This window comes from Netta rufina (assembly GCF_964035555.1).
Source record: "Netta rufina genome assembly, chromosome: 8".
Lineage (NCBI taxonomy): Eukaryota > Metazoa > Chordata > Aves > Anseriformes > Anatidae > Netta > Netta rufina.
The window spans coordinates 5,306,020-5,440,959 of NC_140131.1; the positions used below are offsets into that span (position 1 = coordinate 5,306,020).

The following is a 134,940-nucleotide window of genomic DNA, read 5'->3' on the forward strand; positions in this document are numbered from 1 at the left end:
GGAGCAGCCCTGGAAGCCAGAAGCGTCCCTACAGCAGGGCTGCCGACCCGGCTGCGTGTCCATCACACCCATCCTGCTAATCTCCTTCCCCAAGTGCCTGCTCCACGCGTGCCACCAGCGCTAAGACCAGCAAAAGGCACCCGGCTCACCTGCGAGGCTCGCAGGGGCAAAGCAAGAGGTGGGGGGACCTCAAAAGAACCCCCAAAAGAGCCCCCAGGCAGTGGGGTCTGCACCAGGGGAAGGTGAACGTAAAGGTGAAGGCAGCCCCAGCGGATCGTGGACACCAGGGGACCCGCACGCTGATGCTCCCCCACCTTTGGCATGGGTTTCGAGGCAGTCCAAACAAGCTAATTAAATGCTGCTCGGCTTAATCAGAGCCATCGAACAGCAGTCAGAAGAAATTAATCCCGCGTTGTATTAAGATGCTGCTCGGAGTCGCGTTTTGGCACCTCGTCCCCGCTTCTCATCTTCTGGGGAAGGAAGAAGGACATCTGCGGGGAAGAGCGAGGGCGCAGCAGATGGCAGCGGGGATGATTCAGGGCCTCGAGGAAGGAGCTGCGACTCCAGCGGCGTCCCTGGGGAGGGGACGAGGAGGACGAGACACCTCTCCCTGCATCCCCCGGCCTCCACACCCCGCTCCCGGCCACGACTGCACGGCCGCCGGGCAGGCAGGGATCCCCAAAAGACGATTAAATCGCACGGCGGCGGCGAGGCCGCGCTTCCCACAGCGGCTCCCTCCCGAACCTGCCCTTCCTGCTGCTCATCCCTGCCCACGGGGATCCCACAGCAGCCCTGGCCCGGCTTCCAGCAGCTCCCGGCGTGGTCGCTGCCTTCCCCTTGGGGTGCCTTTGTCCCCCCCGGGGGAGCCGGCAGCGTTTTCTCCTGCCTTCGGGGCCGTTTCGCTGGGTGATGTGGGGAGGGAGGCACCCCGGGCTGTGAGCCGGCAGACGGGTGGTTAAAGGCATCATCGGGCTCTTGGTTTGGGGTTTTAGCCATTTCTAATGCCTTCATGACTGCCATCCAAGGAAAAATCCCAACGGAGAGAGGCACGGGGTGAGGGATTCGGTCCACAGGCTGCCCTCAAAGCCTTGGGAGTGCTCGGTGCCACCTCCCGTGACCCGGCTAGACAGAGCCGCCGGCTGCGGGTGTTGGGATTTCTTTATTTTTGAATTTTCCTGTCATAACTTGCGTTAAAACTTCGCAGAGCCGCTTAATTGTGCTCTGCGGTGGCGAAGATATGAAATTAGTCTCCCTTCTGATCCTCGGCGAGGCCGGTCCAAAGCACCAGCTTGTCATTTGCCCCGATCACCTCACCACGGGGTCATGGCAGATGTGGGGCGAGGACGAATTCACACAGGACCGGGGTCCCCACCCTCGTCCTGGCATCGTGCTCTGCGTTTCCCCGTGCCGGGGAGGCGATATTTAGGATTTTCTCTTGGTGCCACTCGTGGGGAGGCTTCCGACCGGCCGCGCTTCTCCATCTCCCCTAGCAACAGCCGAGATGGGTTCAAGGGGAATAAATCGGGTGAACGGGACTGGATGTGGAGCTCGATGTGCCTCAAACACGAGCAGCCACGGCTGACGGAGGGCGTTGCATTTAACGGGGATATTCAGTAAACATCTCCTGTTTACCATCATTACCCTGGGGGGTCACACTTGGCTCACAGCCCCCCAGGAGGCCCCTCGTTATTTCCAAACCCGCCAGAACGCCACAGGAGCAGCGGGAGGACACAAAACCTGGGGTTTTTCTGTCCCAGCCCTTGTGTCTGTGCCCTGCAGCCCCTGACACCTTCTGGACCCCGCTGCCACCCAGCCAAGCCTCTCCACAGAGCACACCGCGTGCACCCAGCCAGGTTGTGCTCGCTCCTTGCAGCCCGGCGCTCAGACAACCCCAAACCCCGATAGCTGGGGACCTACCGCAGTGCACACCGAGCTTTTTCTCTCGGCATCCGAGCGAGTTGGGCCCTGCTCGGGCAGGTCCCGATGGCCGTGGGGATTCCCACGGGCGCCGTGGCGCTGGAGGAGTTCCTCCTACGCCCGGCGGCTCCCCGATCCCAAAACCCGGCCAACCCCACAGGAGGCTCGTGGGGCTGCCTGAGCCCTGCTCGCGCCACCCCAGCGCCTCAGCCCCTGCAGGACCAGGCTGGATTTGAACAACCGGCGTTTGTTAAATTGGGTTTGAATAACTGGTGTTTGTTAAACTCGGTTTTAACAATTGTGACGGGGACACGGCTGTGACAGGAGCCGTGGTTATGGGGTCGCAGCCCCACAGCGCCCAGACCCCCCCCCACAGCCCCTCAGGCGGCATTTAACACCCCCACACCACCACACACACTCCATTTTACTCCATTTTATTCAATTTTATTCCATTTTACTCCATTTTTACTCCATCTTTACTGTGTTTTTTTTCTATTTTTAACCACACACAAGCGGCGGGGCCCGCCCGCGCCAGCCTCGCCCCGTCACCAAACGGCCGAAACCCGGCAAAGTTTCGCAGCGGGGCGACGGCCCGCCCGGCCCCTCGCCGCCCCTCGCGGCTCCCCACACGGCTCCCCCTCAGCCGCGGGCCGGCCCCAGCGGGCGGGCGGCGCCGTTACCGGCACCGGGGCTCCCCCCGCAGCCTCCCCCCCACCCCCGGGGGGCTCCCAGCCGAGCGCCGCGGCCCTGAGGCAGCGCCCGCCTCCCCCCCTCCTCCTTCTCCCTCCCCTCAGCGCCCGGCGGGCGGTTTCAAGGCCCCCCTCCCTCTGTCCCCCCCCCCCTCGGCGCCGACCAATCAGCGCGCGCGATGCGCGGCGGCGCCGCGCCTTAAAGGGCCAGCTCCCCGCCGAGCCCAGCCGGCCGCGGCGAAGGGGGCAGCGGGGCGGCGCTAGGACCCGCGCGGCGCCGCGCTCCCCCCCCCTCCCTCCGCGGGAGGCCGCGCGCGGGCGGGGAGGAGGGGGGGGGTGGGCGCGAGCTTGGGGGCGTGGCCACGATCCGAGGGGGCGTGGCCACCGCTCTCCCCGCCCCTTCCTCCCGGCGATTGGCCGCGCCGCCTGTCAGTCGGCGGGTGGGCGGCGCACGGTGCGGCCACGTTCGGCTGCGCGGCGGCGGAGCGGAGCGGAGCGGGGAGGCAGCGGCGGGGCCATGGGGGCGCGGCGGGGGCCGGCGCTCTGACAGCCCCGGGGGCGGCCAGCGGAGGAGCGGAGGAGCTGGGCAGCGGGCACAGCGAGGAGACCGGCAGCAGGAGGAGAGAAGGAGGAGGAGGAGGAGGAGGAGGAGGAAGGCGAGGAGGGCGGCGGCGGCCCCCGCAGCTCCGCGCCCAACATGTTCGCCAAGGGGAAGGGCTCGGCCGTGCCCTCGGACGGGCAGGCGCGGGAGAAGTAAGCGGGGTGCGGGAGGAGGAGGATGGGGAGGAATTAAGGGGTGGGGGGGGTGCAGGGGGCGCTGCCCGGCTCCGGCCGCGGCTTTGTGCGGGGCGGCGGCTGCTGCTGCTGCTGCTGCTGCTGCTGGAGGTGGCGGCGGTGCTGGAGGTGCTGGAGGTGGTGCCGGTGCTGCCCGCCCCCTGCCCACGCCGCCGCTGCTGGGCTCTTGCAGGCTGGCCCTGTACGTCTACGAGTACCTGCTGCACGTCGGCGCCCAGAAGTCGGCGCAGACCTTCCTGTCCGAGGTGAGCCCCCCCCCCCCCCCCCCCCCCCCCCCTCTCCCCTCCCCGCCGCCCTTTGTGCTCCGCCGCCCGGCCTCCATCTTGTGCGGGCGGCGGCCCCGGGGGGGTGTGTGTGGGGGGATCCCTGTGTGGGTATCCCTCCCTACGACCCTCTCCCCTCGGGTCCCTTTTTTCTCCCCTTTTCTCAACCCTCGGCCTCTCTCTCCCCCTCCCCCCCCCCCCCTTCCTCCTGCAGATCCGGTGGGAGAAGAACATCACGCTGGGCGAGCCCCCCGGCTTCCTGCACTCCTGGTGGTGGTAAGTGAGCCCCCCCCGGCCCCCATAGGGTCCCTGTGGTTTATAGGGGAGGGGTTGGCTCCTGGGGAGCAAGGGGGTTGCAGCCCCCGGGAGGTGGGGAGCATGGTTAAGGGGGCTGGGGGTGGGTGGTGGGGCTGGGGGAGCGCCCATATGGCTGGTTCCCACCCGCTGCGTTACCCACACGGGGTCCCACAAGGTTTGGTGCCCCCCCAAAACCACCAGGGGTTGTTTTCGGGGTGCTGGGTCCCCCCACCGGGCTGGGGGATGCTCAGCGAGCGCGCCAGGCACTTGGCGTCGGCGGTAACCGGAGCTTTTTGTGCCGTGCAGCGTGTTTTGGGACCTTTACTGTGCAGCTCCCGAAAGGCGAGACACTTGCGAACATTCAAGTGAAGCCAAAGCCTTTCATGACTATGTGAGTAACAAGTTTCTAATCCTCGCGGTAATTACAGAGTTGGGGAGCTCGGGCTCCTTTCGGCGCGCCGCGAGCGAACGTAACCAACTGGCAAAAGCGTGTTTTTAACCAACAGCCTCCTGGTTTGACTGAGCAGTATTTCATAATGTTGCAATTATGTAAATGAGCCCCGATACTTATCTTAAGCACTTAGAGGCATTCGGGCTCCTGGCAGAAGGGAGCAGGTTTCTTTTTTTTTTGCACGGCAGTGGACAACAAAGCGTTGGCCGTGGCGGATCGATGGCGATGGGTGTCGTGGCGTGTGGGCAGGCGCTGGGTCGCAGCTGGGAGGCGGGGAGGGAGAGGGGGGGATTCCCCCAAATGCCATCCCCCCCCCCTGTTTTCAGCCTCCCAAAACCTCGCTTTGGCTTTGGCAAGGCTCGGGGCTGCCTTGGCTGGCTGGGGATCCTCCCTCGGGAGGAGGCAGCGTGGAGGTAGGCGCGAGCTGCTGGCGGTGGTGCAGACCTGCCCTCTTCCCTCTGCGGTCGGTGCTGGGTTGTTTTGTTTTTTTGTTTCGCCTGTTGGTGCTGCGGGCTTCTGGTCCTTGTGCAAAACGTGGAGCAGGATGCTTGGAGGAGCTCCAGCTGTGCTGCTGCTGCTGGACCTGCTTTGCCACGAGTCCGCTTGGTGGAGCAAACCTTGAGGTGCCCCCAGCTCGCTGCTCTCCAGCCTGGTGGCTCTGGAGCCCCTGTTCCAGCACTGCCCTAAGCGTGCAGCTCCTCGGGTGCCTGGTGGCAGCAGATGTGGCTTGTCCTCTGCAGAGGGCTTGCTGGAAGCCAGCAGATGCTCCTCCTCGCTTGGGATGCTCGGGGGCCAAGGTGTTGTGCTCCCAAAAAGCGTCCTCGTCCCGTGGGCATGGAGCTTGTTGGCGCCGGCTGCGGTGGGAGCGGGGTGGGCTGCCCGCTCCCCTCCTGCTGAAGTCACCCAGATCTGCAGCGCCGATCTGCAGCGGGGAGGAATTTGAATCAAAGGATTAGTCACCTGGCTGTGGGCTTGGACTGGAGTCAAGCGAGTTGAAATGGTGTAGCAGGAGCTGTTTTTGTCTGCTCCTGGGAGCCTACGGTATGGAAACCATTTTTCCTCCCTTCCCCGCTCTCTCGTTGCCTCGACATGCCTGGGTTGAGCTGCTGGGAGATGCGCGAGGTTGGCTGGGAGCTGAGCCCTGCAGCCTGGCCCTTCCCCTCGAGGTGCCCGGGATGTGGTGGCTTGGTTGTCCCCTGGGGGAGCCGCTCCTGGTCTGTGCTGGGCGTCCGTCCGTCTGTCTGTCTGTCCCGTGGCCATCCCCCACCGCCCAGTCCCTGGCTGCGCCGCGCCGCTTCCTGCGTAGCTGGTTTGTATTTACTGGGTCAGGTTAAAGCTCTGAACTCCTGAACCGAGGGTGAGAGCGAGCTGACAGCCCGGGGTTTGTCAGCAAATCCATCAGGGCTGCTCAGTCCTCTGCTGAGCGCTGCCTGCCGCTTGCCCCTGGCGTTTTTGGGGCCAAATCCTGCTGCTTTGGGGCCTGGTTGGGCGGGGAGGCAAACCCAGACCTTCAGGTAAGGAGATCCCCAGGTAAAGATGCCATCAGCAGCTAAGGCACCGTAATGCTACGTTCGCAGCCGCCTTCTAATAATATCTGAGGATTTAGTGTGTTTAGAGAAATTAATCTTTTTCAGCTTGGTAATAATCCCAACAATGGGCACGAGCGCATTAGGTGATGCGCGTAAACTTCCTTAATACACGGTGCTGGGAGCTTACAGGGCAGGGACACAATCCTGGTTGGTTTTAATTCTCGCTGTAAGGCAGTTTTGCAGCAGCCCCAAGTGCTCTGCCTCTTGGGTTTCGCTGCGAAGACTGGGAGGGAGATTTTCAGCACTCCGTTGGCTTCCCTGCACCGGTTTTTGTCCTGGTGGGCTCGTTTTGGCCCCAAAACGTGTGCTTGCATTTGGCTGGGGATGCTCGCGGCGCTTTCCGAGTGTACTTTGCAGGGCAGGGACCTGCCGGGCTAAAACTTAAATATTGACCGAGGAGAGGAACCAGCTGATAAACGCGGCGGGTGAATAGCTCCTTGTTTTTTGGGTGCCGGCTCCTGGGACCGCGGCGCCGAGCCCCGCACCCGGGCGCATCCCGTGCGGGGTCGGGGAGCGCCCCAGCAGCCTCCCCACACCTCCTGCGAGCCCCGGGCTGGGTGGACCGGTGAGTAATTTCATCTCTTGGTTGCGGTTTAAAAATATCCCGATCTAGGCCTTGCCCCAGATTCGGAGGAGGTGCTGTTGAAACGTGGCCAAGCCCAGCGCTGGCTGCGCCGCGGTCGCCCCTGCGCGCGTGGAGCGTGGCTTTTGCTTCCCAAAAGGCGATGGGGTGGCTCTGTCCCCGTGGGCATGAGGCAGAGGGGGTGCCCCGAGGCTCCGGCTCCCCAAAAAAAGAGCCCTGGGGGAGCCGGGGGGCACGGGGGAGCCCCGGTTTGGAGAGCTACGGGCTGTGGGAGCGGCGCTTCGTTAGCGGAGTGTAACCGTGGGATCTGCCTGCTGTGTAATTCCCAGTTTGTTTCCCAGCCTCGCTGTAGGAGAACTGTTGGGAGCAGCAGGACAGATTTCCAATCTCCCCCTCCGGTTTTTAATATTTAATTCTTTTGGGGAGAAAAACCAACAGGCAGACCAAGGCTCACCCTCTCCTTTGGGGCCGCTCGTTGGCTGCTGTGGGCTCTTGCTGTGGCGGAGGAGTTTCCCTTTCCCTTTTTCCTCCCCAGGCGGGCTGTCAGGCTGCTGGGACGCTGCGTAGGGACAGTGGCTACTGGGAGAGTTGTGTTGGGATTGGGTCTGTGCAGGCAGAAGGGACACCGTGGTTTTGTCCCCAGTTATTGAGGTGCATTGGTAGGGTCCCACCAGTCAGCATCTTCCACTTGTACCAGAGAAATTAAAATGCTCCAGGTTCCTACTGCTCCCCACCCAACTTTAAGGGCTTTACGGGCTGTCCTTGATCCGTAGCAATTTGATTTAGGGTTATCTTTATCACATTTATCACATCCTTCCCCAAGCGGGCAGCTTTCTGCTCCCACCCTCGAGCCCCTGGAGCTGCTGAGGGAGGTGTTCGGGGGGCGTCCAGCCCGGCTCTGCCTCCCCACCCTCCGGCAGCGCGGTGCCAACCTTATAGGGGATTTCAGCCCCCGTGTTCTCGGGGAATTGGCCGCTGGCTGGTTGCAGCTCAGCTTTTCAACACGGGGAAAGCCAATACAATTTGAGTTAGCGGTGATGACTGCCAGTTTAAATACCGCAGTGAATTTCTGTCAAAGAGCTAATACGCAGAAAGGGGGAATTGCAGCAAACTTGATCACCAGAACCACTTCAGTCGATTTTGGCCTCCGGCTACAGAAAATGAACTTAAATCTAGTTGACTGTTGCTACATACTTTTTGTGGGATTGCTCTGCCGGCGCGGCCAGCTCGGAGCGGGGCTGGGAGGAGGAGAGGAGGAGCTGAGTGGTGCCAGGGCCTTCTGCTTCCCCCCCCGCTCCCCCCAGGAGAACCCGCACCCGAAAGATTTACGCAGCAGCGGCTTCGGGTTGCTTTCGGGCACGCCGTGTGCTTGTTAGAGCAGGGCATTGATTTATTTTCTTTTTTAACCTCAGGAAAGCGACGCAGCTCTTCCTATAGAACTTTTCCTGTCTGGAAGGATGCTCTGGTGTGGCAGCGGGGTGGCTGTGAGGAGGCCCTGAAATGATGGGGAGCTCGGTGGCAGCGCCTGGCTGGGGGACAGCCAGGGCTCCTCCTCCTCTTTTTTTTTTATTATTTTTTTTATTTTTTCCCCAACATCTGGAGCTTTTCCTGTAGGATTCGGATCTCGGCGAGCAGGTTTCCCAAGTCGGGAAACCTCCCAGGGCCGGGATGGCCACCAGGGAGGATGCTGCTGGGGGTGTCCTCTGGGGACAGGGCTCCGAACCCAGCCTCGTGGGGCTGGAGGAGCCTTCCAGCTGCGCTCGGGAGGCGATGCACACAAAAGGCTGGTCCCGTTGGAGCTGTTTGCCAGCCCCTCTCTGCCTCTGGCGCTGTCCCCGGGCTGTGGGGAAGCTTCCCCCTTTAGTCACAGCACGTTGTGCCCTATATACAGGTAGGGGGGTTGGTTTGGGGTCACCAACCCAGCCCAGGCTGTCTGCCTGCTCCAGGAGCACCAAACTGGTGCCCCGAGCACCTGAGGCTTTTTACGTGCAGGAGCAGTGCAGTGGAGGCTGATCTTAAAGGTATTTCAAGGGAGAGCTGGTGCTTTGGGGCCAGACCTAGCACGGTGCAGGGCTGTGGGGTGGGCACGGCTCTTTTTGGGGTCCTGCCTGCCCCCGCGGGGCTCCAGCGATGCTCCGGCCCCTCTTGGCACAGCTGGGCCCTCTCCAGCCCCGCTCTGCAGGGACAGGGATCCCCACAGGTAACCGGAGAGAGGAGTTTCCTCCCGGAGTGGCAGGCTGCCAGGAGCAGCTGCAAAACTCCAAATCGTTTCTTTAAATAAAAAAAAAAAAAAAGGAAAAAGAGAGAAATTCCCTCTCCCAGCAGCGGGCTGGGTTCAGCCTCCCCTCCTTCTCCGGGGACAGGTACGGCTTTGCCCCGCTGCGTGCGAGCACCCCTGCCCGCCCTGCCTCTCCCGGAGCTCTGGATTCTTCTTTATTTTTATTTTATTTTCATTTTTTCGACCCCTCTCAGCGGTCGGTGCGGGGCAACCTCCACTTTTTGCACTTTGCGTGGCGCGGGGCGCCAGGAACACGCGGTTTCAGAGCGCCGCCTTCCCGGAGCTGCTATCGCTGGAAAAGCCAAGTGTGCTCAACTTGAGGTCAGAGCAGAGAGCTTATGTCTTAGTCTTTGACTGGGGAGCCTAAATATTTATCCTGTTCTGTCCCTAATGAAAACAAATTGTCAACAGTTGTTCAGTAACTGACTAAATTAAAATCTGTAATTAGTCAATTAGATTAAAGAGTTGGCACAACCTGATTGTATCATGCTGGTTAGGTTATTAAGAGAAAGGGTGTGATTTTTAATTACTGAATGCTAATTTTGACAGTTTCAAATGGAAACAGACGTTTTTCCCCCCCTCCACTCCGAGTGCCTCTGTAAAAGTAAGGCGCTGGAATGCGTTTTGTGTCAACAAATGGTGTGAAGATGCAAAGTTTTCTCCGGCTCGAACCCACCAGGGATTTCCACCGAAAAGTGGGGGCGGGATGGGGGAGAGAGGAAGCTGCCCGAGATGGCGCGGGGTTTTGGGTTCTGCTTGGCAAGGGGGAGGCCGGCTGGGTTTGGAGATGCTGGGGGTGTGTTTTGGGGTGGCAGGGGCGTGGGTGCCCCCGGGGCTGGGCAGCGGCGCTCGGTTGGCACCAGCAAGCGGCTGGCTAGCGAGGGGACGCACCGGAGCCTTTTTTTGTGCCTCTGCTTTCTTTTTGTTTTGCTTTCAACCCACCCGGCACCACGAGAGGGGCCGGCTCTGCTGGAAACGAAGCCCAGCATGGTGAGGAGGAGGAGGAGGAGGAGGAGGAGGAGGAAGGCCGCGCGCGCTCCCATTGTCTGCCCCGCAGCCGCAGCCACGTGCGAGGGGACCCGCGTGCCGCGGCCCCCGGCTCCTCGCTGCCCTCCCCGCGGCAGGGGGGGGCTCATCCCCCGGCAGATTTGTGGCTCTGGGCTCGTAAACCTGCCCCTGGCTTCCTGCCGGGGGTCCTCGCGCAGGAACAAAGGCGGCGGGGGCTCCTCGTGGTGCCCGGGGAGGGGGCCGAGCCCCCCAGGGCTGCCTCGGGGAGGTGGCGTTGGGTACGAGTGAGGCTTTCCTGTTCCCCTGATCATTTCCTTCCTCACCTTGGAAACTTGGATTTTCTCCTACCTTTTGTTCCATATATATATATTTTTTTATTTTTTTTTTTTTTCTCTTTTAAAGCAGCCCCTGGCTCTATTGGAAACAGCTGCCGCGCCGCTCCTGGGAGCTGGGGCCCGGGCTCGGGCTCTTTCTGCTCCTTCAGTCCTGCTCCCTGCTCTCTGCCCTCACGAATTAAACTGCAACCGGCTGCACAAACCCTTTTTTTTTGTGCAGGAACAGGAGCTGCAACCCTCAGCACATCCCACCCTGCTCCAGCCCAGCCTTCTCCCTGCTCCGCTGCTGCCGAGCATCGCGTGGGCACCTCCTTGGGGCCAAACCCCTGGGATGGGGGCGTTTTTGGGGTGTTTTTGGGGTGCCGTGAGCCCTCCTCGTGCCATCAGGATGGCGAAAGCTGTGCCCGAGGCTGAGCTGATGCACGTGGTGCAGCCCTGTCAGGGAGGAGGCAGCGCAGCAGCAGGAGACGGGGGTGCCCGTGGGGAGTCTGGCTGCTGGATAAAAAATAAAATATACCCAAATAGCCCGTCCTGCACGCCCCGAGGAGACGGTGCTAATTGGGTTTCGTGTTTCCAGGCCATGGGAAGGGCTGGCACAGCCCCCCTGAGCATCTCCTGGGGCGGTGCTGGCGGCTTCCCCTCATGGGATGGGGCTGCTGGGTGCTGCGGGCACCACCTCGGGGGCACAGGCAGCTCCCTCGCCCCCGTTTGGGGTGTGTGGGGGCCCCAAAAGGGCGCTGGGGGGCTGTGCCAGGAGGAAACGGCTCCTTCCTCTGCAGAGCAGCCCCGGGCTGCTGGGGGGAGAGAGAAAACGGCTCCTGTGCGAGTAAACAAATACCTCCCCGCGGGCTCGGTTGGGGCTTTTTTTTTGGTGTTTTTTTTTTTTTGCTTTTTTTATTTTCCCTTTCGAAACCCCTGCTTGTGGCCGCAAGCGGTGGTGCCGGGGCTGTTTGCTGGAGGGGTTGGTGCCAGGAGCTGAGTTAAAAGCTTACAGATGGGTGTTTTTTTTTGGGGGGGGGGGGTTTCCAAATCACGGGGTGGTCGCCCAGCCCCTGGGGGACCCCGGCTCAGGCAATGTCCCTGTCCCCAGGCTGTGGGAGTGACCCGCAGCCTCCTCGGGACAGGGGGAGGAAGGGGCAGGAGCCCCCCAGGCACAGCGGGTGCACATTTTCCCCACATCCACCCCATTTTTTGGGGCTGGGGGGCTTCCCGGAGCCCCCCGGCGCTGCGTGAGGCCCTGTCACCGCAGCCTGCGGTGTCAAGATAAAGTCCAAAGGAAGACCTCTGGCTGTGTCTTAAGCTAACATTTTCTTTCTAATTTTTTTTTTTTTTTTAATGTTTCTGCATAAACCCTTAAACATTTGATCTCGAGCGTCTCTCCTCCCAGGGTGCAGCAGCTTTCTGTAGTGAAAATGAGCTCTTGCTGCCCGGCCCGGCCGCCTCTCGCAGCTGCTGGGTGGTTTGGTTTATTAGTAGGATTTTTATTTTTTTATTTTTTTTTCCCTTGTCCGTTTCTTCCCCGGTTTTCAACCAACCTCTCCGGGCTGGGCTCGCACCTCATTGCTGTTTGTTGTGGATTCAGGGAGAGCTTCCAAAGCCGAGGATGAAGGATGCTCTGCGGCAGCCCCTGCGCAGGAGACCGGCCCCGCGGAGAGCCTCGAGCCCTCCGGCCGCGGCGCGGTGCTGATGTTTGCTCCCCAGAAGAGCTAGGGGAGAATCAGGAGGCTGCTGCTGGTGGTGGTGGTGATTTTTTGGGTGTTTTTTAGCCTATAAAATGCTGCTGTGTGCAGGGGGGAAAGAGCAGGGTGCTTCCTCATGGGCTCCTGGCTCCCCAGCAGGGTGTGAATGACTCCAATCCTTCTCCACCAAGCTTTCCTTTTGCCCAGTGGTGTCCGTGGATGTCTCAGCCCTGCCCTGGAGGATGGAGGCGAGTCCTCCAGGTGCTGCTGAGCTGCTCAGCACCGGCGTTGCTCTGGTTTTGTATCTCCCCTGGTGTTTTGCCTGTGTTGCTGGCGGCTCCTGGGTGCCCGGGGGAGCAGAGCGGCAGCTCTGGGGGTGTGAGCTCCTTCCCAAAGGAGCAGCCTAGGGCTCTGGCAGCAGGGACTTCCTCCACCTCTGGGCACAGCAGGCTTGAGGACAATTCTCCATTTAAAAAAACACCAAAACAATTGCAGTTTTGTCCTGTGCTGACGATGCCCAGGTGCTTCAGGCCTTTGCTGATCTCCTCTCGGAGAGGAGGTGCGAGCTGGGGCTCTTTGCCTCATTAAAAACCCATTTGCTTGCTTGTCCCGGAGCCCTTCTGGGTGTCACGGCGTGTCCTGACAGCTCGTCCGTCCTCACCTGCAGCCATCGAGGAGTTTTCAACGCGACTTCCACGCGGCCTTTGTACTTGGATTGCTCCACCGTGCCGCACAATGGCTTCTTTGTCATCACGCCAGCTAATTAATTTTAACTTTCACTGGTGCTTCAGCAGGGTAGGCTGCCCGCCCGCTCCATTTGAAGCTTCCCCATCATGTGCAGGGTTCTCCTACCCCTCGGACTTGTTGCTGGGAAGGAGCGAGGCCGGCCGGCCCCACTGGTGCCCTCCTCCAGCAGGAGCTGCCCTCGCGCCTGCATCCACTGGGGGCCGTGGGGAGGGCTGAGGAAAGCCATTAGGAGGCCGTGCTGCAGGAAAGTTGTCTCCGGTGGCTTATTTCTCCTGGCTGGCAGCTGGAGGTCCCCACGGAGAGCATCCTCTGATGGAAATTACAGGGTTTTTGCTCCCTGCCTGCTGGCTGGCAGCATGAGGACCCGGGGAGGTGAGCGCACCACAGGCATCCTCGGGACAAAAGCCCCGGGTGCATCACCCCACCAGGGAGCTCGCTCCGGGCAACGTGGGCGCAGTCAGATTTAACCAGTATTTCTGGAGGGTTGGGATGTTTTTGTGTGAAAATCAGGAGTTTTCCCCTGGATCCGTGCGCCGACCTCTGCTCCCCACGTGCTGACACCGAGCTGGGTGCCGCGGCGTCCACATCGCGGCCGATGGGGGAACCTCGTGCCAGCAGGAGGAGGGCCGGGGGCTGTGCGTGCAGAGCCAGGAGCTTAATTTGAGCGGATGGGTTTTGTCTGCACGGCGGCGGAGGGGAGCTCCCCTCGGCTCCGGGTGGGAACGGCGGCGGGTCAAGGAATATGAAATTGATGCCTTTGTGTTTAATCTGGTTATAAGGACAGCTATTAGAGATAATGAATTTTGCCTGTCCCCGTCGTTGTAATACAAGAACCTAGATGTCTTTCAACGCGGGGAAGGTCACTCCTCTTTATTTCGGGTTGTAAATTTGGCCGGTTACAGATGTTTGGCGTTGATATGCGGAGCTAATCAAGTTCCCCCGCGAGGTGCAGGGCAGGAGGAGAGCGCCCCCGGTGCGTGGGAGCCCTTTGCAAGGCTGGCCTGGCCACCAGGCAAGCAGGTTTGCATGGCCCCTTGCAGCTCCTATTATTATTATGATGATTATATATATATTTTTTTTTTTTTACTGGAAGTTTGCGTTGTCCTCGAGCTGTGAGCACGGGGTCCTGGCTTCCCAACGCCGACCTCGTGCCGCGGGGATTTGAGGGGCTCTGCGGGGATCCCTGCGCCCACCCCGAGGCTGGGAAGGGGGACGAGGAAACGAGGGCCCCGTGCAGCTGCAGCACGTGGCTGTGGCATTCAGCACGAAGCCTGCTGAGCGTCCAAGCCTCGACGCCAGCAGCCAAGCAGCTCCCGGCGCTCCTCGGCGAATCCCTTCCCTCGAGCATCTCCTGCTCCCGCTGCCAGCGGAGGCTTCGCCTTCCCAAACGAGACCCCGGCTGCAGGAATAGGGGCACGGAGCAGATGCTGGGGGAGCCTCCACGTCAGGCCGGGCGTGCAGCCCGCTGATAAGCCCCCGGCACCGCTCCCCTCCTTATCCCCGAGCCCCCCAGCAGCACGTGCTCCTCTGCCTCCCCGGCCCCGCTTCCCTCCTCTCCTCCAGGCATTTCTCCCCCCCTGTGCTCCTGATTTATGCTGCTCCACATTTTCTCCTCGTCTCCGTGCCTTTTTCTCCCCTCCCTGGTGTTGTTTCCCCCCTCCTCGTGCTGCCTGGGCATTGCCTGGCTCCTTTTTTTCGTTGTTCCCAGTCCCCGTTTTCCCAGATGGGTGCAGTGTTCGGGGCTCCCTGCTTTTGTGCATTCACCGTGGGGTTTTTATCCACCCTCCTGGGATGGAGGCAAGCTGGAAACCCCCAAAATTCTCTGGGATGCTTCAACTTTGCTCCTCTCCCCGAGCAAGAAACCCCCCGGGGTGGAGCACAGCTCATCGCTTCCCCCTCCCCTCGCACCCCTCACGCACCCCAGCTCGCTTTCCCTGCGGCAGGATGAATTCCTGGAAAACCTCCCCCAGATGACAAAACCACCGGGTTTTACCCTCGTTCAGGGCGGTGGCAGCGAGGGGGCCGCTTTTTATGGGGCCACACCGTGGAGCTCCAAACCTCACCGGGGAGGGGACGAGGAGCCGGGGCGCAGCGCCGGCCATCTGTCCCCGCGGGGCCGCCGGGGGTAGTAAAAACTTCTTTTATTTTTTTCCCTTTTATTTTATTTTTTTTTTTTTGCTTTGTTTGTCCCCATTTCATATGCGCAACCCTTTTTTTTTCTTTTTTTTCTCTTTTTTTTTTTTTTTTTTTGCATTGCCTTGCCAGGCACATAGAAAGTTTGCCGGGTTTCGCCTGCGCGTGCATACGCTGAATAATTTTCTGAGCCGCCTGGAAGGGAGCCAGGGCGGCGTGCAGCGAGCGGGGAGCCTTCCCGGCCGCCTCTCCTTTCCCTTCATTTTCCTCAGCCGCCCCCCTCGGGCCCCACCGGGTCGTGCCACCGCCGTTACCCCTTTATATTTTCCTTTCATTTTCCCCCCACCCATCACCACCACCACCTTTTTTATTTATTTATTTTATTTTTTTTCCCTTTGGCTCCCGAAAGGGTTAAAAATTATGGGGAAGTTCAGCTCGCACTTGCAAGATATGGTTGCCTTAGCAACAGGCCTCCTAATCTGGTAGGTGACCTGAGAGACTGTGGAAGATGCAGGGCTCGCTTTGGCATTTCATTATTTCATGAGGCTGCGGCTCTCCAGCTGCTTGGCTCCCGGCGCCCGGCGCCGCGGGCATTCCTCGGCACGGCCCCCCCCAAGCCCGGGCTGCCCCCGTTGCTCCTCTTCGGGCTCTGGTTTGTTTTTTTTGGGGAAGGTTTTCCCCTGGGCTGGAGCGGGGCCCGATAGCCCAGGTGGTGGCTGTGATGTTTTGGGGTGGTGATTCGGGCTTCCTGCCGCGCTCAGCGGGGTGTGTGATGTGTGGCCCCCTGTCTGCAGCTGTAAGTGTGCCCACAGCCCCTCTGAAACCCCAGGAACCCCAATTCCCTCGTCCTGCCCCAATCCATCCCTCCTTATCCACCCGGAGCTGGGGCTGGAGCAAAAAAAACAACACAGTGGGGTGCAAGGAGAGGGCAGGAGGAGGCGGTAGGAGAAGTGATGCAGTGAGATGTCCCCATCCAGCAGCGAGTTGGAAACATTTGGGGGAAGAAGAGCTGGTTTTGGGGCAGCACAGAGCAGGGCAGTGTTTCTATGGCCACTCCAGGCTTCTGGATTTTTTCTGATGGAAACCTCCCCAAAGTTGGCTTCTCCCCGTGCCGTTTCCCTCCCCATTGCGAGCACCCGTGCGAGGCTGCAGCTGAAGAAGGGACGCCAGCAAACTCCCTCACCGATTTTTGGCCTCGCCAAGCCCTCGAGGCCGGGCACGTGGAGCTGTGTGCGTGCACCCCAGGGCAGTTTGAGCCCTGCCAGCTCCTCCTGGCCATGCGTGGAGCAGGCGCCTGGCTCCCCCCGACCCCTTTTGTGCCCCGGCAGCTGCGTGCGGACACGGGGAGGGGGGGGAGCAGCCTTTGTGTGTCTGCAGCCACAGCACAACGAGGCTGGGCTGGGCTGGAGGTGCTGATCCATCAGCTCGGGGCTTTGCTTCACCCCCAGACGAGGCTTTTTGTCCCTTACAACCAAGCTCTGCTGGAAGCAGGCTGCGATGCCCAGATTTAGGGCTTCGCAGCGCGGCTCGGGGTGGCGGCTTCCACGGGGAGGCAGGAACCAGGCTGCAGCCACCGTGCCGGGAAGCGGCACCCCTATAGGGTGCTGTGTGCTCAGGCCCAGCTCCTCCAGCTCGGAGAGGCCCCGCGGCTCCACCTCCAGAGCAGAAAGCAAAAGCTCGTCGCGCTGACCCGGCCAGGCGCTTCCTGCCGGCGCTATCGCGCGGCTCAGCGGGGCCCCGCTGCCTCCAGCAGGACGAGGCCGTGCCGAGGCCCCCACGGCAGGCAGAGTGGCACCCACAAAGCTCTGGTCCTCATCTCGCCCCCTGCTTTCATCTCATCCCCATGTCCCTTCCCCTCGGGGCACGCCTCTCCCAACCCACTGCCCTCCTTCGAGGGTGGCGGAGGCAGAGGGCGCCCCTCGGCGAGCCGGGGATGAGCGATCAAACAGGAGAAAATCCAGGCGAGCGAGCAGAATCCCTCGAAAGCCCTCGTTTTGATCGCTTCATCCCTTTTTTTTTCCCTCTCTCCCCGCTTCCTGAGGCTTGCTGGGATTTGTCCCTCCCTATGGGGGGGTTTCCAGTGGTCAGCCTGGCGCTCGCGGGTGGCAACTGGGGGCCGCGCGGAGCGCTGCGCCCTGGGTGCCGAGAGCACCCCAACCACGGGCTCACGCCTGGTTTGAAAGGGAAAAAACCTCCAAATTCCCAGGGAAAGGGAAAAAAAAACACCCCGCCGTCTCCCCCCCGCCTCCGCCCTTGCGAGGAGCGGCTCCGTGATGGCGGCTGGGAAGCGAAGCGGCGAGTGCTGTGCGTGCCATCTGCTGCGCTGGGAGCCGGCAGCCGCCTCGCCGGGGGGCTCAGCGCTGCCCCCAGCACCAGCTCCTGCAGCCCCCGAGGCTCCCCGGCCCTGGGGTGCACCCGTTTGGGGCGCAGCCTCTGCACCCCGTGGGGAAATGCCTTCCCCAGCAAAGGGAGACGTGGGGCGGTCTCCAAAGGGGAGCGTGGTTGGGGTTGTGGCTGGGTTTCCCCTCACCCTCCGGGCACAGCGGGGCTGGCGGTGTCCTCGGCTGCTGGGGGGCTGCAGCCTCCTGGGGAGGAGCCTCCTGGGGCTGGTTTCTGGCTGATTTGCCATCAGTTTGGCCAAAAAGGCTGCAAACATCCCCAAAATGTGTGTGCTCCCAGCTCCAGAAGCTGGGAGGTCGCTTCTGGCTGCGCGCACGGCGGTTTTGCAGCACACAGTCCCGAGTCTGGGCTCCCCCATGAACCTGCTGGCCCTGAAGCTCAATTTATTTCGTTTTCTGCTGGGGAAGGTGCTTGGAGCAGGCACCCGCAGCCTCTCCAGGTGCTTCGGCCTCCCCTGTGCGCCGGCTGCCTGAGCTGGCTGCAGCACAGCCCCGGTGCTTCCCTGCGCCGGCGATATAAAAGGCAGCAGAGGAGTGGGTGGGTTGAGCGCGGGGAGAAGGAGGCGCCTTCCAAACACAACCAGAGGGCCCTTGAGGAGAGCTGGGAAACCTGAGGACGCCTGAAGCCGCCGGGGAACACGTGCTGCGAGCCGAAGGCAAGCTCTCGGCGCCTCTGACACAGGATTTGGTGGTGCCCTGGGCTGGAGAAGGCTCCGAGCCCCTGCTCAACCCCGTGGACCCGTCCAGGTCCATGAATCCCCCTCGCTGAGCCCCCACTCCCATGCTGGTGCTGGCTCAGCACCCTGCCCTACACCTTTGGGCACCGTCCCAACGGGGGGCACCATCCCAAAGGGCACCCCCATGGCGGGGGGCAGCCCGTGGCGCGGCGGCGACCCCCGAGCGGGGCGCTCAGAAATTCGGTAATTGGGCTGGAACAATTATTTTTGGCTTTTGCAGAGGGAAACGCTATAAATAATCACCCTGCAAGCTCGCACGGTGACTTTGCAGCGCGCACGGGGTTGGTTTCTTTTTTTTTTTTTTTTTTCTTTTTCTTTTTTTTTTTTTTTTTTCTTGCTGCCGTCCAGCTCGCTTTTTATTGGCAGCCGGGAGTGCGACACTTTATCTCCAGAAAATGCAATTTGAATTGATTAAAGCAGCGCCTGCCATTGGCCGGAGCAGCCGGAGCCAAACTTTCTGCAGAAACGGTTACGTTTTCTCAGAAGCTGCCCCGGGAGCGGGGACGCGTGGCTCAGTCCCCACCCCGAAAACCAGCCGAGGCGGAGAGCGCGCCGAATATTTCGGTGAGATTCATAGGGTCTGAGGCAAACTCTTGTCAGGCAGTTTCTGCGCCCCTCTTCGTTGCCTCCTCATCGTCGGGGAGCGAAGCAGCAAACAAAGGATGCTGAGATGGGGATGACCGCCCTGGAAGAGCTCGGCAAAAGGTGGTGGGGAGATGGGCGCGGGGCTGCTCGGAGGAAAAGCAGAATTTGGTGCTGGTGGCGGTGGTTTTGGACACACTTCTGTACCTGCCCCGCTCTGACTGACCCACTTGAGCAGCCTCGAGGCTGCGAGGGCTTCCCGGGCTGCTGAGCCGGGCTGGATTTGCCCCAGAGGCTGACCTGGAGGTGAAAGTCTCGGGATCCCATTACCAATCCCGCCAGCTACCCAGTCACCCATCCTAATACGCTCTAATACACTTGGGAGCCACCTCACAATGGCACGAGCCGAAGAAAACAGCATCTAGTGCACCTTCTTTTGTAAGCCCTCTGTCGCATCTCAAATAAATTTGCATCTAAATTGACAGGCTGCTTTTAATGCCTGTATGGCGCTTAAAGGCCCAGCTTCCCGGCGAGGTGAGCGGGGAGCACGGGCCCTGCCCGGGTCCCTTCGGAGCAGGGGCTGAGGGTGCCGTGGGTCTGAGCAGAAACTTGGCCTTCCCTTTTTTTATTTTAAGGTGTTGGGGACACTCGGTGGCAGATCGCTCCCTGCCCGGCCCCTCCGCCCCCGACCTGTGCAGGGACGAAGGTGGGGAGCACCACGTGGGTCTCGAAATGTGCTTAACCAGGGAGAACTTCCCTTTCTGTTGGATTAATTTGGGATACCCGGCACAGCTCCTGGTAGAGGGCACTCCTGTAGCTCACAGGGTGCTCTCGTGGCCTCGTGCAGCTCGGCATTGAGCAGGGTCCTTGGGTGCCTGCTCCAGGGGCCGCAAACCAAACGCATGGGGAAGGCCACCCGGTGCCCCAGCAGCCTCTCCGTGGCAGCTTTCCTTCCCCATCCATTATTTATTCCCTTCTCTGCAAAACAAACTCATTGTTGGGCACTGATCGCAGCGTTACAACGAGGTGCTGGGTTCGTGCCCGACCCGAAATACTCAAAAAAAACAGCCCGGGAAGGGCTGCGGGCGTTTTTCTGAGCCACGGGGGGCTGGATCCTGCGGCTTGGTGGCTCTGCCCTTTTGGGGCCGCCCCAAGGGGTGCGAGAGGGCGCCGAGAGCAGCACGCGGAGGAGGTTTTGGGAGAAGCAGGAGCAGGAGCAGGGCCCCGCGTGCTGGGAAGGGGCTGGGAGCGCGCGGCGGGGCCGGGAAGTTGGCGGGGAGGAGGGCGAGGGAGGAGACGGCGAGTCGGAGCCGTGTGTGTCAGGATGGAAATAACTGTCAGCCCCATTCAATCTGTCGCCTCGTTCCCGGGGGACAATTGCAAAACAGGATTACTGGTACTTAAAAATTCATAGAAAACGTTTCTTATCACAACGTCATAATTGTTATGACTCAGAAGAGTAGAATTGCCATTTTCCTGTGCCTTTTTTTTTTTTTTTTTTTTTTTTTTCTTCCCCCCTCACTTTTGTTGCGCGCCGAGTCCCCTAGCTGCAGCTGCGGCATCATAAAAACAGGGCGACGCTTTATTTTATGCTAACTGCTGCATTTGACTTGAAAATGATGTCCCACTGGGTCTTGTGGTCAGCACATTACGGCGTGATTGATGGCTGTCAGAGCGGCGGGCGCTGGCAGATTGCGATGGGTGGAGGAGAACAGATGCCCGCTGACTTCAGGGGCTTAGCGGAGCCCGGGACCGAGGCGCACGCTGGAAAACAAAAGCAGATGGGAGGGCTCTGCACGGGCTGACTCCTCTCCTCCGGCTGCCTGGCGGCGAGGAGGGCTCACGTCGCTCTCGGACCCGGCAAACCGCGGGTGAGCCGAGCGCCGAGCTGGTTTCCATCCCGTATTTCCACCTCCTGCTCCTACAAAGGGTTTGGAGAGCCCCCGTGCTCCCCTTTCCCTCCCCTCCCCTCTTGCTCTTCTCCCCGCCAGCCCTCGGGTCCAGCCGAAAGCCGGGCAGGCTGCTGCCGTCCTCGCCGCTCGCCGTGGCATGGCAGGGTTAACGGGGAAATTAAATTTCACTGCTGGTTTTCAATTAATTGAATCATCAGCGTGGGTAACGGGAAGCGGCGGTATCAGCATGTATTTGATATGGGGCTTTAAGTCAGCGCTTGCTGCGCCGTCTCGAGCGCTAGATCTGGGCGTAAGGGATCGCTGACTGATCCCGGGCGGCTGTGGCCGCGGCACGAAGGCTCCTGCCACGTCCTAAAACGCCGGGGTCGTAAAGTGGAGCTGCTTCATGGTGCGCCCGTGTGCCGTGGGTGCTCCCCACGGTGCTCCTGGGTCACGCTCAGAGCGAGCCCCAGCCACCGGGGCTTCTCCTCCTGCGGGCATCTCCAGCCCCGGAGTTGCTTCTCGTGGCACATCCATCCCTAAAAACTTTAGGGTTTCTCCCAAAGGAGAGGCAGCACCGAAACCATCTCCTGCGGGGCTGTGGGTTAACGGAGGGCTGCTTGGAATGAAAAAAGGGGAAAGAAAATAAAAAACTTGTGGTTGGTGTGGAGCTGCTGCCAGGTTTTCACCCAAGCCGGGTTTCTCCGTGCTACCCTACTAACCTGCTGTTCCCCTCGATGGCTCTTTACTCCGGAGAGCGCGGTTCTGTAAATTACCCTCTGAGTGCATCCGGGCAGTGTAGGGCCGTGGCTGCAGCGGGGCGCTTCAAGGCGAAAATCTCGGGGCTGCTTAACCAGCTGCAGCCTCTGAGGAGCTGTCTCGGCGTGAATATTGATCCCGGGGTTTAACCCTGCTCTGCCCGCCCTTCCCGAGCTGCCGAACCTACAAACCAGCTCGGGATGGGCTTTGGGGGAAGCCAGGTTTCACCTCCCTGGCCTGATGATGGGAAAAATGCGGATTTGGGGATGAATTTGGGGGAGGATGGGTGAATGGTTGGCACTTTGAGGTTCCCATAGATTAGGGCCAAAGAGCTCGTCCCAATGCAGCGATCCGGACCTGGCGCTGCCGATCGAGGCTCACCTTTGAGGAGCGGCACGTGGCGGGGGAGCACCCGAACTCGCTGATTATCTCCGCTCGTTATGTCCCTAATTGCGTGCGACGGGCCATATGTTCTCCGCGGGGAGAGCGCCGCAGGTGGGGCTGGGTGCTCCTGAAACCTCTCCCTCCTCTTCCTGAGCCAAAACTCCCCTCGGTCTGAGCGTGCTGTGGGTTTTGGTGCCGCCACCCACCTCGCCGTCCCCATCCCTGGCTAATTAAAGGACGCTGAGCGTGGCTCCATCATCCCCACCTCGCTCCAGACCTTCCCGCAGCGGCTTCGTGCTCTGTGGTGCTTCACCTGCCGCCTTCTCCAGCCCCCAGCGGGTTTTCCCCACCCGTTTTCCTCCTCTCCTCCCTCTGGACAAACCCCAAAAGTTATGGGGTGGCCCAGCTTTTGTGCCCTGGCAGGCTGCAGCCGAACCAAATCCCAGCAAAGCAACATTTATTGGCATAGCCCTGAACTTCATTTCAACAGGGCTCTGCTGGTTAAACAATCATTTGAGCCATAAACCAGAAGCCCTTAATTAAGGCTAATTATTTTCTGCGGTGGATCCGTGCAGGGGCTGGGCAGCACCGGGGCTCCTCTGCCATGAGCCGCTCGCGTGCCCAGCCCTCACCCGGCCCCGGCAGCTCAGGGACTGCTCCCCAGTAGGGCCAGCAGGACCCCGGGCATTGTACAGGGTCTCGACTGCTCGTCCCGTTTCTTTGGAGACCACGAGCAGCATCTCAGCCAGTTGCTAGGAATTTCTCTACGAGCTGGGGCCGCCAGGCGAGAGCGAGGCCGGAGCGCTTCGGGACGCGGACTTTAAACCCTGCGGCTTTTCGGCTCTGTTTCAAAACCAGCTAGGTAAATATTTGGGAAGCGGCTACGCCGGGGGGCACCCCTGGGGACCCGTGCCACCCCACTCCGTGCCGGGACACCCCCAGAAACGGGGACGTGGCCCGGGGAAGGGACCCGAGGCGCTCCCGGCGGCGCCGGCACAGCTGTCGGCACTGCTGCCGCCTGCGCCACGCGGCCCCGGCCTCTTCCTTGTGGCACAGATGGTTTTAACGCTTTCCTCTTCCTCCTTTTTTCTTTCTGTCTATAATTAACTCTTGTTTGCAAGTGGGAAGACACTTTTTTTTTTTTTTTTTTTTTTTTTCCCTCTCCGGCAGAGCCATCCAAAGCTCCTCGGCGATGCGATTCTCTCCCCCAACCACATTCTGTTGTTTTTCCCGACCACGCGAGGCGGGCTGCGCCCCCCAGCCCTCCCTCCTTCCCTCTTACATCCCTCCCCCTCCTCCTCTTTTTATTTTTTTTCTCTCTCTGCTTTCGCCCGGAGGTGAAATCTGCAGCAAAGGCAGGCGAAGGAGACAGCAGAGCCGCTGAATCCGGCCACGGCGGCGGCGGTGAGGGCGATACAAAAGCCAGAGCCTGGGGGAAGATGGAGAGGCCCTTCCCTGCCACGGGAGCCTTTAGAAACCTCCTCCTGCTTTGTGCGGCGTGGCGGGGGGCTGCTGGCACAAAAGCCCCCGCTCCCTGATGTCATTTCCTCGCCGCGGCCGGCCCAAGTTTTCCCAGGACGGCACCGCGGGGCGCTGGGGGCAGCCCCAAACCCGAGGGGATCCGGCACCGCTGGGGCCGTGGTGCCCACGCGTCCCCATCCCTGGAGCTGCTCTCCTTTAGGGCTGTCAGGCAGGGGGTGAGGGCAAGAGGGGAAACCCAAAGCCTCCTCCAGCAGCTCCTGGCCACCAGAGCCTTGTCCTGCTCGAATCTCTGCCTGGCCGGGCTCACCCGCAGCGAATTTTCCTCCTGTGACCCCAAGGCTTTGAGTCTTTGTGGTTTATTGGGGGCAGGGGGCTGCTCGCTGGTGTTATGGGGTACCCCAGAGCCTGCTTCAGAAAGCTCCCAGCGCATCGATGCGGGGGTTGCCTTCACCGCCGCCCTTGGACGGGGAGAGCTTCTCGTAGATGTGAAATAATTTCATTTTGTGAGCTGTGAGGAAACCAGAGCTGGGAGTTTCAGCTCCCCAAAGCGCCCCGGGAGCACGCAGGGATGAAGGGAGGGCTTGGAAATGGCACTGGGATCCGAGTCCTGGCCTGGCAAGGGGATGGCTCCCCGGGACGGGGCTCCGTGCGCGGTCGGGAGCTCGGCTGGCGCGGGTGAAGCCCTGCAGCCTGGGAGATGGGGTTTCCTTTGGGTTCCTCCTCCTCCTCCTGCCAAATCCCTTTGGGGCAGGGCTGGGAGCCCGACCGGCCCCAAACCCGCTTAGCCCCTGGCTCTGCTGGGCGCGAAGGAAGCCACCCGCTGGCGCTGGCGGCTGAGTTACGCGGCGGTTACGTCGGATTTACTCCTCCTGTCCCCTGCTCTGGCTGCCCTATTAATTTTCAAATGCCTCCAGCAATTACCGGAGCCGGGAAACTGTATTTTTCGGGGCAGCACCCGCAAAGAACGGCCATAAACAAACCCTGCTGGTAAAAAAACAGAAAGGGGCAGCCACGCTCGCCTTGGTTGGGAGAGTTGTTGTGTGACTTTCCACGGGGAAACGCACACGGGCAGCCTGTTGTAGGGCAGCATCTTGGGGTTGGAGGTGCTGTAAGAGCAGCAGGGATCCCATTCCCTCCCTTTGAGCCCCCCTTTGCGCGACGCTTCCCCGGCACCACCGGGAGCATCCTTTTGGGGCCGAGTGGAGCGTGCCTCCCCCTACAGGTCCCCAAAAGCCCCCGAGCGGCCCCTATGGGGTAGGGCAGCCCCTGGAGGGTCCCCACGGCCCCGTGCCGAGGTGGCGGCCGCCGAGCCGCCGGCTTTTTGTCTCGGGCATCTTGCGGGGGCCGGGCAGATGGCGTTCACCTGCTCGGGACCGGCCCTCTCCCCCTCGCCTTTGGTGTCGGGGAATAATAACAGACAGCTGCCGGCAGGAAAATAGGCTTAAGCAAATGGGATATTTGGGCATTCAAAGCGCCTGACAAGAACGGGAGGACGGCCGGAGTATTTGCATTCATTTCGCCCCTTTCCCCGTGGCGGGAGATAAAGCACCAAGTCTTTAGGGGTGTTTTGTGGGGCCGTCCTGGTTCGAGACGGGGCTGACCCGGGGCACCGAAGCTCCCGGCTGTGGCAGGGGCTGGGCCGGGCCGAGGTGGGGCAGTTTTCAGCTAAACCACACCAAAAATGGGGTCTGGTGAGGAGGGCAGAGTGTTTTAGGTCAAAATTGGGTGCCCTTCCTGCCCCAAACACGGGGCCGGCCCCGCGCATCGCTTGGTGCCTGGCTAAGAGCACCGCAAGCAGCAGCTGGGATTACGGGATAAAACCCACTAGTTGGAATGGAAAGCAGCAAAAAAAATATATATATATATTTATTTATTTCCCAAATGCACCCTCGAGGCACATTGCGGTGCGCTGCCTGCCCTACATGCCCGGCGACATCCCCCTTAGCCATCGGTGAGCCCCATTAAACCCCAGAGCAGTGGGGTGGCCTTCTCCTAACGCCGTGGATCCTTTTTTTTTTTTTTTTTTATTATTTTGTCTTTTTAAATCAGATTACCAATGTAAATCTAGCTCGCCTCGAAACCCCTTCCAGAATTCACTTGGCAATTTGGAACTCCAGCAAGGCAGGAAAACCAGAAGCGGCGACGGAGACAGGCGCTGTCAAACAGAAGCCCGGCTGCCGAAGCCAGCAGGCTCCTGATTTGGGAAAAAAAAAAAAAGAAAAAAGAAAAAAAAAAACAACAAAAATTAAAGCTGCATCGCGTGCTTTCAGTTTATTAATGTTTACATAGCATCAGAGCTGCGTGGCGCTTCCCAAACAAGGTCTGCTCCACGTCTTGATGGGCTCGGAGCCGTAGCCTGTCCTCAAAGCAGCCGGCCCCAAAGCTTTGCTCTTTCTCCCCAAATGCTGGCGTGGCTTGCGCCCAGGCTGGGAGCAGCTGGGGGGGCTTTCCTTAAAATTTATCCTTGATTTGTGCTTGGCAGAGGTAGGAGAAGTCGCTCCTACCTCTGCCAAGCGAGGTAGGAGCCCGTGCCGGTTTTGGGGCACGGGCGAGCGTGTGGCTGCGGCCCCAAACTCGGTCGAGTCACTGCCAGCAGCGCTGCTCCCCTTTCATTGTAAAAAATAAGAAGCTGGGGGGGAAACCAAATAAAAAAATGGATCCGTGAGCTTTGTGCAAAGCTTGCGGAGGTGCCTCGGGCCCAAATCCATGGGGAAGCAGGAGGAGACGTGGAGCTGAGCACCCCGCGCCGATGGAGGGGCGGCAGATGAATAGTCCGGAGCGATTGCGTTATCTAATGAAAATTGGAGAGAGAATTCTTTGCTCTAACTTTTTTGGCAGGTGGGCCCTCAGATGGGTCGTATCGATCGCTGGAAAAGCGCCTGGCGTGCCTGCCGCTGGAATGATTGGAGGGGAACTCACCCTAATTAATACCTGCGTAGTGAGAGCGCCTTCCAGGCTCCTTGCGGGGCAGCGGGGAGGCTCCCCAAACCTCTCCGCGTGGAGATGGGGTGCTGGGGACGGTGCTGGGGCTGGAGCAGCTTCAACCCGAGAGATTTGGGGGCAGCAAAGCTTTGCCAGCACTTAGGGACCTGCACTGAACTTCCCCAAAGTTTCCCTGCGCACCGAGCCCGGCTGCGTTCATCCCGCCTTACCCCTCCTGCTTTCATCATCCCCTCCCCTCCTTTATTTATTTTTTTAATTAATTTTTTTTTTTCCCCTTCTTCTCCCCTTTAATTCGGCTGCCGCGAAATTCTGCGGCCCTGCCAAGTTCTTTCCTCGGGATATATTTAGCTAAAGCCAGATCAGCAGAGAGCGATGTGTGTTTGCGTAAGGATGTTTGTAAATGTTAGCAGCAACACTGTCAGGATCGCGGAGCAGATGTCCGCGCGATGCTACCAGGAGCCTTATTTACAAACTTGTAAATGACTGAAGGGGGTTTCCTTCCCGGGGATAAGGGGGCCGCCTACTTAAGAGATTAAAATCCTATTGTTTTGTGGCTGAAGCCGCTCTGGTGGAGCTGCTGTCTCAGATTATCCTTTACAAGGGGGAAAAAAATAAAAGAAAAAAGCTCCGTATTTGCTTGAAACACCGTTGAATGTTTTGCCTTTTTTTGTTTTTTTTTTCCCTCCTTTCTAAAGCTCAGCCTTCAGATGTGAAGGTGCAGGCTGCCGCTTTCCTTCTGTCTTTTTAAAGAAAGAGGGGGAACAGCCCCCGGCTGGGGGACAGGAGCTGCTGCTCCCTCTCCAGCTCTTCCCCTGCTCTCAGGTGATGCTTTTAAAGTCGTGCAGGAAGGTCCCGGGGCGTAATTCAGCCCAACCTGCCCTCGCCAGGGCAGCACGTGCCGGGGGAGCGCCGCAGCCCGGCCCCTGCGCAGCCGAGGGTTTGAGCGATGCGGGAAGGGAAAGCCAAGAGTAAATCGTGCAGCTCCTGGTTTTGCTTTTAGGGGTTTTCAGGCGTTCCTCCGAGGAGGCAGCAACCTGTTGTGGAGCTCTGGGTAAAGGCAGGATCAAGAAAACCCCTTCATCCAGAGAGCCTGCGCACGGGGAGGCTGGCACCTCGCTCCTGGAGCTCTTCCTTTCCTTTTCTCTCTTTTTCTTTTCCCCTGGGGATGTGCTGGGGTGATGCAGGGAGCTTTCAGGAGCTTTGAAAGCAGCTCTGGGGGCACGGGAGGATGCCCACCTCCAGCTTTGAGCTTGGCCTTGAGGCAGCGAGGCGAGGTGGGGACGTGCCGGGCGCCAGCCCCGTGCCACGCTCGGCGTGCGGCCGCCCCCCGGCGCTAATCAGGTTACGGGGAGGTGTGGGAGTGCCCTGTTATTAAATTTAAAGCCTCGCCGCAGAAGATGAAGGCAGCTTTAATGAGATGAAAAGGCTTAACCGGAGTCCGATTTAATTCGGTAGTACCTGTTTATGCAGCCTGCTTAAGTCCTGGCCTGCACGCCTGGTTCTTTCTCAGGCTGCAGTGCCCGTGCTGCTGGCAAACAACAAATAACAGCGGACAGGTAGGGACCAGCTCCGTCCTCACCATCTCTGCGAGCTCGTGGCAGAGAGGTGGGCTCCTGCCAGGGCTGATAAAGGGCACAGGGAGTAAAGCTGCCACAAACTTGGGCTTCTCGTGCAACTTCTCGCATGCCGCACACCTTGAGGGTGCCAATCCTGCTGCAGGGCCCGTCCTGGAGCTTGTGCTGCTCCCTCTGCAAGGTGCAAGGTGCAGCTGGAGACCTCCGTGCTGCTCTTCCAGCCCTCGTGGAGAGGAAAAGGGGAGCAGAAAGCTCCCGTGCCAGCAGTGTGAGCTCTCAGCTGGCCGCAGCTCCTCTCCAGCTCCGTGCTGTCAGCTCCCTGCGCTGCCCACCTCGTGCCTCAGCCCCTCTTGCTGCAGAGCAGCCGGTGCTCGTGGCGCTTCCCAGGAAGGAAATGTCCTCTCTGAAGCCTCTTGGCGTCTTGCACCGGGGTTTTGAGGTTGTTTGCAAAAAAAAACACAACAAAGAGGGGTTGGTGAGAGCCAGCCCCTGAAAGCTGCGTGCACGGCACCACCCCAAGCGTGCACGGGAGGAACCAGCTCCCGCTGAGCAGCAGGGCGAGTGCTGCCGGGCAGAGCTGGGACCTCGGCACCGCGGGGAGCAGGGAGCCCGGCTGCAGGGACAGAGAGGACACGGGCTTGTGGCGAGCTGAGGCACGGAGCAGAGCGGAGCCAACCTGCGTCAGGTCTCGGAGAGCGGCCCTGAACCCCTCCAGCCTCGGTGGTGACGCATGGGAAGATGCTGATCGCAGGTTGAATCAGCCCGGGGGGGGGGGCAGGAAACCACCGCTGCCGGCGCCGGGAGGGGCTCGCGCAACGCCCGCTGCTGCCCAGCCCCGGGGCCCAGCAAAGAGCTCAGCTCTCGGCTGGAGAAAATGCACAAAGCCTCGATCCTCGTCCCGCTGGGACGTGTCCCTTCCGTCCCTGCCGTGGCACGGAGGAGCGGAGGCGAGTTGCCATCAGCCCGGTGACACCGAGGTGCCGCGGGGCAGCCCGGGGCAGGGGAGCCAGGGCACGCGGCGCGGCCGCGCCGGCCTCTGCCCTTCCGCCCCTACAGGCAATTAGTAGGGTTGAATAACCCGGCTTCTTCTGACGGATTAGGTTAAGAAAATAAGGCTGTTTTAATAGCCCTTTTACGTCCCGGATAGATTGGAGCTGGAAAAACTCACCGAGATTTAAAGCCTTCTGCCCCCAGGCTCCGCGCTCCGGCGCTAAGCGCGCACCAATCTCACCCGGCGCCTCCGATGGCACCCTAATTTTGGGAGAGCCGTGTCCTGCCTCCACTCCCTGCCTCTCCAGACAAGATGTGCTCACACTCCCCAGCCACAGCACGTCCTCCTGGCCTCCCCTAAACCTCCCGCAGGTGGCAAACCCCACGGAAAGGCTCCCGACGTGGTGGCCGTCACCTCCCCGCCACCACCACATCCCCGTCGGGGCTGGCACGGCCCCACTGCAGCGCGGGGCATCGCTGCCTCTTGGCAGCACATCCTGCAAGGTGGTGCTGAGTGCCCCGGCCAGCGGGGTTCCTGGCAGCGGGGCCAAGCCACGCGTCTCGTCCTTTTTTTCCATCTTTTTTTCCCCCGTAACCCCGTGTCGGTGGGCCTGCGTGAGCGGCCTCCTCCGGATAATTTAAGCCTCCAGCTCCTGGCTGTGTTGTTTTGTCCAATTCCGATCGCCTCCTGACCTACATCATTCTTTATTTGCAGAGCTATACTCGCAGGCAGCAGTAATAAATCAATTAATGACTCTGATGAATCGCTTAATGGCTGACAAAATAACACTGCAGTCAACAGCTTGGATCTCTCCGGCAGTACCAGAAGACGCTGGTTGACTCAGGGTAGGGAGACGAAACAGAGACTGTTAGCTCAATTAGTGCAATTAGTGCGCGATTTAAGGGCTTAGACGGCATCTGCCGGCGCACCGAGGCGCTGTGTTAACCGAGCGCCTGGCTTCGGAGGCGCAGCGCCGCGATCCACAGCGCCAGCGTGCTGCTCACCTCCCAAAAACAGGGAGAAGAACCTCAAGGGGGAGAAGAACCTGGGCTGGGGTGTGCGCCCTCGGGTTTGGGGCACGCGTTTTTGGGGTTAAGAGGGTTTGTTCCTGGTGCTCGCACTGCCCCGGCACATCCCGCGCTGCGCAGGGCTCCGAAAGGTGCCTCGGCGCTCACCTTGGCGGCGGCGATGGGGAGGGGAAAAAGAAAAAAAAAAAAAAAAAAAGAAGTAAAAAACGTCACTTCGCAGCCTTGTAAATCATTCATCAAGGGCTGACCAATTTGGCTCCCATCCTACAATATGCTCAGGGCACTTGTGGGTTTTTAATTATTGAGCCCTGCCAAGCGCCACATGTGCGCGGCGCGCTCAGCCCGCGTTGAGGCGGCGGGCGCGGAGGTGAGGTTTGGGGGTGTTGATGGCGGAGAAAAAAAAAAAAAAGGTTCTGTGGTTTTGTGGAAAAATGTGCATTTGCTTAAAGATTTTCTTTGGCTGCGGCGCCCTCCTCCCCCTACTCCCTGTTGCAGAGGGAGGAGGAGCGCAGCAGACTTCGGTTCGACACAAAGGCAGAAAAAAAAGCTCAGATTTGGTGGTTTAGCGGACCGAGGCGCTTTTTTGCACCAAAAAGGGTGCAAAAAAGCACCAAAAAGGGGCTTTCTGGCCACTCTGCTCCCTCCGCGTGCCAACCCCGACCCCGCTGTCACCCCGCTCCCGTGGCTCCGATCCCAAAGCCGGGCCCCGCACCGTGCCGGCGGCAGCCCCCGGGTGGGCTCGCGGCGCAGGGGGGACCCGTCTTGCCGCGGGAGATTCCCCGGCAAGGGATTATGGTGTGCTGGAAATCTCGTGAAACCATAAAATATCACCTTGGCAGCTTTACGGCGCCGCGCGCCGCCTTTGGAGAGCGGCGTTTTGCGTGATCGAGGGTTTAATAAAGGAAATTCCAAATGGGCTCGCTGCAGTCGGGGGCTCGCTCTCCTCTATTTCTGCGCTAAGAGCATTCATCTGCTTTGCAGAGAAACTGCAATATGCTCATGGCCTCGGATTAAGATTGGGTTTTACTTTTATAGCTGACCCACTTGGGGGGGACGGGAGGGGGGGAAGAACTGGGTTCACTCCCTCTCCTTTCTATTTTTGCTGCCGTCTGAAGTATAAAAAGAGCCTGGAATGGGTAGGCTGATTTTCCCTGCCAGGCCTTTTTTTTATTAACTGCAAAAGCGTTCAGATCTGGCCCTCTCCGCTGCTTTTGCGGGGAAGGCTGCTCGGGATGCCCCGCTCTCCCAGCCCCTTGTGGGGTGGTTGTTTCACAGAAGGTTTTTTTTGGGGGAGATTTGGACCCTGCTGTCCTCTAGGACGCTTCCAGGGGTGGGCACAGCAGCAGCTGGCACAGCGCGGTCATCTCCATCCCACCTTGGTCATGGTGTGTGCCTGGAGCTGGCCCCACTGCCAGTGGGACTCGGGGTTTGGCATGGCCATGGTGGCTGAGTTTGGGTTCAAACCGAGCTCGGGATTTCCTCGGGGTGATGTTTTTTACCCCCATCCTCCTGGGCGCTTCCTCAGCGCCGTGCCCGCGGGGCCGGGAGGGTGCCCTTTGTTCCGGGGCTGGTCCCCCGGCCAGAAATCCTCCTTTGTGCATCTCTGTTCGTGGCGGAGAGGCAGTAAATATCAATCCAGTCGCTAAGCAGGGCTGGCTGGGCAACCCAACGCCGTCCCCTTCCCCTTCTCGTGGCGAAGCCGCTCGTGCCCGCGCCGGGGCTGGCGGCAGGGAGGCGTGAGCCAGGGTTTGGTGGGATTTCTGTGACAAAAACCCCTGGCGGCGGTGGTGGGGAAGCAGGGGAAGCGTCTTTGGAGGCCAGAAGCGAAGCGAGACGGGTGCGTGGGGGGAGGTGGGCTCCGAGAAGCGTTTAAAAAGCCTTAAAATAGCTCCTGGCTGGCGTGAGGCTCCTGGGTGGCTGCTCAGACAAACAAATGAGCCCCGGGGCCATCCCTGCTTTTCGCACGGCCATCTTCTCCGGGGTGAGCTGGTGTAGGATCGGGTGAGCGTGGTGAGAGTAGGATCGGGTGAGCGTGGTGAGAGTGGGTGAGCTCCGCTCCCAAACCCGGCCACCAAAACGGCCCCGAGCATCCTCTGCTCCTTGCTCCGGCCTCGAGCGATGCTGCGGGGTCCGTGCCGATCGACCCAGCGCGGCGCGGCCGGGGAGGGGGGACGGCTTTCTGTATTATCATCTCCTCCTGAACTCCGACTCGAAACCAACGTGTCTGTCCTGGTTTTGTTCCCCGCAGAGCGCAGCTGCCGCCCCGAGTCCCGTGCTTGGAAACATTCCCCCGAACGACGGGATGCCCGGGGGCCCCATCCCGCCAGGTTTCTTCCAGGTAGGCTGCCGCTCCTCCCGGCGCCCGCGTCGACGGGGCGCTCGGGTCTGCTCGCGCCTCGCTGCCAGCGCTCGGGTTTTGTCCCCGAGGGGACCCCGGCCAAGCAGCATGCCCACCCAGCTGACCCGTTGGGGAATAACCCGTGGTCTGCCCTCCTCCCACCTTCGCTTTCTGGTTTCCGTGGCCCCAAAGCGGTTTTGTTTCTCGCTTGCAGAGGTTTCTGTGTATTTGCAATCGATGTTTTTCCAAAGCTGCTTGTTTTGTGTTTGGGTTGAGATTGTATTTGTTCTTTGGTCCTAACAGACGCGCGTAATTGAAAACATTCTGGATTTTGATTCCTGAAACTTTTTCCCCCTCTGGTTAACCACTTGATTTTTTCCAAATGCAATCACTGAAAGCATTAACAAATGCTGGCGTGGGCTGTGGCTGCAGGCAGAAGCGGATTCGATCCAAGCGCACGGCCCCGAATGCCATGGAGGCACCTTGTAAGACAATCCCTAGCCGAGTCCCCAAAGTTGCCTTGCGCGTTCCCTCTCCCACGCTGAGCTCTGAGTGAAGACAGGGGGACGTATGACTGAGTGCTGCTAGCGGAGAGGGCTTCAGCAAGCTCTTGGAAAAGAAGTTTTCAAAGCCTTAATCCTTTTTATTTTAATTTCTTTGGGATCTCTCTTCATGGCTGATGCGCACTGGGTCGTAGCGACGCAGGCTGGCAGTGCGTTCAAGTCTTCCTTCTTGAGGAAGAAGCACTTGTTCATGTAACAAATGGGATAGCGGTTGGAAGGGATATTTGTTTTGGCAAGCTGCTTTTGTTTTTTTTTTATCTGGGTTTGCGATTTGTGTATGGGAGAAACTCTTGGGCAGCGGGCTCGTGATTTCTGGTGGCGGTACCGGAGCGCGGTATCGCACCCGCTGCGTGCGCGGGGCCGGGGAAGGAGAAGGGGATTGCTTCTGGTTTTAGAGAGAGCCCGTTTCCTGAACAGGCGTGTGACAGAACGCGGGTAGCCGATGGTGGTGGGTAACCCTAAAACCCCAGCCCGATCTTGGAGCAGCGCCCTGCGACGCGGGGTGAAGCCAGCAGAAGAGATGCTATCTCGCAGGTCATAGCTGCTGCCAGCAATTCGAGTGCCAAGTTGCTACTTCCAACAAATGTGTTTCCAAAAGTCCTGATCTCATCCCGTTGCAAAGATGACTGTCCTCTCAGGCTCCCACTTCGCACAAGCTCTGCGAGGGTTGCAAAATTGGCAAGGAGTTAGGGCACGGCTTCAAAAGCCGGGCTTGGATTTCGCCGAGAGGGGAAGGTGAGGGAGAGAAGCTGCGATGCCCCAGACACGCTGCTCATGCTCGGGTCTTGACACTTCTCCTTGACACCCTCCAAGGCCTCTTCTCCCTCCCCCCGCTTTTCTTTTTGGCTTTTTGTAGCTTTTTGGCACTGAGGGGTCTGATTCGGGAGCAGAGAACCCATCCCAGATCTCCGGCTGCAGCCGGACCGGGAGCTGGGCTGCCCTTTGGGGCCGGGGTGCCCTGACGCAGCCCCTCTCTCTCAGGATCTTTGCCGGGGAGCTTCCCTAAAAAACAGCAGAAATAAGGGGCCATGTGCGGAGCTGCCGCCCACCCCCAGAGCTGCAGGAGGAGAGGGAGGGAGGGAGGGAGGGAGGGAGGGAGGGAGAGAGGGAGGGAGTGTGGTCGCTGCTCTTGGCTTAGGTGAGGAGGAGGAGGAGGAGGAGGGCCGGGCGCCGATGCATATGGATCGCATGTGACGTCTCGAGAGACTGCCTTTCCTGAAAGCCCTCCAACATCTGGTTTCTCCTCCCAGCCCCGGGGAAAGAGGGGAGGAGGGGAGAAGAAAAATCCCACCTTTTAACACAGTCAGAACATCACCCCCCCGAAAGCCCGGCTGATTTATTGCGAGCCTTCAGCTCCTTCCAGCGTCAGGACGTGCTCGAGCCCAGCTCTTGCAGAGGTGTGCTGGAGCCTCTGCATCGAGCTGCCTGCAGCTCAGGGTTAATTTCTTATCTCTGAAGGAAATAAAAAAAGTGCTGAACTTCAGAGGGCAAAACCAAAAAGGTCACAGGAGGTGCAGAGGACTGAGGCAGTTGGGGTTTTTTTCCCCGACCCTTTATGTGCCAGCCCCGGGGGTGGGTGAGGTTTCCAGCAGGACCACCCCGTGAGCCCACCTCCGTACTGGGGGGACTGGAGGACGGAGGGAGCATCGGGGGACACCAGCTCCTCTCCAGCAGCACCGGGCTGGCTGTGCAGAGCTGCCTGCACCCTTCTGCTCCGTGCCGCAGCCACCCGGAGGGCTCAGGTTGCCTGAGGACAGCAGGCGTGGGCGTCCTGGGACGGGGACAGCTCCTGGCCTGGCACCGCGGTGGCATCAGGCCAGGAGCTGGGGTGGCAGCGGCAGCAAACCAAGGTTATTTGGAGCTGGCTGCGGAAACCCTGCGCTGCCTCCCTGGGGGGCACGGGGAGCAGCCCCGTGGGCTCAGATGGCAAAGGGAAGGAGCGAGGAGGAGCTCGGGCACGAGCTTGGAGGAGCAGGGACGCGCTGGCGAGGCGAGAGGAGGAGGCCGGGCTGCAGCACCCGCCTGCAGCTGCCGGCTTGCAGGCAGAGCCTTCCCCGTGCTGGAGCTCAGCAGCGACCTTTAGGCTGGGGGCCAAGGGAAATGCAGCCCTCGGCGTCTCCCCAAACCCTGTGCCCAACAGGAAAGGAGAGGCCCTGGGCACCTTTTGGCTGCCTGGGCTTTGCGTGGTGCCAGCAGGCTGCAGCGCCCGGCGTCGGGCTGCGCTCCCCACAAGCGGTGGCCCGGTTCACGGCTAGCGTGGGTAGGTGCTTGTATTTAAATCCGTCTCTTTGTCCCTTTAAGACGAGCAAACAAACCCTTCTCTCATCCTCCTAAAGGTCATCGAAGTCATTTCTGCTTTTGTTTTGAAAGCTGAATTGATGCCCGCTCGCAGAGCCCTGGTGTTTGCCTCCTCTGCTCCAGCACTGGGGAAGGGGAGTGCCAGGGAGAGGCGGAAGGGAAAATTACAAATTACAGGCTGGTGGTACAAAATCCTTCCCCCGTAGTAAATAACGGGGGTGTGGGAGGTTGGGGGCTGCTTGTCCCAGCCCCCCCCCCCCCGTGGCTGCTGCGCCTCCTCTCCCAAACGCACGCTCCCCGCCTGGCTCTGTACCGCTGGCTCTGATGAAATGGAAAGTTGCACATAAATCAATGTCTGTGGCCGTGTTAGCTATGCATCAGCAGCTAGCCTGCGAGATGCACCAAAACAAAGCGCCGGCCGCTCGCTGTTCCTACACTGCCCCCTAATGCAGAGAAAGCCTCCGGAGCCGGGGAGGACAGGGGCTTCCAGCCCGGGGGCAGCCCCTCTCCCAGCCAGGGGGGCATTGCTGGGGGGTGCGAGCCTCCTGAGAGCCCTGCCCCTGCCTGATTTTGGGAGACAGGAGGCAAGGAGCAGCACCGAGGGCACCCCGCTCACAATCACAGCCCGGAGCAGGGACCTGCATGGCCGCAGGAGTGGGGTGTGCGGCTCAAGTGGCTCCTCCAGGGCATGCCTCAATTTGCAGCCCTCTCCACGATCCCTTCCTTCGACTGGCTTCATGAGCTCCCCACGGGATGGGACCAGTCTCTGAGCATCCCACTGCCCGCGCTGCATAACCCCACAAGCAGCCAGGAACCCCACGCCGTCGGCTGTCCCGGTCCCACCAGGGCTTCTTTTGTAGGGGAAGGTTTCTCCTAGGCAAGATTGGAAGGAACATGGCTTACGAGAGAGAGCAGGGCTGGAGGGAAGAAAAAGCAAGTGTCGGAGAAAGTTTTTTTTTTTCTTCTTTTTTCTGGAAGTTTAGCAGGATGCCCGAGGCTTTTGTACCGAATGTCTGGAGCATATGGTGGGATTTGCAGTCAACTTTCTCTCGGGTGCTCCATCCAGATGGAGGTGACTGTTCTTGGCTTCGGCTGACACGGGTTTGTTTCCTGAAGAGCTTGTGTTTAACATATTCCTTCAAACCAGAGCTCTGCACTCGGGAGCCCCAGCTGCAGGCGAGGCAGATCTCCTGCCCACGGCTCCCTTCCCGGCTGCTGGCGAGCTTGGCCATGCCGCGGTCTCAGTGCTCACAGGAAGGTGCAATTGGGTCTTCAGGCAGCACCTCCTGCCTTCCTGGCGTTGCTGCCCTCTCCTTTATAACCTGGAGGTGACCTGGTGTTGTCCAGCCCCGTCCTGGTGGGCTCCAGGCACTGCCTTGCTGCACAGTAAAAGACATCTGGCGTAGCGGAGGGTTTTGGCTTTGTGCTGGGCTCGGGGGTGTTGCAGCAGGCTCAGAGAGGCTCTGAAATTCAGATGTCAGGAAAGACGGGGAGGAGAGCTCTGTGGGGCACAGAACTTCCAGGAACGGGAAACTTATTCGCCTGTGAGCTGTGTCCTCCTGCGAGCTCGCAGCTGCCTGGGTTTGGCCCGTTGTCAGAGGGTTGGCGAGCTCCTGCAGCACCCGCTGCCTGCTGAGTCCTTCTGCACCCTCAGGCTGCGGTGTGAGGAGGTGTTACGGGGCTGGCAGGGCAGGAGGACACTGGCTAGCTGGTTATTTCTCTTCAGGCTCCTGGAGGTGCACGCTAGGGCTCTGAAACCTTCCCCGAAGGCTGGGCTGGCGTGGCTGAAAGCACCGGAGGAGCCTGTGGAGCTGGAGGAGCCAGCAGGAGCCCCAGGGCACTGCACGGTGGCCGTGGTCCTCCAAGGGCTGCAGCTCCTGCGCACAGGGAGCCCAGAGCATCTCCCCTGCACCATTGCTTAGGGAGATTCGCTTGTTTACATGTCACAACACTTCCCTCTCCCTTCACGAGAACAAAGCTCCAGCTTCTTCCCCCGTAAACTCAGGCACTTCTCTAATTAATGCCCGTTTCGTTTAGTTTGGTAGTTTCTAATGGTGAAACCGGTAGGGCAGAGGCAGGTATGCTAAAATGCAAGACGCCTTCCTGTTGCTGCCTCTAAACTGTTGGCATCTCGTTGCGTTGCTGCTTTGCCTTCTTCTACCATTCTTCATTGTTCTGCCACCCCCAGAGGTACTTGAGAATGTTTTTAAATATAAAAACTCCCCCATTAGCTGAAAGTATGTAGCCCGTAAAACATGATCCATTTGTGGTGAATTACTCTCGGAACATAAATTGACACATACAGAACTCCGATCGCTGGTGCAATTTTCCATGTTTAATATTTTACAAGAAGTTTGAGGAGTTGAGCTCATGAAAGACGGAGTGGAAATAACGTGATCGCATGGAAACTCCTGCTGCAAGGCAGCGGCGGCAGCAAACCTCTGCCAGCCGGGCGGCCAGATTTGTCTTTTAAAGCCTCTGTAGTAAAGAGGGCAAAAAAAAAAATGAAGCAGAGAGGAGGTAGACAGGAAGGCTGGGGTTCTTCTAATGCTGGTTTAAGTGGTCGGTTGGTTGTGGGGATTTTTGGAGGTGAGGAGCCACGTCCAGGGCCTCCTCCTTGGGGCCTGGGAGAGGCGTGGAGGAGGAGGAGGGTGCGTGGGCCCGGCCTCCTCCTGCAGCAGCGCCGCTTAATGACTGCTAAACACCCATTTTTAACAAAAAAAAAAAAAAAAAAGAGTCGTCCCGTTGGTTGGAGCCCACATGTCGTCTCTGCAAAACATTTGTCTCCAGCGCTGCGGTCCGTCAAGATCGTCTCCTGCTTGTAATGAGGGGAGCCCGCTGGAGGAAAAGCAAGCAGGCGTTCCCGGCCGAAACGCCATCTGCACATGGTTTCGGCGATAGAGAACCGCCGATGGCCGCCTCCAGAGGCTCGGCGTTCCTCACCAGGAGCACACGGCGCTGGGCAGCCCTGCCATGAACAGGGGGGCCCAGCCCCGCAACAGGAAGGAGGCGGCATTTTGGGTGTGCTGCTCTGTGCCCCTGGGAGGATGAAAGCACACCTCCTCCTCCTCATTGCCTCAGAGGAATTCCTTCCAAATTGCCCTAAATTTCTGAAAGCGGGGCAGCCCCAGGCCCAGCCTGGTAGGCCTAAAATGGCCGCGGGCCTCCTGCCTCAGGGCACAGGCCCCATGCAGGGGGCAGGATGGTGCCCTGGGTGTAACGCCTCACAGCAGCCCCGACATCGCCTCACAGCAGCCCCAACAACATCGGACCCTCTCCAGCTCCAAATGCCGGGGCTGGGAGCAGGGAAAGCAAGCGGCAGAGAAAGTCTTGTGAGCAGCACGGCTCCATTTCCACAGCCGCCAGAGCCGGGTGGCTGGTTGGAGTCTGTTTGGCTCCATCTCCCCGCGTTCACAGTTTGCAAAAAAAAAAAAGAAAAACCCACCACACACACACACACACACACACACACACACACACAACCCTCTTACTTTATTTACATTGCACTCAAGTTTCCGCGGTACAAAAGATTTGCAGGTGCAAATATGTCCTGCCTTCATTAACTTCCCCTCCCTTTTTAATTTATGTGATTTCAATTTTCCTTCCCTGTACTGTTAATTAGGGGACCCTCTAATCAGTACCATTATCACAGTGGTATTCATGTTTAGGAAAGCTGCTAAACAAATGCTTGCAAAATTGCTAAATGGCTAATTAATGTCTGTTAATTAAGAAAATTGCTCATGGTAACAAACCATGCCATTGCTGGCAGCAGCTAGAAGGCGAACACTTGTTGAAATTAGTAACGAGGCAGGTAGAGAACATCTGCTCCTGCGCCTTTCCTGGAGTGTGTAGTCGCTTCGCATAACGTACTTACCGAGCTTATTTGCTTTCTGTACCAATTACACGTTCTTTGACTCAAAAATACTTTTTTTTTTAATTATTTTTTTTCCTTACGTTAACATGCACTGGTATGTCCTCGCACCGAGCTCGCAGTTCCTCCGAGCAAACTTTTCATTTTGTGCTTTCAAGAGAAATTTAAAAAAAAAAAAAAAAAAAAAAAAAGTGGGCGTTCAACCCCAAAATGTCAGCAACTGCTGCAATGCAGTGCTCGAAACCTACACCAACTAATCTTTCCTTTTTTTCCCCTAGACGGCCTTAGTAGCGTTTTACCCGAAAGACATTTTCCTTGCACCATTAGGCAACCCACCTCGAGGAGGGATGGTGCATCCGCAAAGGGGAACGTAAAGGGCCCTCCAGCACGCCGCGGACCCTCGGGTGGCAAACCCTGGGAGGTGCTTCCAGCCGTCAGGATGTGGGAGGAGAGAGGAGAAACTGTTTTTTTCTTTTTGGTTTGGGGGTGTTTTTTTGGTTTTGGTTTTTGTTTTTGGATTTCCCCCCAGCCTCTCTGACCCTCTCCTGCGTATTTTTCTTGCTCATTGCACGCCCTTGCGAAGTGTTTCCCTGTGTGTTTATCATTGCAGACCTGGTTGAACTACTGGACCGTTGACTGTAACGTGGCTGCTGTGCTTTGACAGATGTTCTGAATTTTTTTTTTTGCATATATCATTATTCATTGTTCAGTTACAAATGAGTAGAAACTCAACTAAAAGGAGAGAAAAAAAAAAAAAAAAAACATTAAAAAAAATTTGGCGAACTGCCTTCCCGACAAAACAGCTCCACCCGTGAATCCTTTTTAGCTCTTTCTGCGCTTTCATGTGCTAATCTATAACCTCCTTCTACTGTCTGACCTCACAGGGACCGCCTGGTTCACAGCCCTCGCCACACGCACAGCCTCCACCCCACAACCCTAACAGCATGATGGGACCCCACAGTCAGGTAACGACACTAGCGATGGGTAGGGCTGTGAATCGGGACGCGCTCTCCATTTTGCTCTGCAAGGGCGCTGGGAGCGGGCACCCGCTGCCCCCAGCTCCGCCGTGGGATGTTGCTTTCCTCCCAGTTTCTGATTGTTTTTGCTGGGTGTGCAGGTGACAGTGGACTGAGAAGTCACTCGTGGGTATCAGACTGTTTTGCCTTCCCCAGGTAGCCTGAGAAATGTAGCTGGATGTGGGATTTTAAGCTTCTGTTGGTAGCAGCAGTTGTAAAACAGTAGCTTAAGTCTTCTTTTTTTCGATGCGTAGCATTGGGGATTTTTTTTTTGTGTGTGTGCGTGTCTGTATGTGCTTATTTCCCACCTTTTTTTTTTTTATTTAATATTTTTATATATGTATTTAAACACGGTATCTAACACTCAGGGTTTCCCGTGCACTAATTATAACAGCCTCACAGAGTATTGCCGAAGTATGTCAAATGCTCTCGAACAATAAACCGACAGAAAACCTTAAATAAACGGACTCCGAACACTTTTTTTTTTTTTTTCCTTTTTCAACTCAACTTTTTTAAAGAAGGATTTCTCCAGAATAATAATAATAATAAAAAAAAAAATAAAGCGTGTAAAGTCTAACCGGCGTGTGTGGGGCACGTGCTGTCCCCCAGCGGTGTGTCGCTGACCTGGGTTTTGTGTCATTGCAGCCTTTCATGTCACCGCGCTACGCAGGAGGTCCCCGGCCCCCCATCAGGATGGGAAACCAGGTACTGTGCTCCCGACCCCGCTCCCCGGCTGGATTTTCCCTGCCATCCCAGCAAATCGAAGCCGTGGAGATAATCCTGCTGCCGGGCTCACCGCCTCGGCTGCGGGGTCAAGCGGGGCAGGTCGCTCCTGGATTTTGGGGCTGGGTTTATCCTCTTATCCCATCGAGGCGGCAGTAACCCAACCACGGGGCACTTGCCGTTACGGTGAAATTAAAGGAAACACGTAGATCCTTTGGGTAGCAAAGGTAATTTAGGAAAAACTGTCTCAGGAGATTGTTTTGTGCTAACACTTCTCCCAGGCATGGGGAGGAGGCGCTGACCTGGACAGGGACAGGCTCTGCTTCCCGACCCTCCCAGCTCTGCTGTTGGAGGCAGAGCTGCTGCTGTTCCCAGTGCTTGTTTTCTTAGGTCCTACCCAAACTTCTCCCTGAAGTTGTGTCTTCATCCCACCTCGCACTGCACGGACACATCCAGCGTGCTTGCAAGCAGGGACCGGGCACGGTTCGTGTAGCAGCGTGGTGCAGGGGCTCCAGGGCTCCCAGCCTTTGCTTTTCCCTGTAAAGTTAATTACAAAGATCCCGTTTTTTCCCCAAACACCACGTATAAAACCCAGGTTTGTGCATAGCCAGAGCTCAGTGAGGTTACGGTCACAGCCAGAAGGGCAATAAATAAACGGGAATAAAGAGGAAGGCAGAAAAGTCAGGGAGCAGACGTCTCAATACCCACCACTGCAACAGCCCTGGGTTATCTTTCTCCCCTTTATCTGCTCAGAGCAGCACGTGGAAGGCAGCCTTTGGACTTTAAAAAGTGTGTGGCTTTGGGGAGGGGGGACAGCCGGGGCCGAAAACACAGGAGCAGATGTCCCCTGAGCATTTGGGGACAAACCTGAACCATTGTCCTCTTGCAGATGTGGCATTGGCACATCGCTGGCAAATCCATCCCTGCTCCTGGTGGGATTTGGCCGTGGTGCCAGCCCCTGCCCTGCACAGCCCCCTCCTAAATCACAGAGGGGGCTGCGGGCAGGCAGGGGGGAGAGGAGGAAATTCTGGCATCTGGTTCAGGTTTTTAGGAGGTGTTTGCAAAGGGAACTGGGAGCGGTGCCAGGAGCTGGGGGGATGCAGCGGGTTGCGGCTCTTTGGGACGGGAGGGGTGATGGGCCCCAAATAACCCCCGTCGCCTCAGGAATTGGAGAGCCTTGACCCAAATCTCTGCCTGGGCAGCGTTTTGGCAGTTTATTTATTGTTTCATTCGTCCCCACCTTGTTTTTCCAGCCTCCGGGGGCCGTTCCTGGTACACAGCCGTTGCTGCCCAATTCGATGGATCCCACGCGACAGCAAGGTAAACCCTCAGAGGGGGGGTTGAGCGTCTCCCCCATTTTGTTACCTGTTCATTCGGGGCCTGAATTCGCCCTTCTCCCCCCTAACGTGTTTTCTTTCCTCCCGCAGGGCACCCGAACATGGGCGGCCCCATGCAAAGGATGAATCCTCCGCGAGGGATGGGCCCCATGGGTCCCGGTCCGCAGGTAACCTCGGCAGCACCAAAGAGCCTCGCGCAGCTCTGCCAACACCAACCACCATCTCCACGGCCCCCGGGGGCTGGGAGGGCTGGGAGATTTCCCCCTTCCATCCCCCCATTAGTGTTAATGCATTTTACATTAGTCCTGCAGCTGGAAATCCCTCCTTTTAACGTTAGCGAGGTCTTCAGGGCTGCACGTCCTCATTAAGGGGATTGCAGCCCCCCTCTTGCCCTTCAGCTGAAGGGGATGCCACTTAGCACCGAGCCCCAGCAGCCTCTGAGTGCATTATGCAGCGTGCCTGGGAAATAGTTCTGACCCTAACAGCAGGAAAGGGGAAGGATGCTTACATTAAAAATAAATAAATAAACACAAATGGAAAGGTACCTTCAGCAAGGGAATAGCCCTTCCCTTTGCTGGCTTCTCCTCCTCCTGCCCCGATCTGCAGACTGCTTGAGCTCTCCTCTTTTCCAGTCATTTCTTATTCAGAAGTTTTTTTTGGAGGGGCAAAAGGGGGGAGAGGTTGGTGCAGAGGAACTCCTCAGCCTAGGAGGAAAGGTGGGTTAAGGGGGGCAGATTTCACCTGCGACTTGGGCAGCCCCTTGGCACTTGCACCCCAGCAGTGCCTCCTCTCTTTCCCTGCACTTCAGAGAAGTTGGGTCACCTTCTGGCTTTTCCAGAGATGTTTCAGAAGCTCTGCTCCTGTCCCAGACACTTAAGCTCACTCAAACTCTAACACTCGTGTGCCGTGGGGGTCAGGGTGCCTGCACTGGTGGTAGCTACCCGGGTGGTTTTCTGTGGATTCCACAAATCTTACATCTCCCTGCGCTCTCACTGCACCCAGCCCCGGCTCAAAGAGCTGCTCAGATGAAATCAAAGTTTCCTCTTACGCTGCAATAATCCCAAATCCTGCTCAGCTGCTCGAGGAAGGGGAGGCAGGGTGGGGAGAACCAGCCCAAGGAGGAGCAAACTCTCAAATTAAGCAGATCTGGGTTAATATATTCTGCCTTTCTGTTGATTCATTTTCCGAAGTGGATTTGCATGCTGCTCTGTTGACTCACTTCTGTTTGTTCCTTCGGAGAGCCTTCAAAAACAGATTACCACATTTCGGTTGTAGGTTTATCCTCTCTGCATTGTCGCCTACGTCGAGTTTTTAGCGCGAGGATCAGAGTCTGTCAGGAGACGGGCGCGTGTGCTCGGGTTTTGTTTTGTTTTTCCCCTCAAGACTGTTGAGAGAAAGCGAGCGTAGCATAAAGAGAGTCGTAAAGAGAGTCGTGTGGTTCCCTAACACGAGCCCGGGAAAGGAGGAGAGCCCAGCTTCACGTCCACCCAGCCTAGGACAGCGATAAAACCCCTCACACATCACCTCCTGGACAAACCCGTGCCCTGACAGCACCGCGGTGCCAGCCATGCGGGACCTGCCGCTCCCTCGCAACGCTCCCTGTGTGGAAGATGGCAAAAAGAAAAAAAAAAAACACACAAAAAAATGGCATTTGGTAGCGTGGCCGGCGCCAAGGGGAGCGTGCCGGGAGAGCTGCAGGCGCTGGCAGCGTGCGGCCGGGAGGCTGCTGGCTTCCCACTCGCAGAGCTTGCCGCGAAGCTTGGAAGCCGCGGCTGAGCGCTGCGTGGGATGGTGGCAGGGCTGGGAGCCGGGAGGAGCTGTGAAATCCTCGGAGCTTTATTTTTGACTCCGCCGCTCCCTGTGTACGTACATTACAGGGAGCTTTTTAGAAGCGTGCCCTTCCCTCCGAGAAGCGCGACTGCGGCGCCGGCTGCCTGCCTCCCCAATCTGGCGCTGCCTTCCCGAAACGGCGCGCTCGTGCGAGGGCTGCTGGAAAACATTGAACCCAAACCAGCAGCCCGCAGCTCCTTGCCCTTTTTATTTTTGTGAAGTGTTGCAGCGGGACCTTCCCCAACCTCAGCTACAAGTTACTCCGCATCCAGCACCCAGCCAGGCCGTGCCGGGGTCCTGCCAACTTACGAACCATCCGTGAATCGCCTCTCACAACCCATCTCCGCTGCTTTTCCCCTTTAACAGCCACACTTTGAGCTCTGCGAGGCCCCGCTCGTTGATGCCAGGATCAGATTTGCCAGCGCCTCTATTAAAAGGTTTTGTAGCTCTCTGGCTGGCCTGGCATCCAGGTCGCTCGGCGCAGCTGCGCTCCCTCCCCACCCTCCTTGAGCATCTTTCAGATGGCTTCGTTTGCCTCCCTTTCAGCTCCAATTAAACATGCTGAGCTTTTTTTTTTTAACAAGGGGTTTGATGCTGCTATTCAGCGCAAATGGCTGGAATTTTGATCAATTAAGGCCTTGCTGGTAATTTGTTTGGGGAAACCCTTGCCTGCCTCCTCAAAACAAACTTTGTAGATGCCCGCAGCAGAGCAGCGCGTAAATCCGGGGAAAAGTCAACAGTGCTGAAGCAGGAGCTTGAAATTCGGCTTGGAAGGCTTGGGGGGCTGCGGACTAAGGAGCATCCAGCAGTCTCCCTCTGCTACCTGGGTGTTTTTGTTCTCTGAAGGGCAGAAATGCTGCCAAAAACGATGCTTCGCGGGGTGATTGACCCCGACGGAGGTGCGTTGAGGTCGATGGATGTGAGCGGAGCTTTGGGGTGTTGGGGGCACCCTGCTCCTGGGGGAAACCTCAGCCCAGGCAGCCAGCGAGCACCGCAGCTTCTTCCCAACCCAACACCTTCCTCATCTTCCTCCTCCTCCTCCTGCAGCCTCCCGGCGCTGCAGGGCACGGGGACCGCAGCACTCAGCTTTTCTCCCCAGCCCGTGTCCAGGCTGATCCTGCTTAAAAAAAAAAAAAAAAAAAAAAAAAAAGAATTACAGAAAATGAAAAACTACGTTTGGGAACAGGCTTGCTTAGTGGGGGAAGGCGGCGGCGCAGCTCTCCCAGCAGCAGCACCACGACCTAAATCAGGCAGCAGCGCGGCGCCCAGAGGGCAGGGAGCAGAGCGCGAACCAAATGGAGCGCGGCATTGGGGGATTCCTGTTCCTCCAGTGCCTTGGGCTGGGCTTTGTGCTGGTTCTGTGCTTACCAGATTAAGGGCGCTGATCTGAGGCTCCCCGGCCCCGCTGGAGGCCGAGCGGGACGAGAGATAAGCCGGGAGGGGAGCCCCGAGGGGCTGGGGGCTCGGGGGGCTCCCCGTGGCTGCAGACTGGCTGCGGGGGGTTTCAGCAGAGCCGTGCAGCCGGGGGAAAACAAACCCTGCTGCGTGCACTGCCTGGGAGCAGAGGAGCCTTGCCTTACTTCGGGTTTATTTTTAAATTTCTTTTATTTTCACGTTTTGGCTAGTCGCCCCTGCGTCCACATTTCTCAGCCCGGAATTTTCCTCGGCGTTCGTTTCCGCGAACTAACCCTCTCGTTCTGTTGTTTGTTTGTGTCTTTTTTTTTTTTCCCTTCTCTTTTCCTCTCCGCTTTCCCTTCTCGTTATGGTAGACTGATCCTTGGTTATCGTTGCAGAACTATGGCAGCGGCATGAGACCTCCGCCCAACTCGTTAGGCCCTGGCATGCCCGGAATTAACATGTAAGCCCCCGGCCCCACGCTGGGCACACGTGGCCGTGCCCTTTTGGTACCCAGGGCTCTACCCGGCCCCCCCCCGTGGCACGCAGGGCGATGGATGAAAGCAGAACTTTTGTTTTTTTTCTGTTTCCTTTTGTCTGCAGGGGGCCGGGAGCTGGCAGACCATGGCCCAACCCCAGCAGTGCTAACTCAGTGAGTATGCCCCGTCCTCCTACCTAAACAACAGCGGGGCTGCTCGGGAAGCGCCCCAAAAAAACGGGGCGTCCAACCTGGGGCTCGCTGGGTGCTTGGAGGAGCCTCCTCCTGGCCCTGGCGGGGCTCGGGTGCCCCGGAGCCTGCAGCTGTGTTGCTCCACGGCTGGTTTCCCGGTGCCTAAACCCCGCTCTTCTCTCCGTGTAGATCCCATACTCTTCTTCATCGCCTGGTACATACGTGGTGAGTCCGCCGCCGCTGGGTGGAGGTGGTGCACGTGGGGCAGCGGGTGGATTTGGGGCCGGGAGGGCTTTAGGAAGCGGGGGATATTCCCCCTTCTTGCTCAGATCCCCCGTTGTTGGTGCTGGGGGGAATCCAGAAGGCTTCAGAGCCGTGCTCGGCTCTGGGGGTGCCGTGTCGGGGGCGCGGGTGGGACAGGGCTGCGGAGCGGTGCCGGCACAGCTCACCCCAGCTCCATCTCTCCTCAGGGTCCTCCCGGCGGCGGCGGTCCTCCGGGGACACCCATCATGCCCAGCCCCGCAGGTAGGAGCCCAAACCCCGTCCCCAAAGCCAGCCCTGCCTCCCCCGGCCGGGTTTTTGGGGGGGGGGCTCGGTGCCACAGCTGCAGGGGAGGAGCTGCGGCGCAGGCTGCGGCTGCTCCTTCTCCTTCTGCATTTTGATGAGAAGCCCTGACCTACATTTCAGGCTGGGTCCTAACAAAACACCCCCGGCGCTTCCCTGCCCCGCTGTGCCCTGTCCCCTCGCAGCCGGGGCACCTCGCTGCCACCAGGCTCCCTCCCACCCCACCCGCCCAATATTTTGGGATATTCCTCTCTGCTTACACAGGTTCAGTGGGACTGGGGCTCGGGGAGGTTTCGGGGTGTGGAGCGACACACGGCCACGAATTTCTGCCCCGCGCACCCCCTGACAAGCCAGCCCCACGGTTCCCGGTTAGAAGTTGAATTATTTTTCACAGTTGAATTTCCGTGATTAAAAACTTTGTGGATCTTCATTAAATACAAATTAGCCAGAAAATGGTGGTACTTAGAGGGAATTTTAGGTGATAAAATACAAAAGAATGAGTTCAAGTGGCATGAGTTTGTTTTAATTAAGAAATGAATTAATCACCCGACTTACTGGGCTTCACTGTTCCACAGATTCAACAAATTCAAGTGACAACATCTACACAATGATTAATCCAGTACCGCCCGCAGGCAGCCGATCGAATGTAAGTCTGCTTTCTAATAATTTACATATCAGATACCATAACAAATCATAATTAACTTCATCAGTTGAGAGCAAAGCAGTTTAATTGATTTCAGCCATTTGTTACAAAACAGAAATAAAACAAACCATCAAAAAGCGATTAACTCTTTGGCGACTTTGTTCGGTTTTTGTGCTTACCGCGAGGGCGGCCATGGCAGCTGCACACCCCACGAGCCTGCGGGTTTTAGGGCATGTGGGTGACTGCAGGCCTTGTTCTTTGGGCATTTGGAGACAGCCCTCGGTGCTGGCACGGTGTTAGGGTTTGCACGCCGTGGTTTGGCCAAATATTATGGTCACGAGCCCCGAGAGGTGTCCCGCAGCCCTGGGAGGTGGCCACGTCCCTCCTCCAAGCCCAAATTGGACTGTGCTGCGGGGACGGGTCACCCGGAGCCGCCGTGGCCACCCCAATGTTGCTTTTGGGCTGACGTGGGTGTTGTTTTCTCATCCGCAGTTCCCGATGGGCCCCGGCTCTGACGGCCCCATGGGTGGTATGGGCGGCATGGAGCCCCATCACATGAACGGATCCTTAGGTGAGCGCCGCCTCCGCGCCCCGCGAGCCCCCACAGCTTCCAGACCCTGGGGGAAAAGCGGAAGGGAGGAGCGGGGCAGGAGGGAGCCGGGGCTGCGGGTGCACCTTCAACAAGGCTTTTCTCCTTTTGTCCCCACGCCACAGGGTCAGGAGACATAGATGGACTTCCAAAAGTAAGTGAGCTGCTGGGCGGCTGCGTGAGCCCTCTTCTCTCACCGGGCCTCGGGTGGGGACGGGAGCGGGGCCGGCGGGGCCGTGTCCCTGCCCCGTGGTGCTCTGGGGGCGCGGGGACCTGCTCACCGCCTCCCCGCTTCGTCTTCTGCAGAATTCTCCAAACAACATAAGTGGCATTAGCAATCCCCCGGGCACTCCAAGAGACGACGGGGAGCTGGGAGGCAACTTTCTCCATTCCTTCCAAAACGACAATGTGAGTCCCCCGGGGATGGGCGCGACTGCCGCTGGGTGCCCGGCCGCAGGCTGTGTGCCGGGGAGGCCGAATCCCTCCCTCCTCCTTTCTCCCTTTCTCACCCAGGCTTTGCTCTTTGCAAGCTGCTCCGGGACGAAAGGCGGGGGAGGAAGGGAGACATTGGGTGGGTGTGGGTGGGTGCAGGCTTGGGTGCTCCCAGGGTGGCGAGACGCAGGGGGAACAGAGGTGAGGAGGACACCAAGAGGCTCCTGCAGGATGGAGGCCAGCTGGGACAAGCAGCTCAGCTCCCTGCCTCCTCCCTGGAGCCGCTCGGGTTCCTCCAAACCAATTTAATGCCACGGGGTGGCCACCCCTTCCCTCTTTACCAGCGCAGGTGAGGGCACCAGGCTCACCCCGAGCACCTCGTGGCAGGCAGCCCGGTCGTGGCGCTGGCTCAGGCGCTGTGCCCGGGCCTCTCTCCTGCTTTCACCGTATTAGCATCGTGTACATGCGTGCATTTTAATTATTTTTTTTAATTGCTTCTTACCCCATACTGCTTTGGTTATTTTCTCCCTGGAAAGGCAAGTTACAGAGCACATTACGTCCTGAAAAATGAGAGTCTCGAGCACACTCTCCGTGTGATTTATTAGCTCCAATTACCTGGCTTTGTGGTTCTCACAAGCCCGAGTCCTGCTGCCGCGTCCCCGTCCCCAGCCGGAGCAGCGCGGTGCTCGGGTCCGGCCCGCCTGGCGTCTCACCCTGGCTTTGTCTCTCTTGCAGTATTCCCCCAGCATGACGATGAGTGTGTGATTTCCCTCCCCCTCCTCCTCTCCAGGATAAAGAGAGTCAGCTGCCGTTCGGAGGATCTCAAAGAATTATGCAAGAAGAAGCTAGGTGTATTGGCAGGGAGACGCGTGGCGGGGGCCAGAACCCCAGGTTTAGTTTCATGCAATAAAAAGGCTGAACTTTTTATTCCATAAAACATGAAGGACAAAACTTAAAATATTTCAAGACATGACAAGATCCTTCTTTGTGCAGAAGGGTTTATATATGTACATGACACTTCTTTTTGGAAACAAATGGAAGCCTCTAGCACCCAACTCCGATCTCTTTGCTTTGTTCTTTTAAATAAAGACAGAAACAGAACCCTGTTGTATGTTTGTGCCGTGCGACACCAGGAAGCTAGTCTAGATATGAAATCTCATGTTGTCTCTGTTGTAGTCATTTTTTAAATAAACTGGACAGTTTACAATGGTGGTTTTCGTTCAGAAGGCCTGTTTTTTTTGGATTTTGGTTTTTTCCTTTTTTTATTTTTTGGTTTTTGGTTGTTTTTTTTTTTTTTTGGTTGTTCGTTTGCAGCACAACGCTTCCTCCTCCAGTAACAAGATCTGCTTGTGGAAGAGACTCCACCACCTCATTATAAACTTGTTAATGCAGGTGACCCCTTACAGGATCACATCCTCGAATTAATTGTGATCTTACTCTCTGTGACTGTGGCATGCACTGTGTTAGTCTTTCCCCCCCTCTCAGAGTACAAGAAGAAATCTCTGCCCCTCCCTTCCCGAGAGTCCTTGAGCTGGTTCACTGCAAAATCAAATTTGACTTTTTTTTTTTTTTTTTTTTGAATCCACCGAAAGAAAGGAGAAAGAAAGGGTTAATCTGACCTGGGACTTTGAAACTGTGATCTCCAGCTAACTTTGGTTCTTTTGGGGGCTTTGTTTGCTTTTCGTCTTTTTGTTCCGTTTTGGTTTCTTTCCTCTTGAAGACGTGCTTTTGTCAGGGTTTCACTTCTCTTATGATTTGGAACTGGATGGAGATATTTTTTAAGGAATTATTGTTGTTAAAAAAAAAAAGAAAAAAAAAAATGTATCCTTGCTATTCTGTAGGCTCGCTCTGTCATAAGAAAATAAAAAAAAAAAAACTTAACGGGAAGCTCAGAAAAGCCCTCCCTGCTCCGGGGGAGGCGGCTGCCGAGCCGTGTGGAGGGAGGCTGGCGGAGGTCTGGGCTCTCTGTACATTACACTACCCCTGTAGTTGCTCTTTGTTTTTTCTCAAGCTCCATTTCTGCTCCATGTATATCATATTATGTAAAATATTATCTCCCTGGATTGACCCTTGTGCGGATTATTGAAAGCATTGTATCTTGTTTCAGTGTTTTTTCTTACCTTGTAGTCTGGTTCTGAAATACCGAGAGGGGAAAAAAAAAAAAAGAAAAAAAAAAAAAAGTAATTATTATACATTGTAGTTTGTGTACGATATTTGTTGATAATGTTTTATTAAAGGGATGTCTTTTTTCCGCACCCCTTCATTGAAATGTTTTTGGGAACATTTGGCTTGTTTTTATTATTCTGACTGCAAGACATGAGATGACAAAACTTTTTTTAGTGTGTAATACGAATTTTTTTAAATGTTTGCCTTCTTTTTCCTAGGCATTTTAATTGTGCTTTACCTGTAGAAAGTCGCTGGGTAGGGAGGGCGGGTGGGACGGGGGGGGGGCTGAGGGTGTCAGTCTCATAGTTACAGTCAGGTTAATATTTTAAAAGTAATGCTAAGAAATGACCGAATGAAGATTTGTTGCATCGCAAAATGCGCCCGTGGGCTCCAGAAGGGGTCAAAATTTTTTCTTTTTCCGCTTTCCATCTTGTTCAGGTTTTGTTTTGTTTTGTTTTGTTTTTCCTTTTTTTTTTTTTTTTTGTTCTGAAGCGAGGAAATGAAAGGACCGGTTTTAATGTATTTTAAAATGAATAGCTAAATTATTGTCTTCATTGGTATGGGATGGGTTTTTTTTTTGTTTTTTTTTTTTGAATGAAACGGTTCTCCCCCCTTCCCCCCCCCATGCTGTAATAAATATCGACATAAACATTTGACCCCGGTGCGCTGCAGTTTGTTCCTGGTGCTGGCGGCTCCTCGAGGAGCAGGCGCCGCGCGAGGCTCGGAGCCCAGCGGGGTGCTGGGGGCACGTTTTGGGGTGGGGGCGATCCAGGGCGAGATTTTGGGGCAGGATCGTGCTGTGTAGGTGCTGCGCTGGCAGCACAGCCCCTGGATTTAGACTGGAGACAGCCCGGAGAAGCTCAGCCGCCCGTGTCAGGCTCATACCTGGAGGTGTCCGGGCTGGGGCCGTGCATTCCTGTCCCTCTTGGAGGAAGCAAAGTTTGGCAACGTGGCCCCGTGGGTGTTTAGGGCTGGTGCACGCAGGGACCGGGGATTGTCACCGGGGACCGTGGTGCCAGCGGCAGGGCCCCTCCTGCCGGGTTTCAGGCTCATTTTGGTAAACACCGCACTGAGAACTCGCCACGTACCCTCCTTGACAGGCCTCCTGAGCCCGAGCTGAGGGATAATCGCCTCCCACCTCGGTTTTCACTAAATTAAAGGCGGGAGGAGGCTGTGAGCAAGCAGGGCTGCGGGTCGGGTCCAGGTGAGCCTGGGATTGTACCAGGTGAGAGCCAGGGGAAGGTGGTGGGGCAGAAATGCTCGCCTCGCACGGCACGAGGGATTCAGCCCACGAAATACTTGCTCTGCGTGCTGGATACCTGTTGGACTGCTGGCACAGGAGCTGGGCGAGTGGGAGCAGCCCAAAAAGGCTGGGGACAGCCTGGACAGTGTCACAGCAGGCATTAGCAGGAGGGCTGTGCCATCAGCCGCTCGGCCACCGGTGCTGTCACCACTTTATCCCTTGGCTGGCTCCATCAGCATGTCCGAAAGCACTCACGGAGGTGGCACAGGCCACAAATGTGGCTACCGGGGGCTGTGGTGGGGAATGGCCGTGTGGTTGTGCACATCCCTGTGCCCCTCCGGGCACCTCCGGGTCCCCCCGTCAGGCGCGAGCCGCCCCCTCCCCGCACGCTCTGCTCCCCGCCTGCCGCTCATTAAACGTTAATGGCCGCTTCTCGCTGAGGGAATGCCGCTCAGCTGCTGACGAGCCTTATAACTTATTGATGCCCACCCAGATGTGCCTCCCTGACCCGTCCGTCATCTTCCTCCTGCTCCCATCTCGCTTGCACCCGGCCCAGGAGCCCTGCGCTGCCCACCTTGAGTTCACCTCAAGTCATCTCAGGTGCGTTTCTGAGGCCTCTTGTGACCAAAGCCAGCACCTGAAGTGAGCTCATTCCACTTATGACTGCCCGATGTCTCATGGCCTCTGCCATTTTTCAAGCCGGCCGCACTCTGCCTTCGTCCATCCCTTGCTGTGCTCTGGCTTTGCCTCTGCGGAGTCCTGGAGAGGGCAGGATTCCAGCTTTGCTTAGCTCCCCTAACAGCCCTTGCTTTGTGGAGCGGTAAAAGCATCTAAAGGGGCTTTGGCTCTGTCCCATGAAGACCATCTTCAGCCTCCCACATCTACAGGCACGCAAGGTGCTCGGTTTCTTCAGCCCCTCTAACACCTCCAGTCTCTCAGCGTGTTTTGTCGGTGACCGGGGGCTGCTCGGGAATCCTGACGTGGCTGTGACCGCACCGCCGGCTGCGCAGCAGGGTCGCCGCCCTCAGACGGGCCCTGACCCAAGGCAGGAAGATGAGGGGAGGGCTCCAGCCCACGGGCTGCTCCCTGGAACTGTGCAGCAGGGTCCCTGCCACACAGCAGAGCCAACCTACGTGAAACTGAAAGGAAACGCCTTCAGAAACCACCATCCCCACACAGCACAACTATTAAAACGCGCTCCTAAATAACCGGGCAGAAATTACAGATTTAGGCAGATGAGCTGAAACGGGCAGCCCTCGCACAGGCAGAATTGTTTCTCTTTGAAGCATTTTGCCCCCAAGGACCGAGGGATTTTTTTAATTTAACTTAAGGGATGTATCCCAAGTCATTGCGTGCAACTGTTGATCTCGAGTGTGACTAGTGAAAATCTGTTTTCTGAAACCTGCAGCGTGGGGCTGCTTGATAGCCTGAGACGGGAACCCACAACTGGGATGTTGATCCAGATGGGCAGGCAGGATCACAAAGCACAGACCAGTCTCTGACACAGGATTCTGCAGCGATTATGAATTTCTTGGAAATGTGCTCTTCCCCGCCTTAAAATAGCGCAGGCTGTCCTGTGCCTTCCCATGTGCTGAAGGTGCAGAGCTGCAAAACATTTTACATTTGGTTGGAGCTAATTTAGCCTTCATTTTACAAAAAAAAAAAGAAAAAACACACTTAATCCTCCCATCTTAAAAAGAACGTGCTTCCTGCTCACTTCACTCTGGGTGGCAGGGAGAAATTCCTGTTTTTAGCAGCAAATACCCGTTACCAGGCACCAAAGTTTCATGCTACGTTCTACATCGCTTTCCCAAAATGGATGTTTCTTCATCAGTACCGGGAAGAGGTAAAAGAATTGTGGTTCTAAATTTGACAAAACAAGCCTGATGATTAAATAATTTGGGAACTAAGCTTTGGGCAGTCCGTGCAAGCACACGGAAGCAGAAGCTGTGCAAAGGACGCAGACAGGTTGTAGGCAGCAGGAGGACGCACTGGGTGACTCTAACCAGACACCAGAGGTAAGCCCCTCAAATGAAAACTTCTTCAGGCACAACTTTGTTTTTAAAAAAATTTATTTCAGTAGCAATATAATTTATTTTTGAACCAGTCCACCTTTCCTTAAATAAGTGATGGCTCTGGCAAAGAGAAGCAGCAGGTACAGTTGGTGAAGAGTCTTCTTTTGAGCTGAATTTCACACAGCGCCGTGCAGATACAGTGCCAGAAACTTCTTGAATGTTTCTGGCTGAACGCCATAGATTCCAGCGGGCTTCTGCAGAGGGAAGACACGGATGCTCAGTTTGCAGCGAAGTAATTAATGGAGACAAACAATGGCTTTAAACACACTCAAATAAGACTTCAAAGGGGGTAGCTTCCGAATCGTGCTCTCCCTCCCCAAACCGTTTGTGTGCGGGTACTTCCACTGGCGTAACACCTGCTTAAGGCTCTCCAGTCAGAACGGGGCCGGTGCCCGTGTCAGCTCCCTTCAGCTGGTTTAAAACCCGGGCCACAGCCTCCTGCCAGCTCCCAAACCTCTGGCAGAGGTGAGAGGGCTGTAATTCCAGGGCCGCTTCCCACCTCAGGGCTGTTTCGCCCCCGTTTGCTTACCGTAACAACTCTCTTCTTGACTTCTGGAACACACTGGGCTTTCTCATACAGGTTCTGATCAGAGTCAATCCAGACGAGGTTCTTTACGCCATCACTAGACACCAGGTCTGTTGTATTTAACTGGAACACCATGAACTGGAAGAGCTGGCCATCCGTGCCAACGCTCTGCACCACTATCGGCTGCTCCAAAACCTTGGGATCGTTCTAGGAAAGAGGGAGAACGTTTAAAAAGCCAGTTGCCACAAAAACTGTATGACTAGTTGCTGATTCTGCATCTTCTGCTTGGTTTAAAGCCAAGTTTTTAATAAATGTATTGTTACCTTGCCCAGAAAATTACTCTAGTCAAACAAGTTTTGAATGTAGATTTTGGATTTTAATTAAAATTCTTCCTTCAGCCTGCAATGAAGCATCAATTTGCATACCGAGCTGTGGGGTGGGTTCGAGTTCTACAGTTAAACCTACACCCTGCTGCCTACCTCTTACCGCTCCGGTGCATGTTACATCATGAACACGCTCGCTGCCGAGGTGGATTTTTGGATCAGCAGTAACCATACCTGAAGGTTGGTTTGACCCCCGGCGTGGGAAGCTACGCTACAGTGTCATCAGAGCAGATCTGACAACTCCTGTACGAGCCACGGCAAGGGAATTTCACAGCTCCTTCCCCTGGCTGCAGTGCTAGAGAAAGAAGAAAGCAGGAGAGCGGCCGTCTCCGGTACGTACCCCGTAGAGCACCCTTGCCTTCGCCAGCGCGTTGCCGAAAGCAAACATCAGCATTTTAGCACGGAGCTGTTCTGGTCTGAACCTGTCAGGGCGAACGTTGGCCGATTCCAGGAAATACAGAGTGTGAGGATGAGGGTACGGATAACCATCTTTGAAACCTGAACGGCAGATAAGCACGTCAGAAATCCCTCGGTACGAGACAACACGGCCAACGTTTTCTCCCATATCTTCAGGAACCGTTTGAGTAATCTGCCCGGGTTTTTCTCCACAGAACTGCCTAGGCCGGGGTAAACTTGCACACCCTGCACCCAGCTCCACTGCTCCCTTTCCCATCCACTCCCACAGACGTCTGGCACAAAGGCAAGGACAGACAGAAAATTGTTTTCCACTGCCAGACGTACCTGTGTCGTTGAGCTCTCTGTACACGTTCACTTCCTGAAGATCAATTGTAGGCGAGATGGGATAGAAGGTCTCCAGCACGTGCTCTTCGGTGGCCAGTATCTCCTCCTTGGAGGCTACTGGTGGTATCGGGGCCACGGAGTTCATGAGTATTCCATTCAGACCACGGACCTGAAGGAGAAAGGATTCTGGGGAGGGAAATTAGGCTGCATTCAAACGTCACTAAAACAACATCAGGGCAAGGTGTACGTTTCCTTTTGGTAACAGCATCCCAGTAAGTCTTTGTTCTGCAAGGCCCACTATCTCCCCCTCACCTCCAGACTAATCTTACATAGTAGCTCTGCTGCAGGCTCTTTTTCCAAAATAGCAGCGTTAATTACTAGCATTCATTTCTTAACTAAGCATATTTACGAAGACAACAGAACAGATTTGGATGCCAAAAATAAATAACCAGTTCTGAGACACTGCTTCTCTTCTCCCACTGTCATGTTGATGTTGTCTAACACCTTAATAACCTCCTTGGGGCACGTATCCTGTCACCATGCCTATCCTTACAGCACTATTTAAACCTGGAAGAATTGCTCAGTTCCAGAACTTGTTTCATTTTTTTCCAGGTCTTCAGCTTTCAAGCTAGTGGCTTTGTTACCCCTCTCACCTTAACCAAAAGAGCCAAAGGCTTCCACCCCAGCAGCAACCAACCTCTTTCCCACACAGCTGCAATCCTGTAGTTTCTAGCCAACATTCTTTTAGCCAGGGAAGGATACTTCATTGTCATTAACCGGCACAAATGTATCAAGTCTTCGAACAGCACAGGGCTTTAGAATAAGGAGAGAAAAAAAAAAAAAACAGTTACATAAAGTAAAAATATTATCATGGCAGGCAGATGCTGCTGGGACACGAATGCTATAGAACATTACTGTCTGTAAAATATATAATAGCATAACATTTCCAAATGGTTAACACAGATTTCAGACTAATACCCAACAAACCAGCCTGGTTCCAAGTTGGCAGAGGTAATGCTTACCATTAGTTATTTTTAAAAATGACATTCTGAATCAGCTAGAACTGTATCTCAAGCAGAAACAGAGACCTTGGCCTAAAAGGAGCTTTAATAGAGCGTATGTGTTTACATTGGTACTACCGTTGACATTCAGAACTGTGTTGTTTTGTTTTTTTTTTATAAGGTGACAGCCTTATACAAAGGCTCTGACAGTTTTGCACGGTAAGTGAATCTCTCAGCAGCAGATCCATGCATGAGCTTTCTTTGTAGTGTTAAAAACTCTGGTTCTTAAGCCATCTTCTTGGTGGTTTACACTAAAGCCATGCGCAGGACTGAGAACTTACCAATACTTTTCTCTCCTGGGAGCAACTTCTGTCGTCTCCCAGAGCCGCGCGTGCGCGATCGCACGGTGCACCGCCTCATCCTGGTCCTGGAGCTGGTGAGCGGGGTCATTGACGATGCTGAGCACCGACGGAGGCAAACCTTGCACCAGCTTTGTCTTGGTGAGCCACTGCGCTTGCCGAACCCCTGGAATCAGAGAACTGTTAAGGTTGGAAGGGAATTCCAAGAGCAGCTGGTCCAACCACCCCCTGCCACCAATGTCACCACCAAACCACGTCCCCAAGCACCACGTCCAACTCTCCTTGAACACCCACAGGGACGGTGGCACCACCACCTCCCTGGGCAACCCATCCCAGTGCCTGACTGCATTTTGTGAGGAGAAACATCTCCGAATTTCGACCCTGAGCCTCCCCTGGCACAATGTGATGCCATCCCCATTAGAAACACGGGCCTGTTACCGAGACCACTCGATGGCTTGGCAGGGGTTCTCAGCACGGCTTTTTAAGCGATAAACACAACATATTTCTTTGATTTTTGCACCGAGGGGGGCAGGCCAGGCGCTGCGGGTACCTTCCAGCATGCGGACCCGCTGGTGGCACACGAAGCAGCCGCGCTCCTTGCGCAGCGCCATGTCCTCATAACGCGGCCCGGGCGAGTGCCAGGGGTCGTGCCAGCCCCGCTGCCAGGCCGGGAAGCGGGGCCGGGCCAGGCCGGGCACCCGGTGCTGCCGGGCCTCGTAGGTGACCGTGTCCAGCTCCACCTGCTCGCGGACCGGCCGCCGCTCCGCCCTGCGGGACAGCACCTCCGGGGGCGGCCCGCGGGTGGTCCAGGGGGTGCGGGGCAGCGGCCCGCGGGGTCGGGGCGGCCCCGTGTGGGTGACGATGCCGCGGGGCCGCGGCCCGGCCCCCGCCGCCCGCCTCAGCGCCGCCGCCGCCGCCATCGCCTCAAGGGCCGCCGCCGCCGCCATCTTGTCGCCCTCAGGAGGGCGGGAGGGAGGCGGGGCGGCGCCTGCTGCCCGTGGTGAGTGACGGGGGAGGGAGCCAATGGGAGGTGAGCCCTGAGGGAGGTCAGCCAATGGCGCGGCGGAGGGGGCGGGAGGAAGGGCAGGTGCGGGGGTAAGTGAGGGGAGGGGGAGGGAGGGGGGAGAGGGGCTCGGGGCGGGGGGAGTTGCGGCCCCTCAGGGCAGCCCGAGCCCCCTGGGCGCCTGTAAAACCCCAGAGAACGCACAAAGCACAACAAACAAGCCGAGCCCCTGACTAACAGCGCCTTCCATCTTTGTTTCTGCCCGAATTTCCCCTCAAAAAGGCCCCTCGGGCAGTTTGTCTGAGCAAAACGCCCCCGCCGCGTCCCCAGCCTGAGCAATGGCCGCTCGCACCAAGCCCGGGTACACAAAGCTGGGCGCACGGCTGGTGATCCCCTGCCTTCCTCTTCTCCCCCCCAAAAAATCCAAATTATCATCCTTCTCGCGCAGGGGTGAGGATTAATTGATGCTTGCACAGGAGCTTGCAAATGAAGCTGCTCCGAGCGCTATAAGCGCGCTTTTCTCCAGCCTCGTCACCCGCGGCTTTATAATTTCCTCCAGACCTTTTGTTTAAGTGGTACCGGTGTAAACGTGCTGGGGATGCTGTGAAGCCGTTGTATAAAAATAACAGAGTCCCTGAGAGGTCGGCATCCCGATTGTTGTTGTAGGAGCGCTCGCCGGGTGTAGCTCTGTGTGGGCCAGGGGTAGGAGATGAAAATCACGCTGTGCGTGCTCCTTGCCTTTTCCTACGTGTCTACATTTAAAGCCAAATCTGCTTATAACCAAATTGTTTGTTCATTTGCCTGTGAATTTACTGTTTTCTTGTAGCTTCTTAGCTCTACAACCCACCTTCAGCTCCATGCCCCCCCCCCCGCTCCATTTTAAAGCCGTGCTCTGGCAGTGCTTGGGGTTGGCCAGCCCTTGTGGTGGACTGAGCTGCAGATTTTTGGGCCACTTTTTTTCTAGAAATCACCACCTCGGTGGCAGGACAGCAGAGGCAGCGGGCGCGTGAGCATGAAACAGAGCATTGCAGGCAGCAGTTCAGCTCACGGGTTTTCAGTTTTCTGCTTCCCCTGAGACACGCACGCAAGATGCTCGAGAGAGATTTCGCTGTCCTTCTCCAAGTAACACTCAGCTGATGGGCACGTGCTTCTCTCCATCCCGCTGTTTGTGATGCAAGGCTTGTGTTTTGCAGACAATGAGTGGAAATGAGGATGAGTGGCTGGCTCTCAAGCCCCAAGAACCTTCTCCATCCCAGTGCTGTGGCAGCGGCTGCAAACCCTGCATTTACGATGTATATGAGAAGGAGCTTGCACGATGGGAAAGGGCCAAAGCAAAGCAAGACAAAAGCCTCCTCACAGAAGAGAAGGAGCAGGTCAATTTGTCTTCGTCGTGTCCTGGGGCCAGCGCTTTGATCATACAGTTGCTAGCGAGTGAGGCTGTGGTGGTGGGTGAGGGACGCAGCGACAGATTAAAGCAGTGTCTTAAGACTGAAAATGCAGTTCCCCAAATCAGCCTTTCCAGACCCGCTCCCCCTGCCTGCTCTCCCTCCTGTAATGTGATTTTCCCAGTGTCGGGTTCGCCCTGGTGTCTCGTTACAGCCCTGGGTCTGCAGCTTCTGCCAGGCCATGTGCTGCCCCCAGGCAGCCAGAGCAAACCTCTGTGAAAAGTGGGAAACGGGGGGAAGATGCAAAGAATCACCATTTTCACTGCTGATGGTTTCCTCGCAGAAGTTCCACTTTCCTGACCTTTTTTTTGTCTTTTCCTGTTATTATCCCTTATTTGAGAATGAAAAAGCTTGCATTGTGCGTGGCCTGGTATTCAAATAGTTGTCTTCAGAGTGTAATTTCAAGCTTGTCAGAGCCCTGTTACGTAAGATTTACTGTGCTGGGTCAAGCAAAAATGTTCAGTGTTGAAACAGCTAACGGTATTTCCTATTCCGAATGGTCATCAGTAGGTTTCCAAGTTGCCCCCAAAGCAGTGCTCAGCTCTTTTAGCAGTATTATTTCTGTTTGTTTCCAGACAGGAGAAAATGAGTGCAGTGAGTCATAATAAGATGACCTTGCTGTAAGGTGTAAAAATGTAATTTTAAAGGGGGGGAATCCAAGATCCCAAAGTGCATACTGCAGAACATCGTAATGAATCAGCAGAGAGCTGAAATTTGCACTGGGCCCTAGCATTTAATATGAGCTCTTCTGGAGTCCTGAGTATCTCAGGCACTAAATTAGCATACACGTTTGCTTCCAAAGAAAAATGAAATAATAAAAGACACCATCTAACCAAGTAATTATTTATTGTTGTTCTTGCAGAGCAATAATTCAGAACTAAATCCAGATACATTTACTGCATTCAACATAAGCTCAGTGGAGCAGCTAACAGAGGACACCTACCAGTACAAATTTGAATTACCGGGAAATAGCAGTCTGCGATTGAGTTTAGGACAACATATCGTGTTAAGGTATTGTTCTCTGTGCTAGTTAAACAGTCTGCATTATGTAACCTAATATATAGGGTTTTGTCAATAGACAAAGCCTGCATACCAGGCAAATCATAATTTCTATAGCTCCATGATGATACAGATGAAAGGCCTCGTGAGCTCATTAGTTCTACTAATTTTATGGTAAAAGCCATTCCAAAGCTGTATTTTTCTTCAGCATTATCCTTGCATCGGTGGGTCAGAAAGAACTAGGTGTGATTAAGAAAATCCATTTGCAGAAAGAAAGAGTCAAAGAATAGATGTTACAACAGATGATTTACTCCAGCGTGTTGGAAAGCAGACAATGAGCTGCTCTAACCCCAGGGCTCAGTATTTTAGGGTCTGTATCTTGGGGTAACTCAGCACCCACGGTGTTATTTCTGATGTCCAGGCATCTCCCGATTTCTAGAAAAACAGCCCTCCTGTGTAGCTTACTGCTTGCCAGAAAGGGGTCACTTGGGAAAAGTTTATGTCTCTCTCAGCCATCTGTGGTGATCATTGCCAGTTAGAAAAAGTCGTGTTATGATGCCATTGATCTGTATCTGTTGACGTTATTTGTACGTTAACAGCTGATGTATACAGCTGGCTGGCTGCTGAAAGTACATGCTTCCCATTCCGCCCTCTCTCCTAATGCAGCCGAGGAAAGGGTTTGCTCACGTCAGTCAATTAACACAGTCGGTAGTGAAGAGCAATGTGGATACATTCTATGGAAAGGGAAGACTTACATGGTAATACAGTCTATATTGACAGGAGCTCAGTTTAAGGCTGTGCCCTAAATTTCATTAGTTAATTGCCAGATGCTGTCCAACCACAGAAAGAAAGGTACACCCCAGCCCAAAAGGGATAGCACACTTACCAAGAAAGCATTTTCTCTCCCCTTTCCCGCTCTTGCTCACTGAACTGTTTCTCATAAAACATCTCAAGCCTCCTTCCACGGATGTGTCCGAGAGCTGAGCGTGGGGTACAGATGGGGCCAGCACCAGGAAAACAATAGATGCATTTAGAAGTTATGTCCCCCATCGATTTGTACCTCTCACAGGGAAATGTTTTGCATCTGTGCACAGGCTGGGCCATTGGGAAGAGGATCTGCTGCCTCCCTCAGCCTTGCCTCATCTCCCCGGGGGAAAGCACAAGTGTTGGTAATACCTGTCAGTGACACGAGTTACAGTGGCTTCCTATATTTCTCTTCTCAGAGGAGAGGTGAACGGTTTGGAGGTCCAGCGAGCCTACACCCCGATTAGCCCAAGGAATGCAGAAGGTTACTTTGAAGTTTTAGTGAAAGTAAGTAAGTCTATACAATATAGATTAGAGTGGAAGGTGCCAGGGACGGTGTTTTCTTTTAGGAACCAAGCACACTGTCAGTACTTCAAGTGAGACTGTCAAATCCCTCATGGGCTGCTTCTGTGTTGTTTTGAAGCAGTTGTGCTTTGCTGATAAAAATTGCTTTTTCTTTTCTTTTTTTTTTCTTTTTTTTTTTTTTTTTTTCTCCCACAAAACTGAAAGCAGAAGAAGGTGACACACAAACAACTGCTTTGCAGCATAAGCCCTGCAAAGCATTTGAGAGAGCCTCTCGGGAGCCTTGCGGTTGCCAGTGTGGAAAGAGGAAAGAGGTGCCCATTCCACCTCCATGACTTCATTCTGCCTTTTCAATCTGTCTTTGAAATCACACCCAGTAGTCCGCCCAGTTGAGCCACTGATTTTGGAGAGTCTTTGCCCAGCCCTTACTCTCCCTGCTTTATTTTGCATTAAGGACACTCCTCATAAAAAGCTTTCATTTTGGTGAAAAATATGGGAAGAAAACGGGCAGCTGTGCCTGGTGTGCAGGCTCTGGAGCTGCCTGCAGTCTGAGAAGTGTCCCCTTGAGTTCGAAAGGATTTTATAGGAGAACTTGGTTGGAAAATTGTCTGAATAAAGTCTGCAGGGCCCTTATAAATAGTCATTTTGTGTGGCGAATATCAAATTGAAGAGGATTTTTCTGATATTGTATTTGTATGTCACTAGTGATTCCTCAGGGCAGACGCAGACTTTAGTATAGGTGTGAAAGTCTGAGAGCTGAGCGTCCCGGGTGGCTTGCACAAAATGACCATTTGTCCTCTGCCTGTCCTCCAGGATTTCACATTTTGGAGGTCTATTATGCATTGTATGTTCAAGCGCAAGCCCTGTTCTTTAGAAATGTGTACAGCTTGTATAAGACACCTGTGGGAGGGTCCTTTCACCATTCTTGTGGCAATTGGTGTGTGGTAGGGGAGAGAAACGTTGCATTTGAGTTGTATTAATAGGATACATTCACAAGATGACTGTGAAATTTCATGTATACTTGCTTATTACTCACAGGTTTTGCATTTCAATAATAATAGTAATGATTGTAATGATACCTTTCCTTTATATAGAACCTTTCATCCCAAAGGGAGCTATAGTTACTCTCTGGCAGTGACAAAAGAGGTTGGTAACACCCAGTGTAAAGCAGCCATTTTTATAACTCTCTCTGTAGGTTGTGGTGTATTTCACACTATTCAGGCAATTTTGGAAAGTACTATATTATTATTATTACTATGCAATCCAAGCACTGTTCAAACCCTCTGTCTCCTGTTATTATAGCATTGCATTTGTGATACTACAGTTAAGTGTGAGGGAGTTGCCATTTACAGAGCATAACCCTCTTTTTGAGTGATTTTATAATGCTAGGGTTTCTCTCCATGTAAAACTGGGTGTAGAAGTTTTCCCCCAGGAGATAATTATTTTTTTTTCTTTTTGTTTAGAAAAATTCATTTTAAACCCACTCAATCACTTCTCACTTCAATTTTTGGAAATAATTTTGGTGAAAGAAGGGTTGTTTTAGTTACCATTGCCATGGTCCGTTGGGAACAGGCCATAAGGTGGGGCTGACTTTTCTCCATTTGTCTTGGGTTTCCATGTATGGTTGAAGAAGGTGAGCATCAAACACCGTTCCGTTGATGCCACTGCACACTCTTTGCATGAGACTAAGTGCCAACCCAGAGTCCTCAGAATGTAAAACATTTCTGACAGTAACTCAGAGCCTGGATGTATGTATATGATGCATTTACATTTTGAATCTAACAACCAGTGCAAATAGATCTTAATGGCTAAAGTATCTTATTTGAGGTTGTTACAAGGGGAAGAGTATCCGTGCTCTTTATTAGCCAGCATTGCTTGCAAGCACAGACACACGCTTGCTGTCTCACTTTTTCTTAGCTGCTTTGTGGTTCACCAGTTTTGTTTGCCTGCAGTGCTGCTTGGTGGCCAGCCAAGGCACTGAGGTGTGGAGCTGGGCTTCTGTCCAGTGTGCGTGCAGAAAACACCCCAAAATACCTTTCTCTCAGGTGATGTGGGCTGGAGACTTTGAAGGCTTGTATCGCATCCCATCTTCTGCCCTCCGGTTGTGCGGCTCTTCCTCAGGCTTATCAGTGGCATCACCTCTGTGCGAGACCAGTTGTCTGCCACATGTCGTTCTCCAGCCAGACCACATAAAGTGTGGCCATTCCTTTGTGCATATTCATTCTCATCAACCATAAAGTCATTGTACAAATAGGACACACACAGAGAGCGAGCAAGAGAGCACATTACATCCAGCAACAAGGCTGCTTGGATAAGCCCTTCATTTTTCAGCATCTCCTTGCTTCTCTTTTTCTTGCAGGCACTGACCCTTTCTCATCAGTCACAAGTGAAGCTCGCATTCCTGTGGGGAAAAAGCCTCGATAATGTGTTTTTTTTTTTTTTTTTTTTTTTTTTTTTTTTTTGTGCTTGGTAGAAAGTGAAGCTTTTTTTCACCAATGTTTTTCTTCTGCAAGGCCCACATTAACATACATTTTTTTTTGACATGTGGAGGCATCCCTTAGCATCCAGATGATCTGTTCTGAAAACAGAGCTTTACAAATGAGAAACCTGACTTTGGGTCACTAATTGTATCAACACAGCATTTGGGAGACCGAAATAAAGGAAGAGCTATGCAGTGTTTATATAACTATCAGTACCCAGAGGGCATTTCCAGATCCCATACCCTGAGATCTGGAGAACACTTGAAGACTTGGACTGTGCTTTGCATTCAAGACACTCTTCTCTGTGTGCTTTGTAAGCAAGAACTCTGATAAGCTTTTTCCAGTTTTGGAAATTCAGACTGCATGAGAGTGGGTTGTGTTTACATTATAGTCAAGCTGGAATGGATCCAATATGATTTAATTTAAATGTCTTTGTTTGGGGTATAACTTTGAATTATTTTTTCAAATAGAGCGATCTTTCTTTCTTTTTAAATGCAAGAAATGTTTTTTGCCCCCTTCTCGTTTAAATGTAGATAACTTTATAATTGACTTTAAGCTGGGAAACTTTCCAGCAGAGTATAATTATTCTTTTCTTTTGTGCAATGTTTTTTATTAGTGCTATGAAGCTGGGCTAATGTCACAATACATAAAAACTTGGAAAAAAGGAGACACGGTCTTTTGGCGTGGGCCGTTCGGAGGGTTCCCATATCGACCTAATAAGGTTAGTTTCCTAAGAGGCATTGGATGTTTCAGCTTGTGGCAGCTCACTTTGTTTAATACTCCAAAGGGAAGACATCAATTTGATTACTGTTTTCATGATTATTTTAGGGACTTCCTGGGTTATTGTACGGTGCTACAGCATTAGCAGTCAGCTGGAGAAAGCAGACCTTATTGAACTGCAGCATATTTAAGGAGGAAGAGGAGAGGGAGGTGGGTGGGAGACTGGAAAATTAGCAAGGCTGTCTGTTCATCACTTGCATTAAACGTTCTGGATTTGTTTAAGAAAGGGAACTTATTCTGCACCAGCGATGAGTGCAGATTGGTTTTGCCGTGTTTGAACCACGTTGCTGTTTTGTGACTGAGCACGAGTGAAGAAGAGATGTTGATCTTCTTCTCTCCTGGGTGTTCCCTGAACTACAGCAGCTCCAGTGAGGTGTCACGTCACCCAACCACTCTGCAAATGCTGATCCTATCTACTGATACCAGGCTCTCTGCAAAGAAGGGCAGATCCAGTTTCAGGGGAAGGCTTCTCACACAGACTAATTTCGTTACTAAATTCTGACCTTTCAAATGAGAAGCAGAATCGAAACATTGGTCATTAGGATCCCAAAGCCCCATTTCTTCTTGTTCTTTCTTTTCTTCTTCTTCTATTTTTTTTTTTTTTTTTTAACCAGCAGAAATAGGGCTGTAAAATCCCAGTGGCCAAGCTCCATGCAGAGCAATTGTGTTCTGCTTCCTGAAATAGTGTCCCTGCTGTGTTAGGCTACTGTTCACTTCTGTTCCTAAAAGCTTCCAGATCATTTGGGACAGAGCACAGCAGCCATGCCTAGAAGTGGGTGCATTCAGGGGCTGGCTGGGTGATCCTTGTATGTGCAGTGTACAAAGCACCTGAGCAATCCTTGAAACAGCTTGCTGTGGAAGAACCGTTAATATTTATGAATTATAACAAAGGTCCTGAATATAAATTTCTGAGTAAAATTCCTTTTTTTTTTTTTCCCTTCCCTCTATTTGCTGCCCATAGCATAGGATTTAGATTCAGGCAGATCAAAGCCATTCGAAATAAACTGCCCCCAAAGCAGCCCCTGAGCAGCAGCCCCTTCCCACCAGCAGCCTTCTCCAGGAGGCTGCTGACTGTCAGGATAGGTGAGCATCCAAACTGCAGAGCCTGTTTCATGGCAAGGTGGTCAAACTTCAGGCCTGACCTTCCGAGATCTTACAGACCGTGCGTTCACACTGGCTCTGACTAATTAATGGTTTGTATAGCACAAAGGAAGTCATTTCACATTCAGATGGATGTGTGCATGAGAGATGTGTTCAAGCTCTCAGTGAAGTTGGTAGGAGTTGGACCAGTTCCTGTCTGTAGCAAATCCATCTGGACGCTGTTCGTGCTGATAGCTTCTCTGCTATATGTAGTCGCACTCCACATCTTGAAGCCCTCTGGCTTCCAGCACCCCGTCAGACTTTGGCTGTAGAGGGCTGGGGTTACCAAATCCCTGGCTGTGATGAACAGGGCAGGCGTAAGATGGTTTAGGAGGGAGGACCCCAAAGCACAGGGTTAAGACCCACTTCTGGGATTGGTGCACTGGTAGGTGAAGTGCTGGGAACCAGCACCCTCCTGCCTGCATGTCAACCCACAGTGGGTCAGCACAGTGTACAGCTGAACTGAAACTGAAATATAAATGACCTGGAATGAAGGCTAAAGTTATAAATGTTTATATTTGGATATAATCCAGTTTCATTAAGTTTGGTATATAAAAATCATGCAAATGCTGTCTGTACTACTCGATGGATTTTGTAGAAAAATGCATTCTGAGATTTGCATTTACCAGTTCATGCCCTGGTACCTGATGTGGTCTCTCTGTTGGGACCCTTTACCAGTGTGGCAGAAGGAGGAACTGGCAATGAGCACGTTTGTTTCCAGCCACAATGGTTAACTCAAAATTCTGTTTTGTTGTTAGCACGGAGAACTCCTCATGCTGGCTTCTGGCACTGGCCTCGCACCAATGCTTCCCATTCTCCAATCCATAACAGATGATGAAGAGGATGAAACTTTTGTAACTCTTGTTGGCTGCTTCCGTACATTTGAAACAATTTATTTGAAACCTCTTCTCCGGGATCTGGCTCGGTACTGGAACATCAGAATATTTTATGTCCTAAGCCAGGTAAGTAAATGGATATGAAGTGGATTTATGTGAGGGTTCTGTCAGCTGGACAAACCTTTTCTGTCAGTGATCTTAATTCTTTCCCAGTCATCAAGGCTACTTTGTGATCTAGCAGCTGCTGTTCTTAAATCTACTAAATATTCTCATGCTGCTAGCAGTCTGAAGAATTACAGGGAAGCAACCATTGCTGCTTGTCCCTCTTTGACCCCCTCAGTAGCCCTTCTGTTGGCAAGGACCCACTGATTCATAGTCACCATTGACCATTTCCCCCCACTTCAGACAGTTGTTGCTGCACCTAAGCATTTACGCAAAGAAAACTTGACTCTGGGAGACTCGCAGCAAATAAACTATTTCTTTTTTCCTAATACCAGTGCCTTAGTCTGTCCTTATCTTCCATTCATTGCTCATGGCTACATCTCTCTTCTTCTAGGATGTTAGCACCAACTTCCCAGCAATTATTTTTCCCAGCTGACCCATTTTCAAACTTTTTAAAGTTGCGTCCCACTCTCTAAAATTATTTTCTACTCCAAATCCATGGGATGAGGGCATACCTCTCTCAGTGGTCTTATGATTTGAGCAGTCGTTTTCATTTTCATTTGGTCCCAAAGTTGCCTGTGTTCTGCACAGATTTGGTAGTTGAAAATTATTTCCCTCAGAAATGAGGATTCATTGCAGGGAGGATATAGAAAGAATTATTTATGCTAAGGGAATGAATCCCATTGCATTTTTAGCTCCTCAGATGAATCATTTTTTGTATCTCATGGTGGATCTGCCTCATACATTATGTTCCACATATGGCCTTGGCAAGTTGAAATTAGGTATAGAGAAAAGTACTTGTGACTTAGGCATCCCCTCAGCCGTTCTGTAGGAGTGTAATCAGCAATTGTCTCTGGTGACACAGGTTAGGTACCCTTTTCAGGACGGTGCTTTCTCAAGAGCCTGAGGAGGTCTTGAAATTCAACCCAGGGAAGGGCAAGAAAGCCTTCTGACCCCTGTCAACACAGCCTGCACATGTACATCTCTCCCTTTTGTCTCTTCTCTTAACGGGTTTGTTAAGAGAAAGCTCTGAGTGGTGCATCTTCCTTTTTAGGATTATATGTGCCTGTCCCAGTGTTTCACTCTGCTGCCAGAGTGAGTACTGCTCCCATCACATCTCAACACTTCCATATCTAATTAATAGCAGGGGGGTCCTGCTGGATCTGACATTTCTCACGGGATCAGTGCCGTGTCTGCAGCAGGGCTGGCTTCCTTTTGGTTGCTTTGGTCAAGGGAGATGGGACTGAAAGAGGCTTGGGAATGGAAGAGGCAATGGGGAGGAGTAGTCTTGGGACTTAGGACTGGGGAATAGAGAAGGCATGGTGGGAAGTGGTTCCCAAAGGAGAAGGTTCCGCAGTGCTTCTTGGCAGTAGTTACACTTTGGTTTTGTTCAGTCCCCTCTGAATTGGTGGCCAGATCCAGTGGCAGGGAAGGATTTAATCTGGGCTTTGCAAGAGTAAAACAGCTCTTGGAATGGGTCATTTCTACCCAAATGGAGTCACAAGGGTGAAAAATATCCTGTGGGGAAGAGGGAGACTTGGCTGTAAGCAATTGGCTGTCCTTTTCACTGTGGCACACTCCAAAGCTTTTTGCCTTTTCAGGAAACGTCACTGGAAAAACTTCCTTGGAGCTATCAGGAAAACACGTACACTGGTCGCCTAAATGAAGACTTGATGAAGACGATAATAAATTCCTGTCGAAGAAAGCCATTCGTATTAATTTGTGGCTCTCCTGCATTCAGTGAGGATATGAAGAGATATCTGAAAGCTGCAGGGATTGAAGAAAATTCCTGTTTTGTCTTTTAACAGGATATTCCAGACCTAAGGAACCTCAGGCCAAGCCTTGGACATCCTTGTTTCAAGATGTAGTTTATTGAGGTGACTGATTTTGAGCAGAGATCCTTGTGCATATACTTTCATAGGCCTTTGGCCCAAATATTTGCCTCCATTATGATTCTCAATCTTGAGAGTGTTTTAAGGATCGGGTGGCCTTCCAGAATGACTGCTGCAACCACCCAGATGTCAGGGGACAGCATACTCATTTCAATAGAAGTCTTCACATGCAATTTTGAGAGAGATCTCTTAAGGGTACTAAGAAACATCCAACTATAGAGCTCTGCTGTAATATGAAGACTAATGATGTGCTTTGAAATCCATGTTAGTCTGCAGTGGCATTGTGCCCTGTTAAATGTACCCTGGGGAGATTTAACCCTCGGGGAGAAGATTGCGTGGCCAAAGGAACAGCAGAGCACTGGCACAGCACTCTGCAGTCTGTGGGGTTCACACAGTTGTGTTGTTATCTTGCTGGGTGATACCAGGCAAGCCACTTTAGCCTCTGTGTGCCTCAGTTGCCTTGTAGAACACTAATATGGGATGAAGATGCTGCTTTCTGTAAAGCGACTTTTTTTTAAAGAAAAATCTATATATGAGGATGGAATTACGTGTGCTGCCCAGTGAGGACTTGCACTGCCTGCTCTGAACCTTAACCCTTGCAGTGCTACCTGGGGGGAGAAAGGGAGTGTCCTAAATGTCATTGTGAGAAACCATCGGGGCTGTAGCTGCTGTCTGTCAGGGAAGATGGCTCTGTGCTTTTCATGACCCCTAAGTGTTGTGTAACAGCCCTGGTTCATTAAATCAAAGTTTTTTTCCAAGTTCATAGCTGTTTCTTTTTGTCACAGGACTTTAGCAGAGTGGAAGTGCTCTAAGCATATGAGAGCAACACCCAAGGAACAAAAGCTTCACAGGAACCCAGCTTTGCGGGGATGCTCCCCCGTGGGGCACAGCAGAGCCATGCTCTGTGCAGCCCTGGGGCTGCCATGGAATTGCAGTCCGTGCGCTCCAGCCCCTTCCTTTTCTGTCCAAGATGCTGTTGCCCTTGGTTTGAGAAATCCTCTCTCTACTCCTTCACCTTTTTAGTCCACCATGCTCACTAACTTCACCTGCAAATACAGCCTTTCTGCACACCTTTGTGTTTTTCCCTTCATTTCTTGTTCATCCCGTGTTGGGATTTCCCAGGGTGACAGATGATGATGCATCGTCATTCCTGGCCCATTTTTACCACCTCAAACAATACACCTCGCACAAAGAAGATGCACTGTGAGAGTTACTCACAAGAAGCAGAGCACACTAAAGTGACGGGTGGGTCTGCCTTCCCATGCTGAGCAGGGTCGGAGCTGAGAACAGTTTTGGCCCTGAGGACGCTGTCTGCAGTGCTTGCCATTAAACCACAAGGAGTCCAATGCACTTGCACAAGTGTGAGCATTTACAAGGCATGATTTGGTCTTAAATGGCGTGGGTTCCCCTCACATCAGTGGGATTTGTCTCAGTTACCAAATGCCAGGACTGAGTCCAGTACGGATGCAGCTTTTATGCCGACTTCATCAGAGCAAGGGCCTGCAGGAAAGCTGTTCCCTTAGTCCAGAATGGGCTTTGGCTTTTAACGCAAGCAGATGCCATAGAGCTGCCCACATTAGGTCCAAGACAAACTCTCAGCTCCCCTCCAGACCATGTTTCAGCCACCATAAACCACTCCGTAGTGGAGGTGTTTCTGTGCAGCAGCAGGCTGAGAAAATAAGGAGTTGCTCTCCCTGCTTTGTCCCTAGCTAGGAGCACAAAGTATTTTCCTCAGACATCACACGCTCTGAAAGCCTCGCTCTTGCTTTAAGCATTCTGCCTTTCTGAGATTTTGCTACAAATCCACAAAGCCTTTTTGCAAAAGGCCCGAGGTAAAACTTGGTGCCTGCTTTGGGAAAGCGACGAATTTCCGAGCAAAAGCTGGGACTGTTCCTTTAAGCGCAACCCCAATATGTCTGGGTATTTCAGCACATATGGGCCACGATGGTTAAACCCTACCCAGCTGGTCTGGCCATTCTGCCGCGAAGCCTCCTGTCTTTGTTCGTGGCTAAAAGGGAGGGTGGTGAGAGACGGAGCAAGCTGTGAATGCTGCGGGTTGCAATCCTGCAAAGGCAGCCTGCAGGGGAGCGGGAGGAGGCGACGCACTGAGCCGCCGTGCCGGAGGGGACAGGGGTCCCTGCGAGATATTCTCTGTAGGGGAGGCGATGTCCTTGGCAGGGTGAACTCAGAGGGGCCTTTGAACAGCCCCCGGCACTTTGTTCTGCGTTTTCTGCCCTTCTCTCTCCCTTCCCCCTCTCTCCTTTTGTCATTTTTCAGGCTGGATGTCAGCGTGCCGCGGGTCCCCTCTGCTGCCACAAGGCACGCGGGATGGAAAGGCTCTGCCCCATGGCAGGAGGAGGAGAGGTTTCCTTCTCTTCCGAGGTCAGGGTGGCCACTGCCGGCCCTGCTGGGTGCTGGCAGGAGGCTCGGGTGCCCCGGCCACCCCAGCAAGGGGCACGGGGACCGGCCACCCCTGGAGGCCCCCACAGCTCTGCTGGGGAGAGCGGCCTCACTTCGCTTCCTTTCTTCTTCCTCGTGGGCAGCCTAAATACCTTCTTAATTTCATCTCATTATTTCCTGCCTAAATAATTCCCGTTCCTCCTGGGGACCGTGTTTAAACCTTTGATCTTCTCTGAAGTCTCGCAGCCCTGATCACATCCTTTCTATTTAAATGAATCAAACGCCTTTTTGACTCATGATTTATAGATTTGCCCGCCGAGGAATTCAAGGAGCCCCGGTACAGCACGCCTCAAAAAAAAAAAAACCCGCAGTGTCTCCGGCCCGAGCCAAGGCACCCTGGGCTGAGCCAGAGCACCTCTGGCAAGAGCTGCGTGCTGCAGGCCCTGCCTGGCTCCTCGTCAGGGTTATTGCTGCTCCTCAGCCTCCCTTCAGCCCTTCTGCCCTCCAGCCCACTCTGCCGGCTGACGGATGGCGCTGCCTGGGCTCGGGCCCAGCCTGGGAATTGCCATCCCCAGGTCAGGAGAGGGTGAACGTGCCTGAGGCTGATGGATGCCGTCCCCCGGGATGGGGTCACAGCTGCTGTGCTGCACAGCCTCAGCCTCCTGTTTCCTGGGGGGTACCGGGGCATGGAGCAGGACGGCTGAGAGAGGCCGTGTAGGGGTGGGCGTGATGGATGCGGTGCCCAGGCCAGCCGTAGATTAACTGGAGGGAGGTGGGTGATGCTGGCAATGGGGTGATGGCGAGGACGGCCATGTCACAGCGATGGCGAAGCCAGGAGCAGCCTGTCCCTACACCCAGAGGCCCAAGGGACTGGGAGGCTACTCTCAGCCCCTCATGGCCATGGCTAGGGCAGCACACCGGGCACACCAGGCAGCTGGAGCGCAATCAGCCAGCACCACCGGGCATCTCCATCCACGTGCAGTCCCTGGGATGTGCTCCCAGTGCTCACCAGCACGGCTCCAGCCAGGCCGGGCATGGGGCAGAGAGCCCGGATGAATGTTATTGTTGTTGTTATTACCCATAAATATATGCAGGCACTTAATGACCCTGGCACAGAGCACTTCCTGGCGATTAATGGCCAGTTGGTGTTAATGGTCCTCAGCGGCACCTCGGGCCATCGGCTCCTCCCAGCCCATCATTAATCCACAGGAAATGTCTCAGGCATCGATCCTCATTGCTTAATTAATAAACACAACTTGCCTCCCCGGCTGAGATTTAGAGCTACTTGCTGCTTCTTTCCCCACTGCTCTGAAGGTGACTTCTAGAAGCACGGGTCTCTCCCGCACCTTGCTTGATTTTTTGAGGCCTTTGTGGCTTTTTCCCTCCCAGCATTCATTCAAGAGTGGGCTAAGACGTCTTTTTGCTCCCGGGCAGGCTATGAAAAGCCTGATGCTGGGAGGTTTGCATCTTCTGCCCTCCATCCACTGCAGGACGGTGAGGTCCTGGCGCTGCAGCATCGCGCCTCCAAGCCACGGCCGGGCATCCAAAGCAGGGCCAGAGCACTCGTGGTGTTTCTCCAGCTTTTATCAACAGTTGGCTTTGTGCAGCGAGTGCCGCAGTATAAATCACGTTAATTCCTGAGGTACTTTTCCGTGGTGAGTCTGAAATTCCCATTTTGGTTCGCTGTCTTGCCTGGCGAACTAAATTATTTTCATGGCCCCTTAAGGGCATATTGTCAGCCCAGACTTACTGCCGTTATACACCATATCTGAAACATTAATATCTCTTCTAAATATAGTGTATTGACAAGGTATCTGGTATAGTGTAAATCCTTGGGACATTTGATCCAGATCATTAAAACTGAGTGAAGGAAGGGAGGAATAGATCAAGTTACCTTGCCGCTCTTAATTCAAACAAGCAATGAATTATTCATTCCGCTATTAATTCTGCAGTCCTCCTGCTTTTTATTTATTTCTCCCCGTATTTATTTTTTTTTCCCTCCTGGACAGACAGCTCTGGAGGGATGCTCGGGCACCGGTGACGGGAGTGCTGCCCGCGCAGGGAGGATGGGGCGCAGGGGCACGGGCTGCCTGGCGGCGCTGGCCCTGCTCTGCGGGGTGCTCGGGGTGGCTCCCAGCACAGGTAAGAGCCTGAACACCATGGGGACACCGGGGCTGGCCAGGGGAAGGATCCAGCCCGGGAGCCATCCAGGTGTGTGCAAGTGTGTGAGACGGGAGTGCACTTGGTTTGCTGCATCACGTTGGTTTTATTGAAGATTGAAGTTAGGGATTGTCCGGCTGTGGTTACATGAACGTTGCTGAAGGAGTTATTAGCTCGTGGAGTTGCACACATGTGTATGTATACCCACACACACATATAGATGTGTATATATACACATAAATGTTGCAGTATATGTGGTAAACCCACATTTTATCTGTACAAGGTGCCCCTCGGATGCAGGGTGGGTTCAGCACACAGCACAGTACCTGGGGGACCAGGGGGGCAGCTCAGCCCAGCAACTCGCTAACTGGCAGCATCCCTCCCCCCAAAAAAAAGGCACCAAGTCCCTAATTACCCAGCTGCCTGCACCACGGCTGCTCCCCCTTCTTGCAGGCTTCCCTCCTGGAAGTTTAGTTCAATAACTTCAGTCCTTTAGCACAGCCCCACATCGCCTAGTCACCTCTCCCCGGTAATTAGCAAAGCAGTGGTGGATGCTCCAGTGGTGGGATGGAGCTGGCGTTGTGCACCCTGTCCCACTGCCCAGCCACCATCCTTTTAGGGTTTCCCTCAAAGAGGGGGTGTCACATCTGCCTCCCACCCCTCTCTCCTGCCACCCAGGCATCAAATGCGGTGGGGTGCTCTCGGCACCCTCCGGCAACTTCTCCAGCCCCAACTTCCCGGGGCCGTACCCCTACGAGACAGAGTGCACGTGGCTGATCGTGGTGGCCGAGGGCTCCTCCGTCCTGCTCTCCTTCAGCCACTTCGAGCTGGAGTACCACGCCGCCTGCGCCTACGACTACCTCCAGGTCTACAACGGGGCCACCCGTGACCGGGGCAACCTCCTGGGCACCTTTTGTGGCCACAGCGCCCCGCCGCCCTTCGCCTCCGCCTGGCACGTCATGGCCGTCGTCTTCCGCTCCGACCGCCACGTGGCCAAGCACGGCTTCGCCGCCGCCTACCACAAAGGTAGCAGGGGATGGCGGATGTATCTGTCTGTCTGTCCATCCGTCCTCCCTCTGACCTCAGTTTCTGTGTCTCAGATGCCTGCGGTGGGCAGCTGACGGGGCTGTCCGGGGAGATCACCAGCCCACGGTACCCCGAGAGCTACCCCAACGACGCCGAGTGCCGCTGGAGCATCGGGGCAGCTGGTGGCCCCATCACCTTGGTCTTTGCCGACTTCCAGATGGAGGGCGGCCAGGGCTGTGGTTTTGACTACGTGGCCCTCTTCGACGGCCCCACCGCCACTGCCCCCCGCCTGGGTCGCTACTGCGGCAGCGCCCGGCCGCCCCGCACTGTCTCCTCCACCCAGCACCTCCTCGTCCTCTTCAAGTCGGATTTCAACATCGTGGGAAGGGGCTTCAAGGCCCATTTCTACTCGGGTGCGGGGTTGAGGGGGGCTGGGTAGAAGGATGTGGGGAGGGGTGGTGGTTTGTGGTGCCTTCCCTCCTGCGGCAGCTCAAGGAGATGATACTGGAGGGAAGATCTTTGGGGGGACTCCATGAGGTGATGGTGGGAGTTATAGACCATGATGCACAGCAAATAGCTTCATTATGGCTCTTCCAGGCCTTAGCTTGACTTTCTCTCAAACAAGAGATGCCCTTCTTATTGCTCGTGATGTGCCATGGGTTAAGTGTCCCCCCTGTCTTCCCCTGTAGGACACTGCCCATGGTCTTAACTACCTAGGTTGCTGCCATCCCCCAAAACTCATGGGTGGACATTGGCCAAACACAAGGCCAAGGAGCAGTAATGTGGAGGGTAGAACAGGCTTTAGCAATAAAACAAGTGCTCAGCAGCCAGGAGGCTTCAGCTTTCCTCTTTTCCCCCAAGCAGGAGAGTGCCAGGAAGTCTACACCGCCATCAAGGGGAACTTCTCCAGCCCTCAGTACCCCAACTTCTACCCCAACAACCTCCAGTGCCAGTGGAGCATCCAGCTGCCCCCAGGCTACCGGATCAAAATCTTCTTCTTGGACCTGGAGCTGGAGGCCCGGAGCAGCCTGACCGGTGGCTGTGACTACGACCGCCTGTCTGCCTTCGACGGCGGGGCCGAGAACGCCTCGCTGCTGGGGACGTGGTGCGGGCGCGACAGCCCGGCGCCCGTCACCTCCCGCGGCCACCGGCTGCTGCTGGTGCTCCGCACGGACCGCAGCACGGCCAAGAGGGGCTTCTCCCTCGCCTACGTTGGAGGTAAGGTGTCCGCTCCTCCTGGTGGGGTGCAGGAACCAGGGGGCTTTTAGGGGATGGAGGAGCCAGGGGAGGTGGCCAAGCACTCAGGTGCCAGCTCATGCATTAATACCAGTCACTTTGTGGCTGTGCCATCACATCACGGCTTGCCCAAAGGCCACCAACTGCCCTGCATGGCACAGCCACGGGTGGAAACGTTGTTTTCTCCTCCACTGTGAGCGGCACAGGAGGATCAGGACCCTGCTGGCCCCATGGGCTCATCCCCACTGCATTTGAGCCCCATCTCCCAGCCGGTGCACCCAAAGCGGGAGGAACGCCGCGCAGAGATTTGTCAGCCTCCGCAAAAGCTAGCGAATTTATGGCGTTCACTGTATTTCAAGATAATTACATCTGAGCTGACCCGTGTGTTGGGGATGATTCATGCCTGTGCTCGGCACGGGATGAGCCTTGGGTCCACAGAGTGGAGGAGCAGCCTCGGCATCCGCGGGTGGACCCGGGTGCAGCATCCTGCAGAGCTGCTCGCACGGCAGCACAGGAGCCATGGCTGCTGAGCCAGGTTCTCAAGCTTTTATCCCTCGGCAGCAGAACCGTACATCATCTGGGGTGTAGCAGGAGGGATTTTGGAGTACACGGCTGTGGGAGTCGGAGAGGGGATGGAGTTTTCCCCTAGGCCTCTACAACCTGAGAGGGAGAGAGCTCGTACCAGGCACCCAGCAGGGCTACATATCATCCCCAGGACCATGGAGATATAAAAAAGGGGCATCTCTGCTTCCACAGCTCTTAGTCCATGCAAATATTTCCCTTTTGTCTGGGCCCATGAAGTGAGTTGGGCAGGGCGTGTGTGATTTACGGCCGTTTGCATGAAAGCCTTCACGCCGGGAGAGAGGATCCATTTTCTCCTCCTCCTCCTCTTGATCTAATGCACTTTAGTTATTTGGTAAATCTTCTAATGGTTTTATAATGCACTAAGTGTAGCAAAGTGACACTGTTTTTTCATATTGATTTTATTGCATCTTACCAGTTTCGTAAGGCCAGGATTCAGAGGGAGCTGGAATAATTCAATAATTCATACTGCCCAAGTGCTTAGTTCAAGCTCAGCGAGGATTAACCTTAGAGGAGTGGGGCATTCTCCTCCCTACTGCCCTCCCTGCACCGCTGCTTTCTGCACCTTTCTGAGGGGCCACACAGGGTGCCAGAGGGAGAACAATTGAGAGGGGCCGTATTTTGTATAAAATAACACTTTCTACATTACAGGTGTAGCTCTTTTTTCCCCCTGAAAAATCATTTATTTGCCTTGATCCACAAGCCAGAGCTGTGGCAGTAGTGGTGGGTACCACACGAGGCACAACAAAGCTGTGAGGCTGGTGTCCCCACCGGCCCCAGTGCCACCACCAGCTCCACGTATCACGGGGACAGTGGTGGTGGCTCTGGGCCGAGTTGCAGTGGTCTCTGTAGGTGGCACAGCTGGGGAAATGCCAGCAATGCCTCACCCATTTCTTGTTTTCTGCCCCAACAGTCGTGCCCATGAACGTCAGCTGCACACGGACAGACTTCCACATCCAGATCCCCATGCGGGCCCTGGGCCAGCTGGAGAGGAACAAGATTTATTTGGGGATGCCCTCCTGTGCGGCCCACGTGGTCGGCTCCAACTTCAAGATACACACCCGCTTCGACACCTGCGGCACCGAGTCCCAGGTAAAGGCTTGGCAGACATTCCCTTAGAGCCAGCCGGGCAGGGGTTAGCCCTGGTCCCTCTCAGAGACTGCTCAGAGCTGCCCCATGGAGCTGAGCCCTGAGGAGCCTCAATCTTTGTCTTGCAGAGACGAAACAACACCAACATCATCATCAGCACGCTCTACATCGACTTCTCGGCAGGCGACCAGGAGGACGTCCACCGGTATGAGGTGCAGTGCGAGCCGAAGAAGAAGGAGGCTGCGGTCACCCTCATTGCTGGCCCCGGCCCGCACAGGCTGAGCCAGGCCGAGAACCTGGTGGAGGCCCAGCAGAGGGAGGCAGGAGGGGCGGACACCCGCGAGGCCAGGAGCCAGGACACCAGCGACATCGTCTTCATCAGCATCTGCATCCTGGCCGGGCTCCTCATGGTCATCGCCGTGGTCGGGCTCGTGCTGCTGTAGTGAACTCATCCCTGCTCAGCTCGGAAATGCCCCCCAAAATTTTCCCTCGGCCCAGGCTTAGCGCTAACGCAGCTGCTGAGACAGAGGCCCCGAAACGGAGCCCGAGCCCAGCCTCCACCTCCTCCCCGCGCCTGAGGGATCTGGGCAATAGGCAGCCGCTTCCCTTCCCCATCGGTTTTCCTCTGTCTCTCAATCTGTCCATTTGGCTCGGGAACGCACTTCTCGTGCTCCGTAACTCTTCCCGCACCTGCTTCCATTTATTTTCCCTCTGGTGCCGCTACTTTCGGGAAAGTAACGTTGTTTGCCGATGGCTGCAAATAATCCTGTCAATTATTTCTCGCTGAATTCTTGAGCGTACAGACTACCCCCCAAATATAGCAATATTTCCAACAAATATTTTCCGTGCTCCCATCCGTGCCTGTGTGGGTGCCATGGATCCCTGCTGGAGGCGGCTGCAGACGCCGACGTCTCCCCTTGGCACGCAGCGATGGGTGCAGCGCACGTAGGTGCTTCGGGGAGGTGTCTCCGGTGCCCATATGCGGTGTCTGAGTGGTGGGGATGTGACGAGACGCGTTCATCCTTGAGCTCCCCACTGCTTCTCCACGTGTCGTCTTCTCACAGGGCTTACCTGAGCGCTTCAGCCACCCAAAGGCTGGAGAAAATGAGAGCAATTTGTCCTTTACCCTGTGCTTTCCTCCTTCCCAGTGTTCCCACGAGAGCACTGTGCCTCTCAATCCTAAACCCGGGGGCAGGTATCGCTGAGCACCCGGGGAAGTGGCTCTTACATAAAGCAGGGCGATGGGTTGGCTCCTTCTGATTTACACCGACCCCTCGCTGGGGGCTGGATGCTGCCAGTTCCAGCTCAGCATCGCTCTCTCCTTGGGATTTTGTTGTAAGGAAGGCTGGGAAATGTCTTGTCCTGCCCCGATGCAAAACAGGGACAGGCTGGAGACCACCCGAGGTCTCCTGGGTGGGAAAAGTGGTGGCAGAGGCCAGGAAGGGACTTTTTGGCCAGCAGTTTTTAGCCACAGCCAGACACCGGTGACAAACCACCCTACATCCCCATCCCAGGGGCATGGTGCAGGACCAGCCCCAGTGTCCCCTGCCCCTGCACACAGGAGCTGGCTGCAGGCACGTCCCCTCCATGTCCCCAGGACGGGGCAGGTCACCGTGCTGGCACTTCCCAGGCTGGACAAAAGCCCCTTGTAGCCAGCTGGGGCGCAGGGCCGGAGCACAGGCTGGGCTCCCTGCCACCCTCCTGGCCTCGGACAACCTCTCGCCATCAATGGGGCTCTGTGCACAGGGTGCTCGCCGAGCTGCCGAGCGTGACGGGGGACGGCGAGGCCCAGGATGCGAGGTGCTGGGTAATCACGGGGATTTGTTCCACCTTTTATTGTGGCTGCCCAGTGCTGGGCATGCTGCGCACTCCCAAGGGCATGGTCAGCAGCTGGGGTGCTGTTAAATCTGGTGCCTTGTCCATCTCCTTTCCAGGGGTAGTTTATAAGGTCCAGGTTTGCACGCTAACCCGGCCATAAAAGCTAACGCCGTCCTGATGCTTTCCCAAGCAGATGTGTCGCACACTCTGCTTGCCGGGGATTTATGTGGCCCGAGGGGCACAATTCTGCTGATCCTCGCCTTTCTTTCAAGGTAATAATACAACGGTTGAGGCTTGGTGGCTGCAGAAAGAAATAAAACCCTCTGAGCACTGGCTGGGTGCTCCCCCCTTAGCAGGCAACCCCTCTTTGGTGGATTTCCCCATGAAATACCCAGCGAGAGCTTTTTCCTCAGTGATCCCAGCAGTGCCCAGGGTACTGGTCCTGGGCACAGCCCCCGCTGCTGCAGTGGGTCCCTCGGTGGGGCTGTTTCTCCTTCCCACCAAGCACGCCCTGTGGCTGGGAGTGTGCCGCGGTATGCAGCAGCACCGTCTGCCTCAGGCAAAAGACGCTTTTTAGAGAAAACAGCTCCAAAATACCGAGCAGATGCTGGTGCTCCCTGTGCGGGACACATTTGGGGTTATCCAGGACACCGGGGTTTGTAACACCGGCAGCCCCAGCGAGCTGATGTCCCATGCAGGGGCCGTGAAGTCTGGCTCCGAACCTGCTTTCCCTCTTTATCTTATTTTTTCCCTTCTCCAGGAATGCCAGGAATGAGGCAGCTCTGCTCCTCTAATCCGCTCTCCCCGCCCAAACCTGCATCCCCTCCTGGAGCAAGCCTCTGCATTTCATTTAATAGCGACTGCCCTGGGGCGGCGGCACGGGGAGCTGGTAGGCTCCCACCTCCTTGCTTGCTGGTTTTTGGGGTCACTTAGTACCAACTTCCCCGAGCACACAGGGGTAGAGGTGGGCACAGCGCGGGGACACGGCCAGCCCCAGCCCCCTGCCACCCTGTCACCTTGCAGATTCAGGTACCTGCCGGAGACCCTCGGCGGCACAGATGAGGAGGCAGCCGCTGTCAGCCCCGCCAGCTGGGGAGACATAATGGAGCAAGCATATGGACAATTAAAAATGCAACGGCGGCGTTTACCGGGAGTTGTTTCCCGGTTTATTTTCAGCAGCGCTCGCTCCCGTTTCCCGGCCATCCTGCCCCATGGGGACAGCAAGGTCATCCTCCCCCCCATGCTTCCTGGGGGTTTTGGTGTGTAGAGGTGAAACGGGGGTGTTTGGGGAACGTGGGGAGCAGTTATTTGAAGGAAAGCATCGCCTTGCAAGTCACCCCAAACCCTGAGCTGCCAACAGCCTTGCCTGAGCACCCCTGGGTGCTGGCAGGGCTCCCCGCTGCAGCACAGCCCTTGGGGTGCTCGCTCCCAGCCCTGGCAGCATGGCAGCTCCATGGGGTCTGGCTTTGAGGCTGCCCCTGCCTTTCTTTTTGGGCTGGCCCTGCCCCTCACGGCCACTCTCCTCCTCCTCCTGCCATCCGGGACAAGAGCGCGGTGTTTGCAGCATGAGCGTTTCAGCTGAAGGAAAATATTGGCTGCAGGAAAAAAGGGCTTTGCCATCTGGGCTGGCTGTGTTAAAAGAAGAGGGTTTGTCCATCAGAGGGGCACCCTTTATGGGGAGATAACTGCTCGGTATGTAATAATATGTAATTAGCAGGGATTATCCCGTAATCTAGTCTAATTGACAGCGATCGTAGATGTTGTTCAGTGCACTGCCAGCAGAATTAGTGCGTCATTAATTGCAGCGTAACCCTGGCATGGGCTCCCCCTGTTTGCATCCTCCAGCCTGCTGGAGCACCTCCGTGCCTCAGTTTCCCCTGCTGCCCTCATAACCCAGCTCTGGGGTTTCGGGAGCTGCCTGGCCAGGCTCTTGCAGCTCTTTGTCGGCTCCGTGAGCCAAATCGGGTCTGCTCCCACCACGAGAGCTGCAATACTGCAGGGGGAGGTTGGGGCAGCGGGGGGCTGCGGCTCCCCTTCATCGGGGAAGGGGCACGGGGGCGATGTGCGAGGACATCTGGGGCTGCTCCTTGTCCGAGCACCTCCCAGCCCAGGGCCAGCCACCAGCCGAGCAAACCCTTCGCATGGCCGGGCTGCCAGCGAAGGAGATCTGAAAGTTTGGGTTCTTTGTGGAGAAACCTTTGAAGAGCCTCTCGGAAGATGAAAAACGCCGAGGCGCTGCGTGCTGCCTTTCAGGAAGGACGGGGAGGTCTCGGCTACTCCCTTCTCCTCTCGCCCAAGCAATTTGCAGCAGGATGAAGCCCTCCTTCCCCTGCCTGCTGATGGGGATCGCTGCTCACCTCCGGGAAGGGCTTCCCTTCTTTTTGCTCGGTGTGGCAGGACTCTCTAGATCCTTCAGCTTCGTGTACTCTCTGAAAGGAGTGTGTGGGCTGTGCTTAATCTGGCAGGAGAAGGGGAAAAAAGAAGCGCCTTTTCTGTAGTTTGGGTGCCTCCTTGGTTTAATGCTCCCCTGTAAAAGGGCACCAGCTACTTGAAAGGCACCGCACTGGGGAAACACAGCCCAAGGGAGCCACGGCTCAGATCTTCCATCCCTCCTTTTAGGCTGAAAGGGTTTCCCCAGCGTGAAGATGCTTGTGGAGTCCCTGCCATTGCCAAGTGTCTTCCTGGCACCCTGCGGCTGCCACCACACAGCAGCTCCAGGGTAAAACCAGAGGCGAAAGCAGAAGTGCACACCCAGATCAGTGAGACCCAACCCCAGGATGCATGAGGGTCCTTTTTGCCCCCCAGCTGGGTGTGTGACCCTTGTGGTGGGAGAAACCAAGCTGGGGATGGTCCTGCAGGCCCCACGTGTCCCTGAACCATGGCTCGTCAGTGCTGCTGGCACAGGGACGTATCGCAGGGCACTCAAACCCATCAGCTCACTTCCAACAGCCAACTTCCAACAAAGAGAGCAAATCTGGTCTTTATAGAGTAATTAAAAACTTGGCTGCTGAGTACCAAGGTGCTGAGCATCCCCTCATCACACTCAGCACCACTCTTTGAGAAAAGAAAGCCTTATTTTGGCCCTATTGCTTTTTCTTCTCAGTTTTTGTCTTTTTTTTTTTTTTTTTTCCCCACCTTCCTGGTTTTGTCCTCACACCATTCCCTTGTTCTCTGATTCCCCCTGTGCTGCACGTCTCAAGCCCAGCCCTTGGAGATCTCTTCCAGTTCCTCCAGTCGTGTGCAATGCTCAGCCTGCAAATCTTCATCTCAAACGTTGCTGCTAGCTTCAACATCAGGTTGCAAGAGCTGGACCCAGAGCTATATGCTTAGGTCCCTTAGAAAACAAGCTGTGAAAGTATTAGCCCTTAAATTGAGGAAATTTAGATGAGTTTTCTGTTATGCAGTAACTGCATCCCTGCAGTTAATTCCCCAAAGAAAAATATTTGGTACGTACTGAGAATGAGGCCAAAAACTCTTCTCTGCAGCATGTGCTTCAAAGAGCTGAAAGGCATCCATCCAAAATAGATGGAGCAACAACAAATCTCTTTTCCCTGAAGCCTGTTCAGAAAAGAGAGGTATCAGGGGCCAGGAGAGGACGTGATAAAGTCACCTAAAAGAGATGGGCCTGGCAGAAGTTTGCTTGTACCCCAAAACAAAGCCTGATGGCATAGAAGAGACGGAGCCTGTAGTTTGTGTGGAGCAGAAGGGCTCACGTGCATCTCCAGGTTGTTCAGCTCTGTGACTGCACTGTTTGGGCAGCTTGTGAGGTGAGCAAACGGAGCCCAGGCAGGCCTGCTGACGGCTGCTATCTCTGAGGGCTTGCACCACTTCGAAAGATAACGTGCACAGGCTGAGATGCAAGCAGGTTTTTCAAAGGAAGTACTCTAGGCCATGGTAGGTTCTTGCTGATGTCCACATTGACCTTGTTTTTAGATTTTACAGTGCTGTTGTGAATGGTATCCCTGCCCCAGGACTGTTTACTAGTAAGAGAGGAAAGCATCCCCATCCCTCCCCACTACTGCAGTGGGTTCCCAGAGCTAACCTGTAAAAACAGAAGCGGATTTTGCTGAGTTGTTCTCAGAACTGCCACTGCTGTAGAGCAGCTCGCTTTCAGACTGCAAGTGTTGGGACAGGCAGCTGCTACCTGCAGACAGGTTGAGCCGTATCTATTTGGGTGATTCCTTACTCTCTCCAGGAGATGTGTTTTGCAATCCAAGGCACAGCACCACATAGGTAGGCCGAGGTGCTACTGGTGTACCTGAGCTGTGTGGGAAACTTCTCTGCTCTGGCTTTCACGAGGACCAGCAGTTCCTCATTTCCCACATTCGTGCTTCTCACACATCACCTAAATATAGCCAACGCAGCCCAGCACCAGGAACAGAAAGCTGAAAATAAGCACTGCAGGTCATGGCATTACAGCTCTGGAAGCAAAACCTAAGACACTCATTGATCCTGAAGCCCTTTCACGACAGTCCAAGACACGTGAATTCACTTACAGCTGTGCAGTCTGAGGTTACTTACATGGGAAATGGATCTGATCGCTTGTAAGAAATTGAGGGGTTTCACTTCTCTTCCTACAGACTGGTCATCAAGTGTTAACGTCTTCACTGATGCGGTATCCCTATAGTCACCACTCAGGCTGCCAGTTTGTGGTGTACTTTCTCCAACACACCTATTCTTAACTTTCTACCAGTAAAATGTCTTCAAATCTAGGCTCAGCCAGAGCTCTGGTTTTGAGAAAACCCAGCTGAGGATACCTTAGCAGCACACACAACAGAAATGCTCTTGCACTGGCCCAAGCAAACAAAACAGGGTTTAGATCTTATTAAGAGAACCTGCAATTACATAATAAATTTTACAGAGTTCAACGTTTAAGGTAAGTTAGCTTTTGTTAGTGTTCAGGGAAGAAAAAAGTATTTAGCAGAGCCACTTACTGACCCCCAGTCCTGTTTAGGATGATGTGAACACAGACTGATGGGCAGTTTTCCCACTGCATTATCTGTCCTTAAGTGACTCTTGAGATCAGAGTGCTGACCGTGACAGATCAAAGCACACTCCCTTATGCTATACTAGACTTCTCGCCCCTGTTAACTCGGAAAATGGTTTGTGGCCAGTCCCTTGTACCAGCACAGAGAACAGAGAGCGCTTTATTGCCTACCAGCAGAGAAAGACTGTGCCTGTCACAGCCTTAATAATAGCACACAGAGAACAAGATGACTTGTGGCACTAAAGAAACCAGAGTAAGTACGAAAGGCAAGATTTTCAGTTTTTAATAACCAGAAGCAATTCATACAATAGTTTGCTGCTTAAATTTGTTTACACAATCATTCTGAAACACGTTCTTTTTGGAGGAAAAAAGCCTTCACATGGAATATTTTCCTTACAACCTAAATACAATTTAGAAAATTAATTTCATTTTATTTTCTTGTTACACTAAAAACAAGCACCAGATTTTAATCATGGGGGAGGTATGGAAGTCTGAGTGAGTTGCTCATTATGCAGAGGTATTAGATAGCACCTATACCCCAGGGCATTTTGGTTTCTACCCCAGGGTTTCAGAAAATGCCCACCATCGCAGGCTGACTGAGCCTATGGAAGGATAGATAGAGAACTACTGAAACCCATTTTGTATCCCACTGTGGAATGCAGGGGAGGTCACTTGGCTTGGGTAAACAGGTAGCTCTTGCCACATTCAGGGTCCAGGTACAGCAGGCTTGGCTGATTTATGGTTAACCAGGATTTGTGGTTATCCTCTAGGAATCCCCTCCCATGGAACAATCGCCCTGAATTCCCACTATTTCCTATCAGCCCAGCACAAAGCTGTTAAATGTTATTCAAATAATTACACCTGAAGACCCATCTCAGGGATGGAGCCAAACTGAGGCATGACAAACTGACAGACATAACAAACAGGTGAGTCTGCACGGATGGCTTTTTAGCAGGAAAATATACAGCGGAGTAGAAGAAAATCTTTGAGCAACAACCCTACGCAGACTTCCACCAACTCGGATTTACAGCACCACTTTCATCATTAGTAGTTCTTGCCTTCAGCAGCCCTGCTAATAGAGCGGTGCCAAGTGAGTCACACTGTCAGCACTTCTGCACGCCCCTTACGACAGAAAGGGTTCCCAGTTCCACGGAGATGCAGGCACATGAAGTTCTCGTTCAGCAGCAGGCACGACACCTCACTTTTTATGGCTCTGTACAAACGCGGGGACAGTGAGCGTGCCAGTCTTGACTTCTGCTCGGATTTCAGGTTTGTGCTTTAATGAGAAGACAAGAGCTCGCACCGTTCTGCGATACGGCGTGCTAATGAGACGGGAAGAGAGATGAAAAGCTTCTCGCTCAATATTTTCAGCCAGTGGGTGATCAATCTGAAAACAGCAAAGTATAAAATTAGATCTCTCCATTTAATAAGGAGACCGACTGATTGAAATTGGAGTTTGGTGTTTTTCAGTGCTTCTTCGTTAATCAGCATAGATTCGAGGAAATCTACTTCTCATCACAAGTGCAACAGGAAGAACAATTTAATTCCACCCTAGCAATTAAGGAACACAGCAACACGGTCAGTAGCAGGGAACATATTCACATCTCCAGCTGGGTGGCAGCGCTTTGCCATCACGACAGGAAACTAATCTGCAGCTAGCTTTGGGTATCCAGTTGAACTACAGCTGTAAGCTCCGCTGTACTGTCTCCACTATGATCACTTTTTGATCTCGCTGATATAAGGCACCTTGGATACTATTTTAAACCCGATTCCAACAGCAACTCTAAGACACGCCAAACACTTGGCAACTCTGCCTGGTGCTATAAAGGGAAATGTGGGCTCTGTGTGTGTGTGGAAGGAGGTATAATTAAGAACGCAGAAAGGGATTTACTAAATGTTAATTACGTAGTTATTGCTTCAACATGTGCCAAAACCTGTAATTTAGCACAGCTTAGAAAAAAATCCCCTGCCCATCAAGAAATTGTTTTAATTTCACTTCTGCCTTTTGTTACAGGGAATCTCCCATGCTTCACATACAGGAGATTCCCACATGCCAGCCAGTATTCCTCCAAGTCCTTTCCCAACACTTTTACTCTCTTTTTGCTACCCATCATTAAATTGTCCCTCTGCCAGTCTGCGCTAGAAGTTCAGCTGAATCCATTCAGCCCCCACTCTCCCTCTTCATCAATCTCTCAGGTGTCCCTGCTTTCCATTTGCTGGACCTCTGTGGCTCCCTGTCCTATCTGTGCTGTTCATCATGCTGATATAAGCTCCCTCTGCAGACACAGTGGTAGCTGCAAGCCAGAAGGGCAGCTTTCCTCATCATAATTTCAGGTGAGTCCTGTTCTGAGGTGATTCTGCCTTGTCCTGCCTTACACAACACTACTTGTTTGAGGGTGATATCACAGCCTTCATGTCCCACAGGCTCAAACTTTACCAGCAGCCTTATTGCTGTGCACAGAGCTGCCTTCCACAAATTAAGCTTGACCCATCAGCCCAGCAAAAGGGAACTAACTCCCCATAAAATCATTCTGAGGCATTCCCACAAAAAGTCATTCTTTTGTCCTGCCTCAGTCCAGGTGAATGGGAAGTTGGAGAGGTTCTCATAGAAGCAAACACACAGCTTTGCAACTCGAGTGCTTATCACTTTTCTTGCCATCTAAAGGATAACTAATGAATAAATTAAAAGGATAATTATTATAGAGTTTCATAGACTAGTCATTAAGCCTTACAGTAAAATCCTGTTCGTTTACTTAAAGATACCAGAGGGATCTGGTATTTATCGCCACTTTATATATTGTCAACCTTGCCTCTGTGTTTTCGCAACAGATGTCAATTTACAAATGCTTAATTACTTAAATATGAAACACCCAGAAGGTCCCAGTGTTGTTTTAACTGCTGATAAGTAACAGTGAAAACTTTGTTCTGCTAACTTCTTGTACAGCCCGGCTGCAGGAGATACGCAGCTATTCTGTTGGCTGGTTACGTAAATGTGCAATATACACCTCGCGTACAATTAGCGCATTTACTTGGTTAATAATAATAATTACAATAAAATCTACCTTTAAAACAAAGACACTGATAAATGGGGACATGGGGAGAATCACTAAATACAAGAACTCTTGTCCCCACTCTGCCAGCAGGACCAGCTTTATAGAAACTATGACTGAAAAAGGCTTGTCCAGCTTGTTCCTACAAGGAATTATCCTCTGAGCCAAAGATTAATGCTACCTCAAGATCCAGGGCTTCACAAAGCAGCTTCCGTGCGTTCTTTCTGAAAGCCTCAGTCTTGGGATCACTCCTGACTTCTATGGAGGGCCTGTTTGAATGGTTTTTGATGAAAGTTCGCCACTGCATGTAAACATCTTTGGCAAGGCTGGCCACGTCGTGATCTGAATGTTTGCGCATCTTATTCACGGTGTGACCTGGAAAACAGCAACAGCTCCTTCAGCTTCGGTAGGGGGACCAAATACACCAGACACCAGCCAAGCTGGTGCTCAAACAGCCAAACATTTTTAATTCAGGCAGCGTCAGCGAAACAAGCAAATCATTGACGCAAAGTTAAATATAAAATTACTAGGAATGAAGACTGAAGTTCTCACTCATTGACTCCTGCAAGTGATTTTGCCTGAGCAATTAGCAAGGAACTGAGTTATACAGCTGAAAATTACTTCCTCACATCACCAAGGTGTGAAGAGACACTTACATATTACTGAAATTTTCTACACAGATAGTGGATCTGGTGAAAGTGTTTAAAATTGGCCAACAAAGAGTACTTTTTTTTCTTTTAACTGAAATTGCCTTTAAGGAAGATGTTGCTGGTGATGGCTATAGTGTTTTAACACACAAACATCACAGTGACACAAACAGAATCTTTCCAATCGACACAGGCTTGGCAGTGCAAAGACACTTTCCTTTGAGAGACAAAAGGGATCTTTTTCCAGCGTGGTATCTCTCTGACCAGTAGCGCCGTTGGCCAGAAGATGTCACTGTTAGGCTTCTGTGGATCTTGCAGCAGCTCCTCTATTCAGAAAGCCCCCACTTGCCTTAGAAAAGGAGATGCTATCTGTGCCTTTCCCCTTGTTTCTGAGTTGTCGTTTGCCACGTTTGGTTCATTCAGGCTCTTCCTGAGACCTTTTCAGTGCCTGCCTGAACGTGCTGGGCTGCAAGAACCACAGAAGCCTAACAGTGGCATCTTCTCACTGGCAAAAAGAAAAAGGCCAGCATGACCGTCCGTCACTCCTGGACATTCTGTGCCACGTACGATCTGCACAGGCAGGAAAGGCACGGACCACACGGTCTAACATCATCCCTTCCCCAAGTCCCACAGAAAGCAGCCAGGCACAGGCCTGTGCTCTGTGTGATGCTGCCCTTCTGCTGGGGATTTCTCAGAGAGAGGATACAGTAAAGCATCCTCTTATCTTTAAAAAGCTTGGGGGATGGTCTCTTTTGCACCGACAAGCCGAGCAGACACAACAAGCAGGTGAGATCAGAGCAGATGTACCTATTTTTGTTGAAAGCAACACTTCCTTGGAAGGTATTTTCTTCTTCAGCTCCTCCAAAGCCTCGATCAGGTTCTCCTTCGGCTGCCCAGGAAGCTCCAGCATAGACTTCCACCGCTTTATGTCCTCCACGACCACAACTCTCTGAAAACGAGAAAAGCATTTAGGAAGGCGGAATGGTCTTGTGATAATTAAGGACCCCAACTAACGGGGTTGCAATACGTGAATTACTGATTACGGCATGCAGCGGGGCAGGGGACACAGCACAGAGCTGCTCAGGGCAGACAGAAGGGGCAAGATGTGTGATCTTGTTGTGTCAAATATAAGGGAAAATGGTGCAAAACAGCCGCTAGAAAGGAAAATTTTGGAATTTAGGGACACTTCACCACGAGTATCTCAACAGCACAAGGGTTTGGAGGCGTGCTTGCCGCCGTGGGGGCCGCAGGACCCCCCCCACCCCCCCCAGTCCCCTGAGGGGCCGCGACCCGCCGGGACCTGCCCTGAGGGCCTCGATCGGGGCCTGCCGCAGGGCCGGGGGCTGGGGCCGGGCGCTGCGGGGGCGCTGCGGGGAGCGGGCCCGCCGCACCACGAAGCGCTCCATGCCGCCGCCGAGCTGCCCTCCCGGAAGCGGCCGTGTAGTTCCGCCGGGCGCCAAGCCCCCTTAAGGCATATGGGGCCGAGCCGCGGAGAGGACTACATCTCCCAGCAGGCTGCGCGAGGAGGAGAGGGCGAGAGGAGGGGGTAATCTCGCGAGAGGGCCGCGGGGCGGTCCCGTCAGCGGGGTGGTGAGGGAGGAGGAGGAGGAGGAAGATGGCGGCGCTGCCCCTCGGGCTGCTGCTGCTGCTGCTGGCCGCCGCCCGCCAGGCCCGGGCCGTGCCCGCCGCCTCCTCCGAGGCTTTCGACTCCGTGCTGGGCAACACGGCGTCCTGCCACCGCGCCTGCCAGCTCACCTACTCCCTGCACACCTACCCCAAGGTACGGGCGGGCCCCGCCGTGCGGTGGCTGCGAGGTGTGGGGAGGCCGCGGGGCGCCGCCTCAGGGGGCGGCGGGGCCGTGGTGCCGGTGGAGGGGGTGTGTAGGGGCGGGCAGGGGGCTCGGCCTCGTCGCGGTGTGTTCCCGCTGTAGGTGCGTCAGGTAGGGCCTTGTGAAATCAGAACTATGTGGCAAAGTAAGTGCAGAAGGAAATGAGGTGATGAAAATCATTATATTCGGTTGTTTTGCATCTAGCACGAACAGAATTTGTATGCAGGCAGCACATGTCCGCAATGTGACTTTTTTTCTTACAAGCCAGGACACGAAAAAATACTTCTTTCAGATTCTGCATTCCCCAGTTGTGGGGAGAGGTCCCTCCTCCTGTTCCCAAAGAGGCAGCTGTCATTTGGCGTAGGGTGCTGCTTCGTTTGGCTACAGCAGTACCCAGGACCCCAACCAGGATGCCAGGGTGACTCTCACATTTTGAAGGATGAAGCATAAAAGGTGGCCAGGGAGTAGCCTGGCAGGACCTTCATCCTGTTGTGTTTCGTTTGCACAGGGTTTCTCCCGCCTCATGATGAGACAGTGGAACAATATTTAGAGAATACAGCTGCCTGCTGCAGAGTTCACTGTTGGTTCAAAGGTTTGTGCAGCTCAGAACCACTGCTGTGAACGTGGAAAAGCTGTCACCGTGACCTCATCTCCCCTGTTTTGTTTTTTCACTGGCAGTATATCGCCTTATCAGCTGCAGCTCTGTAGCAGTCTGAGCTCTGGATGAGGGGCGTTCTTACGTTGGCTTTGAGATTTCACTTGAGGGCAGCAGACAAGCGAAAGTAGTGACAATGTTAGGTAACAGGGCTCTGTTCACTTTCACATGAAACTAAAATCAGTTTTTTTCACACAGCAGCTGGTGCTGGTATCTCCACAGAGGGAAGTAGCAGGGCGTTGTGTGCCGTACAGGTAGCATTAGATCTGTACGTGACATATGCTTTGGTGCCTCCATGCAATCATAGGGAGGAGAAGGAACTAATCTGGGAAATTAGGCCTAAGCGTTATCCTAAAATATTTCCAATTAGTCCTTGTTCTATTTGTCACAAAGCTATCAGTAGAGTAGAAGGAAATTGGTTGCGTTAACATTGGAGAATAATAGTCAATTTTCACTAAGACTTTTTGTGGAGGACTGCCACAGAATGTTTTTAAAGTTATCTTTGGTTGGGTATCAATTTACAGAATGTGGTTTTGGCACCAGTGTGACTGTTTGAGCCACCCTGCCTGTGCTGTCAGAATTGAGTTTTGTTCTGTGGTCCGTTTTCGACTTTTCTGCCTCTAAAGCACCTGAACTTGTGCTCTCAAACAATGGCCAGTTCGTTTACAGTGGGTTATGCAGCAAGGTGTGGTCTGTTTGTTTTCGTTAGGTTAATTCAGAGTCTGTTCACCACCTGCAAAGCAGCTGGGAGCAATCATGTGAGTGGCTGCGTAGTTAAGAGTTGAGATGGGTCCGATTCCTGATCAGAAGTCGGAGCACTCAGGCAGAGGAGGCTGGCTGTAACCCTGCAACGGGGAGAGCATCGCCTGTGGGAAGTGCACGTAGGTAGCTAGCCATGGCATTGCTACCGAAGGCAGCCAGAAGTTCATGTTTTATTTCAACAAATCAAAACAAAGTTGTACTTCTAACTAGTCTGGTGGATATATTGTAACACGCTGACAAAAAGTCGTTTTTTTGTCCTCACCTGTTGGGTTCTGTGCTGAAGTTGCACGATGGAGGACTGTGCTTGTTCCGTGGTTGAATGTCAGTAAATCTTCTACAGCACTGTCTTTATTTTTAAAGCCAACACTTTGTCGAAAATGCAGCGTAACTTTGCTGTGAGTTGTAGGACTGGCATTGCAAAATGGGATTTGCTGTTCCAGGTCTGGCTTACCACAGAGCAGAGAGCTCTGTCTGAAGTAAATCAATGGCTGTGTTACAGCCTTAAAGAGCTGTAGCTTGGTTTTATTTCAGGTCATCCAGACCGCCAGCTTAGCTGGCCTCTAGGTCCAGTGAAGGGAGGAAGGATGGTGTTCTGGTGTGGGGCTTTTTATAGCACCTCTAAAAAACATATTTTTTTCACGTTTTTTACTTGAATGGAGGCATGCAATCTTCTCTTGTGCCTTCCTTCCCAGGAAGAGGAGCTGTATGCGTGCCAGCGAGGCTGCAGACTCTTCTCCATTTGCCAGTTTGTGGATGATGGCATCGATCTGAATCGAACCAAACTGGAATGCGATTCAGGTAGGAATTTGGTGCTCCTTTAACATCCCATAGCGTGGAGATGCATGGAGGGAAGAGCAGAATCAGCATTAAATTGGTGGGATTATTTCAGTTGCTTCTTGTTTTGTTTAACAACTTCTTGAAGGTTACGTATAGGACATGAGAAGATCTTCTTGGAGGGTTGTATGTTCTCATCAACTTTCCTTCTTCTGTGATCCGTAATGTTACCATTTTCCTGAATTTCTTAAATTTAATCAGTTGTAAATAAGTTACAAATACTTAAATTCACTTTAATTTTTTTTGTCACGGAAAGCAAAAAATGGCTGGAAAAAGAATCCAGTCAATACTTTTCCTTTTCTAATTCCGTGCAACATCAGGCCCGTGTACAATTCCTAACAAATTTGTTTGTGAAAGTGAATTGTTCAGTCAGAGTAAGAACACAGATTGTAACGTACTGTCTGCTTTATAAAGGGTGGTCTGGGCTAACCCCTCAGGAACAGGTATGTTTTGTTTGAAATAGACCGTTAAATGCTTCTGACTAATTGTCTCAGATCCATGTCAGAGCAAAAATCTTATAGTGAAGATAAAATATGTGTTCTACGGCCCAAAAAGTATTATTTTGGTGTAGAACTTATCCAGTAAGGCAGCTGATGAACAGTTTTACTCAGAGATTAGGTGGGACATAACCACCCAGAGCAGGAATGCTTGTAAGTAGGTCCCCTTTATATTTCAAATATAATTAAGCACCGAGTCAGTGCTCAAAGGAGGCTTTTGTCTTCTCGGGAGCTCATAAAAATCAGAGGGCTAGTGGCTGTCTCAGGGAGCTGATAGAAGGTCTGCAAGTAGAAAGCTTGACATGCAAAGATGTTAATGTGATACAAAACTGTATTAAATACTCCAGAAATGGGCTAATGCTCGAGTCTGTCATAGACTGTGCATAGCTGTGATACAGCATGTCAATCTAGTTGTCAAACCATACAAGAAAGAGTGCCATAAAAAGGGTGATGTAGCAATAAAGCACATGTAGAGGTAATTGAACAGTTGCTTACTTTGAATTAACTCTCCTTCCTGAGGCTGTTGTCTTTTGCTGGCTTATGTTCTGTAATCTGTTACTCTGGTTGGTACCCTGACTAATTATTCTGTGCTTGGCAAGATGCATCTTGGCTGAGCTGCTCAATTCTGTCTTCTGATGTCTCTACGTCTACTAGTTTGGTGGCACTTTTGCCATGGAATTGCTGTTCAGGTGCTGTGAGCTGTGCTCCAACATTTCACTGCTGAGCCTGTGTTTATTGCTGGCGTTCTGGCCTTTGGTGGTGCGTTTGTCACTGTGGGGAAATTTGGAAAGCTACTGTCCGTGTTGTGTTTGAGGCTTTAGTTCAAGCAGTGCTGCGATTAGTCCATCTCAGCTCTAGTATTCTGGGAAAGAGCTAAGCTCATAGGTTGTCTGACTGGCTTCTCTGTGTGTAAATGGGAATAATTTCAGGGTTTTTTGGTCTTCATGATCTCTAGTGAACAACTGCTAGAAGATACCTATAAAATGAAGAACTGGCTTCATTTTTTGTTTTTTAAAAAAAGTAATATTTTCAACGCAGTTTTCAAAGGAGAATGCTCCTTCAGTTTTCTTGTGATACCTGGACTTCTGCTGTTACCTCTAAGGGATTTAGTCAGCCTAAGCTTCCTCTGTCCTTCCACGATTCCACCTCTGTTCACTGAGGTTAAAATACATATATTTATTTGACATGGCCTGTACATGAAAAAATGCAGTGTCAGGAGGAGGATCAATGAAAAGTTGCAACCCTGTGTTTATCTTTAACGTTTCTGATCAGTTGCTCTGACTGCATTCAGTTTCCAAAACGTGATCTGTAAGCTCTGATTCCACAACCTTCGTTAGACCTCACAGCAAACGCTAACCATGGAATGATTGCCACATCTTTCCCTACAGATAGGATTGTCAGTCTTTTAACTGCTGCTTTGTTTCTGATCCAACTTATGCTGAAAATGTTTTCTTAACTAAAATGCAGAATTTATCTTCTCATTTGGGGAACTTTTTCCTTGCAGCTTGTACTGAGGCATACTCCCAATCTGATGAACAATATGCTTGCCATCTTGGATGCCAGAACCAATTGCCATTTGCTGAGTTAAGGCAAGAGCAAGTAAGTAGATGACATGTTTTTCAAATACCACCTACTTGTTTTCTGTTCAGCATGTCTTCTCTGCTTTAAACTTCTTCAAACGGAAGACAAATCTTCCTAAGGACTGAAATAAAGACAAGGGGTGTGGGGTGAGCGTGAATATGACTTCTGGCCTTTTCATATAAAAACAAACGGAAAACCGGCTAATATATTTGCAGTTAATGTCCCTGATGCCAAGAATTCATCTCCTCTTTCCTCTGACACTGGTGAGATCGTTCTGGAGTGACATGATGGATTCAGCTCAGAGCTTCATAACATCCTCATGGACTTTCTACCTTCAAGCAGATGATGGCAAAATTGTCATATTCCAGGTGCTTGTCTTTTTTTCATTAGGATTAAGGTGTCCTAGCTACTAAAAATATAATTCTGCTCCTTCTAGTCTCAGAAAAAAAAATGGAGCACTGTCAGAAGTGTTTTAGTTTTCAATAGTATGTTGCTGCCTTTAGCACTGGTATAAGGAAAAAAAAAAATCTGTGAATGGTGTATGTCTTAAGGTTAACTTCCCTGATAATTTTGAAAATGTGTATGATCAAGATCAATGGGAGATTGCTAGCAGGATCTCCTAACCCCTTATTTTGTTTTAGTCAAAGCCAGAAGTACAGTATGTTCCACAGCTCGAACAGGAAACTGGAGACACGAGAGGATCCTTATCACTGAGTAAAACAGCCGGTAAGTTGTTCTTTGTGATTTGGAAGAGCAAATGCAAATGTTCCGTGTCATGGAAGGGAGAGAGAGGGGGGGAGAGAGAGAGAGAGAAACAGGAAGAAATTGCAGGTGGCACATGAAAGCGAATTTTTAGAAAGCTAAAGTATAATTGGGACGTATACTTCTCTATGCACACTTAGCAAAGCCTGTGGTAGAAACCAGCCTCTGCTGGAAATAGAAACATGCAAGCCAGGGCCATTTTAAAAGCTTCCTTTTATGTTCTCTGCACTGACAAACTGTATAAAGTTTGGGGCTTCTACTTCTGTTGCTTTTCTGACAGCTGTTTCTGCTGATCTGTTTCAGCAGACCTACGCCCAGGAAGTTCGCAGATGTACCGAGGGCTTTTTGAAGAGCACGGAAGCGACAGCCTGTTCAAGTGTCTTTCCATGTACGTCTGTCATGTACTGTACCCCGTACGGAGCGTAGCGGTGGCTCCTACCTGTGCGTGGTGGCACTGCTGCAGTGTGTCAGTGCTGCAAGTTTTAGCTTCAGGATGCACAGCAGTTAAATCTGTGTGTCTGACTTTCTGTTATCGCTGCCTTCTGTGCTAGCCCAATGTTATTTGTGAGCAAGTCTGCCAACTTTGATCCTCTTTCGCATTTCAGTTGGCCAGAATGTTGATAATTCCTACGCTTTGAGTGTGGAACATAATGCTGACTGTTTCCTAAACTTATTTTTTATGAGTTCTTCTGCAAACTGTTTAATCGATTCTGTGTTTTGCCTGTTCTTTACTTCTGATAATGTTTTAGGGCAAAGCACTTTTATCTTGTTTTGGGATTTTCTGATATGGAAGACATTGTTGTGTCTCGTGTCTAGGCTGAAAATGCCCACTGTATCTTTAAGCTTTGCTGAAGATCAGTGTGTTGGTTCTTTCTTCCCTTACTGATAACTTTTTCCTTTTAAAATTTAGATATGAAGGATCAGTGAACTGTGCCTCTTTTCTTGAAATTGTGAGTGGGAGGATGCTTAGGGCCCAATAAACAGAATCCTACAAGTCCTAGTGTCTTTCAAGTCTAAAATAAGAAAAAAAAGTCTAAATTGTATACTAAGAACTCTAAAGCAGACTAGAAACTAGTGAATCCACAGGACATACAGTCAAAATTGAACAGAACTTTTTAGGTCCATACTTTTGTATTCAATATATCAAGTCTAGTAATGTTCTTTTCATTACAGAAATTCCAGTTGGATTTTAACCACTACACTTGTCCTGTCAGTGTTGGTGCTGCTCTGGATTTGTTGTGCAACAGTAGCTACAGCTGTGGAGCAGTACGTTCCTTCTGAGGTAACCCTACCTTATAATTTAAAATACTTTTGAATTTATTTGTGATATTGCTTTTATGTTACAGCTTTTTACAGGCCAATAAACATTTGTGGGAGAGGGATCAATTTGAAAGTTCATTTTGCAGATGCGGTTAGCAAACAGATTTTGTTGTTTATATGATGATTTTATATCTGAACAATTTTTGCTCACTCCTGTGGCCGATAGGTGCTCTGAGCCTTACTCAGTAGGACCAGGTGCTACGTCTTTGGCTTGTAGCCCTGCCCTCTGAACTTCTAGGTTGCTTTTAACTGGAAAGCAGCCTCTGTTTGTTTCTCTGCTGAGGGTGGGATGGTGCGGGTGGAACCCGGTATGTCTGTCGTTCAGGAGGATCACCAATGAACGCAGAAGTCACTGCAGAGTCTGATCAGAGGGAAACCAACTGAGCTAGTGTGCCTAGTGCCCAGAGAGATTACTGTGCTTCTGAAATAAGCAAGACTCACAGTATTTACAAACTAAAGAGTCTGGTACACAAGCACATCTGCTATTGTTCTGGCGGACCTCATATTTTTATTTGCACTCAAATATAGTTTGTCATGAATTTCAGCTGATGCAGAAAGCCTGGGCTAACCTGTGTTGAAGGGTTACAGCCATCAAAACCAAGACTAGTTGCGTAACAAAATGTGTTTTATTCTCAGTATCAAGAGCCTTTGTCTTAAAGTAGTCTGTTTAAATATTTCAGAAGCTGAGCATCTACGGAGATCTGGAATACATGAATGAACAAAAACTGAGCAGATATCCATCCTCTGCACTTGTTGTGGTTAGATGCAAGACCGAGGAACACGAAGAAGCAGGACCTCTTCCTACAAAAGTTAATCTGGCTCAATCAGCAATTTAAATAAGCCTCCATTGGAATGAACAGACTAATTCTAACAGTGCTAGAAACTCCTGATTGTTTGTGGTGGTTCTTCAGATAAGAAGCTTAGCAGCCAGTCTTTAAATGCAAATAAAGTTACAGAATCAACAAATGTCATGGGATTTTGTTTTCAGGTAGTAGTGAAGATTTCAGACACCTTGACTTTGTTTCCAGACATGATCACTTTCCACTGGTGTTTGCTATGTGTCTTGCTTACCAAAGCTGTAAGCATGCTTTCCATACTTCTGCCACGACACTTTCAAACTTATTTGTGTGTTCTAGGATGTAATGTGTACATTCCGAGTTAGCTTTGTAAAGGTATAAGAAATTTTAAGTGGGCAGGAGATGCCTTTTTAGTGTTGCACTTTCTGTTGTAGTTAAGAGAAAATATTATAAAATTATCTGCTGATTTTTTTTTGTACTTGTTAATGTCCATGCACAAACAACCCTTTCTGCAAAAATAAATATATTTTTTTTTCTACAGTGTGGCAATATCCACGATGGAAAGCATTTGTGAGGTACTGTAGGCCAGGACTCCGTTTGTGAAAGATGGAAACTGCTAAAACGTGTGGACATACCCTTCCCCACACACACCACATGGTCAATTATTTTGTCAAACTTTATCCTTTATGTCTTAAATTGCTTGTAAAGTTAGAGCCTGTGTTTTCTGAAGAAAATCTGCTTTCCACTCTTGATTAACTACTCTAGCCTTGTAACTTCATTTACAGAAACAAGTTGATTCCTGAGAAATGAGAACAGACAAATAAAAATGACTGTATAGAAAACGTTGACTACATAGCTTTTTGCTACGGTTGATTATTGACTACGGTATGCTCAGCACTGTCTGTAGCATTCCTCTCATGGGCAGTGTGACCTGATTTTGCTCTGTGATTCACTAACACAACAACTAACAGTGTCCCTCACGTTTCTAATACGTTTTTGCTGTTCTTTTCTTTGAGATGGCTATCGCTAGCTCCCTTAGTATTCACAGTTTGTGGACATGTGATTTGTTTAAAGGGCTGTTTGTAAGTATTTGGGAACTGGCTAGAAGGCGTGGTCTCCAACTCATATTTTGTTGATTATGCAGAAATCCTGTGCAGGTTTAAAAGCAGAAACAAAATTTCTCCAGGTTCTGAATTTGGTGGAAATGGTTGATATTCTGGAGAATGCAATATATTGTCCCCTTTCTGTTACAAATGGCTCCGTAGCAGTGCCTGATCTGGCTGTGATGCTGGTGGTTGTGTAACTGCAGATGATGTAGCCTTGCAGGGGCCATTAAGCAGGAATGTGCATTGTTGCCTCCACAGTGCTGCTAGAAACCGCAGCCTAGATGCATTTAAGCAGATTTTCTCTCAGTGAGGCTTAAGAGCACTGAGAGGTTTGTTTTAAACAGGCTTGTATCAATGTACAGAAACTGTAAGTTGAAGTCTTAAATCAGTGGTACCTCTTGATGTTAAATTTGTCGTCAGTGAGCAGTGTTGTGGCCCAGAAACTTGGGTGTCACCAGACATCAGCGTGTACCTGTGTGTGGGTGGCGTTATTGCAAAGGCCTCAGACTTGACTGTCGTGGAAATCAGTTGTGTGATGTTTTCAGAACACTGTTAGCTGCGTGACAGCCATGGGAAATCCCTGTCTGCTGTAGTACTTCAGCTGAGCCATGCGTTTCTGCTCACGCAGTGCAAACCTCAGTACACAGCCCTGCTCCAGCACAGAATGGCATTGTTCTGCGTTATCAGATGTGATGTATGTGAACGGGTGTTTGGAAATCTGTTAATACGGGCTCAGTGATTGCCTATATTCTTAGCACTACGTTGTTCTGGATCGCCTTTCCAGAAGAGACTTTAGCAATCCCATTTTTTTGTAACTGAATAAGTAACATGTAGATGGTTGAGTCTGTTACAGTATTTTACTTTCCTGTTACTTGTAGTTGCAGAGCGAGTGTTACAGCTTCAGGAAAACACGGCTATTGGCCTGTTTTAAATGTGTACAGTACGGCCTCTGTTATGTTGACTTGATTTCATGAATGTGAAACTCCTTTCTGTTCCAAAATGTCTGACTTTATTGCTTACATTCCTAGGTTTGAGTTAAACAACTTCTGCTTTTATTTGGCATTGTATCTGCCTATGCATCTACAACAAAGGAAGAAAACTCTACAAATGGATCAAATAAAGTTTTACGTGTTTTGTCTCTTGTTCGCTGTTTAATAACGACACCTCAGCTAAGTAACGTGTGCAGTGAAGCCAATGATTCAGTTAGGTCACAGGAAACTGTGCCTGTAGCAATCTGTCACTTGGCACTGCTGTTTCCAAGGTAAGCCAGAGCCTAAGGAACTTGTTAAGTGCTGTGCTTGTAAGCTCATGTCAAAGCAGCTTTCTTTAGTAAAATTGGATACTGCCTAGGCTGCGATAATTGAACTGTTTCTCAAGATTTCTAGTCTAAGTGGAGTATTTAAGCTATCTTGGCATTTGACTTTGCAAAATGGCTTCTCCTACTTATTTTTTTAAAAAACGTTTAACTTCCTGACATCTTCATTTTCAGAGGCTGCAATTTGGGTTTGATCTCTGCCCAAGACCACTATTTAAGTGAAGGGCCTTAAATTATTGAAATCACAGAAAGAAAGCATTTTATATTCTCTTTAGGCATGCGTTCCATTGAACTTGCACCAGATTTTAAATAGAGTCATCCTGACATCAGGGAGGCATCTCTCAAGTGCGTGTGATTCACCACTGGCAGAAGCAGCCATGGCACTTCTGTGTGGGTGTTAGGGTTTTTGTTTTGGGTGATAGAACTAGCGAAGGTCTCACATCATTCTCAATGTATCCATCTTTATTTCCTTTTCAATACTCTGATCTTGGGCAAGTATTTTGCGCTTCAGAAGGCTTGCTTGTGTGTGTTACCTCATTCTCAAGTCTTTTTTTTTTTCTGGACTGGTGGTCTGATGTGGTGTAACTGATCTGAAACCAACTGCCTCCTTGGTTACAGCTGAACTTGATAACCTTGCTGTAGGAAACAGTGGTAGATGACAGTTCTTATGGACATTTGTCTCTAAGGATTGTTTTACTCCACATCTTAAATGTTTTTTTTAAGGGTTGGTTTGTGGGATGTGCATAGGGAGTCTGCTTGACCTGGTACATGGCACTGTCACCAAGCTCGCTATCACCTAAAGCTTTTTGAAGGTTCAAAATGCTCATTCTGTAGCAAGTCAGATTAGAAACTTAAACATCCCCTCTGAAAAGCAGAAGATCTGGAATTTGATACACAGGTTTTAACCCTTAGTCTCATTCTTCCATGGTGTGGTGAGTGCCTAGAGTCACGGACTGTTTGTGAACTGGCGTTTGGTGTTCTCACCCCAAATTCCTCTCCAACCAGGAGAGCTTTCTGGCACAAAGTTTAATTGTGATAGATTTCAGTGAGAAGCTTCTGCTTTGGACAAATGGGCGTTGCCCTGCTGAAGGAGGAAGGCTGTATTTAACTCGGGCTGGTGCAGGTGAGTGCAGGGCTGGCACGTGCCGTTGCCAAGAAGCCTGTAACTCACGGCAATCACGAGTGAGTTGTGTGCTTGGGCATGGAGAGGGCAGTAGTTACTCCATATCAGGCATTATTTGTTGTTTTGCATCAATTCACCCAGTGAAACTGTCTTGGGGCCAGTTTTAGGCAATACAGCTGCCAGCTTCTCCAAGCCCTGGTTAACTGGTTCTTAGGAGGGAGGATCCTGTGGGGTGGCAACAATTTGGAGGTGCTTGAGTTCTGGGGACCCTTCTGCAAGCATGAGGAAGGTGGGCTCACAGCATTTTGTCTTTAAAATTGCAAACCCGCTCTGCATGCAGTGTTGAAGCCTGCAGCCGGTTCAGAAGCTGCAATTCATTTCATGTGAAGATTTACCGCAGGCCTGGAAATTTGTGTACATGAATAAAAGAGGACCCGGGAGGATTTGCTCTGCCCGTGCTTATGGCCCAAGCGAGGAAGCTGTTCCAGGTGGCTGTATCCTGCACAGCTCCGCCGAGACCTGATCGTCCTGTAGGAGCCTGGGCTTATGGCAGAGGCCAGTGTGTCAGCCTTGTTTTGGGAAAGAGGTGGGGAAAGGAGTTTTGGGTGAAGATGACCTGAATTCCCTTCCTCAGGCCTTTTCAATTCCTGTCCTTTGGTTCCTGGCTGGCACCAAGGCAAATTCAAGCTGTGTCAGCTGGGGGGTGAGCATTTCTCTTCCATGTGTGTCAGGAGCAGCAGTGGGGTTGTCAGTATCAGGAGTCTCTGGGCCCTTTATCAGCTGGGAGGGATGAGAAGCAAGCTGTAAACCCTGTAAACCCTGCTTCTGACCAGAGCAAGTGCTCAGCCTGCCTTCCCTGGCCTCTCCTGCACACGTGCTGGGCAGCACTGTGCTCCTTGCTTTCCTCCCTCTGTTGCATTTTGTATCCTGGTAACATTGCTCACGTTACAGCTGGTGTATGCTGGCACCATGGTTGAATTTTGGGGTGCAGAGAGCTTCCTGTGGTCCGCTGGGCTGTTGTGAAGACTGTGGCTGCAGGAGGAATGAACAAAACTCATCCCCAGGTATGGCCCTGCTCTGGAAAAATCTGATGTGCGACTGTTTCCTAAAGTACACTTGTTCTTGATAATGTTGTTTAACTTCTCTATCAGCGGCTTCTGAGTTTTGTAGTCATGTCTACTTCATCTGCTTTGATACAAAAGGGTATCAAGTCCAGCACTTGATATCAATACTTCTGTATTGAGTTAGTGCATGTTGTACAAATAGGAAACGGAGATTTGGAAGGTAATCTGAGCGCTTTGTGAGCCAAATCTGGGTCAGGTTTCCACTGAGGTAATTTTTGTTTGTATGTAGAATATTTATCGCCATGTCTATCCATATTTACATGTTAATTCCTGGATAAGATGGTACGAGAACTAGAAAAGCATACGTTGCATGGTTATCACATGTCACTTCTGTATGCGGTGTTTTGTTCCTTTCCTTCTAGAGGAACGGTGATGTAGCTCCTTTTGATCCAGCAAAGCCCTTCTCTGAAGAAAGAGGTAATGAATTTAATGCCGAGCTTAACGTTTTTGTTATTGAACTGTAAACCAACTGAAACTATCTAGGCAGCGTAAAATACAGGCAGTATTTATGATCTGTTGAGACTGATGTTTTCCCCCTCTGTAGTGAAACATCCAGACTATAAAATTAATAGACTTCAGCTGCTTTTTGTTGGCCTGGAGTTGGCAGTCTTATGGTATAGTAACATGATATGTAATATTCCTCTGTTGCAGATGAGGCTTATAACTGTTTCTGTGGGCTTTCTATATGCTTTAAGCTTCAGCAAATTTTGTCCACACTAAGAAAGAAAAGGTGAGATCACATACAATCAACAGGAAACCTGCAGATTGCCTCATAACAGCGTTTCCTCACTGCCATTATTTTATACTCGTGTCCCTTTGGTCAACGGCATTGTTTTGTAGGCACAGACACGCTGTAATACACCGCTTAGCTTTTAAACTGAGATGTCCTGCCTTTGATTCCTGTTCATGCCTGACGGAGGGGTTGGTTACTGCAGCCTGGATCCCTTTGTGGCTGAGCCATGGGTGTGTCTTTGCCTTCTACAACACGCAGCAATTGAGCGAGTGTGAGGCACAGCTAAGAAATCCTAACTTTTTCATCAAGGCTCTTCATGTTCAGAAGCACCAAAATCCAGTTGTTCACACAGGGTTGTCTTTAGTGACCCGTTACGCAAGCGTGTGTGTTTCTCAGATGACCACGTTCATTTTTTCCTGTCGGTCTGGGAACAGAGAGGAATCTGAGAGAAGTTACTGCTGGGTTTGGACACGCAGCTCTGGCGTTGCCAAGAGCCAAGGCAGCTGGTCAGCTCGTACGTGTGCTGCTCTGTGTTGCAATGGCTGTGGTTTTGGCCTTTAACTTCCTGATTTTGCTTGATTTATGTGGGTAACCTTCTGCAGGCTGGGCTCCCTGGGAGGCTGCAGCCTGTTGTATCCTGCGATGTCTTTGGGGAGGGAAAGGGGCTGCTCGCTGTCCAGTTCTCACCATTTTGAGCTGCTAATTCACCCTTGGGTGACAGAAGTGCCTGAAGCCAGCTATTAAAACTCAACTGCTGGCATGGCAGAGGAGTCACACACACACCTCAGCATCTCTCCACCAGTCCAGAGCCCCCTTGGACCCTCCCCAGCCCCTCACCTCCCTCCTTTGCCTCCCAACAGGCTGCTGCTGGCCGTGTGGGGCCCGCCTGTGCTGCCCGCCGAGATGTGTCTGTGTCACCTCACTGCTCCTCCTGGCTGCCATGGTGGCCATCGTGGGCCTGGCGGTGGCTCTGGGGCTCCCACCACGCTCACCAGGTCAGTCCTGTGAGGGTTGTCGTTGGCCCTATGGGGGAGGTGGAAAGTGGTGCTGAGGGGAACGGTGGTGGGGAGAAGGAAAGGGGCTGAGAGGGGTGGCTGTGAACTGATCATCAGCTGTGGAAACTCTGGGTGACACAATTCAAGCTGCTGGCACCCACCATGAGGACACCGGAGATGGGTTCTGGCCCCTAGTTATTTCCAGATGACAAATAAATTTCTGAATTCCCCCCCTTTTGATTTTGAAATCTTCTTCATCTCTTCCCCATACCATCCGTGAGCATGAGACTGTCAGAAAATAGTGTCCTTTGCTTTCCCTTCAGCGAACCGCCTCTGTGCAGCCTCCAGTAACCGGACAGGTTTCTTGTGCGATGACAGAGTGACCTGCATCCCGGCCAGCCAGGTCTGTGACAGAACCTCCAACTGCAGAGACGGAGAGGATGAGCAGGAGGAACTCTGTGGTGAGCACTTTCATTGAGATCTTCCCACCCGGGTCTTCCTGCTGTGCTCTGAAGACCTGTCTCACCAACTGGGCTGTAATTTAACCACTTCGCTAGCTGCCTGTCCCTGTTTCAGCAGGCACAGCCGTGCCCCAAGAGCTCAGCACGGGCTCTGTCTCTGCCCTTGCAGGCGACCTGCCCCACAGCCTCCCCACCTACCTGGTTTTCCGCTGCGGTAACCCTGCGCACTGGGTCTATGCTGACAAGAGGTGCAACGGGATCAATGACTGCGGGGACTGCTCCGATGAGATGGGGAGCTGTAAGTCTGCCTTCTGGCTACAGTAAGCAAAGGGCCTGCTCTCATGAGAGACTGAAGAGGTTTTACAGGAGTGGTGCTCACTAATGCTGCTGGGAACAAGTGGAGGCTCGTGTCCTCCTCTGAGACACAAAATGGCTGGGCTAGGTCTTGAGAGAACCTTGTGGGCTCCTTCATGTCAACATCCAAAAACTGGAGGCAGCAAAGAGGGGAGAGACTCCATGCTTTGAAGGTCTTTTCCAGCCTGAATGGTTCTATGACTCTATGGATGTGGCCCTAAAGGACGTGATGTAGTGGTGGGATTTGGTAGGTCAGGCTGATGGTTGGAGTTAACAGTCTTGAAGGTCTTTCCCAACCTAAAGGATTTGATTATTCTTTGCTCCCAACCCCAAAAGTTGTTCCTTCTCTGTGGTTTGTTGAGAACAAAGTATTTCCACCTTGATGCACAGCTGTAGCAGCAGCAATCATTCAAAACCAGCCTTTGGTCCTTGGTCAGGAGACAGGTATGTCCCGAAGACCAAGGGGGGACTGAGTGTGTCTCTGTGACTTAAATCCACCTCTACTCAAAAATGAGCAGCAGCTTTCTTCCTAAATCACCCCTGAGGTTTTGGACCCCCAGTGAGACCTGTCTGTAACAGCAGCTTTGTCTAGGGTAGCCTGCTAAACAAGTGAATTACAGCTGGCCATTCCTCCCAGGGTGGCACCTCTGCCCCAAGGATCATAAAAATGTCTCTTTGGTGGGTTTGCAGACTCAGGGTCATCACTAGTGTCCTTTCAATAGCTGCCAGCGTTAGGAAGGAGGCTCCTGGTGAGTGCAGCAGCAGCATTTCTGTTCCTGGTTTCTTGTCCCCACAGTGTCCGCCTGCCCTCCGTGCGGGTCAGCGTGGTGGAGCTGCAGCCCCGTGCTCTACGAGTACTGCGCCTGCGTGCCCAGGTCGCTGTGCCGCGACAGCATCCAGCACTGCACCAGCTGGTCCGATGAGTACCTCTGCACACCGTGAAGCCGCAGCACCAGGAGATGCTGGTCGTGGTGAGGTGTTTCCTGCACTGTCACCTCCCATGCTGCTGTCCTGCTCTGGAAGCTCCGGCCCGATCAGCAGCACGGTGTGGGGACAGCAGCGCCATGCTACTAGCTTGTGGGACTCCTTCAAGGGTCCTCCTGAGCACTTCCCTCTGACACATCTCCATGCTCCTGATGTCCGTGGGCAGGAGAAGGTGGTGTTGGTGTGTAAAGCATGTCTGTGGGTTTCGGCAGCTGCTTTGAAGGCTCTGTGCTGATGCAGCTGGGAGGCTTCCTGTGGGGCCTGGTGTTGGGTGACACATCTGGGGAGCCACCATGTGGGCCACCTCCTGCACAGACCTCAAACCATGAAGGTCAGTGTGGAGAGAGTAATGGTGAGGGAACTGCAGTGGATGTATTGGGGTTTGTGGGGAAAAACCAGTGTTCCTGTGGGGTGTAGCTGTCCTTCCAACCAGCCTGGGCACTCAAGGGGGACCAGGGCACATCCAAAGTGTGTTTTCTTGGGGTTGAGCAGTTTTGGAGTGGCAGCTCCACAAACAGCCACTGGGCTGGGATGCATTGCACTGCGTTCAGTTAGCAAGGAAAAAAGGTTTGGGGGGGATCCACGGCAGCCTTGGAGCGGTGAGCAGAAGAAAACCAGAAGCTGCAGCCACTGCTGGGTGGCTGTGGGATGACTTGGGATCCGCTGGGTTTGCTGCTCTGCCAGCCAGGCCTTCAAAGCAGTCCGCAGGATAGTGATGCCATTGAAATTTAAGAAAGCTGTGTTCTTTCTCTGCTCCTTTGAAGAAAAGAAAACCAAAACGCTCATCTGTGTCTAAAATGTTGATTCTGAGGAAAACACGGATTTTCAGTGAGTGTTCCTACTGTTCTAGGCCCAAAATAAACATCAGGCACTGTTCTCCCCACCGCCATCCCAGGTCACATATCTTTAAAAATAAAAGCCAGTCCACTCATTTCCTCTCTCTCCTGTGATCTGTAACTCGGCGTCTCTCCATGGCTGGTATAAATGGTGGATGTTTGTTCTAATTTGTAGCTGGGATACAGCCATAGATCTGACAGATCTTTTAAAAATAGCTTTGCTGTGTTCTGACTCACGCTTTACCTAGAATGAGATGGCAAAATTCTGCATAATGGAACAGGTACCATGGAAATTTTTAGAGCTGTGTTTAATAACCCCTCCTTTGCCATGCCAGGCCGGGACGGATGGCTTGCTTTCGCTATGTCTGTAAAGCATCACCTCAGTGCTGCAGCTCAGAGGAGGGACTGAGTTTTTTAGGTAAACATTTCTCACTTTCAAGCTTCCAGCCTCAGCCAAAACATGAAATAGAGATGCATGTTTTTACCAGAAAATCGCAAGCATCTAACATTTCAAAAAGGCTGATTTGGGGTTGGTAAATCCTGGTTTGTTGTAGTTGCTGTGCTCCTCTTATTACCCCAAAGCATTTCCAGGGGGCAATCTACAAGGAAGTTCTGCAGCACTTCATCAGAGGAGCTCAAGGAGGGTCGGTTCAGGGGCAACTCTCTCTTTTTTGGGGAAGAGATGCTTTGTGATTCGGATGGGGTTCAACCACTGGCTGTTTGCCTTCTTCATGGGCTTTGAAACCTTCATGCTCAGCACTGAGACCAGCAAATATGGTTAGTAAGAAACTTGTTCTGCATTAAAAATATTGGGATAACCATGACTTTGTGGAGCCTCTCACCTTTGCTGTGGGTGGGAAGAGGACGCTGGTTAGGCTGGGCCATGTGGCAATTGCTGGATTCCCCCCATCCTGTCAGTGGGGGATTTGTGCCTCAGAGCTCTGAGGAGAGATCAGGGGGTTGAGTACAGGGTGGTAATGTGCCTAAGTCATCTCAGGATAAAATTTACACAACGGTGTGTTTAAAAGAGGAAGTCTGCTGGTCAGCACGAGGAGCTAAGAAAAGGATTAACTTTACCAGGGGTGGAGAATGTAATAAGCACAGTGCTCTAAAACGCCTCTTCTGAGAAGTGAAGCTACACCGTGCTATTTTACTGACACTCTGTGACCTGGGCAGGCCATTCATGCCAAATCACAATGTGCCTGTTTTCTGCCTCAAGGTGTCAGCTCCCAGCTGCTTTACTGATGTGAAACGGAGGAAACGGAGAACACAATGCTCTGAGGCTGGCCTCTGCATGCTCAGATGAGCAGATCTCACAGTCACAGAAGAGCTAGCAAAAGAAATCCACGTTGGCTGCTGAACCGAAAGCCAGCTGCAGGAGGAGGTTTGTGTGTGAGTGTCACAGCCTTCTTCCTCTCTGGTAGTGGTTCTGCTAAGTCACTGTTTGTGCCATTATTTGTCTCAGAAGAGGGCTGATGTAGTCTTCAGTGGAAGCTATAAATAGCCTAGAGTTTCTGTGAAAAAATGTAGGGCTTCCAAACAAGCATACTTGCATTCTTTGTTTTTGGAGAAACTTCAGCAATACAGAAACAAAGAGGCAGGGGCTTCCCTCTCATCTCTACTTATTTTTGAGGTGAAGTTCCCTTTCTTGGCATCTTTGTGTTTGTGATTGCCAAGGATGGGCTGTTTTCCTTGTTACTGAATTGTGAAAAACACTGAACTGAGGATATCTAAATTGGCACTAGTGGAAGAAGCCTGTCCTTGGCCTTAAAGGGCACAACGATGGCTTCACTGTGCACCTCAGTTTTGTTTGAATTCCAGTCCTGTGTTGATGATAAACAAACCTGTAGTGTTACAGCTGTACTCCTGGCTTCAGAAAGACCAAACCAGAACGATTCTGAGTATCTCTGCCTTTTGCAGCAAGCGCGTGCTGTTCCGTGAACACTTCCCTTTATGTTTTAGATGAGATGCAGTTAGCGTATGGCAAGCCTGCACACACACTGAGAGGAGGCTTTAAAGCACAAAGCGCAGGCAGGATTTGCGTGTAAGGCAGGGCATGGTACAGCTGTAGAGTTTAATCTCTGCAGTAACCCAGTTTCAGCTTTCATTTCCTGGGTTAAAAGGAAGGAGATAGGGGACTTCTGTTCTTTGAATTTGTGCGATGTTACCGAGGGGTTTCTGTCTCTGCTTCCCTCCCTCCCACAGGCCTGTCCTTATCCTGTTTGCTTCCTCCCTTTGTCAGAGCTCTATCAGCACAGCCTCTGCTTTTACAGGCTGAGCCTTCTGTGCTAGCAGCACTGTTAAAGGCCCGCTGCACTTGACAAGCACAGTGCAGCTTTACTTCCAAAAAGTTGCAGTGATTATTATTAGTCTTTGGCCCCTGAGGAGACAAGAGATGAGAAGGGACAAGACCAGTATTTTTGTAAACGGTATCTATGTCAGAAGAATTAGTTAAGGATGACAACAAAAACTTTATTTGAAAAAAAATATGTATTGAAAATATACAGTAGTAACATCACCCTTCTCCTGGACTCTAGCCCTCCCCTCCCCAAGCCTACGATAACACAAGCAGATCACAGCAACCAGCTTTAACAATACTGGTCTGCTTTGTTACTCCCTCTGAACGCCTCTAAAATCCATTGTCAGCAAGAAAACAACAAACAAAAGACTCGTTTCTTTCTGACTCAGTAGGTATTTAACAAATCCCAGTCCTCCACTGTGAGGCACAGATGCTTCTGTTTGGAAGTCCTTTCTCTCTCTTGTTCAGCCAAAGCTCTTTTTTTATTGTTCTTTGATTCATGGCTGCCTGCAACCTCCTTTTTCAAAGGTGAATGGCAATTTTGAACTTTTTCCTTATAAAACTGCAAGTTTCCAGATGCTTTGGTTTCTGTCTCCTCCAACTTGCATTTGACTGCTTCCTCTGTTCTGCGTGTCTTGCCATCTACAGGGGGAAAAACAAAAAGTTCAGAGTTGGGGAAAAACAGAATTATGCCTTAAAATGTACACGTGTGTTGAGAATTGTTTTGGCCAAGCAAACCTGGAAATACTGTTTGTTTTACTGAAGCATACATAGGGGAAATGAACATTTTTATTTTGGACTCAGGGTTTTAAGGAGAAAACTCAGTTTTTAGATGTTGCCCTGAGCCTGCTGTCATGCTGAATTTTAAGTAAGTTATCCAGCAGTCTAACAAATATATATATAAAAAAAACACATACAAAAACCCTCCCACCACATTGTAAAGCAGTTGCACAAATGGCTGAAATTGCACATCTGAGATGCTATTTGTACTACAAAAATGCATGAAAATATTTCTCCTAGATAATTATTAAATAATGTGGTCTCTATTCAACTACATACAGAAGTGCTGAGCTGCTGTTCTGGATCTCAAGTCCTCTTGTGGCTTGACAGCCTCCATAACTGCCTGCTCCCACTGCAAAACTGTCTGAAAGAAGATTTGAGAGAGTTAAAAATATTTCTTGTAAAGTTTATAGAAATGTCAACAGAAACAACTCTATCCCTTATTTCCTATTTGGTGATTTAATACCTCATAGGTATTATATAAGAAACATTTCTAGAAAGTAAAATAGACTTAAAAACCCATACCTGCTCTGCCCATCCCTCTGTTCTGCAGTTACTATGATCAAATTCTTTCAGAGGCACTTCTGAGTGAACCAAGCCTATCTGCGTTTGGATTCGTTTAATGACGGCATTAACATCCTAGTGAAAAGGGAAATGAAGTGGTCAGAAGGAAAGACCATTTGGTTGTATTTGTCCGTTAAACTTAGGAGCTCTTTTACCTTGAGACCTGTCCCAGAAATGTCCAAACAGTTCAACTTCTTGAAACAAAGAATGTATCCAATTCCCACATCTGTGATTTTAGGGTTACCTGTAAGGTCAGGTAAAGTTAGTTAAGTTGCAAGATGTAGAAGAAGACAAAATACCAAGAAACTATTTGTTCCAAAACCTAATACTAGAACAAGGGATTTTTGGCCTCTTCTTTGTAGGATGATTCATGTTTGGAAATTGAGTCAAATGTGGTGTTTTTCCTCTAATGATCAAAATACAAGTTTTACAATATTACTTCCCATATTCTTAGAGACATGTACGTAATTAACAAGTAGCTGAGACTTAGAGGTATGACCTGTGTCTTGCGGGAAGCTGGCAGTCAAACCTGGGACTGGGTACTAGGCTCACAGGAATTAAATTATTTATATCCCTTCAATATTAAGTAGAAAAAATTCTTTATCAAAAAAAGATACAGTTTGCTTCTAATATTATACCATGAAGCACTTACAAGACAAGTCTAATACCAAAAGATTCTCAAGTCCCTTTTTCAATACTCGTACTGGTGCTGTCATTCTGCGAAGGCCCGCATCTGATAAAGCATTGTCTTTCAAGAGAAGCCTTTTTACACTGGAAGGAGAAATACAAAACAATTGTTTATAGTCACTTTATTTAGACAACTTTGCAAAATATCTTAAAACTCTATGCAGAAAGTCTGGGCTCATCTTGTGCCAACCCCTCAGTCTACTGAAGGGTTAATAAGAACTTTTTATTAACATTAATAAAAGTAGCAAGAAAGAAGCCTGGGTTAGTAGGACTGACAAATGTTTTTATATTCCTTCTGCTAGCTCAACAGAAGCACTTATTTGAGCAGTTATTCATGGAACTCCAGTGACAAACTCATCCTAGAGCATTTGCTAACAGAGACAAGGAGGTTCTTTATGAATTGAAGTCATTTAAATCAGGACTGCCAATCTCAACTTCACTCAAAACTGAAAAGAGAAAAACACTTGGCAAAATGGGAGAGGACAGATTTGGTAAGAGATGCAGCAACAATTTTTAGGTAAACAATGAGGTATTATTAACACAGATGAACTCAGGGAAAACATAACATTACAACATTTTTCAAAGTGCTTTGAAAACAAAATCTCATCTCAAAATGCATCAAAGTATCGAAGTTTTATATTACTGTAATATCCCCTAGTTAGTAGCTATTCTGCCTACTGTTTTCCCTATTTTTTTACTTTTCAATCTTCAGTATCAAACATAATAAAATTTATTTTCCAAAGTATTAATTAACTAAACATCAACCTAGTGCTTACACAGATCTCCATCTGGCCTATTGGTTTGGTTAAAAATTTGTCTTATAAAAGTTACCCATTAAAGAAGGAAATAAAAGTGTAAAGCTGTAACAAATGCTTAAGATGTTTTTTTTTTTCCTGCCCAATGGAAATTATAAAAATACACAAGATTTATCTTGCACATTTATAGCACCTTTGAGATTTAGTATGTCCTTTAGAGCATGTTCTTTTTGTACAATAAATTCTGTATTTTGTTTACCTCAAGAACAGGTTTTATCTGAAATCTTCAAATTTAACTGAAATCTTCAAATTTACACACTACTTTCTGTGAAATTTTTCTGTAAAGTCACACCTTGATTCTTTGAACTGCTTGGTGATAGGAAAAGAAAGTGTCATCTTTAGATACACATCAAGCAATTAGTACCTAGACAGAGCCTCTTTAGTGAGGTGTTCTAAAAGTTCATGTTCATCTCCGAGTTTACAACAGGAAAGATCCAAACATGTCAGATCCCGGAAAGACTTAATTTCTTCTAGTTTTTCAGAGATAAGCAGGTATCTGTAAAGAACAAAAAAGCTATCAGTGTTCAGGGCACATAAGAAGGATCTTCAAGTATTCTCAAGTGTCACAAGCATAAGGCAGTTATTTCTCATACGAATCTGTGTAGAAACTGACAGAAACTGGCCAGCTGTTGTAATTATCTTTTTTACACTGCATTCTGCACACAACACATCCAAATCCCCAGCCTTCTCCTTGAATAAATATTGTTTTGTTATGACACAGAATAATGGACTAACAATTACAACCTCAATTTGCAAACACCACTATTAGGGGCCTGTTTTCAGGTTATTACTGTATTATTTCAGAATAATGTAGAATAAATTACTTTAAATCAGATTCACAAGTTGCTCTTCCTTAGTATCTAGGTGGCGTGGAGACAAACCAGCATTCACACAGGTTTCAAATCTATTCTGAATGCATCAGCATAGCTTGCCAAATGGTAAAATTTTACTTTCCACATGTGAAAATACAATACTTCGCTAGAGACGTGGCCCAGCTCACTAGACTAAGTCCAACGGGATGCCTGCAGGACCCTGGACTCCAACTGGAGCAGTGATTACACCCCAGGCAGTGGTTACTCAGTGGGTTATTTTTTTTGAGCTGCGTTGGTTCCCGGATCCGATTCACTCCGCAGCCATGCAAACATCTGTGCTGGAACTATTCAGTAGGAGGTTTAGAGGTAGGAATGCACTGAAGAATGGCATGCATGAATATGCAGTAACACCCTGCTTGCACGTAGCAGTTACTACCTTACCCCCATCTCCTTTGCTTTTACCTCTTATTTCCACGGCAATACAACCTAATCTCTCCTGAATTTACCTCACAGTCCCCACAGCAAGACATTCTCTGAGGATAACACCTGCAGTGCTGAAATTAGGTGTGTTTACTAATTGCATCCCTCAATGAATGCCTTTTTGCCCTTGGAAGTAAGAGCACCTTCTTGGTGCAAGTAGACCTACCAAACTACTCCACCAAATCCTAGGAGGCAATATGTGCAGTCAGAGGGCAAAGCAACTCTCAGTAGACCACAGAGGGCTTGTGAAGAGTGGGCTCTTTCACAAATATGATTAATCAGAAAGTGCTTTAGTATCTTACTTCCTGGATTTCAAAGACTTGATACTTAACTGAGCTTTTTGTAATAGTAAACTATGCCAGAGGTAACTTCACTTCTGAATTAAGCTCAGAAAAAGTATCTGTACTAAAAATAAAGAGGGAGTAGGTTTAAGGGATAAAACAAAAGATAATTGACCTCTGATCAAACATTCCTACTGTGCTCAAAACACCCTTGGCACTTCAGATGAATATGCCTGTACTTTGATTCTAAACTGGATAAACCATCCTTTTTAACGTGTATGGATGGAAAATAGTCTCATTACAGTACTTGGAAAGACTTCAGTAGGAGCAAAGCTTTAAAAGCACATTCAGTTTTAAGCTTGGTCAGACTCTCTTGTAGAGAAAGAAAACGTGAACACTGAGAAGGTAGGAAAAAAAAAAAAAAGAAGCTGTATTCTAATCAGAACCTCATTAAGGTATGTTCAGTATGGGGATAGGAACCACATTTACCACTAAGGTAAAACCTGCCTGACTTCAAAGGCTCTAACTCTCACCTACAAGACTGTATCTTCTGCTCAGCACCCAAAATGAAACGGAATAAAAAATGAAATGAGTTAAAAACTTACAGTAAATAATCTGAGATGGTCTGCAAGGGTGTATTTTATCTGAACAGTCAGCTAGGCATGTTGAAATGCTTCTAAGTACAATTAGAAAAATGACCCAAGAAATACCTGAGGTAGCATTACACATACAGACTGCTATGCAAATACTGATTAGCATTGTTAAAAAATAGTTGCAAGTTTAAACCTTCAAATAAAATCCCCCTTTAGTTTACATGGATTTAATCTATTACCTGTATTGCCTTGTATCTCAGTGTGAAACCAGCAGCTATGGGCTGTACTTGTTAGGAAAGGAATGGTACGAAGGGAAACAAGCAGCAGAGTAAGATGAAGCTCAAGTCAGTTGACTAAAAATAGGTGGTGCTATAAGGCCTAAATTTTTTGGAAAGTTACTTTTGAGAGAAAGTAAGGGAAAATTTAAGCATGCTAGCAAAAAGCGCTAGGTATTTGTTACTGAATGCACTTACCTATTCCGCAGACATAACGAACATAGCACCAAATTGCCATATGCTTCAGTAAACTTCTGTAGAGCTCTCAGTCCTGTAACTGGTTCTGTGAACTTTTGTCTTGCTTCAGCAGCTGAGAAGAGCTTTTCAGCAATCTGCTCTGGGAAACCAATCAACGAGTCAATGTGGTCAACGTTGTCAGAAATGTACCCCAGCACCAGGCTGAAGAGAGACTTGGCCGAGTATCGGAGGTTCCCTTCCTTGGTGTACGTGAAGATGAAGTGATCGGTCCTCTGCCTCCTTGCTCTATCGTCCTCCCTGTTCATGCAGAGCTCCACAGAAAATCCTCTGGAGAACAGCCTGAAAGGTCTTGCTTTGGGAGGGACATTGTGTATGCCGCCCGCACCCTGGTTTACCACGTGCAGCTTCCCATTTTCACGCACGTATATCGGCCCGGTATCCAGCCAGCTTTCCGAGTGGAGCCAGCACGACATTCCCCTGGTCCAGTTCTGCAAAAACAAACCGCAGACAGGTAAAACACACCTTGAAAAAGACCCCCGAGCCCCGTCAGCGATCCTGGGTGCCCCGAGTGCAGGTTGTCACGTAACCCTGCAGCGCCAGGAGGGCCGGGCTGGGTGCTGCCTGCCATCAACCCACGGACACTGGGATGGCGAAAAGGTGCTGGGGTGTGAGGGGGGCCACAGCTGTGCTGCAGGAAGAGGGGAACGAAGAGAAAGAGAAAGAGGAGGAGGAGGGTAAATGGCTGACCGCAGCAGGGCAGCCGAGCCTGACCGAGGAGCCCCCTCCCGGCTCTCAGAGCAGGGTGCGCAAGGCAGGAGCGGTGCTGAGGGGTCCGGGGGGGCTCTGCCCTCACCTACCTGCCCCGCCGGGGCCGCCCCGCCGCTCCCTCAGCCGGGGCCGCTCTCGCCGCTCCCATCCCGCAGCAGGCGGGGCCGCGCCGGGGGCGGGCAGCGGGAGGGGAGCGGGGCGCTGAGGGGACGCGGCCCCGGGGTGGGCTCTGAGGGGGGGGCGCCGCCGCCGCCATTTTCTCGCTCCCCCCCCCCCGTGAGGGTCCCGCTGCGGCACCGCCTCGCCCGGCCACAACCGCGCTGCTCCGGGGCGTCCCCGCTGCCCGGTACCGGCAGCACCGGGCTCGGCCATCCCCTCCGCTCCCGGTCCCAGATGGGGGCCACCGACTGGTGCCGGAGCTCGGCGGGCGCTGCCCTCGTCCTGGCCACCTCCAGCGACCCGCAGCACCCCGCCGAGAACATGGCGGACGGGTGAGGGCGGCGAGAGGGGCCCTGAGGGGGGGTCCCCTGGCAGCGCGGTGCCTCTCCTAGCTGGAATATTTTCTGCCCCCACAACGCAAATTAAAATCTTCCCCAATAATAACGGCCTCGCATTCTTTATTTATTTAAAAAATTTCTTTCGAGACTGCTATAAATAGTCCTGTGTGGTTTTCTTTTTCTCCACAGAAGTTCTGAAACGTTCTGGACGACGACAGGAATGTTCCCGCAGGAATTCATTATTGGTTTTCCTAAATGTGTAAAAATCAGCAAAGTCGCCATCCAGTGTTACTTGGGTAAGGCTTCGTGTATTGCAGTACGCAGTACAGATTATTCAAAATATGTTCGCTTACATGCACGTTCTCTCAGTAGCCTCGTATATTTAAGTAGTCGCTTTTAACATGTTAATAAAGGTACAGCTTAGCAAAACACTTGTCTTGCATGTCCAAAGTTTTTCATAAATGTGTCAGAAAAAGATGGCCAATCTGCCCCAGCTGCAGTTGTTACTGCGTTCTCATAGCAACCTTGTATTGATCTTCTAGTTAACTTCTGTAGTACAGTGGTGGCTGATCTAATTTTATGGATAAAACCGCAATGCTTACTATTTTAATGATTTATTTTTAATATTAATTTTTATAATTATGTATGGCAACTCTGAATTTTATTTTCTAAAATAAGGTGAGGGAAAATGTGAGCTGTAAGATCAAAAGCACTGTTACAAGGTGAGAGCATGGGTACAGGAGCTTGACTGTCAGCAGAGGCTGCACAACACAAAATAAAAACTTGTCCTTGTGTGTCCAACCTGAAACAGGAGTGTGATGGTTTTATTGCAGTCCTAGTCCCTAAACTAGAGGAGCAGTGAATTAGTTAATACTGATAAGATGCTTTGTAGATGGAAAGTGATGCAATAAATATCATTTTCAATAAACTGCAAAATTTATGTTTATATTTTAAATGCTATGTATTTTAGTGCGGACCTTGAGGATTGAAAGAAGCATATCTAAAGACCCAGTAGATTTCGAACAGTGTGTTGAAAAAGGTGAGATTCTGAATCTGAAGTGGATGGGGATTTGTGGGAATGATGTCGATCTGTGCATTTGCTGATTGACTTATTTCAAAGTTTTTGAATAACAAAGCTTTTGTTAGGCAAACCAGGAAGGATTCCAATTGACTTTTATTGTTACTATGTATAAAGATAACTAGACAAAAATAAAAACTTGATTAGGAAGCTTTATTTCTTTCTTTTTTCTCCCCTAGAAAACTGACTTAGTAACACTAGGATGTGTACCCTGACATGTTGTATTCCAGCACATATCTGAGAACAAGGCTAGTCACATTGTCAGGCTTTGGTAGAGCCTTGTGACCTAGATTTCTTCTGATAATTTCAGTTAATATTGGTTAGGTTTTTTAAACTTCACTGAATCCCTGTTTTCCTGCAAAAAAATCCTTGTAGTATTATACTACAGAGTAACTTTCACAGTGAAGCATTTACATTTTGACTATAGTTGCCTTAAAAATACCAGTGGTGCATCTTCTGGGGGGACCTATCACTTGCATAAATGATACCAAATTTTTGGAGTTCCCCATTGATCTCTTTGGACATCAAGTGAGAATATGGACATGTTGGAAAATAATCATGTTTCCTGTCATGTAGCCTGGTGCTATATAGTACCATTTTCTCAACTTGAAAACTGCATTTTCAGATGGCTAATGGTACACAGATGCACCAGGAAACAATACATTTTCTTCTATTGTTAAATCTTAGTTTTATGCCTTTCACTAAGTTTGCATAGTGTGTAAAAATTATGCTTATAAAATTGATCTTAGATTTTATATAGGTTCTACTGAGACGTACAGATAAAACCATCCTTTTTATCATTGGTGCACTCTGGATTTTTTCAGTGAGTCATTTTAACTCCATGTCTGTTGAGTATTCAGGTCTGGCTTGATGATGATGTTATTAGATATTTGTTTAATAGACAAATTTAAATAAAGTTTATGAACACTGATGTTCTGATTTGCTGTTTGGAGATGTAAAATGATGTAGAAGGGCTCGAGCCTACTTGTACAATCTTTTTTGTTCCAAAAATTAAAATCAGACTTACACAGTATAATAGAGTGCCATTTCCTGCATTATTATGTTGTTTTTAATGCCCCTTGGGTGATGTTTTATAAAGCAATGTAATGAATTATATTTTTACACTTGGATATTGCAAAGAGTATTTGTTCTCTTAATTAACCTTGTAAAGAACAATTTCTGTATGTTGTGTGACTTCCTGCTCCTTAAACTCCCATGAACTCTGACATCCAGTGAATTTTTTTCACAGCATTGTGCACGGTTACTCATTATTTGCTGAAAATATGTATTTTCTAGATTTGCAACACACAGAAGGACAGCTTCAGATGGAAGAATTTCCAGTGAGTATTTACAGGATACACCAGCAGTGCTTCATGGAGCAGGATGTCTAGGCTAACTGGGTGGAAACCATGAAAAATCAAAACATGTTTATTTATAATTATTGTTAACTCAACATTAGATTTGGGAATTCATAGATCAGGACATAAGACTCCACTTTCCTGCTGCTCCTCTGTAGATTGGGGTATGAAGTTGCACCTAACTACTGCTCCTGTGTGAAGGAGCTCCTTCCAGAAGAATGGTGGTCTTTCCTCCCTGAATTGTTGTGGTGAAGGCTGCAATCAATATTCAGGGGTGGGGAGGGACAACTGTTTTTAATTGGTCTCCTAAAGAATCTCTGAAGCTGGCTAAATTTTTTAGAACACCATGATTTATGTGTAATTTGGAAACAGACATAGGAACACAGGTTCTTCTAACAAACTTCTGCAAATAGTTTGATAGTTATGTTACTATAGAGACTAAAATTAACTTTTTTTTTTCTTTTTTTTTTTTTTTGTCTTCTACAGCTTCCTGAATTCCCAGCCACTTACTTGCGGTTCATCATCAAGTCTGCCTTTGATCATTTTGTATCAGTGCACAGGGTGATGGCAGAGGGCACAGCAGAAAACGCTTAAGTCCAGCTTAAATTTGTACCTTTTTTTTCCTTTTTGTATTATATTTTGATATTTGTATTGCAGGAAATATTTATTATTAAAACTTTGTATTAAAGTGTTTTTCAAAGATAACAGATGCAGTGTGTATTCACCACTAGTTTAATGTATGTAATGCAGTTAATTGGTAAGCAACTGCATAGATACTTTTGCCAGGGGCTTGTGTAACATTAGTTTTATAAATACATAGCCAAAGTTCTGTTTGGACAGGAAATTGCAGAAATATATGGAAAGCAGGAACGCCTGTGGTGCATGACTGAGAAGTCTGCAGCTTCCACTCAGCTCAGCTAGAGCAGACACCTCTGAAAAAAGTCAAGACATGTCCAATTGGTTCATGAACAGAATTAAGAGTCTGTGCTTAGATGTCCTTAATTATAGTAACAGCTGTCTAGCTTTATAATCTGGAGTGTTATCAAGAATACTTAAACATAGCTAAGTCCATTTAAATCATTGTGTTTAGGTCAGGCTTTCTTAATTTATGAATTAAAACCCAGTTTCCTGTGAGATGTTTCCCTTGCACCCTGAGTTGAATGGAAGAAAATATGAAATACTTACATGGGAGGCATTACTTCTTACTCTCAAAGAAGTTATTCAAAAGTTCTAAAACTGGAAACCTCATTAACTCAAAAGAAACTGTGCAAGAATAATAGGATGTGTATAAACGTCTACTAATGCTTATAAATAACCGAAGGGGAAAAACAAGCTGGAGCCGTACGATGCTCTTGATAGTTTTTTAATAGTTGCAGATCAATCCTTTGTTTCTATAAATATTTTCTAAAATCAGGTCACAGCTGTCTGCGCTTTAAGCTATGACTGTCATAACAAATATTAATAGAAACAAATGTTAATAGAGATTGTCTTATTCAGAAGTCTTCTGAAGTCTGTGGAAGTGAACGTTTAAGAAAATTGGATGTGTACAAGAGAGAGAGAAACTTATTAATGTGAAATTGGTTGTTTTGCATGCCAGTTGATTTTTGCAAATATCACCACCCCTGAGGTTTATCCTGCATGGTATTCCTTAGGAATGTAAATGTCGATATCCAATCCTAATAGCTCAGCTACTGTTTGTTACTGCTGCTGGTATAAGTGCAGTAAGACACTACAATGTGATAGATGAGGTTGTACCAATGAAACCTGAAAACCTCCAGACAAATAAATGATGAACCACACTGTAAATGCTCTTTAGATGCATGTGTTATTCCCTCTCTAGGTGTTCTGTTATTTGTATTTTTTTTAACAGTTTTGTCCATGAAAACTTATTCATTGAGCTTTTTTTTATCCAGCTAGTCTTTACTCTGAAGTCCTCTTCTTTCTTTTTCTATTTCAGTTTTTCCAGGATGGCACGTATTTCCTGGGGGTGATAGTTCCAAGGCCCCACTCCTCCCTGCAAAGGCAATAAAATTATACAGTAATGCTCAAATACACAGAGCAGAAGTCCTTTAGAGCACAGCAGTTAAATCAGAGCTGTGGGTAGGTGTACTTGGGTTTCTTTTGCTTGGCAGCTGTCGCATAGGAGGTGGTATGCGCACAGGTCACACCCTGCTGTGTAGCTGGGGCAGGGCCAGTGCTGGGATCCTGGAGCTGGGGAGTGTTCCTGGATCTCACAGCTTAGACGTAGCTAGGTTTTCTAATGAGCCGTGGGATAAATATTTGAGCAGGACTGAGGTGTACATCAAATATGTACACTGCAAAGGCCCAGACTGGTTTTACTGCAAGTCCTTTTCTTTTTTTCCAGAGTTACAGTGCATTGTGTAATTAGCAACTATGAAATAGAATGAAATACTTGCATAAAATACAAAACATTCTTATTTTAAAAGTTGAGAATCTAAATGTATTGTGCCCGTTATTGTTGATGTGTTTTACCTTGTAGATAACCTTCCCCTCTTGAAGCAGATACAGTCTTTCTGGCAGTGCAGCATATTTTGAACTGCTGAGGTTTTCCATAGTGTCTAAAACCACTGGACATAAAGGATTATTTTTCTGAAGAAATTGTGCTGCAATTTTTCGATCTTCAAGGCTTCTGTGATTGTTAATAACAATATTGTTTTTAAAAGCCCATCCATCTGGAACAAATGAGAAAGGTGTTTAGCAAGGAACATGTGGAATAGACATTGGGGTGGAGATGTCCTGTGTGTCACGTACCAAAACTGTGTTAAAAGAATAATGCAATTTACTTCTAACACCAAAACTTGCCATGAAATTAAGGTCCCCTTCAGAGTAGGAGAACACTACAGCTTTGCAGATAAGTAATCACGTGTCTTTGTTTGTTTCCCTACCTTAATTTGAACAAACTGCATTTCTTCCTTGCCCTGGATTCAGAAATACTTGATGTATTTTAGCTAAAATTTTCCCATGTAAATCAAGCCTGGAAAGATACCAGGTGTGGGAGATGCATCCCATCCAGATAAAGTTTGCCAAAATTATTGGTGCAGAGAAGGAGACTTTTAAATTATAAGCTGATTATCAGCTGTTACCTGTTCATTTAGCAGTCTCAGCAATAGTGTTGTTCATTCAGCTTGATTCTACTCATTAAGCCTATAAAATTAATTTTAGATCTGATAACTGAAATATGCAAGAGAGAAGGCCCCTCCTTGTTTTTTAGAAATATGCAAATAAACATTTGCATATAACTTCCTAGGAAAGAGGAAACAAGTAAAAGATTTTGGTGGCTTGGCTGTCTGTTTCTCAAGAGCTCTAAGTGATGCAGTGTTAGAAAACTTGAAAACTGTAAACGTTGCCTTTTAGAAAACCACCTTAACCCTGGGATAAAAATCTCTGCCAGCATGTTACTTAGTCCAGTGTAGATAAAAGAGTGTGTGCAGTTTGTTTGCTATTTTTTAATTAAAGTCTGCATCCTGTTCTTGACACATTAAAAATGATTTACAAAAACTACACTGTTTTGTTTTTAAAACACATAACACATGCTGCCATTGCACACTTAACCTTTGTTCTATGAAAGGCTCTTTTCATTTTTGTTTATATTTTTCAAGAGGAGCTCTGCTACAACTGGGAGGAAGTTTTGCACAGATTTAACTATGTGCTTCCCTTCACAGAGATAAGCATCTTCAACAGGAGTATTTCAGTGTGAAGTCAGATGTGCGAGTAAAATCGTTGGAGAATCAGGGATGCAAACTGGTGCCTAGATTTGGTGTGGCCACTTTTGATTTTAGGAAGATTTCTTTGCTGTTTGTAGTTAACTCCTTTGCTAAAATGTTTTTCTAACAGGAATGATGCATATCTGAAGTTAGGGTAGGCATTAATATGTTTGTGCTGTACCTGCTGCGTGAGCTTCTTCGATGTAGATGATAAGGAAATCTGCTATCGAGCTGAAATCTTTGACGAGCTTGTTGAACTCATCAAATTTTAACATAAATGAAGGTCAGGTGCAACTTCCAAAATTCAGGATTAAAGGCCGGTTACCTAGGAGAAAACCAGGGGACACTGTGGTTAAGTTGGTGGTGGGAGAGAGGCAGCAGAACGAATGTATCACCAAGTTTCTATGCAAAGCAAGCACCAAGATGCTTTCTGTCCCTTAGCCTGGCACTGACCAGTGCAGGATCCAACAGTGAGCTTAACCAAGGAGGGGCCTTTCTGTGCAAAGCCCAGTGAAGACAGAAGGTACCCGACAGATACACATCTTGTGCCTTCCCCATGACAACCACTTCTCAAGTCACCAGCATTTTGGGATAGCAAGCTGCTCTAAAATGGATATGCAGCATGTAGTGCCTGGCAGCCTCCCCAAGAGCTTTCGTACTAAGGACTTTGAAAAGTATTCAGCATGATCATTTGCAAGGTTTCTCAACAGACAGTGATTCAGAGATGGACATCTAAGCACAGATTCCCTATTCTGTTGACCCAGCTGGATGTCTTGACTTTTTTCAGAGGTGTCAGCTCTAGCTGAGCCAAGTGGAAGCTGCAGACTTCTCAGTCATGCACCACAGGCGTTCCTGCTTTCAATGGATTTCTGCAATTTCCTGTCCAAACAGAACTTTGGTTATGCATTTATTAAACTAATGTTACACAAGCCCCTGGCAAAAGTATCTGTGCAGTTGCTTACAGATTAACACAGCGTGTACCCACGTGTTCGCATCTGCATAATCGATTGCAAGGCCTCAGTTTAAGAGAACTTGCAGGATTTTTAGTCCATGGCCATGCTAAATTATCTCAAGCATGTTCAAGATCTTCATTCTGGCTGGGCTTAGCTTCAAAAAAGTGCTGCCAGCATATTTTGCATCTTAAAGAATCTAATAGCGGGGGTACCTTTCTGTAGATATTGTGTACCTCGAATTGTGCAACCCTATTTTATATATAAATAAAGAGAGAGAAGGATTTAGTGCCTCCCATGGGGACAGACGCTGCTGCTTAATGATTAATTCCACGTTCTGCAGAGATCTCGGTGGGAGGCAGCGGACAAAGTACAAAGCAACTTCTTTTTCTTCTGCCTCATTTCTAGCTGCTTTAAATCTGCAAAAACACTGTGTGCTTTCTAGTTTCTAGGATCTATTCTGGCTTTCGGAGCTGGCATGGGACTTTGTGTATGTACAGGGAATGGCAGCCAATGGTCGTGACTCACTGCACCCGGTTCTGACTCTGGATCTTCTCCCCCTAAAACAAATTATCACTTTTGCTGTCAAAAGGAGCCATTTCCAGACAGAGCCAGCTTTTGCAAGAGGTTCACAAGCGTACTGGTGTGCAGGGTTGTTGTATCCAGGACAATAAGCAGGTTATTTTAGAAAATCAAGAGGCAGGCAGCTGGTATGAGTGCACAACACAGCAGAGCAGGCTGGCGGCGTTCATTTGATGGGAAAGATGCAGCATGTTCCCTGTTGTCCCTGTCCCCTCGCAGCCTCTTGTCCTCACCAACCATTTTATCACACCCAAACCATTGCAAGGATGATGACTGACCTCGCATGAAGTCGAAGAGGTGCCGGACGTCCCCCTGGGATGTCACCACTGGCGTGTTGGGAGCAGGCCGTCCCTCATAGGCTTCGTCCTCCAGCCTCTTCCACTTCACCTTCAGCACGAAGAGTAAATACTGGAAGCTGAAGAAGGTCGGGCCCCAGTTCTCATAGCTGAACTTGGGGTTCTGGTTCATTCTGCTCTTCTCGCCTTGTTTTAGGATGTGCCTTTTCATGGCGTTGGGGAACAGCACCATCAGCGTTTTGCCGACGACAACGCTTGCGGTGACGTGCAGAAGAACGAGGGCTTTCTGTAGCAGCAGCCTGATGCTCCACATCGTGCTGTGGGTGAGGGCTTCCGATGGGAACGCAGCGAGGCAGCAGGGGCAAAGGTAGCGAGGTGGGGAGGAAAGGCGTTCACGTGGCCCGAGGCATTTTGGCACAATTTCTGCCTGGCCTGGCCCCCCTTCACCTCCCCGTGGACTCCATGTGTCTGGGAGCGAGGAGCCTGCCCGTGGAGCTCCTCTGCCTGCACCAGGGCAGGGCTCTAAGGTGGGCTGCACAGCTGCAAGGCTTGTTCAGGGAAATCGTGTGTGTTAGAAACGAGCGGGGCTGCTTTGGGACGTTCTCCCGGATTAAAAACAAAAATTAGGGGAATGGTGCCCCAGGGCTGGGCCTGTCAGCGCTGAGGCACTTCAACCTACGCCTCCAGGCTCGGGAGCCACCGTTGTCCATGGTGGGGGCCTCGGGGGTGATGCGGCTGATGGCATTGGGGTAGCGTGGTGTGTGCTGCGCTGCCGTGCACTGGGACCCGTCACACAGGCGGGGAGGACACCCAGAAAAGTATATATATATATACTTTTTTATATCAAGTATATACAGAATATACATTATAAAAATATACATTTTAACATATATATATATGTAAAAATGTATATATACATATATGTATACATATATTTTATAAAAATATATATTTTTATTGTATAAAAATGTATATATACATATATGTGTACATATATTTTATACATATACACATTTTATATGTGTACATATTTTATATGGACACATGTATATATACATTTTACATACATATATATGTATAAACATATATTTTACCATATATTTATCTATACATATATGTATATGTATAGATATGAAAAGTATTTTATGTATATTTGTTTGTATTTTATATACACGTGTGTATTTTATATAAAATTATATATATGTGTGTATATTTATTTAAAACAGAGACACAAAATACACATGTATTTTGTATATATGTAATAATGTATTTTACCCATATAATACTTTAAAATACATATATATTACCATATATATTTATATATAAAATACACACTGTATTTGTATTTGCAAAATATAGACTGCATTTTATATATAAACATATAAAAATCGGTATTGTATTTATTTAAATACCCATATATTACTGTGTATGTTTACACACATAAAGGGGCATTGCACCTACACAAGCACGTTAAGCTGTGTGTATATATACCCGTAAGACGCCCTCCAGCAGGCACTTTTTATGTCCCACCCCATAACCCCCCGTTTCCAGCCCCCAGCCCCGCCTCCCACCCGCCCCTCGGGGGCAGGGCCGCGGGCCCTTTAACGGCGCGGGCGGAGCCGGAACAGGAAGCGCCGCGGCGCCTCCGATTGGCCGCCGCGCAGCGCTACGCCGCGAGCCTCCTCCGGAGCGCGAGGGGCGGGGGAGGAGAGGCGAGCAGCGCGGCCTCCCATTGGCCGGCGGGGCGCGGCGTGCGCGGCCCCTTTAAGCGCTCAGAGCGGCGGCGGCTCGGCAGGGGCTGCATGGCGGCTGCGGACGGGCTCCAGTTCCCAGGTGAGGGGCGGCGGGAGCCCAACCCGCGGCCTGGGGAGCGGGGCAGGGCCGGGTGGGGCCGGGTGGGGGCAGCCTCTCACCGCCCTGCCCGGCCCGCGCTGTGCTTGCTCGCAGAGTTCGCCGACGCGGCCAGCCTGCTGGCGGCCAACCCCGACGCCACCACCATCAGCATCGAGGAGCCCGCCGACGGCACCAAGAGCCAGCGGGGCCGGCAGCAGGAGCCCGGCAGGGAGGAGGACGACGAGCTGCTGGGCACCGATGACTCGGATAAAACAGAGGTGAGGGCTGAGCATGGCCAGGGGGCACCGGGGGGTTGTGCCGGGTGATTTAAAGCCCTGCTTCCTTACGTGCCTGGGCTCTTCAGCTGTCGCAGCCTCTCCTATCTATTTATCTGTAGATAAATCGCGGTGATTTGAGCCAAGCAGATGTGCCCACCTGCTGGCACAGCAGAAGCTGAAAGCCCAGCGCGGTGTCTCTGTCAGTTCTGGGCTTGGTGGCTCCGCCAGGAGGGCAGGAAGCTTTGAAACGCCCAGGGGTTGTCTGAAGGCTCCGCTAGTGCAGCTGTCAGTCAGGGAGCTTGTGACACGGAAGGCGGCCTGTGCTATAAATGATGTCATTTGTGGACATTTACTGTGTAAACAAACCACGAATGCATAAATTGCGTGCTTGTAACGTTTTCCACGTTTCTTTTTTGCACCATGAAGCTGCTTGCGGGACAGAAGAAAAGTGCCCCGTTCTGGACGTTTGAGTACTACCAGACATTCTTCGATGTGGACACTTACCAGGTTAATGCTCCTCATCAGAGGAGGAGAACTGTTATCTGAGTCATGCCTTATCCAGACACTGAGGATTTTTTGTTTTTCCATGTTTCCAATCAGATAAATCTGTGTGTTTTCATAGGTCCTGGACCGAATCAAGGGTTCTGTTTTTCCAGTACCAGGGAGGAACTTTGTAAGGCTGTATATCCGCAGCAATCCCGACCTCTATGGTAGGTATGGGGTGTGAGGCATTCTCTTCTGCACTAAGCATTCAGAGTTGTACTGTTTTACAATTATTCTGCCTTATTTTCTTACTGAACTTGTGTTTCCTTTTAAGGTCCCTTTTGGATATGCACCACGCTTGTCTTTGCCATTGCTGTTAGTGGCAATCTCTCAAACTTCTTCATCCATCTGGGCAAGCCGACGTACCACTATGTGCCCGAGTTCAGAAAAGGTTTGTAAGTACAGTCCTGAGGGCTTTTTGTGTGTTTGCTTGTTTGTTTTAATGTGCTAGTGCAGTGATGTGAAAAACAGGCCATAGCTTTGACTTACTGCTTTCTTTAAATTTTTAGACATGTTAAAGAAGTCCTTAAAGTGGGCTGTAACTGGCAGACCCCCCCTCCTGGGAAGCATAAAGTAGCTGCAAAGTAAAGTTTTAGGAGAGCAGCCAGGAATAATTAGAATAGTTATTTTTCTAGCTTTAGTGCGTGTGTCCAGCAGTGGCCACTGTGGTGCTTTTGTAGATGCCTTCGTGGGCCCGTGGACACCCAGGAGCCTGCAGGCCTCAGAAAGGAAATGACTGAGTTGGGTTTTTACTCACATCACCTATCGAGAGCTGGAAGTGGTTACCTTCTGGAAGACTGAGCACTAAGCCCAACTGATACGTGCTCCAGTGAAGTCAGACTCAGAAGCCAATTACATTTGCCTGTTCTTATAGCTTGAAGGAGACTGCTGTCCCTGCAGAACATAGATGTCTGCTGGGAAACTACTTGAGTAGATTTGACACTCGTGGCCGTGTTCTCTCAATTTTTTTTTTTAGCAAAATTTAGCATTGAGGGCATGAACCTGCAGCATGTCTGCATTCTGCTCTCACTTTTCAGTATCTGTCAGTAGCTGAATTTCAACTTCTAAGAAAGATTTTCTTTCCTATGTGGCTCTTCTTTTCACACTGAAAATGATAGCATTTTACACCCAAGTATAATAAATAAATTGAAAATGACAATAGAACAGTTTCTGAACTCTTTACTTCTAAAATAATTTGAAATGCTGGCAAAATAGTTGGTATGAAGTGGTTATAAATGCAGAATTCTCAATTTATTAATAAATTTATGCTTTACCTTTTGAAATTACTTTCAAAAGCAGCTTTCTAGTTTTCATGCTGAATGCTTCATACATTTGATTCTGGCTTGTATTCTAATACAATGTTAAATCTTTTGACATGTTTCCAGTGTCCATAGCAGCAACAACAATTTTTGCATACGCTTGGCTTGTTCCCCTTGCTCTCTGGGGATTTCTGATGTGGAGGAACAGTAAAGTTATGAACATCGTCTCGTACTCATTCCTGGAGATAGTGTGTGTATATGGCTACTCCCTCTTCGTTTATATCCCCACAGCGGTACGTATGGCCTAAGGAGCGTGTCCCTACATTACATGCCCTGAAAAATGTCCTGGTTTAAAAACAGGGCTATTTCTTAAAAGATTGTTCATATTGATCAAAGTCTTGGGGAATGGACAAATTTTGCTCATCTTGCTTGGCTAAAACAAAGCTTTTTGTTCAAGCTTGTCTAGCATCAAGTGGTCCCAAAAAGTCTGGGGCAGGTCATTTCCCCAGAGGCAGCAAATCCAAGTAAGGGATAACTCAGGGGATGTGAACTTGTCATGCGTGCCAGTAAAGCTTCTTGCTTCTGTGGCTGCTATTAGCATTGTTCATTCCTCAAATAAAGCTTGAGTTAATTTGTGCACAAATTGTCTGGACGTGGTGAAATGTCAGAGAACAATGCATTCAATAAATGAATCATTGTTTCACACAGTCTATTTGACGGTTGTTTTCCTCCCTTGCAGATTTTATGGATTATTCCACAAAAAGTGGTGCGCTGGGTCCTGGTGATGTTCTCCCTGTGCCTTTCGGGGTCTGTTTTGGTGATGACCTTCTGGCCTGCCGTCAGAGATGACAACCGGAGGATTGCGCTGGCGACTGTGGGGGCCATTATTCTGCTCCACGCCCTGCTGTCCGTCGGCTGTTTGGTATAGCACTGCCTTTCCTCTTTAACCCGCTATTACCTGGGGCTTGCAGCATGGTACGGTGCAGGGAGGGAGGGGCTGGCTCGTTGCTAGAAAGTCTTTTTTAATCAAGAAACAAGAAGTACCTTTGAAAAGGCTCCAAAGGAAAATCTCTCATTATTTCAAAAATGTATGCCAATCCGACTGACAGTGCCAATAACAAACAATAATGAAGATAGCTTTAAAACACAATTACTCACAGAACAGAATTTTTATCTGGAATTCATTGTAGTGTCAGCAAAGCATTAATCTTTGTTGTATCCAGTGACAGCGTATTCCAACAAATACTATGCTTAGTTAATCCTTTAAAATGATTAAATGCTCTGTTTATAGTGTGTGCTTATGAGTTTAATATATAAAAATACAAACTTGCCAGAACTTAGTAAATCAGCATTTTGAAAGCAGAAGACCATGATGCTACTGAAATGCATAATGTCAAGGACTTAAATTATGTTTTGTCTCCTTGTTGTACTAAGTGGAATGATACGGTACTGGCTTTAGTTCTGACCCCACTTCAGTTTCCAGAATAGATAAATTTGCTCAGCATGCAGGAAGAGGGCAAAACACAGGAGTCAGCTGGGAGTTCCTGTTCCTATAGGTTGCCTGGAGCTTCATCTGTTAATCAGCAAACAGTCAAGTAAATTTCTGCAGTCCTGTCTCTTCCAGTACAGATCATTTCAAAGGCCTTGAGAAGCTAAGTGCTGGCTGCTGTTACATTTAAAAGTCCTGTTTCGAGTACTATTTTGAATATTTCTAATCTGACAAAAAACACTTAGAAACAATTGAAGTCTTTTGTTTCATTTCTGTGTTAGCACCCCATGAACAGTGGATGTGGAAAGTGTGAACGGGGGTTGGTGAGGCAGCACTGTGTTTCCTTCTAAATGGTCTTTTTTTTTTTTTCCTCTCTTCAATAACTTAGGCTTACTTCTTTGATGCCCCTGAAGTGGATTTTTCTGCACCTATTGTCCCTGCTCACAATGGAACAACACTAATAAAAGCTCAGTAAATAAGGTAAGGTTCAAATCTCAGATTTCTTCTGTAACCACTTGAAAACATTATCCTCTGGTTAGGGACACAGATATTTTGAAACTCTTTCCGGAAAAGGGTTTAACAGCTGGATTCTGCCAAATGGCATCCACATATAAATAACATTTATTAGCTTTTCTTCCAGTTGTAATGTTAAAATATAGCCATAAAAATGTGAAAGACTGAGGAACAATGACAAATTACCTTTCTTTCATTTAAGGCTTACTCTTGACAAAGAAATGTTTAAATAACATGTATTTAGATAATGTTCTCTATCCCTCAGGTCATTTCAAAAGCGACCTTTAGTCCTTTCTAATAAGTATTTATTAGAATTTAATTCTGGAAGTCAAACTTAAGCAAAAATCAACTATATTTGTGTTCCCCTTTGCTTTTAATGCTGGAAGGAAGCAGTGTTTCCCCCGTGGTGTCTGTGACGTGGTATTTTGGAGCAGCAGCTGTGTGTACAGGGACATGGGTGTGCTCTCTGCGCAGGGCTGACGCTGTGGCTGAGCCGTACACCCGGTCTGCATTCTGCATTCCTCCTGTGGCGTGGTTTCAGCCTCAGCTCCCTGCTGGCCGGGCGCGCTGCTGGAGGGAGACGAATCCCAAATCCCGTGGGATGGAGGCGATGACGGGGAGCGAGTCCAGGAGACGAGCCACGGCCAGGCCTCTGCGAGCACACCATCCAGAAGCATATACGTGAAAAACCAGAGTATTCCCTAAGTAGAAGTTATGTTAGATTTAAATAAATATCTATGCCAGACAAAAACGATCATTAAAAGCCGTGACACGATTTTATTTGCGTGTGTCAGTGTGAGAATCTTTCCTCCTGCGTGGCCACTTCCTCTTTCTTTGTAGCTATTGGGACACAAAAATACCGTTTTTGACACGTGTTACTGTCAAAAATGTTTTAAAAAACTTAAAATTCTGAAAACGGGGCTGGTTGGGGTGGGCGGGCACCTCAGACTCCCCACAGGGGCCGACCCTAAGGTGCCCCTCCCCCCCCCAGGGCGTTTCCCCGCCTCAGGCGGAGCCCGCCCCGCCCCCTACCCCCCAGAGGCGCGCGGTGCATGCTGGGCCTTGTAGTCCTCCCCGCCCCCTCTCCCCCTTACACCTGGGCGCGCTCCCCCCCCCCAGCGGCCGCCTTCCCGCTCATTTCCCGGCGTGCCTCGCACCGGAAGCCGCCTCAGCGCTCAGCGGAAGGGGGCGGCGGCCGCTTCGAACGGCGGCGCGGGCGGCCGGGCCCGGCCATGGAGGCGGCGGCGGCGGCCTCGTGCCGGCAGCGGGCGCTGCTCCGCCAGGTGAGCGCGGCCCCGACCCCCTCCTTGCCCCCCACCCGGTCCCGCCGCACCCCCCCGACCCCCTGACGCTGTTTTGCCTCCTGCAGGTGCTGGGCTGGAGGCTGGCGGCCGCCGTCGCCTGGTCCGTGCTGCTGCTGCCCGCCTGCACCGCCGCCTTCGTGCTGCTCGGCCGCGCGCAGCCGCTCCGCCCGCTGCGCTGGATCGCCGGTGGGTGGCACGGGCACCACAGCTCCTCTGTGGGTTTTGTCCCGTCTCTGTGTTGGGCTCGGTCTCACAATGAGTAGGGGCTGCCTGGCGTTGCGTTGCCCCTCTTTGTGCGTTGCTAAGTGTTGTGCAGGCTTTGAGATGTAAATTTCTATGTTACAACCACCAGAGCCGTGGCTTTCTCTAGGTAGCGATAACAAGCAAGTATATCTTTCAGAGAAAAAACATGAGGTGATAGAAGCAGCCCTCTGCTTTGAGTACTTGAATGCACTTCCCCTTTCCCCCATGGGCAACTGCTCCTTCCATGAAGAACTTCGGGTTCCTCTCATCACAATGCTTTGAATTTCAAGTGGAATTCCCAAAAGACTGTGTTCAATGTGGGGGACTCTCTCCCTCCAGTGTACGCCCATAAAACTAAGGGAAGTATTTAGCTGGAAGCTTGATACCTGTGTGCAGTTAGTCGCTTGAGGCAGAGCGACTTGATTTCTTTTCCCCTTTGAAAATGTAAAGGCCTGAAAGACAAAAAAAAAAATAAATCACTTTGTCAGGAGTTTCTTATCTTCCTGGTGTGTACCTTCCTTCACTCTGTTAAATGTCTGTTAATGTCACTGCTGTGTTACTGCACTTTTCTGAGCCATAATTGTTTTTTTCTTATTTTAGATTCCTTCAATGATTTGTATACTTCGTACGTCATCTTTTGTATCCTCCTCATGTCTGTGGTGATACTGGTAATAAGCATCTTCAACGTTGAATTCTGTGCAGGTGGGTTGTACACATTGCTGAACTCGCTATAAAATCTGCCTTAAAAGGGATGGCCGTTTAAGGGATTTGCGTTTACATTCAGTGTACTTAGCACTGACAGATTTCTTTATAAATTAATGTAGGGAGAAGCTATTTTTATCGGTATTTTTATCAGTAACCACTGAAAATTCACTTTTGGCTTTTATTTACAGTTGTGCCATCGATACCGTGCTCCCGATTAGCGCTGATAGGAAAAATTATTCATCCTCAGCAAGTTATCCATTCAGCTGTTCATGCTGTAATGGGAATGCTGGTTGCTTGGTGCGCTGCGGTTATGACAAAAGGGAAGTTCCAGTTTCTTGCTGTTCCCTGCACACCTTCAGAAAGGTAATCGTGAGTGTTAAGGATAAATTACGCAAAGAATTTATGTTATAAAGTGCATTTACTGATGGCCTTTATTTAAATAGAAGGCTAAAATTTGAGTGCTATCAAAAACAAGCAAATCATTTGTTGATGTCCTTTAATAAAGGTTAGGCAGCAGCCTATTTTATAAATATTGTGATGCGTAGAGAGATAACCGGGCCAGAAAAATGGAATTGCTGGAACTGTTAATGGAAAGTTGAACCATGACAGAACGGTTATTTGAACTGATTCTCAGTCTTCTGGTTGATGTGATGTACTAAATATAAGAAACATCCTTGTACATAAATTACAAATGTAGGTAGTGGGAGTTTTACTTTAGGAAAAAAAAACTTACTGAGATATCATCACGTGTACTGATCAGGAGAGTAAAATTGAACTTCTGATTCAAACTTCTGAAGATTAGAATGACTACTTATTTTTTAAGCTTTGATTTAATATTAAGTTCTCTATTTTAGCCCAGAAAATGCTGTTCCTCAGATGTGCCTAAATGAGTATCACCTCTTTTTTCTGCTTTCTGGAGCTTTCATTGGATACAGTTACAGCCTCTTGTATCTTATTAACAATATGAATTATTTGCCATTTCCAATTATACAGGTAAGAGATTTAAACACCTTTGCAGAAAGACATGTTTAAGTGAAACTGACAAAAAAAGCCTTGATTTTTTTTCTTAAATATGGCTGTACCAGCTGTCGGCAAACTTTCACTAATAGATGAAGCGTGTACTCGCATAGCTTCAGATGCCAGTGGTGTTCACCTTCCTTCTTCCTGCTCAGCACCTTTCAAATGAACATAGAAATCCAGACTGACAGAGCCCCTCTGTTGTGTGTTGAAAGCTGATTAAGGTTGATCACTGCAGAAAGTGAGCTGCTGAAAACAGAGAATATCCACAAACTGATCGTTAACTTCAGGAACTGACAATAAGGGTCACCTAAAAGCTGCAAATCATGAGTATTAAAAAAAATAAAAAATAAGACGTAATTTAAAGTCTAAATAGCATATAGAATTTTGCTTAAAACTCAACATCCAAAGGTACTTCATGTGTGTGTGATGCTATGAAACAGGAATAGCATTAATTCCTTCAGAGGGGCCTCTAGCAGTTCTGAAATCTTACCAGTGAGAAGTGGTAAGGGGCACTTGTGAAACATCAGCTCAGAAATATTTCTTCTGTTCATGTAGTCCCAGCAGCCGCTAACTTTGCATGATTCCTAGATTTACAAAGTCCAACCAATTTGGCAAAATGTGCCTTTAAACAAGGTTGGTTGTACTGGTGGAACACGTTTTAGTCAATCTGTAACCATTTGGTTTGTCAGCACACTGAGCATCATTTTGGTGATGGCTCTAGTTAGTATTTTTTAGAATTGTATTATTCAAATATTATTTCTTTTTTCTGTAAATGCAGCTTAGCTGAATAAAAAATAAAATTGCTTTTGCTTCGTTTACATACAGTGTCAGACAGGTTGCTTTGTTCTTTTGGAAAGATGCAATTTGTTTGCACGGAGAAAGGCATCAGTATTACACCACTGTTGCTGCTTGGAGGATTACTGACAACATAACTCAGATATCTGAATTTTCCCGGTGTTTTAATGGAACACTTGTTTATCTAACCTGAAATCTAGCAGATGAAATGTCCCTGTTGTTTGTTTTGCATTAGGCAGCTTTTTAAATTGTTTCCCATTGTATACAGCCACTTTTTCCCTATCCTTTGTTTTCATACTGCTACAAGGAAAGGGATGAAAACTAGAGAAAATTATAAAATGACAGAAATAGCCTGGGAGAATAAGTAGTACTTAGCATTGCCTTAACCTATTTTTAAAAAATTTGTCTAGACCGCGAGTGTTTAAGTACAGTGTCTTTTTTTTTTTTTTTTTTTTTACCGTTTCATTGCCTTGTTGTGAATGCAGAATATTAAACTATTAAACTAATGTTTTTGTTTTTAGCAATACAAGTACTTACGTTTCAGAAGATCTTTGCCTCTCCTCGTTAAACACAGTTGTGCGGAATCGCTGTATTTGGTCAGAAACTTCTGTGTCGCGTATTACTTTTTTGGTAAGGATTCCTAAGTTCTCTAATTTTTTTTAATTCCTGTATTTTTGAAAACTGAGTATTTCAGGCAGGCAGGCATTTTATGCTATTTTTCAGCCCCTCAAGTAGCTTGCTGCAGGTATAGAGGCTTATTTAAGCAAATAGATTTAACAGCTCTCTAAAATGGTGAGAAAAGGCACAGTGTTCATACACTAGTATTAATTCTTAAAGCATCTTAGAATTTTGTTTAGTATCTGAGAAATGTTTCTTCTCCAAGGAGATTAGCACCTTCTGTAAGGATTTCTTATCTAGTTGGTAACACTGTAAGAATGTGACAGTATTCCATGAAGACAGTGGGGAACAGTAATTTTCTAGCCTGAAAATCTGTGTTTTTGGACACTGTGCTGACACTCTCTTAAAAGCACTCTGCTGCTGCCTGAGCTGTGGTGAGAATTAATATTAATTGATGTTAGCCTTCTTTTGTTAGGGAAGAAACAGAAATAATTCCACTGCTGAGAAGCTAGCAAGAAAACTCGAAATAAGATCTACATCTCACTGTAAATTTGCTGTCCCGAAGCCTTTTCTCATTCTCTTGTTCCTATTTTTTAGAAAAACAAAACAAAGAAAACCCAAAGGCAGATTGTTTTCTAGTGCACGCGTTACGAGGCCATTCTGTCTCTATACATGCATTCTACTTTGATCTTTCTTTTGGCCTGTTTGTGTACGTTTGTCAGTGTTTTACTTGTTTCAGTGTTTTGTTTTTGTTGTTTTGTATTTTTTTCTCCCCTAGGTTATATCCCAAAAGTATGGATAAGTACCACAATGGATCTTCACATAGACAGGTGGGTAACACATTGTGCTTACAGTACTTACAGGAGAATATTGCCAACAGCTCCCTTTCCTAGAGTAGTCCAGCATAGTGACTTGGTTTTTCTTTGCAACTTGTTTTTTTTTTTTTTTTGTGTGTGTTTAGTAGGATTCTGTTCCTCACTTCCCAGTGCAGAACTTGGGGAGCACTGGAAGCTTCTGAAATAAATCCAAAGAAAGCCAACCCACCCCCCAGCAGGAATCATCTTACAGATGGTCATTAAGAGATCCTCTTTGATATTCTTTATTTTCATAAACCTAAAAGAGGCTGATCTCTCCCATGTGTTTTATCTGCTTCTGTGTTTTTTTTTTTTTAGCATATTTGCATTTTAAATTTGGCTATCATTTCTCTTGAAATGGGGAAGCTGGAGCTCTTAGTACCTTAAGTGGCTGTGGCCATTAATACTTTAGTATTAATTTTTCCTTAATTTCAGTAATTTAAATTTAATTTAATCGGTTACTGAAAAATTAAAGAAATGGGATCCCATAGCATCTTTAAGAAACTTTTTGGAGGAAAAGAAAAAGGCAACTACAATAGCATCAATTGCAAGAATACAGGTTACTATAGCTGTCTTCCGTAATAAAAATATTTGTATCTTCTCGATGTTTTCTTTGCAGTAAATTGCATCCCCTTGACACTCTGAGTGGCTTACTGGACCTCTCTTTGTTCTACCATACCTGGTTATGTGGTGCATTTCTCCTGATTACCTGGTACATTGCCTGGTTACTCTTCAAGATCTATGCTACAGAGGTTAGTATGTGGTGACAATGCTGAAGGTATAATACAGTGCTTCACAGATACTCTTTTTTTCAAAAAAGTATCTTTGTACTTCATAGGAACTGCCCCATGTTCTTTGTCCTCTTTGGGTGTCAGGATGCTGTGCCAGCACAGGGCCCTTTAACGCCTGGCAGGACTTGTTAGCTTGGTCTCTGCCTATGTTCCCATGCAGTGATTTTGTATTTGAGTGTGAGTCTATACAAAGACTTGTGACAAACAGTTGCAGGTTACATGGGAAGATAATAT

General features: G+C 50.9%; 12 protein-coding genes across 18 annotated transcripts in view; 8 read left to right on the forward strand and 4 right to left on the reverse strand.

The window, feature by feature from the left end:
• Positions 1-3,155: 3,155 nt before the first annotated feature.
• On the forward strand, positions 3,156-50,169 carry SSBP3 (single stranded DNA binding protein 3). 3 transcript variants are annotated; one of them, XM_084291578.1, is made up of 18 exons: positions 3,156-3,359; positions 3,574-3,646; positions 3,879-3,940; positions 4,268-4,352; positions 31,784-31,873; positions 39,490-39,570; positions 40,267-40,326; positions 41,598-41,664; positions 41,772-41,848; positions 45,305-45,369; positions 45,510-45,558; positions 45,766-45,801; positions 46,047-46,101; positions 46,716-46,786; positions 47,276-47,354; positions 47,498-47,526; positions 47,679-47,780; positions 48,540-50,169. In XM_084291578.1, the coding sequence occupies exons 1-18, from the start codon at positions 3,304-3,306 to the stop codon at positions 48,567-48,569; spliced, it is 1,167 nt and encodes a 388-aa protein (XP_084147704.1). In that variant the 5' UTR covers positions 3,156-3,303; the 3' UTR covers positions 48,570-50,169. The 3 variants fall into 3 exon arrangements, with proteins under 3 accessions (XP_084147704.1, XP_084147706.1, XP_084147705.1); XM_084291580.1 differs by having other exon boundaries at positions 48,595-50,169; XM_084291579.1 differs by lacking the exon at positions 39,490-39,570.
• Positions 50,170-53,267: 3,098 nt separating this feature from the next.
• Positions 53,268-57,256, reverse strand: MRPL37 (mitochondrial ribosomal protein L37). Its single transcript, XM_084290715.1, has 7 exons — positions 56,849-57,256; positions 56,281-56,464; positions 55,636-55,751; positions 54,939-55,124; positions 54,538-54,695; positions 53,818-54,021; positions 53,268-53,482 (listed from the first exon to the last, which is right to left on the reverse strand). Exons 1-7 carry the CDS (start codon positions 57,243-57,245, stop codon positions 53,405-53,407), a joined length of 1,323 nt encoding a protein of 440 aa, XP_084146841.1. The 5' UTR covers positions 57,246-57,256; the 3' UTR covers positions 53,268-53,404.
• Positions 57,257-58,497: 1,241 nt separating this feature from the next.
• Positions 58,498-68,274, forward strand: CYB5RL (cytochrome b5 reductase like; the record flags this gene model as incomplete). Its single annotated transcript, XM_084290679.1, has 6 exons — positions 58,498-58,674; positions 59,609-59,757; positions 60,969-61,056; positions 64,168-64,272; positions 66,230-66,433; positions 68,071-68,274. The coding sequence occupies 6 exons, from the start codon at positions 58,498-58,500 to the stop codon at positions 68,272-68,274; spliced, it is 927 nt and encodes a 308-aa protein (XP_084146805.1).
• Positions 68,275-72,827: 4,553 nt separating this feature from the next.
• CDCP2 (CUB domain containing protein 2) lies at positions 72,828-77,297 on the forward strand (the record flags this gene model as incomplete). Its single annotated transcript, XM_084290929.1, has 6 exons — positions 72,828-72,903; positions 73,600-73,947; positions 74,022-74,360; positions 74,812-75,165; positions 76,679-76,857; positions 76,983-77,297. 6 exons carry the CDS (start codon positions 72,828-72,830, stop codon positions 77,295-77,297), a joined length of 1,611 nt encoding a protein of 536 aa, XP_084147055.1.
• A 6,742-nt stretch (positions 77,298-84,039) lies between these two features.
• Positions 84,040-88,782, reverse strand: TCEANC2 (transcription elongation factor A N-terminal and central domain containing 2). The gene is made up of 4 exons (XM_084291111.1): positions 88,657-88,782; positions 88,164-88,301; positions 86,891-87,084; positions 84,040-85,046 (listed from the first exon to the last, which is right to left on the reverse strand). Exons 1-4 carry the CDS (start codon positions 88,760-88,762, stop codon positions 84,858-84,860), a joined length of 627 nt encoding a protein of 208 aa, XP_084147237.1. The 5' UTR covers positions 88,763-88,782; the 3' UTR covers positions 84,040-84,857.
• Positions 88,783-88,950: 168 nt separating this feature from the next.
• Positions 88,951-98,635, forward strand: TMEM59 (transmembrane protein 59). 2 transcript variants are annotated; one of them, XM_084290740.1, is made up of 8 exons: positions 88,951-89,136; positions 91,294-91,399; positions 93,437-93,531; positions 93,729-93,881; positions 94,155-94,239; positions 94,579-94,663; positions 95,449-95,557; positions 96,276-98,635. In XM_084290740.1, exons 1-8 carry the CDS (start codon positions 88,972-88,974, stop codon positions 96,429-96,431), a joined length of 954 nt encoding a protein of 317 aa, XP_084146866.1. In that variant the 5' UTR covers positions 88,951-88,971; the 3' UTR covers positions 96,432-98,635. The 2 variants fall into 2 exon arrangements, with proteins under 2 accessions (XP_084146866.1, XP_084146867.1); XM_084290741.1 differs by having other exon boundaries at positions 94,582-94,663.
• A 2,344-nt stretch (positions 98,636-100,979) lies between these two features.
• On the forward strand, positions 100,980-104,545 carry LDLRAD1 (low density lipoprotein receptor class A domain containing 1; the record flags this gene model as incomplete). The annotated part of the gene is made up of 6 exons (XM_084291152.1): positions 100,980-101,000; positions 101,423-101,477; positions 102,654-102,788; positions 103,112-103,249; positions 103,419-103,547; positions 104,400-104,545. The coding sequence occupies 6 exons, from the start codon at positions 100,980-100,982 to the stop codon at positions 104,543-104,545; spliced, it is 624 nt and encodes a 207-aa protein (XP_084147278.1).
• Positions 104,546-107,984: 3,439 nt separating this feature from the next.
• Positions 107,985-114,197, reverse strand: LRRC42 (leucine rich repeat containing 42). The gene is made up of 8 exons (XM_084290889.1): positions 114,065-114,197; positions 113,208-113,695; positions 110,933-111,064; positions 109,719-109,837; positions 109,222-109,310; positions 109,028-109,141; positions 108,782-108,866; positions 107,985-108,364 (listed from the first exon to the last, which is right to left on the reverse strand). Exons 2-8 carry the CDS (start codon positions 113,678-113,680, stop codon positions 108,108-108,110), a joined length of 1,269 nt encoding a protein of 422 aa, XP_084147015.1. The 5' UTR covers positions 113,681-113,695; positions 114,065-114,197; the 3' UTR covers positions 107,985-108,107.
• Positions 114,198-114,336: 139 nt separating this feature from the next.
• Positions 114,337-121,840, forward strand: IFT25 (intraflagellar transport 25). The gene is made up of 5 exons (XM_084290891.1): positions 114,337-114,466; positions 114,662-114,768; positions 115,443-115,511; positions 116,847-116,890; positions 117,395-121,840. Exons 1-5 carry the CDS (start codon positions 114,369-114,371, stop codon positions 117,500-117,502), a joined length of 426 nt encoding a protein of 141 aa, XP_084147017.1. The 5' UTR covers positions 114,337-114,368; the 3' UTR covers positions 117,503-121,840.
• On the reverse strand, positions 118,857-122,774 carry DIO1 (iodothyronine deiodinase 1; the record flags this gene model as incomplete). Its single annotated transcript, XM_084290890.1, has 4 exons — positions 118,857-118,922; positions 119,402-119,601; positions 120,815-120,958; positions 122,444-122,774. 4 exons carry the CDS (start codon positions 122,772-122,774, stop codon positions 118,857-118,859), a joined length of 741 nt encoding a protein of 246 aa, XP_084147016.1.
• Positions 122,775-124,168: 1,394 nt separating this feature from the next.
• Positions 124,169-129,150, forward strand: YIPF1 (Yip1 domain family member 1). Of its 3 annotated transcripts, XM_084290826.1 has the most exons (10): positions 124,169-124,294; positions 124,409-124,572; positions 124,999-125,079; positions 125,195-125,282; positions 125,390-125,506; positions 126,501-126,667; positions 127,114-127,296; positions 128,252-128,343; positions 128,642-128,673; positions 128,851-129,150. In XM_084290826.1, exons 1-8 carry the CDS (start codon positions 124,264-124,266, stop codon positions 128,336-128,338), a joined length of 918 nt encoding a protein of 305 aa, XP_084146952.1. In that variant the 5' UTR covers positions 124,169-124,263; the 3' UTR covers positions 128,339-128,343; positions 128,642-128,673; positions 128,851-129,150. The 3 variants fall into 3 exon arrangements, with proteins under 3 accessions (XP_084146952.1, XP_084146953.1, XP_084146951.1); XM_084290827.1 differs by lacking the exon at positions 128,642-128,673 and having other exon boundaries at positions 128,763-129,150; XM_084290825.1 differs by lacking the exon at positions 128,642-128,673.
• A 417-nt stretch (positions 129,151-129,567) lies between these two features.
• NDC1 (NDC1 transmembrane nucleoporin) overlaps positions 129,568-134,940 on the forward strand; it is a 16,282-nt gene continuing 10,909 nt past the window's right edge. The window contains exons 1-8 of one of the 2 annotated variants that reach the window (XM_084291455.1): positions 129,568-129,659; positions 129,746-129,866; positions 130,524-130,625; positions 130,817-130,991; positions 131,483-131,621; positions 132,965-133,073; positions 133,840-133,891; positions 134,535-134,667. In XM_084291455.1, coding sequence (XP_084147581.1) covers positions 129,609-129,659; positions 129,746-129,866; positions 130,524-130,625; positions 130,817-130,991; positions 131,483-131,621; positions 132,965-133,073; positions 133,840-133,891; positions 134,535-134,667 — 882 coding nt within the window. In that variant the 5' untranslated portion in view covers positions 129,568-129,608. The remainder of the gene's footprint in view (positions 129,660-129,745; positions 129,867-130,523; positions 130,626-130,816; positions 130,992-131,482; positions 131,622-132,964; positions 133,074-133,839; positions 133,892-134,534; positions 134,668-134,940) is intronic. The other variant, XM_084291456.1, reaches the window with a different exon arrangement.

What these genes read in the sequence shown, in the direction of transcription:
- SSBP3 (XM_084291580.1), top strand. Translation starts at nt 3,304, where the DNA reads ATGTTCGCCAAGGGGAAGGGCTCGGCCGTGCCCTCGGACGGGCAGGCG. An exon ending in CCGCAGGCAGCCGATCGAAT is followed by an intron (nt 46,787 to 47,275) that starts GTAAGTCTGCTT and finishes TCTCATCCGCAG; the next exon opens with TTCCCGATGGGCCCCGGCTC. An exon ending in TCACATGAACGGATCCTTAG is followed by an intron (nt 47,355 to 47,497) that starts GTGAGCGCCGCC and finishes CCCACGCCACAG; the next exon opens with GGTCAGGAGACATAGATGGA.
- MRPL37 (XM_084290715.1), bottom strand. Translation starts at nt 57,245, where the DNA reads ATGGCGGCGGCGGCGGCCCTTGAGGCGATGGCGGCGGCGGCGGCGCTG. An exon ending in CCCAGGAGAGAAAAGTATTG is followed by an intron (nt 55,752 to 56,280) that starts GTAAGTTCTCAG and finishes CTTATTCTAAAG; the next exon opens with CCCTGTGCTGTTCGAAGACT. An exon ending in TGCAGCTGTGTGGGAAAGAG is followed by an intron (nt 55,125 to 55,635) that starts GTTGGTTGCTGC and finishes TTCCCTCCCCAG; the next exon opens with AATCCTTTCTCCTTCAGGTC.
- TCEANC2 (XM_084291111.1), bottom strand. Translation starts at nt 88,762, where the DNA reads ATGGAGCGCTTCGTGGTGCGGCGGGCCCGCTCCCCGCAGCGCCCCCGC. An exon ending in GATCGAGGCCCTCAGGGCAG is followed by an intron (nt 88,302 to 88,656) that starts GTCCCGGCGGGT and finishes GTTTTCAGAGAG; the next exon opens with TTGTGGTCGTGGAGGACATA. An exon ending in GTGAAGCCCTGGATCTTGAG is followed by an intron (nt 85,047 to 86,890) that starts GTAGCATTAATC and finishes TGCTGTTTTCAG; the next exon opens with ATTGATCACCCACTGGCTGA.
- TMEM59 (XM_084290740.1), top strand. Translation starts at nt 88,972, where the DNA reads ATGGCGGCGCTGCCCCTCGGGCTGCTGCTGCTGCTGCTGGCCGCCGCC. An exon ending in CCCTGCACACCTACCCCAAG is followed by an intron (nt 89,137 to 91,293) that starts GTACGGGCGGGC and finishes CTTCCTTCCCAG; the next exon opens with GAAGAGGAGCTGTATGCGTG. An exon ending in AGCAGTACGTTCCTTCTGAG is followed by an intron (nt 95,558 to 96,275) that starts GTAACCCTACCT and finishes TAAATATTTCAG; the next exon opens with AAGCTGAGCATCTACGGAGA.
- LRRC42 (XM_084290889.1), bottom strand. Translation starts at nt 113,680, where the DNA reads ATGTCGTGCTGGCTCCACTCGGAAAGCTGGCTGGATACCGGGCCGATA. An exon ending in TCGTTATGTCTGCGGAATAG is followed by an intron (nt 111,065 to 113,207) that starts GTAAGTGCATTC and finishes TGTTCTTTACAG; the next exon opens with ATACCTGCTTATCTCTGAAA. An exon ending in TTTGGTATTAGACTTGTCTT is followed by an intron (nt 109,311 to 109,718) that starts GTAAGTGCTTCA and finishes CTGACCTTACAG; the next exon opens with GTAACCCTAAAATCACAGAT.
- IFT25 (XM_084290891.1), top strand. Translation starts at nt 114,369, where the DNA reads ATGGGGGCCACCGACTGGTGCCGGAGCTCGGCGGGCGCTGCCCTCGTC. An exon ending in CGCCATCCAGTGTTACTTGG is followed by an intron (nt 114,769 to 115,442) that starts GTAAGGCTTCGT and finishes TATGTATTTTAG; the next exon opens with TGCGGACCTTGAGGATTGAA. An exon ending in TTCAGATGGAAGAATTTCCA is followed by an intron (nt 116,891 to 117,394) that starts GTGAGTATTTAC and finishes TGTCTTCTACAG; the next exon opens with CTTCCTGAATTCCCAGCCAC.
- YIPF1 (XM_084290826.1), top strand. Translation starts at nt 124,264, where the DNA reads ATGGCGGCTGCGGACGGGCTCCAGTTCCCAG. An exon ending in TCGTTTATATCCCCACAGCG is followed by an intron (nt 126,668 to 127,113) that starts GTACGTATGGCC and finishes CCTCCCTTGCAG; the next exon opens with ATTTTATGGATTATTCCACA. An exon ending in TGCTGTCCGTCGGCTGTTTG is followed by an intron (nt 127,297 to 128,251) that starts GTATAGCACTGC and finishes TCAATAACTTAG; the next exon opens with GCTTACTTCTTTGATGCCCC.